The 128,671-nt window shown below is 37.9% G+C and overlaps 8 protein-coding genes across 12 annotated transcripts; 4 read left to right on the top strand and 4 right to left on the bottom strand.

The window, feature by feature from the left end:
• Positions 1 to 13,153: 13,153 nt before the first annotated feature.
• Positions 13,154 to 14,864, bottom strand: htr1aa (5-hydroxytryptamine (serotonin) receptor 1A a). The gene has a single exon (XM_017431279.3). The coding sequence runs from the start codon at positions 14,553 to 14,555 to the stop codon at positions 13,275 to 13,277; it is 1,281 nt and encodes a 426-aa protein (XP_017286768.1). The 5' UTR covers positions 14,556 to 14,864; the 3' UTR covers positions 13,154 to 13,274.
• Positions 14,865 to 15,956: 1,092 nt separating this feature from the next.
• Positions 15,957 to 23,068, top strand: si:dkey-250l23.4. Of its 2 annotated transcripts, none has more exons than XM_025009379.2 (4): positions 15,957 to 17,164; positions 20,461 to 20,539; positions 21,530 to 21,655; positions 22,364 to 23,068. In XM_025009379.2, exons 1-4 carry the CDS (start codon positions 16,202 to 16,204, stop codon positions 22,567 to 22,569), a joined length of 1,374 nt encoding a protein of 457 aa, XP_024865147.1. In that variant the 5' UTR covers positions 15,957 to 16,201; the 3' UTR covers positions 22,570 to 23,068. The 2 variants fall into 2 exon arrangements, with proteins under 2 accessions (XP_024865147.1, XP_017286767.1); XM_017431278.3 differs by having other exon boundaries at positions 15,961 to 17,164; positions 20,461 to 20,707.
• A 3,026-nt stretch (positions 23,069 to 26,094) lies between these two features.
• rgs7bpa (regulator of G protein signaling 7 binding protein a) lies at positions 26,095 to 35,394 on the top strand. Its single transcript, XM_017431281.3, has 6 exons — positions 26,095 to 26,899; positions 27,616 to 27,782; positions 31,074 to 31,204; positions 31,496 to 31,637; positions 33,590 to 33,660; positions 34,393 to 35,394. Exons 1-6 carry the CDS (start codon positions 26,750 to 26,752, stop codon positions 34,482 to 34,484), a joined length of 753 nt encoding a protein of 250 aa, XP_017286770.1. The 5' UTR covers positions 26,095 to 26,749; the 3' UTR covers positions 34,485 to 35,394.
• A 2,169-nt stretch (positions 35,395 to 37,563) lies between these two features.
• On the bottom strand, positions 37,564 to 43,368 carry c7a (complement component 7a). 2 transcript variants are annotated; one of them, XM_017431272.3, is made up of 18 exons: positions 43,269 to 43,368; positions 43,089 to 43,135; positions 42,871 to 42,949; positions 42,623 to 42,764; positions 42,388 to 42,535; positions 42,144 to 42,282; positions 40,920 to 41,063; positions 40,611 to 40,854; positions 40,236 to 40,349; positions 39,979 to 40,145; positions 39,638 to 39,866; positions 39,382 to 39,556; positions 39,171 to 39,258; positions 38,893 to 39,022; positions 38,601 to 38,789; positions 38,333 to 38,432; positions 38,022 to 38,203; positions 37,564 to 37,925 (listed from the first exon to the last, which is right to left on the bottom strand). In XM_017431272.3, exons 1-18 carry the CDS (start codon positions 43,272 to 43,274, stop codon positions 37,744 to 37,746), a joined length of 2,505 nt encoding a protein of 834 aa, XP_017286761.1. In that variant the 5' UTR covers positions 43,275 to 43,368; the 3' UTR covers positions 37,564 to 37,743. The 2 variants fall into 2 exon arrangements, with proteins under 2 accessions (XP_017286761.1, XP_017286760.1); XM_017431271.3 differs by lacking the exon at positions 43,269 to 43,368 and having other exon boundaries at positions 43,089 to 43,245.
• A 4,765-nt stretch (positions 43,369 to 48,133) lies between these two features.
• On the bottom strand, positions 48,134 to 69,870 carry plcxd3 (phosphatidylinositol-specific phospholipase C, X domain containing 3). The gene is made up of 6 exons (XM_017431269.3): positions 67,940 to 69,870; positions 56,400 to 56,656; positions 55,972 to 56,145; positions 53,997 to 54,172; positions 53,081 to 53,182; positions 48,134 to 50,595 (listed from the first exon to the last, which is right to left on the bottom strand). The coding sequence occupies exons 1-6, from the start codon at positions 68,040 to 68,042 to the stop codon at positions 50,436 to 50,438; spliced, it is 972 nt and encodes a 323-aa protein (XP_017286758.1). The 5' UTR covers positions 68,043 to 69,870; the 3' UTR covers positions 48,134 to 50,435.
• A 1,642-nt stretch (positions 69,871 to 71,512) lies between these two features.
• On the bottom strand, positions 71,513 to 112,675 carry oxct1a (3-oxoacid CoA transferase 1a). Its single transcript, XM_017431309.3, has 17 exons — positions 112,408 to 112,675; positions 111,635 to 111,743; positions 110,973 to 111,063; positions 110,256 to 110,391; positions 109,638 to 109,787; positions 108,173 to 108,279; positions 107,262 to 107,322; positions 94,348 to 94,455; positions 93,307 to 93,421; positions 92,647 to 92,741; positions 91,989 to 92,037; positions 91,566 to 91,638; positions 89,768 to 89,843; positions 81,287 to 81,376; positions 80,346 to 80,426; positions 72,143 to 72,244; positions 71,513 to 72,063 (listed from the first exon to the last, which is right to left on the bottom strand). The coding sequence occupies exons 1-17, from the start codon at positions 112,510 to 112,512 to the stop codon at positions 72,028 to 72,030; spliced, it is 1,584 nt and encodes a 527-aa protein (XP_017286798.1). The 5' UTR covers positions 112,513 to 112,675; the 3' UTR covers positions 71,513 to 72,027.
• Positions 112,676 to 113,150: 475 nt separating this feature from the next.
• Positions 113,151 to 116,512, top strand: lg1h5orf51 (linkage group 1 C5orf51 homolog). The gene is made up of 6 exons (XM_017431310.3): positions 113,151 to 113,299; positions 113,837 to 113,946; positions 114,688 to 114,834; positions 115,044 to 115,175; positions 115,317 to 115,431; positions 115,518 to 116,512. The coding sequence occupies exons 1-6, from the start codon at positions 113,206 to 113,208 to the stop codon at positions 115,751 to 115,753; spliced, it is 834 nt and encodes a 277-aa protein (XP_017286799.1). The 5' UTR covers positions 113,151 to 113,205; the 3' UTR covers positions 115,754 to 116,512.
• Positions 116,513 to 116,618: 106 nt separating this feature from the next.
• fbxo4 (F-box protein 4) lies at positions 116,619 to 121,365 on the top strand. Of its 3 annotated transcripts, XM_037978877.1 has the most exons (8): positions 116,749 to 116,884; positions 117,911 to 118,166; positions 118,274 to 118,548; positions 118,627 to 118,847; positions 119,186 to 119,261; positions 119,384 to 119,556; positions 119,665 to 119,861; positions 119,961 to 121,365. In XM_037978877.1, the coding sequence occupies exons 3-8, from the start codon at positions 118,295 to 118,297 to the stop codon at positions 120,051 to 120,053; spliced, it is 1,014 nt and encodes a 337-aa protein (XP_037834805.1). In that variant the 5' UTR covers positions 116,749 to 116,884; positions 117,911 to 118,166; positions 118,274 to 118,294; the 3' UTR covers positions 120,054 to 121,365. The 3 variants fall into 3 exon arrangements, with proteins under 3 accessions (XP_017286775.1, XP_017286773.1, XP_037834805.1); XM_017431286.3 differs by lacking the exon at positions 117,911 to 118,166 and having other exon boundaries at positions 116,619 to 116,884; positions 119,668 to 119,861; XM_017431284.3 differs by lacking the exon at positions 117,911 to 118,166 and having other exon boundaries at positions 116,620 to 116,884.
• The last annotated feature ends 7,306 nt before the right edge of the window (positions 121,366 to 128,671 follow it).

Here is a 128,671-nt window from a genome sequence, read left to right on the forward strand (position 1 = left end):
AATGCTTTTCATAGGAGCAGAAACAAGCATTTCCTTTTTATTTGCTATATACTATACTATACTATACTATACTATGCTATGCTATGCTATGCTATGCTATGCTATGCTATGCTATACTATACTTTACTGTTTTCACCAAGAAGAAACTTTTTTTTTCTTCTGTGGAAGCAAATGATTATTTTTTATTATTTTCACTTGTATGACTGACAAAAAGGCTCAGTTTTATTACTTAAAGGTGCAATCGGAGTAAACAAACAAACAAATATTACATGAAAAAATACAACTGGTCATTTTGCACTGAGTCACTTTCTAGTGAAAACCATTTTAAAGCAGTTATTTTCCATTTTCCCCCTTTGCCTGAAAATGTTTTTGTTCAGTCTTATTTTATTTGATTAAAGTAGTTTCTAAAAAGGGTGTGAAAATTGTTTAAGTGCTCCAGCTTTTAACTTTTAATTTTTTACAAGAAATCTTTTTGGGGTTTATGTCAACGCAGAGTAGGAGTTTGATGATAACTCAGGGTAATATTATATCTATGTAATGTTGACTCACTACACTATTTACCATTATACTTAAACATGTTTATAAAGGTAAATAAATGTCTGCAGTGGTATATAGTGTATAAAACAGTTAATATGAATTATACATTGTACTATGACAACAATATACTCTTAAATAAGTTTCTAGCAGCAAGCTTTTCACCCGCTGTCTTAGTCAGTAGTGATGAATCCCACCTTAGCGTGTGGTAACCGTGGTGGTGGGGGTGGGGGTACAGCATGGTGGTCCATATGGTAAGACTGTCGCCTCGAGTTCAAATCTCAACAATGAAAAGAGAAATCAACAACCAAAAAAAATCAATAAAAAGAACAAAACACCAGTAACAGGACTCACTGCAGCGAGATATTTGAAGTACACCGAGGAGGATTTTCAACAAAGCTTTATTTCTGGTTTCTCAGGCAAAAGCGACTGCTTTAGTGACATGACCGACTGTTCTTAAGTTCTTCTTGGTTGCTTGATGAAGCTGATGTGAAACATTTCAAATTAAATCAAACCAGCTACATTAGTTTTGCTGTTTGTGATTGCCACTCTGCTACATACACGGTATGCAGCTGAAGAAAATGTTGTTCCATCCAAACCCCAGCATAAAAAATAGATAAATCAACTACATAAGCAAATAAACCAACAACAAAATAGTTCAAAAGAGAGCAGTGCAAGCAACTTTGCATCATGTAATAAAGAAAAGGTGCAGTAATTGTGTTCATGAATATATTTATATATAAAAACTGGATATCACTTTACAAAAAGACCATGCTTATCAGCAAATAATAAGTAGTTATTAATCTAGTCATTAATTAGGCAGTGAACACAATAAAAAAGGATTATTAAGCAGGCAAATAAAAAAGGGCATTAATGACCTTTTTTCTTACCAAATACAGATCTTATATTCTTCAGTCCTGCTGTTTACATTGAATAAGTTGAGTGTCAAACAGGAGAAAGTCATTCAGATGAGAAACCAGCAAAAAATTTGTTTGAAAAATATAGGGCTTATAGAACTTAAATTGTAAGCCTGCATCTATGTATGACGAGTTTTACAGCTGCTTTTTAAGTGTTTAAAAGTAATTTATACAGTGTAAAAGCCTAATTAATAATTTAATTTTAAAGCATTTGTAAGTTATTTGTAAGATAATACTTATTACTGTGATACTGAAACCTAAAAAACTAAATAAATCTACAATAATGTACCAAATTGTGGTTACAAGAAAACCCAAAGATGTAACACTTTCAGCTTGTTCAGACTAAGTTATAGTTCCCTTTGAATGTGTTCTCAAGCACATATTCATAAAATAATCATAATAATAAAAATAACATTTTCCCCAATATGTTTTTGTGAGATTTCCAAGACATGCATGAGTGAAAATTATAAAATGAAGCATGAAAACAAAACATTTGTTGCTGATACAGAAAACTGAAAAAGAGAACCGGAGGAGTACAATCAGAATGATTAATTTGTGGAATCTGTTGCTCATTTAGCTCCCCATGAGCTCCGAATAAACAAACAAAAACTGAGTAATAAAGAAAAAGACTTACTTAATGTAGATTGTTGTATTTTGACATTCCAATTTATGATTATTTCAGATGCTAATTTTAATCTTTGCAGGATTTCTTTTCTTTTTTTTTTATACATTTCCTATATGTGCAATGCACATATAGGAAATGGCAAATAAAGTTATCTTCTCTTTTCTTATTTGATGACAAGTATGTTTAATTTGATAAATTATAATTTTGTGTTAAACAAGTTTTAATCCTTTTTGGAACAGGCTTTAAATTACTTTACTGTATCACACATGTTTTGTGATTAAAAAGTATTTTTTCCACACTGAAGTTTGCTGCTTATTAAAGCACAGTGTGACAGAAAAGTGGTTTAATTTCATTGAATAGTTTTAGAGTCAGATGATATTTCTGCATAAGATAGTTCTGCCTGCATTCATGGGTCATTTTTCCTGTCTGTTTTGATTTTTACTTTTCTCAAGTGTATTTGAATGGACTCAACACTGAAGACAAGAAGTCAGAAGTCAGGTCCCTCTGCTCAAAAAAACAGAACAAGAAGGGAAAGAAAGTCAAGGATTTCAGTCAAACAGTGAGTGGATGTTGCTCTTTCATGAACTGTTTATTTTGCGTTAAATGAAAAGGGTTTACAACTAGACAGTGGAGAGAAGAGACCACAGTTATTTGGTTCAGCCATGAAAGAAAAGTGAAATTTGTAGAAAGTGCACAGAGGACAGGAGGGCAAACAAAAGGGAGAAAAGGCAAAATGACGAGCGAGAGGAAGAGGTTGTTTTTAAAAAAAGATAAAGTTACATGTTCACAAGTCTTATTACAGTTACATTAGAGACAGCTGAAATCCATGGTTATTGATTTTTCAAATGTAAAAATCTAAGGCTTTGAAGAAGAAAAAAAATAGAGCGTGCAGCAAAATTACAGGCAGAGAAAAACATGTTGCTTCTGAATACTCTTAATCGACGGAGCATCACTGCGGTTTGGGAAAGCAGAAATTGATTTGGAGGCCTCCAAGACATTTTCCTGTGAAGATTTTCCTGGACTGTTCTCTACTGGGAGAAAGCCCAGGGCATGCGCACACACACACACACACACACACACACACACACACACAAGTTTACATATTCCCCCTCAAACCCCCTCAGAGTCATATGCCAGATTTATTCAGCTCACGGCTCAGTGAATACCACATACTAGATGAGCAGTTAATGTTTATTGTTCCTCATATACGCACGCTTAAATGTCTGTCATATAAGGCTGTGGTGTATTTGCAGTACACTCATGAGTTTCTGTTTGCTCAAATGACTATGCATGACTACCCACTAAGATATGTAGGATATATCCCTGCGTAAAATAGTGTAGGCAGAGCACCTTAAGATAAGCCCCCTGGCAGCTGTTTGAGCCGCATGTATATAATTGGCATCAGTTAGAGACTCAGTCTGCAAATGACGAGGCGTCAGCGGGCCCTTATGCTTTTGATACAAGGAGCAGCAGTTGGGTTCTGACAGCAGCTAATGGACAAACTTTGATATAAGCTCCTCTGCTGCTGCTCGCTAATACGAGTGCTTCATGTTCAGACATGTCTAAATGACTACACATTGTGCAAAAAGGCCAACAGAGTGCGTAACTGCGAGAACCTAAATGACACATGGTGTATGTTCGAGCATTAAAAGAGTGACTGACTTTGCGTACACAAGTGCAACAGCTCCCTGAAGGCTTTCAGCTTAGCCCCTGGCACAGACTCTGATCATCCTCGCACAGGCTTCATACCAAGGAGTTCTCCCTTCAGGACTTTTGGGAACACTTTCTGAGCTCAGCTGTGCATTGGCCTGAATTTAATTGTGAAGGTGAAAATAAAAGTTTAGCATAGAAAAGAAATATGTGGCCCTGTGGTGGACTTGCAACCTGTATAGTGTGTAGCCCACCTCTGGAAATAGCCAACTCCTCTGTGACCCGGAAAGGAAAAAGTGGGTAAATAAAATGAATGGATGGAAAAATATGCATCATCTTTTTTTTTCTTCTCTTTATCCTCACTGTTTGTCTCTGTTGGCAGATCACTCTCTCATACTTGTCTTCCTGCTTTAAATAATACACACTTCCATCCCAAATTATTCAGGGAGTGCACAACCTGTTTTGATAATAACCAATGGAGACATAACCATCATCATGCAGCACTTAATACCTGCTGCTAAAGGTGAAAGGGTGATGATGATTTTTTACCTGTCTTTGCATGTGTTTGTCTGTAATGTTAGCAAAATGTCTCATGAATCACTGAACAGATTTATATAAAACTCGAATATAACTCTACAACTGATTAAGTTTTGGAGTCAATCAAATTTGAGATGGCTACCACAGCAAAGCAATCTAAGCTAGTGCTTCAGACTACAATCATTTACCCATTCATTCATGTAGCAGTAAGCTACATTGTAGCCACAGCTGCCCTGGGGCAAGCTGACAGAAGTGAGGCTGCCATCACACTGGCACCTCTGACCACCGGCAAGGCAGGTGAAGTGTCTTGCCCAAGGACACAACGGCTGAGACGGATGGAGTGGAGGCTTGAACTGGCAACCCTCCGGTTACAGGACAAATCATTACCTACTGAGCCACTGCCGCCCAGCGCAACATTGCATAGGACTGCTGATAATGTTACTTGCGAAGTTTGACCAAAATGGCTACAACTCCATCATTTTTCAACATAAGATGATTTTAGTCTAAAACGTCTGGCATGAAAGGCAGCAGGAGAGATGCATTCTTTCAAGAAATGATAGGCTTTATAATTTGCCTCCAAAGAGCCAAACTTTCTTACGTGTTTTACAAAGGTTTGAGTAAAAGTTCTTCAGACATCTTGAAAATCTTCTTTTATTTCTATTTTTTTAACTGATTCTGCCTTTCCACAAATTTTCAGGACCGTTCTTGTACATGAACATTTTCAGGGGAATTGATTTTTTTTTTGTTTGTTTCTTTCTTTCTTTGTAACTTACTTAACAGATTTTTCAGAGACCAGATGTGCTAGGTTTTTGGCTCCTAAAACTATTTTTTTTTTTTAAAGTACAGTTTCCTTTTGGCTAAAATACAGACAAAAAAATTCAAACGAAAGGTGTGCTTGCAACAGATCACTTTGATCACAAGTTTTGCTTTTTATTTCAAAGTATAAAGAACAGATTTTGCACAGTAATGTACCATATTCACAATTCCCCAAACTTCTTTGCACATTCTCATCATCTAAAATAAACTAAAGCACAATAATAAACCAGAGTAATTTTCAGGTTTTAGACTACCTATCCTAATTCTTCTTGTCAGTGACTATAGCTCAGCATTTAATACGTCATACCCCTGCAATTAGTAGCTGACCTCTCAGGAAGTGAATATCAGTGTCTGTAATTAGCTATTGGACTTCCTGACACATTGAAAGCTGACAGTTAAAGCCGACCGTCACACATCAAACAAAGTCTCATAGAAGCGCCTGCTCATCCAGAGCTGCCTCCTGAGCCCCCGCTGTTTACCCTCTTGGACCAATGACTGTACTGTCAGACCCATCAGTAAGAACATCATTAGGTGCACTAATGTCACCACAGTTCAGGGTCTCATCAAAGGTGATGAGTCAGTGCACAGCTTGGAGGTAGAATCTGCTGCAGCGGACCCAAATGGTTGTTGATTTCAAAGAACCTGCACAGGAGGGCAGTTTTTGAAGACAACTAATATCAAGGGCTATGTCAGAAAAAGCCCTCCAGTCGCTGGAACTGACAGATTATTTATTTCAACGCATCGTCTGAACAGATACTTTTTGATGTTTTTGAGCAAATCTTTTGTCCTTGCTGGAGATTTACAACCAATCCAGTAATAAAAAGTGGCATTAATGACTCCTCCTAGAACCTGTTGTTTTCTGGGAAGTTTTAAATAAAGTACCCATACCATGGCAACCATGACGCTTTTTTAACATCTTCTTTAGAGATTTTTTTTTTAAATGTTATTATAGTCCCCTTTTAAATGTTTTTATTGGAGGAGTTATAATGTTTTAGCCTGTGTTTGTGCCTGTGTGCACGTGTTCATTGTCTGTACTGTTAGCCAAATATCTCACAAATCACCAAACAGATTGTAATGAAACTTCCAGAAAGTAATCACAGAGTTAACATCTACAACTGACTAACTTTTGGAGTAAACTTGATTCAAGGTGATCTACACAAAAATGGCTGTAACACAGTGAGTTTTACAAACAGTGAGCTGAAATTTAATGTAGTAGTATTTGACAGTCATTCACAACACATATACTTTCTCAACATAAGGTGATTTTAGTTTAAAACTACAGCACAATAGGCAGTTGGGGATTTGCATTATTTCAAAGAATACTAGGCATTTAATTTGTTTTATTTTATTTACACCAAGTATTCACATTCTCTTTCCTTGGTTGTGTTCCAGTGTACGAGAAACAAACAACAAAAAGGAGTTTTGTTTTGTGTATTTCACTGCATGTCTTGTGGTTTTATCTAATCATGGATTTTCATTTTATTGTTCTGCTGGTATTTTGCCAGTAATAAAATTCAAATAATCAAATTCAAATGCTGCAACTTAAATGTATTCATTTATTCATTGGGGACCAGATATGTGAATAAAATCAGTATGATGAGCTGTAAAATTTGTCAGATTGAGCCTGCAGGCAAATATTTTTCCTGCAGGTCACAATTAATTATACACATAAACAGCTAAAAATAGACTATCAAAGCATGTTCAACTAGGTGGACCAATTAGAAAAAGAGGAAAACTAGATTTTTCTTGCAGTTGTGAGAACAGTGTTGCCCTGTGAATTGCTTTGCTATCAGTTTGTTTAGCTGTGTCAAAAATAAGTAAAGGCTTTTGCAACAAGACTCAATTAGGTGAGAACCGGACAATCAACAGAGCTCGAGGGAAAAGCTGCCGTATTTTTAAAATCTATTCATTAGTGCATGTGTGTGTAGGTGTGTATCTGTGTGTGTGTTTGTAAGTGCCCAATTAATGAACACATCTCCTGCCTGTGTCAGCATCTTGTTTGCAATTAAGGCAACAGGACTGAAAGCAAAGATGTCTCACTAGACACAAAATACTGAGCAAGTAGATAATGTTGCTATTATAGAACTATAATGCCACCATTTAGCTGGTGTTACAGAGGGTGGACATGTTACTGATAGAGAAAAATGAGAACTTAATGATGATTTTCAAGTTCCAGAAAAATGTGTGATTTTAAAAAAATTATATATATTCAAATCGGATGTTGTCCCTGAAGCAAAAAGCTGACATTTTATTTATTCTTGGACTGTGGATATATTTATGGGACACATGGTGAGATGCTGCGAAAATGCATTGCAGGAGTTGGCAGCAGATAAAGCAAAAAACAGTGGAAGCTGGGATTTTTTTTTGTGTGAAAGACTTCATTTTAAGGCAATAGATCCGTTACTTGGCCACACATATTTCTTGCTGACAGGCAGTGGAAATGATGCAATAAGCCAAGTGACGTTTCCTTTCCAAGATTTCCACCTCTACTGTCCTGTCCCCAGCTCTCTGGGCCTTGCTTTGTCTTCCTGTGGCATTAACAAAGTGCCAGAGGCAGTTTGGTCACAGATTTTGACCTGATCTGGTGTGAAAATCCCTGCTACCAGGTAGCCACTCAAAAACACATTTAGTTTATGCTGTTTTTTTTGTCTGACTGAGAACTAGAAATTTAAAAACAAACAAACATGGGGTTATTAAATTATATCTAGACATGCAGACACAAATGTTGTTCAAATTTATCAAGATTTTTATACAGCAATTGTTTGTAATTTATCTCTGCAATGGATTTGCAAAAATTCAGCATTAAATAGATATATTTTTCTTCTGTTGTAATATGCCATGTAGTTAAGTCTTCATTAAGTCTTCATAAATTAAATATGATATTTGTGTTTATGTTTTGCTTATTACCCTATTTTATGCATACAGTTTTTACACCTATATTTGGCTCAACAAAGACAACACGTTTTTTGGAAGCAATTCTGATTTTATGCCAATACTGTGAAAATGTGTTTTTTGTTCTTGTTTGTTTGTTTGTTTTTTGTTTCTTCACCTTTTGGTTATATTCTAATTGGACATTAAATGAAAATTTGAATCATCAGCGTTGGAGTAGAATGGTGGCCAAGTACACTTCTGCAAGTATTTTTAAAAACAGAGATTTTCCGATGTGGTTGCACCTCCAAACAAAATTTTTGGTGAAAAAATTAACATAAAAAAAACAAAACACTTACTGCAGTGAAAATTTGTAAATTTATTGACTTGGATCTGTTCAAACAGGAGGTTTTCAGAAACAATGTCGTTGCAGATTTTGCACATGCTCACCGTTACTCTGTGCTCAAGAAACCAAAACAACAATGAAGCCATTTTTGCTCGAGGGCTTTTTCTGCATCTGTTTCACTTCATCCTGAATTCGATGTTGTCAAACTTTAAATGTGTGCTGAAAAAGGTAACAATGAGAAGAAATTGCAAACTGTGTAAAAACAAATGTTTTCAGAGATTCTATAGACAAACTAAGGATGTTCTTTCTCTGTGTTTTAATATGTTATTAATGTGTACATTCTCACACAGCATGTACATTACACCATATTTGTTAGGATTATATGAAGGTTTTATGATATTTTCTATTAGAATTTGGAAGTCAGAATATTAAAATCCCAAGTAAAAAATAAATAACTGACTCGCCATCTGACAATGTTTCTCTCCAGACTCAAGCTCAAAACTCATAATGGTTACTTTAAGCAAAATGTGGTGATACTTATATATACATATTTACATATTTATTTAGGTTGAGTCTCATACAATAAGTAGTACAATCACTATTATTGATCCTTTTGAAAAATTGATAATGAAGTAACAATAAGAAAATGTTGGCAGAAACCATAAGAAGAAATAATTGTTGCATTTTGATTAGTTCCTTGTCATTTCTCTGCTTTCAAAACTGGTCCCACAAGAAACTGTAAGACGACATTGTCTGCTTTTCATAATAAAAAATTTCCATATATCCTATGCATCAAAGTAAAAACTCAATCATTTTCCTATCAGTTCGACAATTTAAGTAACTTCCACTTTAATGGTTCTAGGAAATGTTACTCAGACTATTTAACTGCGAGGTAAAATGTTGCTTTATGGCAGCTGGATTTTCATCTGATCTACAAGACAGCTCAGGGGAAAGTCATTTCAGTGAGGCAAGTGACAAATTAATGGTTAGCTGTAAACCCATGTCACCTATTCAGTCTTTTAAGCACCTACACTTGCTGTCACTCTATGCGGTGCCAAGTAACATATGTTTTTACATGTTCTCATAAAGAGACATTTTACACACAAAAAGGTGCCATTAAGGAAATGCGTTAACTCTCTCTGGTGATGGCTGGATGTAACTTACTCTCATCCTAACCCTAAAACATTATCCTGCCTTTTAAATAATTATTTTCAAAATGTAAGATCTCTCACTGTTGGTTTTCCTTTAGCTATTGAACCTTGCAAATAAAGTGTGCTTCCATTTTTCTGGCTCCAACATTTAAGTAAAACGAGACCTTGTTAACCCATGCACGCACAGGCAGAAACAGACGAGCAACTGTGAGGTTGTAACTCCCTCCAGGCAAACTGAGAGGGTACTTGTTTGGTTTTGAGAGGTCTTTGTTTTGGAGACCGTGCGGCGCAGTCGGTGTTTGTGTCACGTAGCGGTACCCCACCTCTGTGCCTGCCCCAGACTTAATCCTTTCAAAGTTCAAAAGCTAAAGAACAGTTATCAAGCAGCGCAGAGCAAACCTCTGGGGAGTGGAAAGTTTAAAAGTTACAACAACTGTTTGCCTTTTGTTGATGATGAGGCAGGTGGGTTCTTTAAAATATGAAGTGTCGAGGTGAAGCATTCCTGGGGTTGTGACTTTTCATCTTCTTTATGCTTGAGAATTGTCTGCGAAAGCAGTGAGGGGCACGATGGATTAGACATTGTTTACTCTTACCTGCTTTTCTGTTTGCTGTTGTCCTTGAGTCCATGTCCTCCATCACAGTGATGAGTTTTTTTTTTGCAAAGGTGTGCGTGTCTGTGTACACAACAGGCTATCTTGTCCGTCAATTTTTGGACCAATTTGTAAATCAAAACCAACATGTTTGTTTCTGACAAACCTACCTCACAAAAAAATAACCCTCACTGAAAACAGCCAAGCCCCCAGCTCTTCATGTCAGAAGGCGTTTTGTGGTGTTCTGTCACAGGCTTGAGCGAAGAGAGCAAGTCTCCAGGGTGTGATGGGCTGTGAGATCTTTGGAAATGCTCTGACAGATCAAAAAGACCCTGGAGTAGGAGGGGGAGAAGCAGAAATATTCGTCAGGCTAAGTGTTCGATCATATATAGTTCTCTCTCACTATTTCCTCATCTGTGCTCGCTTCCTCCTTGTGTTCTTATTGCAGCACTTTTCCTCCTACCGTTTTGCATATATATATATAGCTGTTTTGGGTTTTCTATTTTCTATTTTTCTCTTCATCAAGTAATTGTACAACATTTTCTTTTTTTTCTTTTTCTACTCAGATAAAAACCCCAACATTAAATCTCTTGTGCTTTGTTCTCATAGATTTTTCATGTCAAAACTTTTTTTTAAAAATTTGTGTGATGTAAAACAACATGCTTAAATTTAATGACTTAATTTTTTTCCCAAAGATTAAAGGAAGGTTCTTATTAATGAGTTTTGTAGTGTAAATGATAGCAGCCATCCAACTGTCTGCATATGCTTTGCTGTTGTCATAAAACATCTTTTTTTGGTGCTTTTATCAGAGCAGATTTTGTTAAACACTCATTTGAGCTGCAAAAAGATGGTAAAAGAAAAACATGTTATAAATAGATCAAACAGTTGCCAACTCATCACAGATATTCTTGGTATTAAAAAATGGATTACACAACAAGCGTCACTGTTTTACTGGCTGTTTAACCAAAACAAATATCTAAATAAAGAAATTTATACTGTTTTAAGACAGCAGAAAGTATTATAATTGTACTCTGAATTGTAACTCAGTTCAGATATTATATTTACATTATTTCCCCTTTTTGTTTTAATCCAGCCATGCTCACTTTACTCATCTACAACTGGACAAGAGAAGAGTTAAACCCCGGGCAGGTCAACCCTCTATCAAAGGACTAACATAATGAGACGGACAGCCATGCAGACCTACACTTGCAGCCAATTGAGAATCACTAATTAGGATAACATGCATGTCTTTGCACTGTGAAAGAAAATCAAAGCATGGGGCACAGAGAGATCAAATACTCAGAGCAGAAAGGAACAGGATGACAGAGAGCTGCATCTAGAACGGTCTTTCTGCAGACTGACACTTCCAACCACTTCATTGCTGTGCATTACTTTGATAAAGTCATATTTTATTCTGTTTTAGGCAAAACTTTTACCTATTTTTAAACATATGAACAACCTCAGTGACAAATGAGAAAAAAGACATCCACTAACGAAGGCTGCCAAATGTGATTGACATCCCCAGAGGAACTGTACTGGTTGCAAAGTGACTTTATGTCAAACGAGGCTGAACCTTCAAAACGAACATTCCTCCATATATTCATCTGCTGGTTTATTTTATTTATTTTGTAACCACATTTATGCTCTAGAAGCCCATTCATTAACACTTAGTTTTTGCAAGACCATCATAATTATTTTAGGTGACATTAACTGCTTGCATCTTCATTATGGATCTTCTGAATTAACCTTTTTTGTTTTTGTAAAAATGTAAAAAAAAAAGTTAAATAAAGATTTATTCACTCCTATTTTAGGGATTAACTGAGATGTTTTAAAGTCAGTAAAACACCAGCTCTGAGTGAAAAGTTTTGTCTCCTGAAATTGACTTGTAACACTCACTCCAACAAGCTGCCATTTTAGAATTTTGTCTTTGTGAGGAAAAAAAAAAGAAAATCTTGTTCCTAACTCAGTACCTTTACCAGAACATCTTCGTACACCACAGTTGTCATCTCTAAATTGTCATGCTGTGTCTCACATTCCTGCCTGTCCTCAGCCCCCAGCCTGCCTGCCACTCCAGCAGACCCACTAAGCCTGGAGCTTGATGTGTTGCCACGACAACAGGTCAAATAGCCACCCATCTTGTGCAGCATGCAGGGCTCGCTGGGGCTTCTTCCTGAAAGTTGTTTTCCTCTGACAGCCTCTATCTTTGTATCTCCTCCTGTAAGTGGATTTGTGTATGGGATTCATGTAACAGATGACAGGAGTTACTGCCGCTTCACAGTCATGAACTTCCCCCCTTACATTTTCTGTTAGGTGGACTTTTTTTATATTGAAGTGAGGCTGTACATTTTCTCAAATTGTACGAGTTTGTTGAAATTGTTTCTTGCTTTTAATTGTAAGAAATTACAAAGTGGAATATTTAAAATGCATCTAAAAAAGTTTTTTTTTTTTGTTTTTACAGTCTCTCATATTTTTTCTCCAGCAAGTTTCTTTCAGTGTTTTTGTCTTTATGGCACCTGGAAATCAAAAATGATAGAATTAGAGAAATCTGAATGAGCAGATATATATATATAGAGAGAGAGTTCATTTTAAGATAAAGAAATGCTTGTATGCTTTCAGCTTCAAATTGGGTTTCAAAGTGGGTTTTATTCAAAATCTTTTAGCTAAAATAACCTGAGATTCACCATATGCTATGTATCAGAGAGGCCTGGCAGAGCAAATAATAATGTTTTTCCTGCTGTATTGGCTCAACAACACATTCATTCCTGATCACCTGACCTTTATGAAGACATGAGACAGCTCAATATTAGGCCTGCTATTTTTCTTGACTCTATCTCCGTCTTTCGTGAACAAAAATCCACTGCAGAGTTCTTAATGAGAAGCTGATTGCTTTTATTGTTTCAGTGCTACAAAGCTCGTGGCGTGGGATGGAAACCCCGCGTGCCTCATGATAAAAATGCATGGAATCAGCACAGGACACGTCTGGCGTGGCAATACGAGAATGGTTGTATGTGTCGCATGTTTACAGCTACAACACTGAAGAAACATGAGCTTATACATTAGGAACAAAGATTTCTGCCCTTTTTTGTTTTTTATTTATTTATTTTCTTTACACAGTCCTCTCACACACCTAAAATAATCTGTCCCTGAATGAAAGTCTGTGATTTTTTTCTCTGCTCTGTACAGTCTGTGATCATTGTCCATCTTTAACCTGCACCACGTTTATAAGTATTCATTATGAGGTTATGGTCTGTGGAATTTGCACTTTATGATCTTCTTGAAAGCACTTTGGAAGTCTTTGTTGAAGTAGGCATATATGATGGGGTTCAGGAGGGAGTTGGAGTAGCCCAGCCAGTTTATAACGGCGCCCAGCCAGTCGGGCATGTAGCAGCTCTCTGCGCAGAAAGGCAGCACCAGCGCCACGATGAAAAACGGCAGCCAGCAGACGATGAACGTTCCCATGATGATCCCGAGCGTTTTCACTGTTTTGCGCTCCCGGGACAGCGCGAGCTTCCTCTTTGCCCCCGAGTTCCTCTCGTTCATGTTCTCGTAGCCCTGCGAGGACGACTGCGGGGTGTTGGGCAGGGGCAGGTGCGTCTTGGAGTTGCCGATAACTTCTATAATCTCCAGCGACTCGCCTTCGTCTCCGTGCTTCACCGCGCCGTTTACGCACGGGGAACTGGGTTTGGACTCCTCGCAGCGCTTCCAGCCCTTGCCGCCGCTCTCCCCGTTTTTTTTCTTGTGGAAGATGGCCGGAGATATGGTCAAGCACTTGTCTGAAACTTTTGCCTTCTCAGTTTTCTTCACGGTCTTTCGAATCCGAAACCGAGCGGCCCTGAATATCCGCCCGTACAGAACCAGCATCAGGATAAGAGGGATGTAAAAAGCTCCAAACGTGGAGTAGATCGTGTAGCCCGGGTCCTGGCTGATCATGCAGGCGTCCGGGTTCGCCCTGTCCTCGGCGCTTCTCCACCCTAACATAGGCGGGATGGAGATGGAGAAACCAATGAGCCAAGTTGCGGAAATCAAAAGTGCAGCTCGCTTAGGTGTCCGTTTATTTACATAGTCAATTGGGTCTGTTATTGCCCAGTACCTGTCCAAGGCAATTGCGCACAGATGCAGGATGGATGATGTACAACACAGGACATCCAAAGATATGAATATGTCACAGATCTCCTGCCCCAAAGTCCACTTGTTTAAAACCTGGTATAGGGCCGCCATTGGCAACACCAGCACCGATACCATCAGGTCTGTCACGGCCAGGGATCCGATCAGGTAGTTGGCGACATTCTGGAGAGATCTCTCCAGGGCGATGGCTGCCACAACGCACGCATTGCCAAATATGGAGCAGAGGATGAGGGCCCCCAGGAGCAGAGAGGTGATGATCTGGTAAGCCAGCACCAGATCTGGCAATAACCCAGACGCCGAGACATTGGTACCCCCGATCCAGTCGGCAACCACGTCCATCCCTTCAGGGTAACCGCTGGTCGCGTTGCTGTCATTGGTCCTTGTTATAAAATCCATAATGCCGCCACACTCTCAGTGAAACTTTCCTGAAGCAGTGTGGGGAGATAAAGTGAGCAGAAGTCAGTCAGCCGTTCAGACCGCTGCTGCTGCCGCGGTGCGTTTTAGGTGTCCATCGGAGTTACCGCGTTCGTGCTGTCGCTCTCAGGACGCATGACGCAGTGTTTGTGAGCGTGCACGGTAAAGGCTGTGTGTATATGTGTGTACGTGCGTGTGTGTTTGTGGCAGCCCATGAGTGTGGACGCCGGTGGGCTCGCTTGCACTGCAAATCATCTGAGCTTGGTGATGCCGTGAATTCATTTATACCAACAGCTTTGGGTACGTCAGACCGGGAGGGGGGTCACCCTGGAGTTTTGTGCTGGTGCGCTCCATGTTGCTCCGCTTTTCACTGCAGGCAGCCGAAGAGGGTGCTACTTTCCTTTCGCTCTTCTTTAATTTACTCTTTGGATCTTTTATTATTATTGTTATTATTATTATTATTATTATTATTATTATTATTATTATTATTATTAGTAGTAGTAGTAGTAGTAGTAGTAGTAGTAGTATTATAGCCTGCATCAGGACTAATGCGTAATGGTATTAAACGAAACTCGAGATGGACAAAATTACCTGGCAAATGCAGTTTTTGTATTTTTCTTTATTTACTATTTAATTTGCTCATTTAAAGATGTTTATTAGCCAATTTAAGTGTTCAATTTAGATCCTCTGAAAACTTTTAGTGTATTTACTGGAGCTGAAATGTATTTTGAGTCGAGAAGAAGAAGGAGTTTGAATAACCAGAGCGCACAGAGCGAGATGTGGTTCAGGACCAGGGACAGGTCCTCTGTTGACCAAAAAGGATTACTGCCGCCATCTGCTGTCCACAACATGTACTGCACCAAATGAAGTTTAACGTGGTTTCAGTTTTTAGTTTAGGTGGAGAAGATGAGGTTGTCTGAGAGATGAGAGAGATGAAGAAAACCCTCGTGTAAGCTAAAGGACAAATATTGAAAGCTTTTTATTTATTTATTTTTTTTACTTTGAGAATTTGTCCAAGTAATGTTCTAGAAGAACTAGCTGAAAAAAAACACAGTTGACAAGATCAGGTAGTCAATTTTCCTGAAATTTAAGCAAGCCTTGAAAACAGTGTACCAAAAAATAAAAAAATAAATCACACATTTCAATTATAGCTGGTAAATTCTATGTTCCTGAACTTTTACACACATCTATTTTTCTGCTTTTAAACTAGTGAGAGAAAGCTGACACAGGGATATTGGACATTGGGGGGGAAGGTGTTTCTGGCTTTTTCATCTAATTTTTGTGAGTTCAGTGGTGAGTTTTCTATCACTGGACAATGGTAGGCTGCATGAACTGAGCATCTATTGTAATGGGGCTCATCATGGGGGACTTTGTTTTTGTTAACAGAGTGGAAGGCCCCAGGGGGCTCAGAGAGGCCGGACAGACCGGGCCAAAGAGCTGCTCTTCTCATCTCCTGTGAACTGGAACACTCCATCTAACTCTTACAAAGAATTCAAATTTACACATCCAGAAGAAGTGGGGCTCTGAAAGAAGATTGTGGGATGCTTAGGAAGGGTAAGACCAGTTTAGCTGGTTAAAGTTGCATCAGATGAGTTCTGCTGGCAACAGGGAGGCTTTAAACTACCATCATGAGCTCCCACGTGGAAGCCTCAGTTGCAAGCGGCTCTAGCAGAACTGGATGTAGTGGGAATAATGATGGTGTTGAAGAAAACAGGAGCAACGAAACTAATCCTCCGTGCATGAAGCTGGTGAGACCTCGACTAAGGAGTGCAGCTCTAGCAGGAGAGGTAAGGTCAAGCAGTGTGGAGCAGTTAGTGAGACCTGCCCTGCTTGGAAGAAAAGCTCTAAGAAAGACCTGTACTGAGAACAACAGAGAAAGGTGGAGTGAGGGAAACCAAGAAAAGGATGAAGAGAGGCCCAAACCTGAACATTCTGGTTGCAGGGAAAGAGCAAAACAAAGGAAGATGGAAAGAGTTGAATCACAGGAAGATGGAGCCCAAGAGACGCAAGGAAGAGGACACCGTGGAGTTTTGTTTATTTCTGACATCCAGCAAACCAGCATTTTAGAAGGTCAAGAAATATCAAACAACTCACAGAGGCGACACATGTGTCCTAGACCCCAGGGCTTGGGCTTCATCCAGACTGTAACTTCCAATTTAAACTCCCAGGCCCTTCAACCAGCTTTCCCATCCCAGAGGGTCTCATCAAGGCCACTGACAGCTGACTCAAACAACCCTTCATTTACCTCATCCAGAAAACCAGATTCACTCCGGGCAGAGGTCAGGAAGGGGGCAGCATCTAGACGTTTGTCACAAAACAATTTGAGTCAGACACAGGTCTCAGCTGTCACCCAGTCGGAGTCAGAAGATGAAGAAGACGAGGAGGAGGACAATGCAGAAGGTGATGAGGAAGAAGGCAGTGGGGTGGTAGAGGTGACAGGTCAGTCCTTGACCTCAGCAGAGACGCTGCCTTGTGTCCCCGTCGAGGAGAGGAGGATGATGAAAAGAGAGCGGAGCAGGATTAAAAGTCTCAGACGGAGGCAGAGGAGAAGAGAGAGATGGAGACAAAGTCAGCAGCAGGAGAGCAGACAGGTGAATCATACTATGGTTTTATTTCTAAATTTTTTCCCCAGTGTCTTCATGTCATGTGAATCAAAAAGTCAAATAATCAAATTTCTCTCCGATTCCACATCTAACACCACTTTCTATTATACAAATATTTTATGAAATAATCAAGCTGAAACACTAAAACCTGGAAGAGACAGAGACGCCACATCTGTATGAATTGATAGGAATCATCATGTTGATAAACAAACTCTTCAAAATATTCTTACTTGACGATTTACATCATTTAATTTTAGTTACAGCAAAGCCCAAAGTGATATTTTGAGATTATAATCCAGATTCTGCAGTTTTAGATGAGTTTACTGAGCCAGTTGAAGAAGAAAGCCAAAACCAAAGTAAAAGCTGAGTGTACATATGTGACACAGAACAAAATAAGAACTAGTACTTCTTTGCATCTCCTGTATTTATTTGTAACGCTTTATGTGGCAGTGAGTTGTAGGTTTATATGTGTGTGTTCGTTTCATCCAGACTCCAACACTTGACAGCTATATCAGCACCTAGCTCATTTCAATAGCCATTGTGTGTGTGGTTTAAAGTGGGGTTACATCTGAATTAGCTGCATGATGAGGCTTGGGCAGAGAGCCCTTCACAAGCGACCAGACAAAAGAGCTGTTTCAGTTCTGATTGGTCGCTGCTGAGCTGCAGTCACGTTGGCAGACTAAAATTATTCTGACTGCAGGGTTACAGAAAGCCGAGAAGAATTAGTTGATTTTAAACTTTCAAGATGTCAGCGTCCTGATTCGAGGGCCTCTGGTGATAATTTGGTTAAGATATTCCTGTTTCTCGCTCTTTGAAGTTGCTGTGCCAGTCTTCATCCGTGGTGTAAATACTTAATACTCATAATGTGATGCTCCAGCTAACATAATTGTCTCCATTTTTATGTTGTGGAGTTTTTTTCTAGCATAGAAAAAAAAGCTAAATAACGTATGATAGTTGAGGTGTTAATTGGTGTTGGTTAGCACATAAAAAAAATAAAGTCAGGCAAGACACTCTCCCCTGTTTTCAAACTCTAGGTTTTAGGTATACATTTTCCATCTCTGGTTTTTACACAAGCTTCTGCCTTATACTGATCTCAGCTATATTCCAGAAAACCAAACCAAACAAAAAAGTGTTAATTACTACATGTAAAATATTAGTTGAAATGCAGCCGTTATTAAACTTTTGCTGCAAAGCTGCTCTTGGGTAGTCAGCAACAGACTTCCTGTTTACCTAGATCGGATTCTTCATAAACAGGTTTCATAAATGGGCTTGTTAATTTATCATTTCCCTAAACAACACTAACATTTTATTTTTTTATACATTTTTCTGGTCTATCTGAGCTTACAACTTTCATCCGACTTTTCAGTCTTAGTTTGTAGAAAGTTAGCTTTAGCTCCCCAGCAAGAAGCAGTTAGTGGGTCAGAACCGATATACTGGGTGTTATTGCCCTACACCAAACTACAGGAGATTTCTTTTCATCCTGTGTGACAAGGAGGTTATTACCTTTAGGTTGTTCAAATATATTTTCCATCACTTGTATTTGTGGTTTTTGTTGGCGCTGTGGTGAAACAGTTCGAATCACTTCCATTTATTTATTGTTGGAATAAATTATACTGGCAAGAATATATACATATATCACTACATATATCACAAAATGTTGTGCAAAAATGTAAAGTTGTGAGAAAAACAGCCAACAATCAGGCGTAAAACAAACAAACAAACAAAAAACTACAGATGTGAGCTTGATAAATCATACTCTGTAATACAACCCTAAAAACAGTCAAGTAGTAGCAAGTGTGGAAAAATGTATTAAGAATCATGAGTGCAGACAGTAATTAACTAAAAGCCTAAGAGAATAAGATAACTTTTAGTTTGGTTTGAAATGCAGACACAGCTGTAACAGACCTCAGGTTAGCCAGCAGCATGCTCCACAATAAAAAAGTAAAATGAAATCACACTCAGCAGACATAAATCTAATTCTGAGTTCAGCAGTTCTTCTGCTTTAATGTAGCTTTATAAATCATCCCATTTATTTACACTAAATTACTGCGTAACATGGAAGTTTAATCTACAGTTCGACTTATTAGTGTACATTAATCTTGTTGTAAAAGCTGTGATTTATGTATTTATGAACCCACAGTAACCAGGACAAAGCTTCCTTGTTACATACAGTGCATGTTGCCAAGGGATAGCCTCAGTGCTCGTGATTACTTAAGCGCTCTGTGCCCAAAGTACACTCCTCTCTCTGTTAATGACACACCTTGAAAGGCAGGACCGGTGCTGCGAGGAAGTCCCTGGAGCTCCCCCTGGGTGAGAAAGCGGTAATGACTCTGAAAACACCCCAAGGCTTTTGCAGCAGTAGAGCTCCAGACACAAATCCCCCCCTTGGGTCTGCAGAGACATCTCTGTGGAGGAGGTGGGGGACTTGAGAAGCTCCAGAACATCCTTCTTACATGAAGTATATGTTGGATTTGGAAATAGGAAGCTCAGTGTGGATTCAGGGCCAGGAACACTTGGAAAAGAGTACAAGTCAACTGCTGAGAATATGAGATGTTTGAGAAGTGGTGTTCTGCAGCTTGATTTAAAAAATACTAACTATGTGAAAAAATATTGATTTTATGGTTTTTTTCTTATAGAGTTCTGTATGCACAACTTATTGTGTGGTTCATGGAAATCTGACAGCACATTTGAGTAGTTTATCCCAAGGCAGACCACTGTTTTTAATAATTAAAGTTAGAAAAGCCAAGATCAAATATTTTCTCTAACTTTACTGTAAGATGCAGGAAATAAATATTTCAGTGAACCCACACCTAACACCCTAATGTCCTCACACATATTATTATGCGATTTAAGTGAGCATCAAGAAGGGTAACACTCATCAAAAAGAACGGTAAAGAGACAAACACCTTCGCTTGATCCCAACGTATATTTATCTGCAGCTGCTGCAATGTTGTCTTGTTGTGAGAACATACCGTTTGTTTGACATTTGATACAGTTTGTGAGGGGTCAGTTTTCTGTTTTTCTCTTGATACTTTTACTTGACAAAGCAACTACAGTATCATTCTTCAAAGGAAAAAAGTCACAGGCGTTTCAGACCATTTCATTCAAATTTGCAAAAGCAGCACTCATAAATGCTGGATTACTTAAACATGTTTGTAAGAGCATCAGACCAGCTGTTACACAAAACAACCTGTTTGTTCACATACGCTGCAATGTTGACATCATTATCTACAAGCCATGTTATTCTTTAAAAGTTTCTGTCTTTTTTTTTCCTCCACAACCAGAGTTCAACAGGAAACCCAACCAGCAGCAGCAGTAGCAGTAGTGAGGATGAGGAGGCCCAGAGCACGGGGGACAGAGAAGGTTTCATCTGCGCCGTGTGTTTGGATGTGTACTTCAGTCCTTACATGTGCCATCCTTGCAACCATATCTTCTGTGAACCCTGTCTGAGGACACTTGCAAAGAACAACCCCACTAATACCCCCTGCCCTCTCTGTAGAACTATCATCACACATGTTTTCTTCCAAAAGGGTGAGACAATGAAAAAAAAAAAACAACATATTAGTTTATTATAACAGCAACGATAATTTAAAAAAAAGATTAGGGTATTCACATGAAAATGTAATTATAGTAAAATCATAGGGTGTAATTAGTTTAGACTGAATGAAAAGTCTTGTGTTTGTTGGTTGTTAGGCAGACTGAGCTGCAGACTGTTCAGAGGGCCCAGCTGCAGATGTCCTGCAGGGAGCAGGGCAGACCTTTAGCTCGGCTCACACCAGATGAGTCACAGAGGCCAAACAGACAAAATCAAACACACTCTGATGGAAACAAGAACTAGAGTTCCTTTTTAGAAAACTCCACTGTGATGCAGTCAAATACAGATGCCTGTTGTTTTGTTTCCACCAGTGAAAAATGAACATTATATGTTAGCATTTACACAACATTAATTAGTTACAGATGCTCAAATATGTTGTTTATTGGTCATTTCATGTAATCACATGACAATCATACACTGATTACTTACAGAAAACTCTGATTTGGACAAAGGTATGAATAAGTAATAAGCTTTCATGATTCACAATGGTCTATTTCTGGATAGAGTGTAGGGACAAGATGGTTATAAGAACCATAGAAATCCTAAGGGCTCTTGTTTTTGATTACATGACCAGATATGATTATTTTGTTGATTACTGAAGCCAAGGTGACCCTGATGCACAACAAGGAGAGCATCAGGGAGTCTAAAGAGGCAAAAACTGCAGCTTTTAAACAAATTAAAAGATTCAAACGTTCTCTTTGTTTGTAAGATGTTGGGGTTTTGATTATCTCAAGTTTCTTTCTTTGTCCTTATTCTAGAACTGAATCAAACAGCAAAGACATTCTTCCCAAAGGAGTACCTTTCTCGGAAACAAAACTTTCAGAGAGCACCTTGTGCGAAGTGGCCTCTTCCAAGCTGCAGAAAACTCTTTCGTATCTTTGGAGGCAAGTTTTGAATTAAGTGCAAAAGGCCAGCAGCTCACAAAGCTGCACTCAAGGAGTGAAGCGTGGAATGTTTGATTTTAGATTTGGGAATCTTCTGTGACGTGACATTAAACTACACCAGAACTTCTGTCAATCATAAAATAAGATTTTAGCTGTGTAATAAATTTGTTTTTGTTGTATTGTCTATCAAATGCATCTGTTTCCCTACCAGTGCAGAAGAAATTGTATTTACCTGCCCAGTTTTAAAGAAATAACCCAAGGTTGTTGCAACAACATATCACGCAGGAGTGGACTGACTGGTTTGTGTAACATTTACATTTATCCAAAGACTCAAAGTCTAAGTTAAAGACTGAACACAAGCCAATTTTAGTTTTAAAGAACTATGAAATGTGTTTAAATGTCAAAGATCATTGTCTTATTGTGATTGTGTGTGGTTTCATATATTTTTTAAATAACTTTAATTCTAATGAATTCAGTTTAAAGATGCATATTCAAAAAATAAATCAGAAATAGTCATTAAGTTTGTCTTGAGAACCCTAAATGATCTGTCATAGCTGAAATGTCTGAATGGAATTTGTTTAAAACTACATAAAATCCTGACATGCAGAAACTTCTTAGATGTTTTTTAAAGTCAGCTTTAAAAAATGTGTCATTTTAATAAAATATAACAAAGGACAGATGAGATAACTCATTTGTTTTTCCAACTAGGTTTCCCGAGGCAGTCCAGCCCAGGTGCGAGGCGTCAGTTCCCCCATGCAGGAGGATACCACCTGGATGACTTGGACTTCGAGGACGACTCCAGAGGCTGGCGTTTTGACATGGATATGGTCATCATTTACATCTACTCCGTCAATTGGCTAATTGGTTTTTTCATATTCTGCTTTCTTTGCTATGTATTCTTCCCTTCTATTTGACGGGCCTGGCAGCTTTTATGGTACAAAACAGAAACAGGAAGCGGTTGAAGCCAGATGAGGATGAAGTTAGGATTTAAAATTGAATCAGACGGATGATGGAAAAGCTGAAATCTGAGCTGTAGGGTTTAATGAGAAGCCAGAGAGTGAATTTAAAGCAGCTGGGATGGTGTGGTGGAGGGAAAACAACTGTGCTCAGCTTGTTATCTCTCATTAATAAGTAATTAAAAAGAGGAAATATGGAGGTGGATATTTGAATCGCCGTTTTCTGACTCCACGTGGTTCACACACACGATGCTAGTTGGACAACATGTGTTTTTCTTGTATAGAGGGAAGTTAAAAAGGACATGTCTTTTACTGCCACTACCATACTCAACTCTGTCTTTATTTTTTATTTCATTACATCCCCCAAAAAATGTATGTATGCATCTGACACATCCTGTATTATATCCCAATGAAATGATCATTTGAATTATTATTAAATAAAGGTACAGCAGCCTGAGAGTTTTGGTCCGTTTTAAGACAAAATAAAAAGTTTTTTTTTCATATATAAATCAATATAGCATGTGTGTGTGTGAATGCAACTGTTTCTTTGGCTTCATAGCTAAAAGACTTGTGCTTTATAAATGTCTTCTGTTGATTTAGACTGATCATTTAACAGTTAACTGGACTTTAGGAGGACCACTACTGTTCTCTGGAACTGACTCCTATTTTATGCATAATTTCTACCCCACTTTGTTTTCCTTTTGTGGTTGGAAAAAGCAAGGTCAAATGGTCACTAAAAGCCAGCTTCCGATTCACGCACATTATCAAGGACAAAATGTAGAAAGAGCTTATTTTCCTTTGTGGTGAATTATGAAAAAACAAAGTGGTTCATTTATTGATCACTTATACATTTATGGCCTCCTCTAAAGCCAGTAGCAAATGTTTCTTTTGTGTTTATTGTGTGTGTGTGTGTGTGTCATACGTTCACTTCTGAGCACAAAAAAACATTCAACAGAGTTCAACTTATTTTAAGAAGAAAATAAAGGTTAAGTTGGGGTTGAAGATTTAGTTTTGACATTTAGCACACACGCATACGTACATACACAAACGCGCGTGTGTATGAACTTTAGTTTCATGCTTTTCTCATCATTTTTATTTCCTTATCTAGATGTTTTACACAACATAGAGATGTTGATGTCATTAACTCTGTATACCCAAACATTCTAAAAGTATTCAACGTATTTGGATGTATTTAAGTTTATTTACAAATATTTTCAGACAGAAATGCACTGACATCTCTTCAAAACAATTGTTCTTTGAAATTTGCTTTAGCATTCTTGTGCTATTTTGTTTTCTTATACTCCTTTTAGCTTTTATTTACTGTATGCTAAAACAGTAGCTTTTAGCTAATTTTAGCTTTTATCTATAGTATTGCTGCATTAGCTTTAAACTATTGTTCTGCTACATTTAGCTTTTAGCTGCAGTTTAGCTAGTTTTTAGTTATGGTTTAGTCTTTAGTTATAAAATTGCTAAATTTATCTTTAAACTAGTGTTTTGTTAATTGTATCTGTTGTCTCCTGGATAAAAGTGTTTGCTAAATACATGTAGAGCAATATATTGAAGTTATTCACTTTTTAAAAGACTATAAGTGTTAAAGTGATGTTTAAGAAGCTTCAATTTGAGAGTACTCAAGGCCAATTAGAATGCAAGATTTGGGAGTTAAAACCTCCTTATTTATTTATATTTTTACATGTAGAAGCATTCTTTTTTTGGTGCTCAGATGTAATTGGACAATTGACTAAAAGGCTGTTACACATAGACAGGCGTGGGCGTTTGGAAGCAGTAACATTCTGGCAAAAGAGCTCTCAACGCAAGCAAAACAGGCCAGTGATAGACTGTAAAAACAAAACAAACCTTTCAAAGCAGGAACATTACCAATGACAAAAACAGCTGTGTGGTGTATTACATGAAAAAAGAATGTGTTTATGAGCCCAGCATCCAGATAAAATAAGGCCTGTACATCCTGCATGGAGAAGATCAGTGGTGGATGATGAGAGGATTAATGAGAGGAAGGAAAAATCCCTCACAACTTGGAGCCAAGTGAAGAACTCTTTCTGGCAACATGAGAAATCTGCCAAAAAAAGACTTCACAAGAGAGTGTCCCCACAAGCTACAAAGTATTTATAAGCCTCAAGCTCAAGAAGTTCAGAAAAAAAAACTTTAAAAGGAAAAAAATAAATTTTAAAGCCAAGTTAGTTTGTCTTATTATATTTGGCTTGCTGAAAAATACAGTTCTTATAATAAAAAGCTGTAATTCCAAACTTTAGCTTCTAATTTAACAACCTGAAATTAAAGCAAAAATTGTAAAAATTAAATTTAGACCCATTCTGGTAAATAATTAAAATGACAAACATGTTCAAATAGTTCTATACCTTTTTATAAAATACACCAATCAGCCATAACATTATGACTATATGCTGAGGAGCTCCTCTGTTTTAAGGCACAAAGAGTTTTGAGCAGTAAAAATTGGCAAAAAAAAAAGGCAAAGGTGGAACAATTGTGTTTTTGCCTCTGTGTGTGTGTATGTGTGTTTGATTGTCTGTACAGTTAGCAAAATATCTCATGAACCACTGGACCGATTGTAATAAAACTCTCAGCAAGTAATCATTGAATGAACATCTACAACCAGTTAACTTTTGGAGTCACCGTAATTCCAGGTGATTACCACAGCCAATTTTCATTAGTTTAACAGAAACAGCTATAGACTCAATCAGTTTAACAGATTTTGAATTAAAATTTGGTGTGGTAGAAGCTAAAAGTCATCTTCAGCACATACCTTGAGCATGATCAATTGCGCAGAAAACTTTGCCATAGATTGTTACAGTCAACACCGTCTGTCTGCTGGCAAAATAGCTCACGAACCATTGGACGGACTATAATGAAGCTTTCAGAAAGTAACCATTGGATGTAGATCTACAATTGACTGACAATAGGAGTCAACCCAATTCAAAATGGTTGCCACAGCTAACTTCGCCAACACAAAAATAGAAATAACTTTTTCAAAAATAAAGATGAGATATGATTTAATGTGGTAGTAGCTGAGAGACATCCTCAAAACCTTGTCTGAGCAGTAACACATTTCGGGGGGAGTTTTTCTGCCCTGCAGAGGGGTGGAATTGATCTGTACAATATTTAGGAAGTTGGCAAGTGTCTCTGCAGCAAGAACATAATATAATGGCTATAACATTATAAATGACACAAGTTGAGGATTAATTCAAAAGTTTAATCTGTCTCCTCTTTTTGTTCAGGCCATTAATGCTGCAGTCTGTTTTTGGTGTGTTGATGCAAAGTGAGCAGTGATGAGTATTTGACACGTTCAGGAGTTCATGCAGGGTGGGGATCTGAGTTTTAGCGTCCTTTGGGTGCGCAGTGTTGCCAGCCTCAGAGCCACGTCAGGCCTGTAGCAACTGCTCGTCTTCTTCTGCCTCTCCAAGGTTAGAGATAGGCCCGCCCGACTGGCTGGAAACACTCAAAGGGGGGGGGGGGGGTGAGAAAAAAGAAAGGACAGAGAGCGAGATTAAAACTCCGTTGCCAGGATTTCATTTCATCATATTTATGTTCAGGTTTTCTCCTACACAGAAGCTCAAAGTGTAGGCTGCGATATTTTTTTTCTTCTCCTGTGCGGCTAAGAAAAAGATCGTTATCGCCCGGTGCTTGATGGAAACGCGCAATCACAAAAAATGGTTGCATTTGGAGAACATCCGTGAATGCGATCTGACATCGGTGCGTCAGAAAAAGACATCTCAGCGAGCTGGACTCCTGTTTGGGCGTGAAGTCTCCTCCACTGTGCACCTTTTAGTGCTGCTGGACTGAAGGTGACTTGAGCCCCCGTCGCAGTCAAGGCAATGCGGAGAGGAGCCACAGGCGCTCATCCTGTACTTTTCCTGCGCCCTCAGGCTCGTCTGAGAAAATATTCGCTCCCTCTGCCACAATAAAAGAGGGGAAGGAAAATCGAGGCTGTTGGCGAGCTGAACTGAGCCTAAAAGCCGAGGAGAGGATAAGGTGAACGGAAAGGTGCAGGGCTGCTGAAGCAGGAGGAGAGTGGTGGAGTTTTTGTGAAGGGGTTGGGAGGGGGGGTTGGCAGAAATCGGACAAAACCGTTCTGTCTTAGGGCTGTTTTAATAGTGGATGTGTATGCATGAGTTCTGCATCGAATGGGCGCAAAAACCGCCCCAGATCCGCCGGGAACATCTTCCAGATCGGCAAACCTCCGCAACGAGACCCTCAGAGGAGGGAGAGCACCGAGAGTACACGCAGAGCCCAGCGCGCCGTGGCCGACTGCAGAATGGTAGGTCTGCGGCACGCCAGTGGTGCCTCTGGTGAAGGAGTGCAGTTTCTTTGTTGGAGGGACAATCTCATATTCCGTGCATGCAGTTGTACACAGGTCAATAGACGCATTAAAAAAAGAGACTGTACCTCGTTCTGGCAGCCTAAAAATAGCTATGTGCATTTGCATTGCCAAACAGAAACACCTCTGCATGCAGAACCGACTGTGTGATTTGCATTTAGAGTGTCAAAATAAAAGGTTTCTGGAGGTGTCAGAACGAAGCAGTCTTACAGGATCGTTTGTGGGGATGATCATGACACAAGACGTCCCGTGTTTTGACACACGCTGACAGAAACGATCCAGCCTTTTACTCCTTCATGCATCACTCATCAGTCATGAAGCCTCAGCAGGATGTGCAGGAGGAGCTGCTCAAAAACGAGTAAAATACCTGCGCCCCGACTTTCAAATTTAGCTCAACAATCTATTTTTTTTAAACGAGGTGTTTTAATGGCGGTGCATCGCTTCAGTCACGTTTTTTCCCTGTCTGTTTGAATGCGTGCAATATGTTGGGAAATTCTCTGCTGGTATCAGAGTACAACAGAGTGCACCTGCCACGCAAAGGCACATCAGCCTTCCCTTCTTCGCAGACACTGATAATAAAGACTATTGTGCTGCAGAGATGCAGGAGGTCATATTGTCTGTTACTTTTATGCGCTTTTCGTGTCTCTGTCACGCAGATCGTGCAAGAATTTAACACACTTGTGGCTCTCTACCGGGAGCTGGTCATCTCCATCGGGGAAATCACTGTTGACTGCCCTTCCTTGCGGGCCGAGATGCTCAAGACCCGGACTAAAGGCTGCGAAATGGCCAGAGCTGCTCACCAGAGTCTCTCCTTGATATCAGGGTGAGTTGGCACCGCCGCTGTCCGTGGTGCTGAAAGTTAGCACTCATCGCACCAAACGGGGCGCTCTGCGACACTGCAGAGCCTTGTGCAGTTCTTCCTTTCCCCCCTCCTCTAAATTAATCCCTAATTTTCTTTCATGTTTTACTTATATCTATAAGTGTTAGCCTGTTCCTTTGAACACACCACTTGAGGTTGAATTAAGGGAGAAAGCAGAACACGAGATTAGGCTTTAAAAATCATGACATCGTTCTTTTTCAAGCAGGAGCGCTGTGCCAGGAAGTAATCACAACAACATGCTGTAACTGATCACTTCCATTTAGCTGTGGCTAATTCACAAAGTGGGCTGGAAGTGGGATGCTTCCCAGGACGAATATCCTAGATAATATTATCAATATTGTAAAGCCACTTTTTTTTCAAGCTTTTCATATATGGAGAAAGTAGCTGTGTGTGTATTCTGTTGGGTATTGTTTACTTATTGTATATCAGAAAGTGTTGAGGTTGACGCTAAGCTACTACCACACCAAATATTAGCCCATTATCTGTAAAATTGACTAATGTAGCTATTTATATGCTTTCTGATGTTGATTAGTTGAGGTGGCCATCTGAATTTTGGTAATTTCCAAAAGGTAAGCTGCCATAAGAGGTATATCCAATGATTAGTTTCTGAAAGTTTTATTAAAGTCTGTTCAGTGGTTCAGGAGATATTTTGCTAACAGACAGAAAATGTTGACTCCAATAAGTAATGACAAAGTTTTAAAATCAGATCTTGCTCAGTTAGTTAGCACTCAGAGTACGTGTTGGAACTGACACTCAGCAACTAATACACCATTTTTAGATCCATATTTGTAGGATTGACTGAGTTATAACAAGTTTTGTGTTTTTTGTAGTCAATTAGCTGTGGCGGCCATCTTAAATAGGGCTGACTCTAAAAGTTAATCAGTTGTAGATGTACATAAGTGATTATATTTTGTGAGTTGCATTAAAATCCCTCTATTGGTTCCTGAGTTGTTTTGCTAACACTACAAACAAACAAATGAACACAGACATGAGTAAAAACATTATTACCTTTAACCTTTGAAAGGAAAACAATCAATGCAAAGTGGTTAGATCTTTTGTTAATTAACTCTTAAATGATTTTGAGCATTGCATGTGCTAAAAAATACTTTGCAAGTCGTTTTTCAGTTAGTTTTCTTTGTCTTAACTAGAAGAAAAAAAAACTGATGGTGATGGAGGTTGTGAAGCCTTGACTTGGCCCACAGTATCCCCTCTCTGTGCTGGAGCCAGCGGAGAAAAGGAAGGGTAAACAGAGCCCTGGATTTGGAGATCCTCAGTGGGGCTAAAGATGCCAGCTGACTTGGCACCCTCAAACTTACTTAAATAACAATTGGACAGAATGCAGCCAGTGGTGAAAGATTTGGAGGATGTCTGCAGTGCAAGCTGCTTGCCAAATCTCAGTCAGTGTTGGAACAATACCAGTATTAAGGTCATTGTTGTGATCCTGATCATAGTCCTCTTTGCAACAAGGCATGGAGAAACATTTTTTTTAGAGGTCAATGAAAATTTCTGAATCAGCTTTCATTAAAAATAACATTTCAGGTAAAAATGATCTACTTGTGTTTCCAACTAGGAGGTGCTTAAAGTTTTTTTATGTTACAAGCTCAAAAATTATTTACCTTTTTCTACCATGATAAAAATATACATCTAACAGTGTTTGCTGCATGCAAATCAAGGGTTTTTCATTCATTCTATTGTGCTTTTTCTCTCCATTTTTGTGAGATGATTTGCTTTCAGTCCTGTTTATCAATGTGTGGATGTTTAAATATACAATATGAACACATCAGTTATGCTTTATAACTTATTGAAACATTTAAACCAATCACCGAGTAAACAATACATAACATGTACTTTTTTCCTGTTTATGACTTAACTTTATAAACTCCAATGTGTACCTGCACCGCTATTAGAGTCCTGAACTTGGATTTCGTGTTGTTGCTTTTTCTGACCAAAGATGACACTGCAGTTTTATAGAGGGAACTTCCCACTGATGATAACAATAACATCTTTCTCCAAACTGTGTCCTATAAAAAGCCCTTTTAGTGTTTGTCACTAGGAGACTCAGGCTGATTTAGACAGCAAAGATCATTCCACTTTGATAAACTAAAGCCCAGTTTTTTCTACATCGTCAGTGATGCAGGGGCACTCAGATGTGGCGTTCAGGAGGGTTGTGCTTTAGTAACAGTGCTGTTAAAGACAACTCAGTCACAAAACACAAAGGGAATGAGAGGAGACAATGTTGTTTGAAGAGGGGGATTGGTACCAGTTGCAAGTTTCACACCTCTGTCACTTTCCTTCAAGACATTAACTAATACCATGTCTACATAAACATTAGATTTATTTAGTTGTTATAAAAAGAAAGTGCCATGTCTTATAAGTGCTGGGGATCTGGGATTCTTTAATAAAAAAGAATATTTAGATCAATTTTAATGTTATTTTTGCAAGCACACAGTATATACCTGTGGTCCAACATAACATGCAATAGTTTGGCCAAAACAAACAAAGGTCTGTTCAGCTTCATACATATTGTCTTCTTTTTATAGAACGGCAACAAGAATCACTATTAATTTATCATTAATGCAAACTTAAAAGCCAATCATAACTGCATTTGCTTCCAACAATCTGCAAAAACTGTTCATATCAACAAAGTCCAACCTTTTCATTTAACTCTTTTAAATCACAAAAGATGAATTCTTAAATTGATTAATCTAAATGATTGACATATAAACTCAATGTGTTACTGATGAACAGCATCTGCAAAATCTGTCAGGTTTTATCTCCAAATCATTACAAGTTCTGACTTTCACTGTTGCCTGGTCTGAAATATGCTTGAAGTATGTGGACTCTCACTGCTCTTTTGTGTTTTACATAAATCAAAGGTTTTTTTTGAAAAAGGCATATATGCTTGTTGTTTTATCGGGACATGGTGTTTATGCTTCCAGCTCCAGCAGTTAAAATGTGTCCTCTAAAATCCAAGTGGGTTACCTGACAAGGTATTTTATATCCAGGGAGTATTTCTGAATAATAGAAATGAGCACGACAAAGTCTCCTTGTTTGTGTTTGTGGATTAAAACATGTTTTCAAAACATTTCAACACAATTTTTCTGACATTAAAATACCTCTGCATTCCAGGTATTTCAGGTAGCTTGGAAAATTTAAAAGCATAATTCTGAGCTTATAGCTCTGAGCTTAGAGTTATTTAACCAGCCAGCTTTGGTTTTCCTTTCTGTCTTTCAGGCCAGAAGATGGGGAAATCCACCCTGAGATCTGCAGGCTCTTCATTCAGCTGCAGTGCTGCTTGGAAATGTACATCACAGAAATGCTGAAATCTGTCTGCTTGCTGGGATCCCTGCAGCTTCATAGAAAAGGTTCATAGTCAGACGAGCCTGATGGGGAAGTTTAAAGACAGCATGCTTTGTTTCATTAAGTGAAATTACTGCAGAGTGTAACACAAGTAATCCTGTCTGAAGACAAGCAGATACACAAATATACACATACCACAGCTTCATTTGTGGTCAAATCTTTCACTTCTGTACCTGAAATTAACAGGGATTTTGTGACTGAATATGTCAGTTTAGGTTATCTGTTGTCTCATTTTCTCATATTTAAAGATTTCTCCAACCATTGACACATTATCAAAGCTTCTTTGTGTTTTTAAGGTAAAGATTCATGCGGCCCTCTTGGTGTCGACAATAAGACCGAAGACTCAGACATCCCCATCCTGGAGGACACCTCTTCCTCACCCACTGATTGTCCTCAGCTCTGCTGGCTGGTGGCCACTGACATAGAAAACATAGAAAAGTAGGTAGAAGCTAATATAAAATTACCAACATCAATTTATTAAAATCTAAAATATCTTACTAGAACTATTTTTGTTACAAAAAGTTGTGACAGTTGTCATCATTATTAACCTACAGCATGTACATTAAACTTAGCTGAGAAGGGAAAAATATAACAATATCAGAAAATTCTTTACTATTGTTTCAAACTTTCAATAAAACTACAATTTATTAAGAACTAGTTGGGACAGGTGATGACATTTTACTGTTTTGTTGTTTGCAACTTGATAGCAAAATGCAATAATCTTTTCATCATGGCAGTCATCTGAAATGAGACAGTTATTTATTTTATTTTGCAAACTATAGTACACAATGTATACTGCCATAAAAGTCACTTCAGTATGAGTTGTTTTTGGCACAGATATTTGAACCTCAAGGATTAGGATTTATTTTGATGGTGAAAATAGAGGGATGTGATTAGAGTAAATTGTTAATAGAAGTCCTGTTTTATTCACAGAGCAGGGATTTATCACTGTCTGAGCTTAACATTGCACCATAAAAAGAACAAAATTGCTGAGGTGTTGTTGTTGATGCTTATCAGGCTGACAAAACCTATTGTGTACAATGAAAGAAAATTCAGGAGCTTTGGTACCCTCATCAGGTTTTGGTCGACCAAAAGAAAAAAGTGCACAGTCTGTCAGGAGAGCATCCAACAACAGCGAAGAGCAAAGAAATGTTCACAGAAAAACGTCACTGATCTCTAAAAAGAAACCTGATAAAATATGACCAAGACAAAAGTGTGTTTAACAAAAGTTTAGTAAACAGATGACCCTGACAAAAATTATTAGTTATTCTTAGAAAAAAAATACTTTCCACCATAAGAACCTCTTTTGTCTGTAGCAGTGCAACTCTTAACACATAAGTCATTCTGGCAAAAAATAGTTTGAAAAGAGTAAAAGGTGATTTTATTTATTTATTTATTTTGTAAAGGCCAAGATAAAAACTTGACCTTAATCCAACGGAAGTGTTTTAAAATTACTTTCAATGAGAAGTTCATGCGAGGAAGCTCATCAACATCCCAAACTTTACATATTTCTGTATCAATAAATGAGCTTAGGCTCCTTGAAGCTGATGTGCAAAAGTAATCAGCAGTTTCTGGGGCTGTTTAGCTGCCTCTGTCTCTGCTTTCACTCTCTGTTGGGACCCACCAGGTTCTGAGAGCTTGGAGTTATTTACTTGGAGATACAATATTGGATTATTAGAATACTGCTGATTTTTAGACTGTTTTTAAATTTCTTTTATTTCTTATGTTTGACCAATTTCGTTCCCCTGCCTACATATTATGAGTGAAGCAAAACTCTGATATTTTTAGGTTCTAATATTATTTCAGTCATTCTCAACATCCCACATGAACTCAAACTCCGTCCTCACCAGTGAAGCAGCGCTTCGTCTCCCAGTTGTCAGTTGTAGCAGTTATGAATTGGACGTAGACCTCCACCTCAGCTTGCTGCCCGATACATGTTACAGCAGAACCTTATGGTGCCGTCTACAGATGGTCAGTCCACAGGACAGTGGCCTCGTGATCCTTGCTTAAGCTGTGTCCAGCTGAACGCCCTCATACAAAAACCTGGCCACCAGACACTCATCAACAAGTCCCCCAGGTGTAGAATAATGGCTAGAAAATCAGTGGAGCGACAAAAAAATTCAAAGAGCTTTCAAATTTTTAGTTGCCACTTTGGAAAAGTTTGCCCAGCCATACTTCAGTATCCAGACTTTTAGAAACAAAATTCAAGCCCAGTATTATGTAGATTACAATTTGATAAAAGGTTAGTGTAAGTCTGCAGGGAAAGGGATTTTTAATAAATGTTTTAATGAAAATTAAAACTCGACTCAGTGTGTGTTTTTATCTGAATATACTGCAAACTTTGTGACAGACACTTCAGGTACAAAAACAACATGTTTTTATTTTTGTAGGGATATGAGAGATATGAAGAACCTTCTCAGTAAACTCAGGGAGACAATGCCTTTACCGCTGAAGAACCAAGGTAAGAACTAACCAGTTCACTCATACGGCTTTTGCATGCTATACCACGCTTTTGTAAGTGTTTTTTGGTTTGTTTGTTTTTTTAGTCCTTAACCCAACAGAACCGTTGCCTGAAAAGCTTGTATATTGTATACGGCATATTTTAATTTATTCCTTGCATATACATCCACAATACATGGCAAAAGAATGATCAAGCTGTTGTAGAGCACTTTGTGAGCCTTTCACTTCTTCATAAGAAAAAGAAAATACTGGGTCTATCTGATCTTGAGAAAACATCAAAATAAAAGAACTGAATACATATCCCAACTGTCTGAAATGTCTCCGAAGATGTCAGTTGTCCAGTTTGAAGCTCTGCCATCGAGACTTTTCAAATTCCCTCCTAAACAGTGACTCTCAGGGAGTATTTTCAGAAAGTGTCAAAACAAAAAATATCCTCGAAGATCAAGCCTGTTATAAAAACTTAGAAGGATGAAGATGCCAGAATCAGTATTTAAATATGACTGATAGGTCACTGTATTTAATAATAATAAACAGATAAAAATACAGATTTCTTGTGCAAAGGCCTTAATGTTCATATCTTGCAAACATTATACCATCAAGACGAAGTGAGGTTCACACCTGTTTGTAGTCAAACTGTTTTGCTGAGAAAATCTGTGGACATGTATTGTAAATACAGCAAAAAAAATGCTAAAATCTCTGACTTATCAGGTGTCCTTGTTTTGTTTCTGCTCAGATGACAGCAGTTTGCTGAACCTGACTCCCTACCCACTTGTCCGACAGAGGAAAAGGCGTTTCTTTGGGCTCTGTTGCCTGGTAACCAGCTAAAGGCCCCACCTCCACACGTAGGAGGCGGCAACAAAGACACCATTACCCACTGTCTGTCACCACTTGTGTCTCCCACCAACCTATTACTGCCACTTAAAATATATTCTCTCTTTTTTTCTGAGGTCGCCCATTTTATAATTTTATTTTGTAATACAAAGAAGAATTGTAATTGCAATGTAATGAAAACAAAATTCATGAACGTATATTTTAAAATATTTTGCAGAAGTTATTTTTTTCCTTTTTCTTTTGATAAATTAAGGCATATCTGCTTGTCCTGTGTAAAAAAGAATGAGAGGTTATCTGAAATAGTGTCGATATTCAATTATTTCCACAATCCAGTGTGAATGAAATGTAAATTTATGTTTTTAAAAAGGGAATATAAATGTTTGTTTTGTCAAAAATCATATGATTACCTATTGACAGATGCCATTCGAATGCGTAATAAATGATTCTTGGGAGGAGAACGGAAGAAATTTGTCTCTCAAAAGTGAGACGACAAACATCTGTTGTGTATTACACTCACTGTTTTCTGTTTCTTGCTGTTTTTCTTCTAAATGTACTTAATTTAGTCTTCCATAAACCAAAAACCTGTATCCAACTCAAACTTTCCAGCTTCAAAACGGAATATAAGAAACATTACTAAAAAAAAAACTTCTTTGCACACAATATCTAACTATAAATTGAGACATTAGACTTGTACATACACATACTCGTTACGCAATGCTCTGAATTATTTTCAAAGTTGGAGGTGATTGGTAAAGAATGTTGGCATGTTTGGTATAAAGCTGGGAATGAGCTTTCTCTGCAGATAGAGGGCACTTACAAATGTCTATGGCACGGCAAAGATATGGTAGTTAAAGCTGTAATAGGTCATTTTACATTGATAATAAAACTTTTGTTATTGAAACCAGTTCATTAGTGGTTGTTTTTGTCTTGCATGTTATTCGCTAATAAATCCACAAGGGGGAGACACAGAATAGTTAAAAAACAAAATGACACTTCGAAAAAAAAACTGAGGTTAGAGTAAATATTTTTATAAAATTGTTGCACTTTAGATGTGATAGGAGTAACTAAAATCTCTGGATTCTTCTCTTTCCTTCTTCTTCTTTTTTATTCATTTATATATTTTTCACTCACTCCCCAATTAAACTGCAGCCTGTTTCAAACTAGAAAAACTGCACTTTCTGCAGAAGCAGATGCAGCGTGGATACTGAGTGCTGAACGACTTCGCTGACATTCGTTGAACTGCTAACTGAACTGTTAAAGTTACACCAAGCAAAACAGAAGCTAAACTCAGCAAAACAGTGGCTAAAAGCTAAAATTCATAAAACATAAAAGCTAAAACGAGGAAAAACTGTAGTTCAAGTCTAAAATCAGCTAAAAGCTAAAAGGAGCTTAAGAAGACAAAAACAGAGTAAATATGCTAAATTTCAGAGCAATATTTTTAAAGGAACTGAAAAATTGTATTAATATACATTGTTTCTTTTGTAAATAAATTTAAGTAGTTCAAAAGGTACAAAAGTGACAAATACTAAAGTCATATTATAAAATATTTTCAGTCAAGCCAAAAGTTTAGATACATAAATGGTTAAAATGACATCATGTATGTAGAAGCAGTTTGACTAAAAAACATACAGATGAAACTATAACTAGGAAAACAATAGTCAGCATTCATACAATTAAAATCAGCATTCAACAATCAAAATCTGTTTGCTTTCACATACTAAAGTTCAGGTTTTTGTCACAGACTTATTATTTAGTCATTTTTTGCTGTTTCCGCCGTCAGTCCACTGAAATCTTTGCCCTCAGTCATCCAGAATGAGACTAAAAGTAAATATTTTTGTTTTTTGAGGCATTACTTTGTAGCTCTGCATCTCTCAGCTCTGGTTTTTTTGTTTGCTGTTTTTGTTTACCTCCTCTGTGCTTGTTGTCGGGCTGCAGGTCGCTTATTGTTTTTCCTTTTGAACAGAACGATTCCGCTGACACAGACTGTGAAACTGACACCATGTGATCTCACATGTCTGAGTTTGTCTTTTGTGCACAAATTGCACAACCAAGTTTTAGGTCATGTCCCCATTCATTTCTAATCAGCAAAACCAGAAGCCCTTTTTGTTGTTTTTGTCTTTGAAAGTCCAACCCTGCAACATTTTTGAAAGACATCATTTTATAAAATCAAAATTTGTCTCTGACTCAGTAAAATGTAAACATAAAAATATCGTTGCCTATTTGTTTCATAATTGGGAAAAACCACAAATTATTGTGTTTTTTGTGAAATTCTGAATTTGGCAAAACACCTGTTAGGGAATTTTATCAAACTCAGATTTTCACATCTGTAATACTTGTTCAAATCTATTATACTTTATCGTGTATAATATACTAAATCCTATTTGTGAATTAGTAAATCTTACATCCAAACCACTAAAATCCTTACGAGTGAGCTGTTGGTCCTTTTAAAACATTTGAACTCATTCAAAATATACATTTACATATTTAAAAGTATGCCTTATGCTATAGCCTTCTCATTTTGTAGTTTCAGTTATCAATAGTCACTCCTGCAGGAAGTTACACCTAACAGAATAGATTCCACCTTCATGAAAACACAAAATGAATAAATAACTAGAAAACATGAAGAGGGCGCTCCAGAAACCAGAACTTCTGATACTCTGATTAATATTTATCATATCTTGATAGTTTCTGGTGGCTGCTGTATCTGCTTACAATAAGCATTTTGAGGCAATTGTGAAGCATTCTTCACACGTACTTACTCACATGCACTCACACTGTGAGAGGGCAGCAAGCCAGAGGAAGAAATAGCCCGCCAGCAGGGGTTTGTTTGGCAGGCCAAGTTCTGCCTGCTGTAGTGAGCACAAGAAATCTCTTGAAAAACATCTTTTCAGCCCTGAAAACAAGGCTTCAAGTTCCATCTAAAGGGACATTTTTAAATGATTTTCTCAACATCAAACCCTAACTTTTGCCCCCTGTTGCAAACACAACTCAGATATTATCTTTTAAAGTATTATTCTTTAAATAAAATGATGAAATTCTCTTGAGTCATAAAAATATTTGCAACAATGAAGAATCAGATTTAAGTACTTTCTTTTATTTCTATATTGTACAGTTTGGTTCTGTTTTAACTAAAGCATAAAATATGTGATCAAAGTGTGGCGTGTATTAGCATTTAAAACAACTTTAGTTTGAATTCTCAGTTTAAGAACATCATAGTGTGAAAGATGTGGTAATATTTTTTTCCCCTGATCCCTCAGGAACACGGCATGACGTTGATAATGGACACCTTCTCTCCTTTACATCGCCGGAGTCCTGCTTCACACTCATTCATGGTTTGCGGGGCCACCGTCACATCCTCACCAACACGGACACACACATTTGATCCAGGGGTCGAGCAGTCTGCAGAGTCTTTACAGCGACACTGGTTGCTTTGGTCTAACAAAATGTTGTGAGAATAAGTGAAGCTGATTAATAAAAATAAGAAAATGTCTTGTGAAAATATGGGTCATTTATAACCTTCTATACTCCTACCATCGCAGTCCTCCCACATGTGGCAGCCGCTGCAGCCTGTTGTGTCGCGATGTGGCCATGTGCAGTTGTTGTACTCTGCTATTCCAAGGTTTTTCCCTGTGCACTCCAATGCACGCATCTTGCACACTGTCAGAGGGACAAATTTCCCATTCCCAGTTGTGGCACACAACTCCAGTGAGGAGCTGATAATATAAGTAAGAAAAGCAAGAAAATCAGCAACATACAATAATCACGTCATAAAAAAAAATCTATCAGATCAGCCAATTTGCAAAAGATAACATGACCAAACTGGTGATGAGCAGTGAAAATACCTGCACTCGTAGGGCATTTTGCAAACACATCTTCCTCTGGAAGGCTTCTCCCATGGTTGACATTGTACTTTTGGAGCAATGGATCTCTGTTTTGTATCAGCTGTGGAATACAGACAAATAAATCCTAACCACCACTTGTAGATATGGAACAATGACAAACAAGAATGAATAAAAAAGCAGCACATAATATTCTGCAGTCATGTCTTGTTTCACGGTGAGCCAATACCATTTGTGAATTTCTATGCAAACCAGAAAAATAAAAAAATACCTTGGATGCATCTAATTTCTGCTGGGTCCGGAGAAAAATGCAAACTGGAATCACAACTAATGGATTTTTCCCCTTGTAACTCTTTACCCTCTGGACACGACAAGGAAACAGTCTCCCCAAGATGATAAATGTCTTGTAAGGGGATTGCTATGACATCCTCAGCGAGTACAGGAAGCTTGCAAATAGAAACTGGGAAAAAACAAACAAATGCACATTTTAAAAAACTTTTTTTAAGAAAAAACTTCATTAATTGCAATAATAAATCTTATTTTGAACGCAAATACAGCATTACCTGCACACAGACCAGGACTTGCAGACCAAATCTGATCAGGGGTGCATTCTAGTATGTTACCAAGAAGATAGAAACCAGGAGTGCAAGTGTACTCAACCTTATCACCCACAAAGTAATTGTCCTTAGGCTCCTGTGAAAGATGTGTAAATGAAAAAAAGAATTAAAAAAAATGCTTTAATGGCTTCAAAAACTGGCATCATTTCTCCATAATCTAAAGTACTTCATGTAGTTTTTAAGTATACATTGTGACAATATGTACAGTGTGACTTCCTCTTTACCAGGATGTAGCCATTGATTAGACTTGGTGGAGTGTCACATTTCAGACGTTCTGGGAGAGAGGTATCAAAGCATTGAGGCTCCATGGTTCTGTTGAAAAATAGTCCAAAATACCATGTGGTATAAGTGGGTATTTAGAATAAAACATTTTCACTTCTGGTGAGTGTCTAAAAACAGTATTATATATTTAATACAACTTCAGCTTGCTCTGACTTTAGGTATTGCAGTTCCTCGTCGTCATCACAGCCAGACGTCTTGGTTGCTTCTCCGATACAGTGCTGTCCACCATTCTGAGGGGAAGGATTAGAGCAGGATCGACTTTGTGACCTTCGACCCCCAGAGCATGAAGACCAGGCAGACCAACAAGACCAACCACCGTCGATCACTCCTTAATTGGTGGGAATATGAAATAAGAGGAAATAGGCTGTATAAAAAGAGTAAAATGAGTTGTAGTGAAGGTTATGCTCACCCTGTTGGCCTTCGACATCTGTTCCCTGCTCACAGGCCAGTCCTGATGTGCCAGGCTTGCAGATGCATGTGCATTTGTCTCCATCCCTGACAGCCATGCCATTGTTTCTGCAGGGCTGGCAATGGCAGACGTCGCTCTCTGCCAAGTACTGTTCTATGGCCCTACGTAGGTAGAGCTTCTTCACCCCAGCACACTGAACTTCCTTAACCAGTTCTGATAGCAGTCCTAGCTGGTGAAACAAGAGTTAGGGTCAAATCATAGCAAAAAAGATGATGCATTTAAATTAACATACAGTAGCTAAACAAATTAAGTTTAAAGAGCATTTTTTATTTGTCTTTCACCTTTTGTTTTATGACCTGTGGGAACGATCGAACAGAATCAGCCCAGTTTGAGTACATTTCCCAGTTCTTGTTTGGGTCATCGAGCTGTATTCTATTCAGTGCTGCGATGTGTGTGATACCTCCTCCTTCCACATTCACTTGTGCCACATTGTTGGTACTGCTTGAATCTATTTCATAAATATATTAATAAAGACTGTGAAATCAGAGAAGCATTTTAAAATATTAAATGTGTCCTAAAATTTGTGTCCAAACTGCACCTTGACTATTTGTCCTTTGATAATCACGATTCACACAATCCACTATTGTAATGGGGAAAAAAAGGATCCAGCGTTTAGTTCGTTCACATTCACGTTGCTGCATGGTTTCTCTACCTTAAAAGCAAAAAAAAAAAAAAGAAAAGAAAGTATAAACATTTTGGGAAGTTTGTGAGAAGATTGAGCAATAACTTGATGGCTCATCCTTTAAATAAGATACATTTTCTTAAGATCTTATTAAAATATCTGTGGCATGCTTTAGGCAAAATGTCACATGAGGCCTTAATAAATTCTGATGTTCACTGTTGATCCTGCAAGTTGCAATTTCCAATTTGGAAAGATAAAATCAACGACTGATTGTGGTTTGTAAATCCTTACTCATGAGTTTTGAAGTTTCTTGATCAATCATAACAATGGCTTTGAAGGACCCTCCCAGGCTTCCTTCGGATATGTAGTGAGTTCCAAACCTCTCCAAAATTGTCCTGTAGGCTGAGTAGTCATAGACCAATGGGAGTCTGGTTAGTGCCTTCCAAAACTCCTCAGATATTGGGAGGTACCTCGGGGAGTTACTTTGGAACTGAGCGACCTCGATGTCATTCTTTAACACCACAAGTCTGTGAGTCTAATAGGAAGGAAAATGTCTTGAGATTTGTCATTCAAAGTTGCAAAGTGAAAATTTGATCATACCTGCATCGTGTCAAGTGTCTGGTGGAAGTCGTAATTACGATATCCTGTTGTAGTTCCAGATACTGTCTCTCTATTGACAATATCCTTCGCGAAGTGCCATTTACTGGTGAACATCTCATCACTGAAGTCATTCTGGACTTTAACCTGAGGACAAAACAAAGTCAAAACTGTTTTTGGTATTTTATAATCAACAAATATAAATTAAATCAAATTATTAAAAAAATAAACTGCACTATGTTGTCATTCAGAATCTTCACAGAGGACATTTAGAGATTTTCTGTTTTTTGCAGTTTTGTTTTATTTTTCTATATGAATGCAAAGGGTTTGGAATAATGTAAAGCCACAAGTTAGGTGGAAAAAGTTAGGTAAAGTAAGGTTTTTCCATAAAAAATATGTTCCTGAACCACCTAAAATGCCATAATTGCAGTTTGGCCATTTGAGTTAATGACATATCTGTGAAACACAAATAATATCATCTCAAATAATACAACATGATCATTTATAATATGAAATAATTCAAAATGACAATCTAGTTACAATACAATAAGATACAATATACACGCAGTATGTTGACCAATCAGCTGACCAGATAGAGGAGACTTGGAACAATTTAGATAAGAGAAAGCAAAGGTTGCTGCAGCAATGCACACAACAAAGAAATGTGTCAGCTGTTCTGAGTTCTGGCTTGTTAAAGGTGACTAAAACAATCTAAAGGTCATTTTGTAAGGTCGATTTAGACCTCTAGAGGAGCTATTGAGGAGCTATGTGTTAAATATAATTCTATATGAGTGTATTAGTTTAAATACCTAAAAGATACCGACAGATGGATTCACAAGAGAACAGACTGGGAGTCTCACATTGACATCAGTCATTAAAAAAGAAATAACTAATAAGCAGAGTTCTGTAATGTATACAGTTACCACAATGGATGTAGAAACCTGCACTCTGAGGAAAATAATCACATGGTACCTGTCTATTTAATAAAAACACGATGTTGTAAGTGAATGAAACAATAAAACAGCAAACAGGATGTGATAAATAAAAAAAGAAATCAGTGGGATTAAATGAGGTTATACATTTTGGTAACATCAGCTCTTAAATATGTTGAAAATGTCAGTTCTAGTTACAACTGTATGTGTATGAACAGTAAAAAAAAAAAGTCTACATCTGATTTTTACAAATGCAAGAAGTTTAAATTGAATTGTTGCTTTTAGCTGTACAAACCAAAAAGTTGTACTGGATTGTACTGAGGGGCAGCCGATAAATCCTGTTGTTGACACCGCTGTAGATGGAGCGACACTGACCCCCAAAGCTTTGTGTGTTGATGACACTGCCTCTTCTCTTTCCAGTCACCACATCAAACCTACAGAAATACAAATATATATATACTGTGCTTAAAAGAGCTTTGTAGAACCTACTGAATGGGTGGATAAACACAAGCAGGTCTATGTTAGGGCGAATCAGTTACCCAAGTCCAAGTAGGTCAGAGTTAGGTGGTGATAAAAATTTAAGATGACAAATAATGTGTTTATCAACGTCACAGACTCGCTCGTCGAGTCCGTCTCCCTCACAGTCCTGATCTCCGTTACACTGCAGAGACTTGCTAATACACTTTCCTGCAGGTCAAAAGACAAACAGAAAACTCAAGTACTGTTTTTTTGGTTTTGTTGGATGATTCAAGTGACTAAAGTTTGATTCGTAACCTGATTGACAACGAAACCTGTCTCCACATCCATCGTCTAAGGGGCAACCCTGTGTGGTTTCACAGGACCTGGTCTCAGTCCGCCCGCCATCGCACGGGCTTCCTCCAAACTGAGAGTAGACAGCCATGGGTCGGCTTCTCGTCTGCAACAAGCCATTATCAGAAAGAAAGGGAATTAAATTCATCTACAGGCTCAAAGTTTTACGCATGAGAAAGAAGCCTGCGTAACTTTGTCAAAATCTTCCATACCTGTAATTTGGTGCAGGGATCACATTCTGACCAGCTGCCAAAGGACCCCCACTGGCAATCAACCCTCTGTATGCATACCCTTTGAAATCACATTTTTTATCAAGTAATTACTAAATATAGAGAGTAAATAAATGCCAGTCAGTGAAAAGCAGTAGTTCGTCATATTTTTGTGCGTACAATGTTATCATTTAATTGCTGAGAAAATAAAACAGATTTACACTCTGGTTATGAACAGCAAAAGTGTTGCACAGAGTCCGGTAATGCTCTGAGAAAACAGGAACACGAAGACAAGAAAACAAAGAGAGAAAAGCATTACAAAGTAAAAGTTGCTACAAAACGAACGGAAACTGAAATTTGCATTTGCCATTTCTTTGCTGCAAAGAACAAAATGTACTTGCCTTCATGGTGGCTGAAGCCAGACTAACAGAGCAGAAGTGTGCAGCCTTTTCACTCTGAGGAAAAAAACTACCCTATGGAAGTCATTAGATTTCCAGGGAAAACAAAAAAGATTTATTGTGAAACGAGTGAGGGGGGGGGGGGTTCTTTAAGAGCGAATGGAAAATATTTTTAAAGCTGCTCTGGCCAAAATGTTTGTCCAAAGAGTCATTGTGAAACTGAACACACTTTGAGTGCAGCTGATGTTTCAGTGAAAGCAGCTGGTTTAATGAAAACTCTGTGTTTGTTTAGGAGCTGCAGAAAGCCAGAATGAAACCTTTTTTTAATCTGTGACCACTCGGTGCTGTTTAAGATGTTTGGAATGAACAATTATAACTGGAGGCCAGATAAGCTGTTCGTTTCAGAGCTTTCAGCTCAGACTGCTTCATGTCGACACTGACTTTGGGTTCAAGTTTTGAATTAGAAATTGGTCAGTCTTAAACTTTGGAGATTAAACTTTGTCCAACAACATCTAGTGAGAAAAATTACCTTGAAAGTGAAGGTAAAACCTTTAAACCTGAATCTGTCACACTAGTTTTCTGTTGCACATGCGGTGTATCATAAACACAATAAATAACATTACCTGTGGGATATTCTTGATCTACTGCATATAACTCTGCAGACATTCACATTTTCTCATTTCCAATATGAGAGAGAATTTATGTGAAATGACTTGGACTGTGTTGTAAGGTAAACATTAAAATCTGAGCTGTGATTAAGTTGAGCAAACACTGGGGGGCAACAAAGGTTTGAGATCCTCTCCCCAACTAAACTAAAATTCAGTGCTGAACCGACATGTAAACAGTTTAGGTAAGAAATGGAAACGCTTCAAGATGTTAAAATTAAATGTTGACCTTCTTGATAAAATAAAAACACAGCAAAGATTTTCAGTGATGTAGCAGTCAGACGTACACATCTTTAGCAGTCCAAACTACAATTTTCTATTCATTTCCCATGTTTGAGTTATTCTCCACTCTCTGCAATGGATATGGATATGGATATGGATATATTTGCAGTCAGGGTGTCATACTGTGCATGTCCATCACACTCTGGCAGCTCAAGAGTCTACACAAATTGTTGCAATAAAAGGTTTGTTGTTTTTTTTCTCTGCCACAGGAGAACTAAGGCTGTCTTAGCGAGCATGGAGTTCTGCCGCTCATTATTTCTACAAATAACCATGAAACACTTTTGTCAAATTTGCCTACAGATTTAGGATTTCAAATAAACGTAGAGCCTCATTTGAAGTGAGTTGTATAAGAAAAGACATAAAATGACACATTTTAAACAGTAGCTCCGGCAATTTGGAAATACGCTTTTGTTTCTTGAACAAAAGCAAAAGATTTGAGAGAAGATAATTGGAAAATACAAATACAAGCAACCACTATGTTTACAATCAGTATACATACAGTATCTGTTGTAATTGACTTTCAGTTACTGCCACAACAAATTTTAGCTCAATATCAGTAAAATTGTAGCCGACTTTGTGCTTACTTTGCTTAGCTCTGGCAACCATCTTGAACTGAGTTGACTACAAATATTAAACAGTTGTAGATGCACGTTCAGTGAGTACTTTCTGAGAGTTTCATTAAAATCTGTCCACTAGTTTGTGAGATATTTTGCTTCTAGTATACGAAAATGAATACACATGTTCACACAGATCATTGCCTCTTACCTGTAATAGCAGGCAAAGAAATGCTTTTTTTTTTCTATATGAAACAATTTATTAAGTCAAATAAACTGCATATGTTCTTCAAATAAGCAACAAAAGAAAATACATGATGGAGATGTTGATATATTTAATTTAAAATTTGTTTATTATCTTAATTCAATAAGTAGACCACACTCTACATCCCTATCTTAAATACTGATAACCGTATTGCAGAAAATCATTTTTTTAAAACATCATCAAAGTAGAGGAAACCATTTGTTTGAGGATGCTGTCACCTCTGGTCATGATGCAAATTTCTGACAATCAAAATTGAAGTCATGCGTCACATTTTCTGCACCGGCTGAGATAATGAATGCAAAAGTGACTTCTTTTATTTTATGAAAATTTCACCCACTGCTGAGTGACTCAGCAACTGTACAACAGCAAGCCAATTCCCAGCTCCTCGGGCTAGAAGAGCACATCTAACAGTTCAGACAGGAGGCCACCAGAGCGTGCCCTCTATTAGTTCCGCCTCTGTGACCTGATGATATTCAGAGGGTCATCTTTGACCGCCATCTGCCTGGAAGTTTGGCCTGATAGAGTCGAGCTCAGACAGAAGAGTTTCGGCTGCTTATGCAGGACCCTTATGCCTTCATATATGTATTTGTCCATTCAGTAATGAAAATCGATCCCTTCACGTCCTTATACTTTAAATCCAGTGTGTAAAACAGTAACATTTTCCATGCTGTCTAAGTTCATGTCAGTCTGATGTAGTTGCAGTTACTTTGGCCTGATGATTTGCACATTTTTTGCACTAATAAGTTTAGGATAATTGTTTTGTTTCAACTAATATCAATTTCATTGTTCTATAATTAAGAGCATCCTTCCTGTAGTCTCCTTCTAACATCTCAACCTCATCCTGTTTGTTCAGAGCATCTCAAACAAAGTCTGCCAACTCATCCTAACTATTGGAGTCAACTGTGTCTGTTAGCAAAATATATCATGAGCCACTGGATGGATTTTGATGAAACTCTTAGAAAGTAATCACTGAATGTACATCTGCCTCTCATTAAATTGCTACATGTGTTCCTTCAAGGAGTGTTAGGCATTTAATTATCTTTTTATTTGAAGTGCATCAATGAGTATTGTTTTTGCTACAAGAATTACTGCGCTCACATTTTTCCCTTCAAACAGGTTTAATTGTTCAGCTGTCAACTCCAAATGCTGCACAAGTAGTCGTATACAAAAAAGTACTGCATATTGTGATTTAGTTAATATACCCATTAATATACATTCAGTTAATATACCAACATTTTCAATGTTAACAACAAAAATGCAGCTTGAGAATGACTGACGTGTTTTTACATGAGGTCAAAATACTTAACATGGTACTATAACTCACACAGAAAGAGAGGGAAAAACATTTTTCTGTAGTCTAAGGTTAAAAAGGACATAAGTAATCAATGGCTTCCTCTGATTTGTGGATCTTTAGGTGATAAAGTAACTGAAATATCTGCTCTGACTCTTCTTTTCTTTGACTGTTTGGTTTATATCACCAGCTTTCTATCTGATATTTATCATTATGATCTGTTGTTATCTTGTATACATCTTCATTGTTAATTTCCCGGAATTTTAAAATCATGGGTCTTTACGGCAAAAACAAAACTTTAACACATTGTTGGCAATTCAGATGTCACCCTGTACACATGTACCTTCAGAGCAGAAACAGAAGTGCCTGGTAAAATCACTCCTCCTCCTCCACACTCTCCAAACTTTCATAAAACTGCACATCTCGCCACTGCCCCTCTTTAAACTGTCTGAATGCCATCATCCATCTCTGCCTCCTACACCTTTACCTCCTCTTCACTGCTGTGTGCGTGACAGAGACAGACACTAACGTCCACACACTCTCAGCCACAGAAGACTGCATTTGCATTCCTATTTCTTCTACAAACGGCAATTTGTGCAGAACCGATTTACTGTATTAGCACGTTTGATCTTTTTCCTTGTGCAGCTTTATTAGAGACTTGCATTCACTTGATCAAATAAATATTCTACACAAAACAAAATACAAAATAATGTTTTTAAGAACCTTCCTATTTTGTGAGGAATTAAACGGAAGGCAGCTGTTGCTCTCACTTACTATGAAATGTGCAAACAAAGCAAGTGATACTCATTCTGCTTAAGTGTGAGGTTATCATCATTAACACTTCACAGTGAGCAGCTTTTAGGGAAGAATCCTGCTAATCGCTCATGACATTGACTTTACTTAGTAAAGGGATAGTCCAGATCTTTTGAACTGAGGTTCTGTGGAAATGCTATGAACAATGAATATCTTACCTGTTGTAGATATCTTTGAACAGCTTTAGTTTGAAGAAACAAAGTGCAATTTTGATCAGATTGAAGGCTAGTTCCAGTGAGGCCAAGACCAAGGTGGACTGTTGCCAATTAAAAACAACTCCAATCTCAAAGGTTCATGCAAATGCTATTTTATGAACTTATATACCACTGTGCATTTTGTATGACAGTTATTCTAGCAGAAATATAATAATATCACTGCCACATGTGCCCCAGGCTGTAATTGATGCACTACAGCTGCTATTTGCATTTCTGAATAACCACAGAATTCTATGTAAATAAGAAAAGAATAATAATGTACAGATTACCAAAGTAACATTTGCATGAACAGTTCAGAAGTTTTTGAGATTGGAGTCATTTTTAGATGGCAGCTTGCTAATCTGGTCAGAATGAAACTGTAGCTCGTCAAACTTAGGTTGCTCAAGGAGATAAAGTACAAAAACACTGACACTTGATAGTCTGGACAAAGACTTGCTTTTTTCATCATACTCACTGCTCTGTAACTAATGTCTGGTAAGGTACTAACTATAAGTAACCAGACTAATGGTTAATACGTCTTTTAGAGCTAACATAGGTTTTACTTTTCAACACTTGACTGCTTCTGAAACACAAACTCTGTAAGGTCAGCCCAGGTGCAGCTGACCATGCTCTCCATGCTTATCAAAGTGGAAACAGATGATTTTGGGACACTTTTTTCCACACAGACACTTTGACAGATTCTTGTAGGTTAGCTTAAGGTCTGCCTTTGGCACTTTAAATTAATTCCCTGCTTTACTGTTACAGTCACAGACAGCATGTATTCATACAATGACACTTCAACACTTCAACTCAAAGGCAAAGAAGCTTTATTTGATGGGCTGTTTTCCACTTAGAACAGAGTCACTTTAATTTGAGCAAAATGGTTTGGAGTTTTACAACAGCAAAGGACTCTTTTCACATCAGAAAACAAGTGCAATGACAACAGTTTGGACCAGGGAAGACACAACACAATTTGCGACCTTCATATTTATGTGGTTTAGGGGAGCAGGTTGTGGCAGTGCAACAAGTAAAAAATAAATTTATGTTTTATTTGTCTTAAAGGGAAGAAATATTTCCATTTTAAATGCACACATGCTGTACAGGGAAATATGCAAAATGACAATGGATCCTATTGATGTACAGCAATCAGTATTTGTAGAAACTTTTTCTTTCATGCACGAAAGTGGAAAACACACACATTTGAAAAACAAGAGCAGTTTGGTAGCTCACTTAAGGTACAAGTTAAATAAATGTGAAGGACTTGTAGTTAGAACTGAATTTACATGTTGCTGGCAGTGCACTATTTGCATTTCCAGACTGTAGAAACGCTCCACAATATAAAACATTTGACATGGAATCACACAAAAGTGAAAGCGTCATGACTTCCAGGCTGAAACTCAGTCACTCAGAGGAGAGTTTTAGAAAGTTACTCACAGAACACATACATTCACAGATTTTTTTTTTTTTTTTAAATTTTGTCTCACAATACTAAACTTGACCACAACACCCTGGCAGAATACATTCTGTACAGAAAATGGCACATTAATCATAAGGAGTGGGGATATTTGACACATATGAGATTTCTTTTTCCTGCATAACAAGCAAAATCTTTCCTCCCATTTCTTTAAGAGTTATTTTAATACGCTTTATGATATCAACACTAACATAAAAGCACCAAAATAAAAATAAGAATGACGGGTGCAGAATTGTGCTGGTTCAGCACTTACACAAGATAAATTGGGGGATTTAGAAACATGTAATCTCCATTAAAGAGCTACAATTAGATTATATCTGTACATTTATTGGTGACATTTACACTCCCTGACCCGTCATGTTTATCCTTTAAACACTTGAAGTAAATTAAGAAGTTTTATCACCTGTTATTATGAAAGACACGACGATGCATCTCATGATGACTCATATGCGTTGCACTAGAGCGGCAAGTCCAAACAAACACAGAGAGGGCAAGCTACCAGTAAAGGAGAGAAAGACGGTGAAACGATTACACTCTTGTGCCCAAATATAATATATTTTCGCACTTTGCTGTCACGACTCAGAAACCACCACATAGTACAATGAATGCTTTGTGGTAACCATTAGGAACGGATGGCTGCATTTAGTGCATTTCCTACAGTGAGAGCTGATGCTTGTCTTGTGTTTTCGAACGTACCATAAATGTGACAATTACTGTAAAGGGCAGACGAATAGAATACGTATGTAATAACATGACTGCTGCTTTTCCAACAGCTAGCCAAGCTGCACTCTTGCTCTCCCTCTCTTTCTCTTCCTTTTGTGGTTTTGAATCAGTGAATCGATGCTTAAAATCAATCAATCCACGCTCTCATATAGGACTGCCTGATAAATGCAATCTGACTTCAGTTGAGGCCATTACTGAGTGAAACTGGAGGGGGTGATAGCTTATTTCTTGTTTCTGTAATGAATAAACACATTGCAACAACACATTTTAAACACACACTGCATTCAAGCTGCTGGAGGTGTTTTAAGAAAGAAAAAAAAAAAAAACACCCGCAGGGTTCTGACTGGGGATGCATATTGTTTGAAAAGGACATAAAAAAAGAATTCACTTGGACTGATTTTCTAAACCAGACATAGAAAAGCAAGCTACGTACACCAGCCACTAGTTTCAGTTACACATACATTACTTATTTAAACATCCTCGAACAAACTGTTACTATCACTATAATATTAAGACTTGTGTAAAGGTACAATTAGTAGAGCGTTATTATGCCCTAAGGAATCTGTGTTTGAACAGTGCATTTGATCAGTGAAAAGCAGGTATTTTTTACAGCAGAAAATGAGCAACAAACCTGGAAAACAAGAAAAGTTTTTTACGCCCCCAAAACAAGAAACAAACAAACCTCATTCTCTTAGTGCTCCAACCTAACATCACTGTTTTATTTTTACCGGTTTCAACAAATATCTTCTCAGCCCCTCTCAGTCCACTATAGCCCTAAATAAAGTGAAAGGAAGCATGCAGCTTCCCTCCTTAAATAAATGCCAAAGAGAAAAAGGGTGAGAGCCCAGACCTAACCACTCCGCCTGCTCTGGGCGGAAACTGCGCTCTCTGACGCCCCACTGTGGCCTCTCAGGTCGCATCGTCATCGTCTTCATCCAGGTGATGGTAGTTGAGACTGATGACGGCACTGATGAACTCTCCGAGCTCGACAAAATCCGCTGTAATGATGTTGATGCCGCTCTCCCCGGGTCGTTGCGATCTGATCCACTGCATCATGCCCGGTAATGCCCTGTGAAGTAGCCAGGATTTACAAACACAGAACGTTATGTTTGTGGGAGGAGCACAGAGGTGGGACGTTGTGTAAAATGTAAATTAAAAAAGAATACAATGATTTGCACATCTCAAAGACCCATATTTTGTTCACAGTGGAATATAGTAAATATATCAAATGTTTAAACTAAAAAAAATGTTCAATTTTTTGGAAAACAGGAGGTCATTTTAAATTTTATGGCAGCGTCACATCTCAAAAAGATGAAACATGAACAACAAAAAGCTGTAAGAGCATTTTGCAGCTAATCAGACTAATTGACAACAAGTCAGTAAGAGAACTGGGTATAAAATAAGAATTTAGATAAGCAGAATCTCTCAAAAGTAAAAATGGGCAGAGGTTCAGCAGTCTATGAAAAACTGCGTTTAAAAATAGTGGAACAATTTCAGAATAATTTTCTTCAACAAAAAATTGGAAAGACTTTGGGAATTCCATCATCTAAAGTCAATAACATCATCAAAGGTATTAAAGAATCTGAAGAAGTCTTTGTGCAAGGCAGAAAGTTAGTACTACATGCTCATGATCTTTGGGCCCTCTGTCAGTACTGCATTAAAAAAAAACAGGTCTGATTCTGTTACGTATATCACTGCATGGGTTCAGGAACTTCCACATATTATTGTCAGTAAACACAGTTTGCTGTGCCATCCACAAATGCAGATTTTTATTTATTTAACTTTTATTAAACCAGGAAAATCCCACTGAGATCACAGACCAATTTGTCAAAGACGGCCTGGGCCTAAAGGCAGCCTTAACATGCTCAGGTTAAAGCTCCATCATGCATAGAAGCCATAAGTAAACACCATCCAGGAACACTGGCATCTTCTCTGGACCAGAACTAATTTACAATAGACTTGTTCTGCGGTCAGACAAATCAAAATTTTAAATTGTTTTTGGAAACCACAGACTCTAAATCCTCCATACTAAAGAAAAAAGGAAGCATCAACTCTGTTGTCAGCACACAGTTCAAAAGCCTGCCTCTCTGATGGTATGGGGGTGCATTAGTGCCTATGGCATGTGCAGCATATACATCTGGAAAGGCACCATCAATGCAAAAAAGTATATTAAAATTTTATACTTTTTCAGAGAAGGCCTTGCATGTTTCAGCAAGACAATGCTGACTCACATACTCCATCCATTACAACAGCATGGTTCATAGTAGAAGAGTCCGAGGAGCTGAAGTGGCCTGCCTGTAGTCCGGAATTGTCACCAATTGAAACAAAAAAATCCAAGCAAAGAAGACCAAGGATTGTTGAACAATCCTAGAATCCTACATCAGATAAGAATGGGACAACATTCCCCTCCAAAAACTCCATCAGCTGCTCTCCTCAGTTCCTAGACGTTTACCTAGACCTGGACTGTTTTAAAAGAAAAGGAGATGCTTTACACAAGTAAACATGGCCCCATCCCATCTTTCTGAGATGTGTTGCTAACATCAAATTTAAAATTGGTACAATTTCTTAGTTTAAACATTAGATTTGTGTACTATGTTACATTATGAATAAAAAATGGGTTTATGAGAGTGTCCCGACTTTATCGGAATTGGGGTAGTAAAAAAGACTGAAGACAGGATGATTCATGGTCGACTGGTTTAGCGCGGAGAAGGGCGCGCTGTGATAAAAGATCTCAGTGACGCAGCATGTGATGTCTGGCTGTGTCCTTCTTACAGCTGGTGTCTGAGTGCGAGAAGGGCACTCTGAACACTCTCTGGACATGTTCATGTGAGGCGAGCAACAGGGAAGAGCATCATCCCTGCAGATGCCTGGCCCCACAACGTTTCACATGAGAGAAATTCTCCCAGCCTTCTCCCCTTCATGCTTGCCTGGTTTCGTGTAAGACTGAGTCCCACAACTGGCAGTTTGTGTGGCAAAATAAAGGCTTGGAACTTCGAAGGATGCCTACATCAAAGTAGCTGAACGCCTGGTGAGAATGGAAGATAGTGGAATTATCAAATGAATAATTCATGCCAGGAAAATTGATGGTTTTGCTGCTGAGGCTTTTAACAAACTGGTGATATTAAGAGGGAGCGAACACAGATAAAGTTGAGGGTAAATCTGGGATAAAAAAAAAAATCCTGAGGACGCATGAATGAGGACACCTTATAAACGAGGTCAGTGCCAAAGCCTAGAGGCACCTGTAGTAACCAGCATGCATCTTGAATGAGTTATTAAATGCCACGGTAGCAGGCACAAGTTTTTTATTTTTAGTGAGCAGCTACACGTGCACACACTCGTTAATTTTTTTGTGGTGAATGTGTAAAGAATGTCACTTCAGAGGCCTCGTTCACCTGAGGTGATGCAACAATTTTGGTCCTGAAGTGCCTTTGGGTAAGATGACTAATTTTCTGCATCACAGAGTGTGATAAACCTAGAAAATTTGCATGTTGATTGTCAAACTCCACATGAGCATTAGAAAAAGCTTATTTTTTGTGTCTATCAGGAGCATGCACCTTTCTGTGATTGTCTCCCTCAGTCCGCTGGCCACGCCCTTCATCACAGTGCTCGCCTTTGGTGTCAGAACCACCTGGGAGACGAAGAATGTCCCCTTCCTCCTGCAAGGAACAGGTCAAACCTTTACACTCTCTTTTGCTAGAATTTCTTGTCATTGTGTGGTTTAAATATTCATATAAGACACCTTCTTTCTGTACAGTCTTCCTGCATACAAGAAATAAAAAAACTTACTTTAAATTTATTACAATAAATTGCCCATGAAAAGTACTAATGGTTTAATACACAAGTAATTTTTAAACATTGCTGCAATATTTTTGCATGCCAACCACAAGGCAAAAGTGGGTGATAATATTTTTGTCCATGTATGTGTCTATTACCAAAACATATAATTAAAAAACTGACAAATTTTAATGAAACTTGCACAAAGTTATTATTCCGTGTACATCTACAACTGATTACCTTATAGAGTTAACCCAATTCAAGATGGACACCACAGCCAACTGAACTTATAATACACACAAAAGGCCATAACATACATATACTAAGTTAAAATTTGGTGTAGTTACAACTGAGTGGCATTCGAAACATAAACTCCAAGTCTAGGCTAGGCAGTGCTAGGCTTTTAATAATAATTATTTTCATACAATAAATTGCATTTACTTAATTCAAGCTTGAACACGTTCCCAATCTCTTACTTGTAGCAGTAAGCTCATGAAATACAAAGAATAAGGGCTGGAAATGATCTTACAGCAAAGGAAGATGTTAAATACAAGACCTTAAACACTTAAATATAAATCTTGTCAAAACAACAGATTACAGACGATTTAAAAATTGGAAGTAAAATACTGATGATGCCACGACAGGAGAGAAAGGTTTTGTCCCATTCAACCCCACAGAACCTGTGCACCAACAAACCTGCGATCAGTTACAGATGCCTGCAGAAACTGAACCAACTTCTCGGGGTCGGTGGTGTTGGCCCACGGAGCCGGCATCATCTGACCAGGCCACAGGAAGGGCACTTCCAGCGCCATGGGGTGGTGGTAGAAAACAAGCACCTGGTACTCCTTCTCCCACAGATACTTCAGAGTCACCTGAGTGAGGACAGAGAGTGGAGAGCAAGCTCTAATAAGCTTTTAAGCTGTCTTGAAAACTCTTATCTCATAAACAGGAAATAAAATGCTCAAAAAAACATTAGTTTCAGAAAATATGTATTAAAAATAGAACCAGTGCTGTGCACCCCATGGCATAAGGAAAAAGGTTGTGCAATGTTTGTGTGTATGTTGAAGAATATTATATGAATGTTCCATTTTTGTGCTTAATGTTTTATAACATGTTCATGTAATGCCTGAGTCTGTTCATTTGCCTGTCAAGAAAATATCTCATGAACCGCTAGATGGATTCAAATGAAGTTTTCTAAAGTTTATCACTGGATGTACATCTACAGCTGATTACCAACCTAATTCAGTATGGCCACCACAGCTAATCAGTTTTAATAGAAACAAAAATTACTATAACTCAGTCAGTTTTGCAGATATTGAGTTAAAATACAATGTTTCGAGCACTAACAGATCACACAAGATTTTTGTTTTTGAAGAAGTTGAAGTACTTGTACATGCATATACAGCAGTTTATTGTTTCACATTTTAATAAAACGGCTTCTCTTAAGATTGGCTTGTATAAACATTAAATGTGTACGCCGACGTCACATTTGACACTTAAGCGAATTCTAATAAATGATTCAACAGTTTTTTGTTTTTGTGATGCGCTAAGGTCTGTAGCCAAGTTCTTGTTTGAAGAGGGGGCAAAATGAAGTCTTAGATGTTTTGACTTTGGTTTTTAATGTGGAAATCAAGATTAAAATCCCTTTTGAAGCTCATTGGAACGAGGGAGTAAGAGTGAGATAAGAAGACGACAAAGAAATGGTGGAGTACAAAGTCTTCCACATGTGGTGAGGGGGCCAGAGGGGAAGAAAATGGGATTTAGTACCAGTGGAGGAAAAAAAGGATTCCAGTCATTTACTTTTTCTAAAATTAAACACCACTTCACATGTCCCTGCAGCTCTTAAAATTACTATTTTTATGAATCTTTACGTCTCTGTTGGCTTTTCCCCTTCTGTTTACTTTATTCTCACTCATCTAGCCACTGAAGGGAGACTGTGATCTATGACTTATGACATGCGAGTTGTTAAGGAGCTGATGAGTTTTTGACTGATTACTCCCTTTACAGTTTTCAAACCCACAGAAGGGAGGGGTGGTGGTGGGCAAAAGAAATGGATGGGGAAGCTACACAACAGAAGCAAATCTGAGATTAAGATGTTTTTTCTTTACTTGCATTCTATGTAGAAGAAAGAAGTCTGGAGTGAAAAAAACTGAACTATGAATAGAGATGTCCATCATGAAGTATCTAAAGTGATTAAAATCCAAAATGTCTTCTGTGCAGAGCTAGGAAAAAAATAAAATATTTTTTACCTGTTTTTTATGTTTGAGAAAGGTAGTTCTAAAAGGTGCCTAAAACAAATTAAAAAGCCTAACATTCCTTGAAGCACCCACCCACCGCCTTTCATGCTCGAGTTTTAAATTAAGATATGTTGGGAAATGACAGCCATTTTTGTTAAACCTTGTCTGTGTAAAACTGACTGAGTCATCGCCAGTTTTGTATTTTTTTTTTAAGGCTGATTAGCTGTGGTGGCCATTTTAAACCAAGTTGACCTCAAACGATAACAAGTTGGGGATGTACATCTGTGTAGTGGCTCATGAGATATTTTGCTCATCAAACACACATGCACACCCTCAGTTGTGAGCGATAATAAGACGAGCGGCTAACGTGACATTTTCAGGGACATAACATGCTCATAATTCTACTTCCTGTTAAAAGTTAAATGTATTTGTACCTCCTGAGCGAAAACAACTGGACAGAGTTTCTCTCCAAACACCTCTTTCAACATGGCCACCAGTTTTTCATTGTGCAAGTTCTGCACGCCGTAGAAGTGGTTGAAATCCAGGAAAACGACTTCTTTGGCATGTGCTGACAGGAAACTACTGATCTGCTCGAGGCCTTCTCGTACCTAGACACAAACACATGAACTTCACTGACATAATGGCACCAAAATCCAGATGCACGAACAACTGTGACTTTGTACTTGAACTCTCTAAAGTATGTTGCATGATCAAGCTCTCTAACTCCACTTGAAAAAAAACAAACAGTTAAATAAGCTGCCGCGCAATGTATAAAAATGTAATAACATCACTTAGCAACCACAAGCATCACTAAACAGTCATTGCATCAAAAAACATTAAAAACTGGGTGCTCTCTGCTGACCGTGGCACTGAAGAGCCCGTGGGCGAAGTACAGCTCGTTGTCGGGGTCGCGGGGCTTGGTGGAGATGCGCAGGTCAAAGAAGCGGATCCCAGCCTCCAGTTGGCTGGTGAAGTTCATCGTCTGCGTAGCCAACCACTTTCTCATTAGCTTCTTGGCTACTGTGCCGAAAACAGAAACGAAGTTCTGTACCGTCTCTGGCTGCTCAGGGCCCACCGGAGATGCCTCGTCGATGTAGAAACTGAAGGAATCATGGGAACCTGAGGGGAACAACAAATGTTGAGCATTCAGGTAGCGGCAGCTGCATGTTTTATTTCTGCTGAAAGAAAGGGGTCAGCACAGGAGCACAGCACGGCACCATGGAAACAAATATCTGAATAACAGCATCAGTAAAAGATCACAGACCCAAAAACGTGAACTCTGACCTCTTGAGCTGAAGCAACACTTCGTCCATCATGTCTCTCAGAAATAAAATAAGACAGCAGTTCTGTGCCTTTCTCTTTTATTGATGAAGTATATCTATTTTTTTCTGGTTTAGCTGTTCTTGAATTGCCATTTGTTCTTCATACAGCTTAGTTTGCCTTTTAATAACCTTCATTAAAGTCTGTTAGCATGAAAGCTGCTTCACTTGTAAATTTAGAAACAACAGCTTGACAAAAAATTTCTTATCAAAAAATATGTTGTTTTGCCCCAAACACTGAAGCCTTATTTTCCAGATGAGTGGTTCTGGTCATTCTGATTTTGTTTCATTATGTTTAATAATTAAATAACACTGATACGAACCAACTGGAAGAGAAGAAAATGCTGTTTAAAATGATTAAAAACTCAATACTTTTCCCAGATTTTATTGAACACTAAAAAGTTCCCTAAATTTGATGTGAAAATAAAAGAAATCATAAAAGTGTGTGATAGAGTACATCTTATTGAAGTCAATTAAACCAATCACAAAAATCCAACGTTCTCTATACAAAGGCTGGTCTTTCAAAAGGTTTACTGGCTCAAAATTATATAACTGTTTTTAATGAATTAATGTTTTTCATACACCTTATTTTACTTAATTCTGAGGTCCAGGCGCCCACCACTGGAAAGAGTTTTACTATGTTAAATCCTACGTCAATTACAACCGCTTAATGGTTTCAGGTAGGTTTCTTTTTAATTTGCTTCAAATGTTTTACAGTTTTAAAGTTAATACAGTACTACTAGTTTTACTGAATGACATTAGTTTCTTTTAAAAATAGTCATTTTGCTTTGTAGAAGACAGATGCAGTATTGTTTGAGTAATCATTCTTTATTCTCTTCTTCATCTTGACATCCATGCAGCAAAATCTATGTATGTATGTAAACTATATAAGACAAACTGCTATTTTTTTATTATTATTATTATTATTATTATTATTATTATTATTAGCATAAAATCAGGTTGTAGGTCTGTATTTTTGTCTCAGATTATAGAACCAGAGCTCTGTAGTTGCGGCTACTTTTCTCTGTGTAATCTTGAGACATTAAGATAAAGTGTATGTACTGCTTTATAAAAGATTGTTGCAGGGTTACCTCTTTTATCTCTATATCTTGCCCTTTTCTCTCTCGTTGCCAAGACACTTCAAAATTATTTGGTTCATGAAAATATATACTTTATTTTTCAGTTTCAATAAAGAAACTGTACAGATCCACTTGTGGTTTGTGCAGAAATTGTTGATTAAGAAGTAAACTGTGACAGATTAGGCTTTCTCATAATTTCAGACGTATAGATTTTCTGTGCTTCAGACTTTAGATATTCTTTTAAAGCTAAGAGCAGCTATTCTCTATGTCTAGAAATCTTGAAATTAATGGAAATTAACATACTCAGGACTGTAATTTGTGCATGTTAAAAAAATAAGGTGAACATCTGGTCAACACACCACACAGAGCTGTAATCTGCTGTAGTCTCCACATCTCAACTCTGAAATGTCTGAGAATGCCACTAAAGCACTTCCTGAGTTCTAAGTGTTTGCTTTCTAAATGCACCTACAGTATTTGTTAGATCTGCTGTTCTTTCAATAAAAAAGCACTTAGCAGATCTGGATTCTTAGAAGTTATCTAACCATCTGAGAAATGATCGCAAGTTCTTTCCTCTTTTCATTTGAAATCAATGGTAAAACAACAACATGGAAATCAATTCCTGTTAGTCCCTTTCTAGTAAACTGTACTTATTCCAGATCGATTTTCATGGAGCACAAAGAAGGTCCAAGATATTTAATCAGCCATTCAGTTATAACAGAATCATAAATTTTTATATTGAGTCGTAAATCCTTTTGAGTTTTGGATTGACATGACAGAATAATAAACAGACAAAAAATACTAAATGTCTGTTTATGTTCAAATACATTTGAATAGACAGATATGACGTTATGTTGCTCAAACATTCCTCATTATTATCTACAGTATAAAGCATTGGCTTCCAAACTTTTCGACTTTTCACACAAAGTAACACAGAAACTTGAGACTCTGACTACCTTTGATTAAAGTGTGCAAAAATTACAATTAGGCAAATTAAAGGAGGGATAAAAAACAATTATTATTGATTAATAACAGGACATTTTGTCTCTCATAAGAATTATGGGAAAAAGAATTTGATTCTATGTTGCTGGTTCAACATTCACACCATTGTTGTCCTGAAATGCAATTTTTCTAATTAGCAACTTGATGTTGATCCACAGTGGGGATAAGCCACAACTTTGGGAACCACTGGTATAAAGTGGGAATCAACTAGAACCATCTCTGGAAATATTAATACAATTAAATCTTTGAAATGTCACATTTTAGTATCTTTAACGTGCAACAGGAATATAATAAAAAAGCATAAAAAAATAAATAAAAGACAAACTTTGAGAACTGCTGTTCATGAAATAGATGCAGTTTGTCAAAAATGAATGCAGTCTTTGGTGAAGCTTGAGCATTTCCTTGAATTCGATCAAAGGTGAACGCTCTTAGTTAAATGTGAAGGTTGCCGTCCTGTCATGCACGCTTCACATAGTTGATGTGCACAAATTATACAAATTAGTTCATCCTGTCCTTGTCACTGCAAATCACTGCTGTCTCTTCATTGAATTTCATCACTTTTCCGACAAACAAAGCCCCTCCTCCCCACCACTACCTTCCACCAGCACGCTGACACACAACCCGAGCTGACCTTCAACGATCTAAACACCAGTTCCAGGTCCTCACAGTCGGCTCAAAGAGTGACCATAAGCAGTGTGGACAGCTGAATCCTGGGGCAGGGTGGCAAACCGCATCACTGCTGGCTGAGTCGCACCACCAGGGTCAGAGTGGAGCACAGAGTGACCTTAACCAGCTGCAGCAGCTGCATCTGATGATTTGGTTCTGGCTCAGAGGTTGTGTATAAAGAGTAAAACAATGTGCTTCAAAAAATTATTAACACTCCTCACCAGAGGTATTTTCTTCATGAATGCAGTAAAAAAGATTCTTAGAAACCACAGAGAAATATAGAGCTTGCCTTCTCTTAAAAGAGAACGTTTTGTTACGGTTTTCTCCTTTGATCTGAAAGTCTCTCAAATTTAATTTAATATCATTTATCACTAAAAAGCAACTTGTNGGGGGGGGGGGGGGCACTAACTGATCTGTGTTTTAAACTTTGCCATTAGCTACTGAAATCACCTCTGTCTGTTTGTTAGCAAAATATCTCATAAACCACTGGATGAATTTTCATGAAACTTTCAGAAAACAGTCTCTGAATGTACATTTACAACTGATTAACTTTTGAAGTCAACCCAAATCAAGATGGCCTCCAAAGCCAGCCGACTTCCAAACACACTTATGCTAACAGATCATGCAAGCTATCCCAAGATTGCATATAATGTTATTTTCAGGGTTTGATCAATATAGCCATAATTCCATCAATCAAGGAATGCTGAGTCTTCAATTTGCTTCAGCATTTCTGTTATAACTAGTAATAACAAAGGACCAAATGCCAAAATTCTGCACAAACCTTCTTATTTTTTGCTGATTCTTTATAAAAAATGTGCAACTGATCTAAAACGTCATTAGCCTCTGAAAATCGTGCAACCAAACATATATATTTGCATTCTAAAAAGCTGAACACCAAAGCCAAACTTATGAATCTTGTTTGTAGATTGGTAAGAACTGCCGTGTGTACGTGTGTTAAAATAAATAGCCAGTGGCTGACACAATACTGCAGAGAGAAACAGTCTCACAGGACAACCCAAGACACTGACAACCCGGAAGGGCCAAATATTTGACAGAGTTTGCAGAACATCTGTAAGCATCTGCAGAAAGGTTGTGCAGAGATGTGGGACCTGCAGTCCAACAAAATCAAGTTTGAGTTCAGGACAAGACTGACATAAAATTCACTTAATCTAGTGCAAAGTCTTAAGTGCGAGGTATTAATTTTATAATGTGTCAAAATGTGTAAAATTACCACTTTAAACTGCAAGTTTTATGCTAATAAAAACGGTAACATGACAGTTTTCCTTTTCTTCAGTGTAATGCTCCTTTCTGCAGATGTAAACAGTCTACACAGTTACAAATTCCACACCGAAAGCAGTTATTTTCTCCTTTAAAAGAAACTGCTCCACAGCTGCTAATGGGCCATCACTATTGCCAAACGCTTATTTAACAAAAAGCAAAGGCCCATTAGGACAAGATGGGGGTGTGAAAGAGAAGTGAAAAAAATAAGGTTTAATATGATTATTGACTCATGCAGACCTCAATAATAAGCAAATAAATTAGTTTGTAATTATCTCATATTTTCTAGAAATCTAACCAAAGATGATATCTAGTTATAGCTATGATGAATGTTTGTGTAGAGTCAAACAGTAAGCACTGCTGCTGTAAGGAAAAAAACCCATCAGAAATATGAACTTTTTTTTTAAGGAAAAGGTTATTTTTGTGCTGTGGTGGCCATATTGAATTGGGCTGAGTCCAAAAGGTAATACGTTGTAGATGTCAACCCAATGATTCTTTCCTGAAAGTTTCATTAAAATCTGTCCAGTGGGTCAGGAGATATTTTTCTAACAGACACAGTTCACTCCAACTGTTAGAAGCAAAGTTTTAAAAACAGATCTCCTGGGGATCAGTAAGTGCTTTAAGTATGTGTTGGGAATGCCTCTCAGCAACAACCACACCGACTTTGAGCTCAAAGTCTGTTAAATTGGCTGTGTCACAGCCTTTTCTGTGTTAGCAGCCATATTGGATGGTTTTGACTGCAAAAGTTAATCAGTAGTAGATGTACATCCAATGAGCACTTTCTGAGGGTTTCAATAAATGTTATATTCTGATCCACGAGGTATTTTTGTACTACTACAGACAAAGAAACACACAGATAAGGGCAAAAGCATTATAACCTTTCACCTTTGGCGGCGGTGAAACATTATTACAGCAGCCTGATAGCGGCGCAAAATGGTAGAATATGGGATCTATTTTTCACTGACAATCAGCTACATGAACTCTCATGTCGGTTACACATGAAGACACTGTGTCTAAAATAAGAGAGAGAGACAGAGCACTAAAAGGAGACAAAAAAGGTTAAAACAACTTGAGACAAAGTGAGCCACTTATTGATGATGATGGTTGTGTTGATGAAGGTGGTGCCAGTGATGACTGTTTCCCTGCAGAATTGACCTGTGTTAACTGAGTCATTCTCCCTGAGTGAGAGCAGAGCATTTAGGAAGGACAACTGGTGGTTTGTGTTCATTTTCAGGGAAAGAGCGCTGCTGCTCACACTGGACCATTTTCTGGGTCTATTTTGGGCTGTTGAGGAGAGGAGAGCAGAAAATGGGAAAGGAATGAAAAGTGACAGGATGCAGATTAGGTAAACGTTACAAGATGATAGCTATATCTGCAGTATTCTCATCAATTCTCCTCTACATTTCCCCTGTTGGATTTATCAGATGATTTCATTGTCATTCTGCAGCCATCTATTCTTCAGATGTCTGTTCCCTTTGCTCGACTCCTTTCCCCCCCTTTTCCATTTTGCTTCTGTAGCAGCGTGCAAACATGTAAAGTTCATGCCGTTCTGATGAGGCTGAATTATTTTACTGTTATTATTTGACTCCTAGAATCGAGTGCACTTCTCCTCTCAACTCAATTATCTCAGAGGGAAAAGACAAAAAGAGCCTGCAGGGAATTCAAACTGAACCATTTCTTCCAATTTCAAAAGAAATCTTGATTTACTTGCAACTTAGAAATGAGGAAATTTTATTCATGTATTTATTGTGATTTATTATAATCTTGACTATGACACCTTTCATATCAGGCAGGTATTTTTTGTAAAACATAAAAAAAAGAAAAAAAGAGAAAGAAACAACAGTGTTTCCACAGCTTAAACAACTGAAGGCAAAGTAAAAAGGTGCAAATTTAAGGTTAGTGTCCAGACTTCAAAAACTGCAAAAAGGCAGGATATATGAAAGGTATACCACACTGACCCATTTTGGGGTATATTCATACAACATCTGTAATATGCACACCTTTTTATCACTTTTTTATCTCAGTTCTTTGGAATTGATATTAAAATGCTGCATTGTTAGTTTATAAGTGGCTTTTATCTATTTTCTGGCCTCTAAATGACATTGCTACACATAAAATGTATTTAGAAAAAAATATACAATTTTTATACTGTTTATACTGTTTTTGAATGGTAAACATTTTTTACTTTATAATAAATTATTATAAAGCCCATTTTTTTACTTATCTTATAAATTATGTCTGTATTATACTTTTTAAAAATGGGCTATAAAAATATGAAGTATGTACATTTAAAAGTTCTGAATTAGTCTTCCTTGTCACAGCAAACCTGGAGGACCAATGGTTTGTTTCCATTTCCACCAAGGTTTAATTTAATTTACCCTTCACCCTTTGCCCGCCACTCAAAGGCATATTTGTTTCCTAAACTTCGATATCTTTATCCCTTTGAGCAAATTCCCAGCTTAAAAAAAGCTAAAAGCAAAACAAAAAGAAAAGAAAGGCTTGATATGTTTACCCCTTTTGTCATAAAAATGTAATAAAACAGATTCTAGAATGAAACAAAACATAAACTAGGAAAATTTCTACTCTATTTTGGATGTTTTCTGACCCCCGGTGATCAAATGTTATTCAGTGCAACTTTAAACTAGCCAAAATGAAAACATGTGATGTGTTTCTAATAACTCAGATGGTAATTAGATTTCATCTAAGAAGTAATCGTCCAGAAGACCTGACTCAACCTTGTTAGATTTTTTTACCTGGATTATTGAGAATGCATCTAAATAAGGGATGCTCAGTTAGCTGCATTCTGCCACTTCACCACCGGATGTCACATTTTATCATGTGCACCTTTATTTACAAGTTAGTGGTTTTGTAAAATTGTAGAAGTGTGTGTGAATTCAGTTTATGAACAGCAGTTAGTGCACAATTATCTGAATATTGTTACATTCATAAAACACAATGTTCTGTTTCATTTGTAAAACTCTGGCACATTTTTCGTCCAATCACTGCAGGCGGAAACAAATTCACATCTTTTGAACACCATTTCCTGACAGACTCAGCCAGAAAAATGTGCATTCAGGCAGTCTGCAGCAGATCTAGTTAGTAATAGCTCCAGAAAAATGGCATCCCATGTCCCCCAATGGCCAGCCATGGGGTACAGAAAATAGTAAATCTTTCTCTCTTCCTAGCCATTCGTCGTTTTAATGTCTCCCATTGTTCATCAACTACAACTAGATCTTCTTTCCTTTTACGGTCATCATTCCAGCCTCAGTAGACCTGCCATAATTCTTCTGAGTTGAGACTTCATAGGCTGTCACAGGGTGAAGCCAAAGCTGCATGTGTGCCCAAAGCAAAATGATGTATAAATACTAACGTCCATTTCTCACAAAAAAATTGGACAGGTGAAAACAGAGGTATAATTCTGAAGATATCTATAGATATTATATAATAAATATGACAACCAGTATACCTGCACTGTGTCATGACTCAGAGCATTATACAACACTCTGGAAAATATGCAGTTATCTAAATAACAACTTACTGGTCAATACTTACGCTCTAAGCAGCCCTCAGATTTAAAAAAAGCTCAATCTCAATCAGTCTCTGCTCAACATCAGCCCAACTCAAAGCTCAATTTTTTTATGTGTGGCTCTAGAAAAAAAAAGCTGCTCTTTCACAGCTCTGCTCATATTTCAGGACAATTTGCAATCAATTTTCACAACAGCACTGAGTCAGCTCTCCTCCAGGTGACAAATGAGTCACTGGTGTCTTTGGACTCTGCTTTTCACACTATTTTAAATCAGCTGGATCTGATCCTGATGACAAAATTGATAAATCCTCTTTCTTGGTCTGTCCTAATAACGTATTACAAATGAGCTTTCGCCATGACTTTTTCTTGCCAAGAACTGGTATTTATTTCTATCTGTATATTTAGTTTATTTCTATTTTAAACCTTGTTTTTCTGACATTTCCTGACCTGATTACACAGACTGGTAAAACACCATGAGTTTTATTGAAGTTTACTGAATTATAAAACTCATTTTTGCTGTCTAAAGGAACAGGAAATAATAAATATATGTTTTAATCACTTTATCTATTGATTACTGGGACTCACTGACAGAGTCAATTAGAAAGACCTTGGTTTTTCTCTGTGCTTCTTCCACTGACTTTAAATTAAATTTAAGAATAAGTTGGCATGGTTTTGAATATTCTTTTGTATTAATACATCAGTGTTATTAGATCAACATTGGACATGCAAGAGTTAAAGCCTACAAACTGATGAAATGGCAAGTGTTTACATGATGTGTAGCAAGACTCACTTTGGTGATGTAATGTTGTTTATCTGCCACAAAGTGCAAAAATAAATGAATAATCTAAAGCTCAGAGGGAGGCTTTTTGTTATTGTGCAACCAGAACAAGAAGATGGTGTTTTGTTGTTTTCTTTTGAAGCTATCAGCAGCTCTTCACGGTCAAATGAAATTATGAAGCCTAGAAAAAAAGTAGAGAAGAAGAAGAAAAAAAGCCTCAATGTGTGAGGGAGAGGCTGAGTGACAAAAACTGAGGTAAAATTAGAGTGAACCTCTGCCAGGCAGTTCCTAAAAAGAGAGATTTCCACGACACAAGACTTAAAACTGACATTCACTTTTGCCACATTGCCAAGCAATGAAACAGGCTTTTTAAAATCATGCACCCTGTTTTATCACAGCACTTAGACTGAGCCCTGTGCTGCAAAAAGACTTAAAAACACAGGACGTAGTAAATTAAGAGGTCATTTGTCACCTGTGCAAAAAAATATGTTTAATGATTCCATCAATCAACTGACCAATCCATCAAAAATAAGTAAATAAATAAAAATAATAAGAATTAGAAATCAAGGCTTTCTTGTTCAGTAACAATTCACCTTTTAATATGAAGTATTTTAATAATGCAAAGAAAATGTAGAGAAGTGTGTGCAATGTGCATAATTTATATTACATTTTCTTTGCATGTAAACTAATTCCTTGGAGTATTTGCACACGTTTTATCATTCTGTGTATGGAGCTACCGCAGGTCACATTGAGATTAACTGGTATTTCACCATTACTGTCTGCCGCCACCGCAGGCTCAATTATTGTCTCAAGTGATTATCCATTTGTCTATTAACCTCGTAAGCTTCTGAGTGTGTCATTTGAAAATTGATTATTTTGGTTTTTTTGCACCTGCAACAACAAAAACAAAAAAAAAGACAACCTATAGACAGACAGAGGAGGATGTCCTCTAAATTTCAGCGTCAGTGCTGACCTGTTTTTAAAACTATCGACAGAAAAATACAGGTTAGAGGTAATCGCAGCAGCACATTTGGCATGCAAACACTGCTGCTACTCTGAAAAGATACTGTAATGTTTCATAAAGCCATATACAGTATTTTCCTCCTCTGCAAAAAATGTCTGACTGCACAAGGCCTAAAGAATAAAAAAAAACAGGGTTTTCACAAACAAGTGCTTTTCACATAACTGTGCAATTCTGGGAATACAGTGAGTTCAGATTAGCATTCTACAGAACCATTTATCCTGAGATCATGCTGTGTGACTGGTGCAATGCCTTTTGAAATAGAAAAAAAATATCATCAGTAAGTTACAGGCAGCAACACTTGTATGTGGAGAACTGAACAGCATGTTTTTCCCACCCAAATCCTGGAGATCAAAGAACAAAAATCTTCAAGTTTATTATTATTTATGTTATTCTCCCACATCTTAGTCGTATTCCTGCTAAAACTGAGGCTTATAATGCTGCATTCTGAGATGAGACAAAAGAATGTGACATGAGACAGGCGTTTGAATGAAATCAGAAGTACATAGCAGTCGGAACACGTGGTTCCTGCTAAAATAAGCTCTGGTAAAAATTTTCTGAGGATTTAGAAGGGATTTATCTTGGCAAACAGGACGCCAAATGTGTACAAGCACACACAAGAAGGTGGGAAAATTGAGAGAATATTGTTTTAGAATGTGTATCCAAATAGAGGACTTGCATGTGGCAGGACCATTGAAGTAGGGATACCTAATTAATTTGGACAGAATATGTTCTCATGCTGCCTTGGCTTGGATGGACAACCAACATAACACATTCCAAGTGATTCAGCAAATGATGCCGTCTCAGTCCTCAGTTAGTGCAGGGACAAAACCAGGAGGGTTCATTTATTTTTATAAATATATTCATGCATTAGTAGCTGTGGTCAGTGCTGGTAAAATGCCACGCCTCATTGGACAATGAGCACCATCTACATCTGACTTATTCCACAATGCCCACCTTGAAACCAGCAGGCAATTTATTTTTAGGAGAAGCAGAGAGAGAGAGGGAGGAAGAGTGAAAGTGAGATGGAGAAAGAGGAAGAAAAAAATGTGAAGAGAAAGGGAAGGATTAGACACTGAGGGGGGGATGAACGCTCTTTATCATGTGGAGGTGTGCTTAATCGCAGGGCATGCAGATATTGAATTAACTGGCTGCTTTCCAAGTCATTTCTTCAGTCAGATCAGGCAATGGGCTTTACAACCAGCATTTCTAATTTGAATGAAGTTGAAGAGACCTGCGCACTGATTGGCTAAAAGGTCTAACAGCTCATTTCCTACCATCATCTGAGTGCACACATTGAACTCATCCAACACTGTCCTCCCATCCCCTTTGGGCACCACCCCGGTACAAGCACTCTGATTAGACAAAAAAAAAAAAAAAACAGCAGTGATTCTATAATCTGTGCCTCTCCTACCTCCACGGACGGTAAAGCAGCAGCTATTTATAGCCACGAGACATAAGGTGAAGGTGGACGGATACAGATGGCACTTCTGATGTTGCGCAACAGGTCTTACCCTTTGTTCTGGTGATGCACAGGTACAAATCGCGCCGTCCTATTGGCTAATTAAGTTGCATTAATTGACACCAAAGTTGGCACAGCCTTTAAACGCACAGAATGTCATTTTCGGGCTGAAAACAAATGGACGCTCTCCCCCCCGCCCCCTCCTCCCCATCTCCATCTCCGCGCATTGTTTCCTTTTTTTTTTTTGTGGCACGTAAAAAGCAGAAGCACCTACCGGGGATTGCCATGTTGGTGAGCGGGACGGTGTGCATGCTCTGCGGTAAACTTGCCATCCAGTCGGCGAAGCGCAGGTCGCTCCTGCCGTGAGACGAAGCCATGCTGCCGCTGTGTCGCAACGACGCTCCGTTCTCCTCCCGGACCGGTGCCTGCGCCAAGCCCGGAGCTCGCGCTCTCTGCCACACTCTATCCAAACACACACACACACACACACACACACACGCGCGCGCGCGCGCGCAGCCTCTCCTTCTCCCTCTCTCTTACACACACACACACACACACACACACACATTAGCGTGTCCACACCCCCCTCCAGACTGAGCAGCAGAACATCGGCGGGCAGCACAATAACGAAAATGTGGTTTGATCGGATCCAAATGTGGCAACACTGAGTGGAAAAACACCCAGTATGAGATGGAGTAATCACACAATAAACTGGTGTATGTTTTATTTACACACTCAACTCTGAAAAGCAGCAACACACAGAGAGTTAAGAACGATATTTTGGGGGGATTATTCCACAGGACTTCACACCTGCAGACGTTGCCTCCCCCTCACGGAAACAGCGCTTCATTTCTCCTGAAAAGTGATTCAGATTACAAATGCATGCCTCTAGGATGTGGTAGAGCAAACAAAAAATGTCAAAAGAAATGATTTGTTGTTTTTTTTACAAAGACTTGCTAAAACAGAATGGACACAGTGGTGGTTCTGTGGGCTGGAAAAAATATCATACCACCCCTGCTGCCTCCCAATTTTTAGACTAGTTTGTATAGTTTTGTACATTTTGCACAATGTTTAAAGTTAAGGAGATCTCCACAGAACTTAAATCACTGACGTAACTCACTGATTTAGAATTTGCACACACCCTTGATTTTCAAAATGGCTTTACCTGCCAACAAACCTATGAATTTCCACAGGAGAGACCGTTCCCCGACCATCAAAGTGCCAATACAATTGTTTGACAAAGACAACTGACTGTGTCTTTATCTAATCTGAGTTAAAAAAAATTGTAAGTTACAGGCAAATAGCATTCAGCTAAGTAATTAATAAGTAAGCAATTTGTAGTCAGAGGCAAATAATCTTAATACATCGATTGAAGTGCAAAAGTAAGACTTTTCCTGCAACAAAACATTCTGCTGCCCTGCTGCAACCTCATGCCGCCCCTTTCCAACTATAAGGAAAAAAAGTCTCCAGATCCACCCTGTATGAACAGATTTGTTGGTAACCTTAAAGAAATTAACAATCCTTGCACTGTAGTCATGTTTCAAACTAAGTGTTTGACCTTAATTAGTATCACAGCCTTCAAGCTTTTCATCAACTATTTAACTTACTTAAAAGGAACAAACAGCCATTGGGTAGTTTGGTATCATTGTGATCACTGCACTGAACATGGAGAAAGTAAAGGTGAGAGCTGTCTGAGGAGCTCAGAAAGACAATTATAGATATTCATGTTACATGTAAGGCTACAAGATCATCTCCAAGTAGCTTCATGTTCCTCTGACCACAGCTGCAAAGGTTATAAAAAAGGTACAAGGTTCATGGGTCTGTAGCCAACCTCCCAGGATGTGGACACAAGAAATGCAACCGCCTGGATAGTGTGGTGGTTGAAAAAGAGCCAATGAAATCATCCAAAATCATTCAAGCTGAACTCCAAGCTCACTTTTTGATCTCACCACCTGTTACATTTTGAATCATAATGGGAAGAAGACCCAGGAGGGAAACAATACTGACAGAAAAACACTAAAAACAAACAGAAATTCACCAAAAATGCAAGCTAGCAAGGCCCACAGTTTCCAAGAGAAGTTTATGGGACTGAAGAGATAAAACCAGTGCTTTTTGGAAAGCCGTGTTAGTTCCATCCATCCATGTTCTTTTACCCGCTTCTCCATTCTGGGTCACGGGGAGCTGGTGCCTGTCTCCAGCAGTCACTGTGTGAAAGGCGGGGGGACACCCTAGACAGGTCGCAGGGCCACATAGAGACAAACAACCATTCACACTTTCACACCTAGGCACAATTTAAGAGTTACCATTAACCTAACATTGTGAAATGGTATCAAAAATTGTACTTACATTAATATACACAAGTACAATCCAAAGCTTTAACAAGCTAATGCCATAAACAAGTCAAAGGATTCTGTAAATTCTAGTAGTCTTTGAAAGACTGGAGGTCTCTATTGAATTCATCCATAGAAGGCTTGTAGATCTGCTTTTGAAGAAAAATAAGAATGTAGCATCATCAGAATAGTTGTAATAAAATGGCACTGACAAAGAATAACTTGCCTAATCTTTTGTGAAAATTAACTACTAAAACATGAGTCATTCAGGAAAAAAAAAAAAAAAAAAAAAAAAAAGAGTCAAAAATAGAAGAAGACTGAGATGGTACAAAAAGGGCATCTTTTTTTATATCCATAGTGTTTGAAATCCCTGGAGCACAAACGAAGGCGACCTGTGACCTTTTTTTATTTTGTTTTTGTGCTTTTTCCCCATTTGGTAGTGTTTGGACAATTTTTGATAGCAGGTGTTTGTTTCCATCACCACCAGTCTGCAGAAATCCCTCTGACTGCCATGTTCCCAAAGAAAAGTACAGGCCTGTCAAATGCACATATAAAGGTAACTTGGTTACCTTTCATTTCTGAAAGGAAAACAGGAGTATAAACATTTACCAGAGTTTTATTTGAGAGGTTTGTACCAGGCCTGCACCCCCTCTAAACCTTCAAGCATAATTAGTCTAAACATTAGTTTGACACAAACCAGCGAGCTTTAACCAGTCATTTTGCACATCTAATTCAGTTCAAATTGAAAAACCTATTTCAATTTATTTAGTTTAAACATTTAAAAAGTAATTCAGCTCATTTTTACTGTTCAAACACATTTTAACAGGTAAATACAACCATGGTTCCAAAACTTCTACATTTCTCAACCTATTTCTCATAGTTAAACAGGAAGGATTATAGGGTACCACTTGAGTTTGACTCATGAAGTGATGTCCTGGATTAACATCAACAGCCGGTGGCAGAAGCCCCCTGTCACTTTCTTCCATTTTTCTGCTTGATGATCCAACCTAGTTGATCTTCTTGAACCCCTAAAGCCCACTGGCTTAAATTCTCCGGTTATGTAACAGCCCTCAGGTAATAACAGCGCCTCTCTAGTCAAGTGGAGAAATCAAATCAAGGCTGCCAATGTAAACCGTATAGAACGCTCTAACCTGTATTACTCATTTGAGCGGTTATTTGAGGTCAGTCGACGTAAACTGATGAGGTGAAATGGTTCGAACATACAAATCATTATTTCTTTCAAGTTCTTTCTGATACAAATAACAGGAATTAGTCAAAACTCAATAAATTCAGTTTTGCTTTGATTTGCACACAATGTTTATTTGTAATTGATGTACAAAACATTACCTAAAAAAATACTTCAAGGCCCGTTGTTTGTGTTTGAATAATATGAGTTACAGAGAAATGAAACAGGCTAACGTTATGGTAGATGTGATTCTTCCAAGCATGTTTCAGGCAAACCCATTATTACCTTATTCCCTAAATAGGAACAAGAAAGATATAATACAAGAAATGCATACTGTAAAAACACTTTTGTTTATTGATGCAAAACAAGTTTCAGCTGCTTCTTACAAACTACTTTGATTAAGGTACAATCACTTGAACACCATTGTTCATTAACCAAAATTTTTTTGAACTGCATCCCATATGTTACAGTAATTAATAGATTCCATTTTATTGCATTCATTATGTTAAAAAAACAACTTGCATTTTTTTTCATTCAGAGTAACTCCAGTTTGTAACCTACAAATGGACAAATTGGTACCAGCTGCACACACATGAGCGAAATGAATAACTTAATGGTGTAACTGGCAGCTAACACTTCAAGAAAAACAATGCATGTTTGCTTCGACTGATTCTTATTCAGCTGTTGATGCTGCAGAGTAAATCCTTCTGACATTTGCATGCTGATTACCAACGAACTGAACTCATTTGAGCTCATTTGACCTGACATATGCTGTTAGATTTGTTTAGCACAAATTTGAAGACATAAACCAAAGCACACCTTCAAAGACGGCCACTGGAACCTTCTCTAAATTTGCTGCATGGACCTCAAGTTGGGAGACACCTGGATGATGCCACAAGGAGAAGTGAAAAGGTGCGTTTGTTAAAGTTTAAATTAGAAAATACATTATAACACTCCTCACCTCGAAATCTGTGCCTGTGCACGCCTTGATATCCTCAGGAGTAAGTCCCTCAAACACTTCAATCAGAGTCAGACCTTTAGTCTGATCCACGTCAAACACGGCCTGGTAGAAAGACAGAAGGTAGAAAAGGAGTGAAATAAAGGAGAGAAAAAAAGATGGAGAGTTCAGTGAAAAAAAAGGATGATGGGATATAATGACAAAATTATGATTGAGTATATGATGTGCAATAAGTGGGGTGATGGACAAGAATGTCAGGGCCAGAAATATCAAACTGACTTAAAAGAAACAATAAGCTTCCCCCCCTCCAAAAAAAAAAAGGCATTAGTAGCTCAGGCATGAGGCCAGAGTACCACTTCAGTGTCATCTACACAGGAGATGACAAAAAAGCTGCAATTACTGGTGACACATCCAGGAGAGGCAGAGAGCAGCCCTCAACTCCCTGAAGCTGGACCACAACAAACGTGAACAAATACTCTGCCGTCACTAGACTACTTCTGATGGGAGAAAATCCATTCAAGGGGCAATAATGAATCCAAAATGTGCAAGTTTATTATTCAAGCTAAAGCTCATTAATGGCTGTTTTGACTTTAAAGTTTCCACAACTTTTTTATAATACTAGTTTTACATTAAGTGGTAAAATACCCAATATCAAAGTATTAAAACGTGCCTCTTTAAATTTTACAGTAGTTCATACACAAAATGAAAACGTGGATGAAAATTACTAATCGAGATTGCCAAATAAGAATAATTTCCACATTGTGCTCAGTTTTCCAGTCCAAAACAAGGGCACACTTTATTTAACAAGATGTAGTACAGGCATTTTATGGGCATAAACATGATGTGATGTGATTACCTGGGAATTAGAACTTTAGGATCATAAAACAACTTACAGGAGCTTTTCTGTTTTGAATAAAAATGGAGAACCCAACTTCCAAAAAGTAGTTGCAGTCTTATCATGTTCTAAAGCCACATATTTCTGAATAGACTGTTGTAAAAAATAAATAAATAACACACTCCCAAGTAGTAATGATTAATGAATCATTAAGATGAGTTTCACACACAAGCATGTTCAACAAACTTGCTTCACATAAATTTAAGGGAGGTGATGTGTTGTCAAACGAACTGTTGCTCTGTTCCTTCACATTGTCACTAGATCGTAGAAAGACTACTTTTAACTCTACTACAAGTCTGACAAGAGAAAATAAGTAGAGGTTCATACAGTATGCCTAAAAATAGTTACTTAAAAGTAAATCTAAAGATTTTTTTTTTCTTTTTGGCTTATGCAGACTCTGCAGAAACAGTTTAAGGAAAAGCCAGGTGCGCTCTTTGGAACTTGGTTCTGCTGCCTCACTCTGCAGAGAGTGGCAGGCAAGCCACATGCATGCAAAGCCTGTCAGGACTCTCAGCTCATTAGAACCCCACACAGTGACAAGGCAGGAGGCAGATATCTCACTCCAATATAGCGAGACAGATGGAATGTCACTAGGAACAAGGGTCTACGGGTAACACAGACACTGACATGCATCTCTAATTGTGACACTTGCCACAAGTGATTAAGGAGAATTAAAGATTTATCAAAACGTGCTACATGTGGACGATAAAAATGCAACCACAGCATGTGGTTGTGGCAGGTGCTGTCATATGTCAGGGAAAGACAGCTCCAGTTGAAAATGCACAAAGCCTTACCATATAATGATCTGGTTCTGGAGCAATTATCCATTGGTCTCATGGCTAATATCCTCACTTCGTAGAAAAACAAACTGTTCTTCATTTGCAAAATAGTCTTTTGTTGTGAAACTCTTAGGTCACCTTTCTTCACAGTCTTCAAATGTAACTCCATCATTAGGCACGTTGATGAAGGTTATTAATTAGAAAGCTGGTAGACTACATGACGTGCTGTCTGCTGAGAGGTGGGCTGAATGTCACGTAACAAGACATTATCCTCGTAACAAAATGTTTGAAGACAAAGAAACAACTGCATCGATAAGTGTTGGGCCATCCAACGAATAAACAGAAAGCTATTTCAGCAATGCAATCAAGCAATTACAATAAGTAAATTTGAAAATGCGTTTATATAAAAACTCACAGTTAGGGCCGTAAAAGAATTTCAATTCGGTCGCTCCAATTATATTTGCTGTAATTAGTATGGCTGTCATTATGCAAAATAACAAAGATAACATTTTCCTGAACCCATTACTGACTGAATTATTTAGGAGACATTTAATTTCAGCTGTGCCTGACTAGACCCTTTCTTTTTAAAATTATTTTAAAACAAAAAATACTTTCCGAATAGCAGTTTGGAGGAAAACATATTAAAGAGATGGAAAGTATAAACTTTTTCAAGACCACAGAGGTGAATTGGTTTGCTTGCAAAACATGCGAAAAAGCACATACTACAAACATGTCACCCTTTTAATAATAGGGCTGCGTGTACACAAGCGTTTGGTTGAGAAAAGAGCACTGTAAGATGACTCAACCATGAAGAAAAGCAGCAAATATACAGCCTGAGGCAGCAGGTTTCCCACCATCATGAGTCCCAAATCAACACATAACTATTTAGGACAACACTCGATTTACCATTCCTCCAGGCCACCGAGAGCCAAGGAAGACACTGTGTGTTTGTGAGGATATGACGCTTAGGTCAGAGTCTGTGCATGGGTCTAGAAGCAAAAAAAGGTATATTTGGAGCTCTTAAGGGTCCCGTTTCTTGTTCTTAGGGTCATTACATCTTTCCTAGGTCAAATTCAAGCATTTACAAGAATACACAGCATGTTAGAGGGGATGATTTACATCTATTTAAGCAGTTCATACATACTCAAGATGAGTGTTTTACTTCCTTGTCCCATAATCACAAAGTACATGTTACGAAGGAGTAGTTCAATTTATGATTGCTCTATTCAAATTATATACTAAGACTTGTTAATAAAGATCCAAACAGCTGCCAGGGTTCAATGTGATTTCTCTGTCTCTTCTGTAGAATTTGTTATACTGTTGAAAGCGAAAAAAATACTAAAGGAAAAGTACAAACTTACAGCATTATCACCTTTAAACCTGGTTCAGGTCCTACAAAATGTCTTTCTATTTTATTCCTCGTTCACACAAGGATTTAAACAATATAATGCTTTTAATTCTAATACCCATCAAACTGAATACCACACTAATATCAGTATCAACTAATGATGATTTTAATAGCGTACTTTGAAGTCAAAATGCCTGCATTACAAAACAAATACAGGTTGCATAGTTTGGAAAGCAATGGTGGATGAATCAAACTTAGTTTGAAGGACTTCATTTAGAATTCAATCACTCTTAGAATGAATCCCATTTCAAAGTGGTACTGATACCCTAAGTCCTAACCTTATCCAGTGAGTTCTAATTTGAAGTTGCAGTGATTAAATAAATAGTCCACTACTAAAATGGAACAAACCCTAAAAACGCCATTATAACCAATTATTGCCAATTCTTTATACATAAACAGACAGGACGCTTTAATAACCTGAAAATACCAAATTAAAAGTGAAGCATTTTTAGATGGTTTCAAGAACCCATGCAAACCCTGTGCTCTCATTTAGAAATTTTAATCATGTCAAGTTGGCAACCGTTGGAGATTTAGATTTAGGGCAAGTAATATCAGGCTTATTGAATGGGCTTTGTTGCTTGGTTCATGCAACCCCGTTCCACTCTGTCTTGGAGCTGGCACTGGTTATCACCATTAAAAACAATTTTATCAGCCCACAGGCGGTTTCAAGCAATGTTATTGGTTATTAGAGAGCAAACAGCTGCAGGAGTTCATTCATCTAACAATAAGTTGCTCAATAACATCACTCCAGACACTGGGGACTAATTGTAGTGATGTCCAGTGTAAAAATATTGGCTAAAACATTCCCCACCGAGTCTGATGATACTGCAGGTGATTGCATCTCAAATGTATTTTTTTTCCTGATTCCTCACCACTTCCCATGTGTTCTTATTAATAATAAGTGACATAAACATCCAGGTTGAGTTTTAGGGCCTTACAAGTGGTTGCTTCTATTGATCAATGTTTTTTCAACACTCAGACATAAAGGTTGTTCTCCTTGTTGTTTTTATAAAAAAGGATGGTAGGAAATGGATTTTTCTACTTTTACACACCACAAGCACCATAATACAATTTGCTCCTTTTTATTTTTTTTACCTTGCTTTTTGAATATCCCTTTCAAAAGCACATATGAATAAAAAATAAATAATTTGTCATAAGTGCTGTTTACTGAGGTTTATTTAGAAGAAGAGTAACTTTTCAAGCTTGTCAACTCTCAAATGTCTCCATTTGCCTAGCAAGTGTGTGAGGCGTGAGACACAAATACCAATAATCAATAACGTAGAGGCAAGGCTTATTACTTTTTAAATTGAAGCTGAATAGAACTGCACATTTTTGAAATAACAAATTTAAAAAGGGTTGATGTCAAAAGTTTACCGACACCTACATTTTGAGAACTTTTTATGATTCATTACATTTTTGCTGCCGGTAAAGTCTGTAACCTCACGACTCTGAGAAAGGACGAATAAAGTCAGAAAATAAAAGTTTGTTTACTGTGACAGTAAGTACAAGAAGACTCATTCTGGGTAAATGATACTGAGCAAACTGTAAATCAGCCTTGAAAAATGAACATGTTCATAGTGCATAAAGATTTAATGTACTCTGAAGTCCTTGCACAGCTTTAAAGTTGCACAATTTGTGCAAAACTATTTTAAAGACAAAATGTATGTGCATCTCATTTTTATTAGAAAAATGAAAGCAATGTTTTCATTTTCATTTCAGTTTTTTATGTTTATTTACAAAAATCCCAAATGTGCATCATCACCTACTTTTCTATTTCTAATGTCAGCAGACAACAGCTACAATTAAAGTATAGCTCAAAATCTGATTAATTATCTTACTGCTGTCCTATAAATCGAGCCAACAGTGGTTCTTGAGCTGTTCCGCTGACACCCTCTTTTCAAATTAATATTTCATTCATGCCATTTGACAACAGAAATATGCGAATAAGCCATTGAAAACACCTTACATATGCAGGAGGATATACTGGTTTTCAAAACAAACAATCACATTAGGTAACTCCCAGTGACAAAAAGTTGGCCTCTTGACATCGCTGCCAAGTATCTGAGAGGATGACAAGCTGACAGTCGCATGTCAGAATCTTTGAAAAGTTCAGTTTTCCAGACCCAGGCTACAAAGAGAGAGTGGAATCATCAAACACCGCCTTCAAAATGCTCACATTTTAGTCCAGACAAAGCCAGTTTATTATGCATGGAAGCAAAAGGATTTTCAAATGTATTCAAAGCGCAAGAGACAAAGTATCTGATGAATAATTTGGAAAATGAAATGTGGGGGTAGTTTGATTCAAAAAGACAATGAAATTAAAAAAAATGTCATAAAGAAGAAGAAAATTAGGTCATAAATTATGAACTGTAAGAATCTGTATCATTGTGAAGAAAGTGCTGGGCATGTATTCAAGATGTGTTTATGAGAAGCAAGAGACTGCAGAAGTTGAAATGAGAAAGATGGAGAGGAGGAGGTGGTACCGGGGCTTCACAAGGCAGTAGAATGGCTTTAACCTTTAGAAATGTTAACAGAAATCTACTTGCTGAGAAAAGTTGTGCAATCACAACAAAAGCTTGCTGAGCAGAAAGGAATGAGTGGGCTGGGGGTGAGTGGGCTGGGGGTGAATGGTCGGGGGCGCACGGACACACTTTCTGACTTTGTCCCCGACTGGTCATGTTTTCAGTGAAGAAGTTCCAAAGGCAATAACCAGAGCGCACACAAAACAACATCAGCATCAAACTCGACAGACTACCAGGCATTATCTCATATCTCACACCCTCCGTTTTTTTACTCAGTTAGTATTCTTACCTCTATTCTTACCACTTGTATTCTACGATCCAAAATCCTACATCCTCATTTTCTTTATTTGACATCAAGGGTCACATATAATGAAGATGTTCTGCCTAACTAAGGCTTACCCCGTGGTCTCCTTTTTACAAATGAAAGATGGGAACCGGCACTCATCTACCAGCCTGTGGGCAGCATTTAATTAGTCTCAAAAGCAGCACTCTGAAAAATCAGAGTCCACATAAGCCAAGTGCAAAGAACAGTATCCGTGAGCAAAAAAAAGTAGACTTGCGAGGGAGTAAACATGCAATAAAACACCAACGTGAATAAAACAAAAGAAGCCTGTCAGAGTAAAGAATTTATTTTTTTATAATGTGCTTGATTTCCACTGTCATTAGCTAAAACTAACAATTCATTTTGTTACCACATAAATCCAATATCACTGACCTTCAAAAAAAAAAAAAGCTGTTCAGACAAGTAACAATCCTACATCCAACTTTAACCAGATGTATCCAGTATGTCAAATTTTGTCACAGAATTCAGATGAGACACTTTGGATTTCACAGGCTGCCCCTTTTTCCACCACAGTACAAATATGTAACCAAATAACTGTCCTCATTACAGAAATACACTAACAGAATTAGTGTTAAATAACTTACTGTAATTATATCTGTACCATTGGCATGCTGTTGTATAATACAATTATATCAACTGCTTCTCTGTACTTGTTTTCAAATGTGTTTAAGGAAGATCTAATTGGGAGATGAAGATATAACCAGGATGACTTGTGTCTAATGAGTTCTTGGTCTTTGTTGGCTGAACCTGGAAACTGACTGGGTGTGATCAAAAAGTAATTCAAACACTGTCGAGCCCACAGTTTGATTTTTAGTTGTAGGCAGTCGTTTATTTCTTCAAGGACTTCAGTTAGCCCTAAATCTAAAACATAAAAAGTAGAAATTTAGCCAAAACGAGCAAAGATTCACTGATTAGGTGTGTTGTCTTTGCCTTTCCATTTTCTTAAGTTACTTCTGTGAATTCATTTTTCCTCCTCCAACAATAACAATGACCAACAATGACCTGCTTTAAAGTTTACAGCAGAAATAACTGAAGGATTTTACAGTCTTACAGTAAAAATAATAATTTACCCATCTTTGGATATGTAAGTAAACAGCTCAATAATCTCACAGAACAGAAAGCCTTTTGCAGATGGAATGGCTGAAAGAACAGAAAGACTCTGAAGGGATGTTTCGACTACAAGCGCCTGATATTTAAACATCCCGGGGCTTTTCTCAGTTTATTTTAAACCTGAGTCTTTCTGCCTTTCCAATAAGGTCTACCATCCAAACCCAGATTAGGTTAATTAGGTCCACTGAAGTTTCACTTTTACTTTTGAAACATATTAGGGGAAATTTAACAAAAAAATACGGTTTGTTAAAATATTAAAGAACTGTGACTTCTTTCATTTTGTGTTTGGAAAAGAAAGTGAAATTAGGTTTAATTAAATAAATTTAGGTCTTTAAAAGACCTCATAATTCAAGGAAGGAAAATTGTGCATTTCATTTTGTTATTGTAGTACTTTCACNATATATATATATATATATATATATATATATATATATATATATATATAAAAACATTTTAAAGAATTTAGTCTATAACGATGCCCAAAAATAAGTCAGTCCTAACATTACTCTAAATCAATACAAGTGTGGCGAAAATTAAAGGCAATTAAAAACTTTACATTAAAAATGTGATGTACCTGCAAAGCTTTATATTCTACATCAAAAGCTCAACCAGACAGTGAAATGAAATGCAGCGTGCTGGATGAACAGAATCATGTCGCTGTCGGATATTATTAGTGTCACAAGTTCAAGCTGCAGTGGACCCATTTATATCCCAGCATTTGATCCAAGTCAGACTTCTGCTGTTAACATTCACATAAGATGAAGGGCCAACCTTGCTCTGAAACAGCATTAGAACACGTCACTGCCTTGGTTTGAGCCACTTTTAATAACTGAGTGTTGATGCCTGAGTATTTGGGGTATTACAGGCATTTACTCACATGTACAATATACCCCAAAGGTTTTGTTTCGTTTCTTATTTATATGTTTTAATACAAAAGTATTTTAATAAATCATGCATAATAAATCACTTGTAAAAAAGCCATTTAACACCACCTCTAAATCTAAACCAGCATGAGTAAGTGGCACTAGTTTATGACTAATGGTTCATCGACTCAGTGATGTACAGCATCCATTCACTTCCATTCAGATCTGAGTGGACTCAGACACACTTCCATATATTATGTACATCAATGAAAAGATAAAAATGCACCTTTTCTGTGATGATTCGATCCACACACTGTTTCCCTGTCAAAGGCAGGCTGCACTTCTCCAATATTTTGTGTTTTCCTCCCTGAAAGAAAGGGCAGTAATTTGAAATAAAGGTCAGTTATTCACTCGGATGCTTAAGTTTGTCAGCCCGTTCAAAATAAGGAGTCATTTTTTGGGGGAGGACATGGTTGGGATTTTATTATCTAAAAGGGCTGCAAGTGGTTATGTCCGCACATCTTAAAAAGGATAATTAGGGCATATTCAATAGATGTGTGGCTCAGTAACTCCTTCTGTCCCCTTTGAGAAAATAAAACAAATAAAACTCAAATGCTGCCTAAAAAAGACAACATACTTCATCGTCCCCTTTCCCGGTCATGAATGAAAATAGGCTTCGGGGCAGTAAATTTATGCTCACCTGCTGCACCATCTGGACTGAAACTGGGCGCCAGACAGTCCCATTAGCAAGAAAACAGCATGCTTCTGTTAATGCAGAAGGATGTGCTTCTCTTGCATCATATTGGGGTCTGGGCTTTCTAAAAGTAAACCAAAGCAGTTTGATAGCTTGCTTCTGTTGTAAAGAACCCCTCTGGGTAATTCATCTCTAGCTGGAGCACATCTAACTAATCAGCCCTTCCCAAAACACCAAGTCCAATTTCAGGCTTGTATTCAGATTAGCTGAAGATAAATGAAGAGGGAATGGCTTCTACGCAGAACCTCATCAGGATGAGCTGGTATTCTCTGATAAAAAGGCATTAGGCAATCTATTAACAGACTTGTCCTTTTTCAGCCATCGGACTAACACTAATTATTACAGGAAACACATATTAAGAATACTGGTAAAAGAACCAAATTGGAAAAAGGAAATTGCCAGTTTAATTTGATTTGGGTTATTGCTTACTCCTAATGAAAAAGAAGATTTATTTTGAGCGACCGAATACACACCTTGGCTGAGTGCTCCATGGTGACCACAACTTTAGTTCCAGCGCTAGCCACCAAATCCATGGCTCCTCCCATTCCCTTCACCATTTTGCCCTGGAAATTGGGAAATAAACAAATTATTTTCGAATTTAGGAAACAAATGCTGTAACTGAGGGGGTTTAATTGAGATGACATCAATGTGATTTTCCTTTCATGCAGCTATTGAAGAAGAAGCCTCAAATCCAATTCTCTTCAGACAAAATGTAGCAGCAAGTGAAACAGCCGTGTTTACTTGATGCAACAATACCGTCTAATGCTTGGAGATTGGTAACCCCTAATTTTATTTCACTGCTGGATAGAATAAGAATAATATGAAAAGGAGACAAGAATATCTAATTGTGGAGCAAGTAAAATTGAATCACCACAAATCTTTTCTAAAAAGTGATGGTAAAATATTGGTTTCAAAATATTTGTTGTTAAATAAAAATCCAAAACATAAACATGATTTTTTTTTAAATCATTACAATCTAAATAGAATAGTAATTTTTAAAACTTCCAGTTGCCTAATTAAAGCTGTAGACTCATAAAATTTAAATAATGTAACAACTTCACTACAAAAACTTAACACACAACTCAAAGTTTTAATTAGGACTAATGTTTTAGTCAACAAAGGCTCCAAAAACACTCGAAATGAAAACGCACAATGTAGTGGTCTTTTAAAATGTTATTACTCACAAACAAAATTAAGTTTATCACACTTGTATTATGGTGCAAAATAAGAACCTTTTTAAAACTGAATAAAAAACAAAGTTATCTGGGGAAAAATAAAAGCTAGAGGTGGAAGAGAAAACACTTGTTCTAAACGTGTTGATCAAATCTACAAGTGTGGAAGTAATCTGATTAAAACCTAAATGCCTTAGTGGAATGTGAGAATACTAGTATTAATGACCTAATTTAATTAAATGTTTCAGCAGGATTTTAATATTTTGGCAAAATCAGTTTTTTTGTTGCTAGTAAACAAACAAAATAAAGAAAGAAAACAATGTAGGCAGAGCAGAGAAGCTGTGTTTTTCCAACTTCTCCAAGTTCTTACAATGTATCTTTAAAATCTGCTGTTGGAACAATATCCAGCCACGGCTTAAAGAAATACTGCCCCACATGTAGAAAACTTTCTTAGGTCACAGTTTAGTAAATTAAAAAAATAATAATCATGTTTCCTTCAGTTATAATAAAACAATTTTTTATTTTTTTTAAAATGGTGACTTTTTATTAGAGCCAAGGCAGCTACTTGGAAAAAAAGGTAAAAACTATCAAAAAGATCATCAGCACAACAAATTTGTCATCTGGGTGAAAAATTGTCTTTCAGTCTTGCATTGTTCCCAGCAAAGCCGGTTTCCAAATACGGAAGGCTGACATGCTGATATGGCCACAGGGTGACGGCTCAGTAACTGAATTAAAATCCCATTTCCTCATCAATCATGTGAAGAGCCTGTTTTGCTCTCTGCTCAATAACCCGAGGAAATATATGCCAAGTGTGGCGCATCATAAGGATACTGTCTGCCAGCTGGATAGAGAAGATATCAACTGAGAGCAGAAAGGATGTTCAGCAGACATGAGGTGCTTTCCAGATGTGGGGGGAAAGCACAGGCTATGCATAAAGTTTACACTATTATCCCACTGAGTACCATTTACTGAGACTGCATTAACCCACTATCAATACCTATAAATAAAAACACCAACATTCAATTTTCTAAAACAATATATATATATATTTTTCTTCAGCAATTTTTTCTTCAGCAATATCATTTATCATATAGCATCATAAGGTGATGCTCTGGAAATGGCTTTATTATTATTAGTGGGCAAAGTGATGCGTAGTCAGGTCTTGTGTCTGACCTCATGGCAGCAAGGCTGGATTTAAAGCTGTTATAAGAGCTAGACGCCTGCTAATGTACCCCACTCTGACTGTAAATCAAAAGGTGGATCTATTGTAAGATCAAAACCACAGATGAGTTAAAGTACTAGTGATGGTCTATGAAAGTGTGAATCCAACACTGAATAAAGATTTACTGATTTAATTTTAATCTCAAACAGACAAATAATCCAATTAAATTATATTTTAATTGAGGTCAATGAGAACATTCGACTCCCAGTGTTTGTTCTTTCACATTAGCCACCCTTTACCTTTTTTTTTTTTACCCTAAAAAGTTGTGGCTGAGTTGTGGCGACCATGCTGTAAAAACTAATTTATAAAATACCAGACTATTCCAGCATTATGTGGGATGTATTGCAAAAGCTTCATTCAGTACTACCAATGTGATTTGACACAAAGTTTAAACAATTAGGTTAACGCAACAAATTTCCTCAGCCTATTCAAGCCTGAGGGTCAAGGGTCTGTCAAAGCCAACACAGCAGATAGTTTCTGATTCTTGGCACAAAAGTTCCTTTTCTTGCCCAATAACTGATGAATTAGAACCTCCAAATTGGATGGCAGCTTGAGCATGGTTCTCAAAACACACAAGAGGAAAATTTCATATTTCAAGAGACAAATTTCCGCAAGAAAAGCAATACTGCAAAATAGATTAAAGGAAATTTTTCCAAATAATGGGCCTGTTGCTATTTTTGAGCTGTTCCAGTCAAAGTAAGCTGTTCTTTCATATTTTACCCCCCCCAAAAAATGACATCACATACCAGGTATATTATCTGACATTCAGAGTTCAGGTATTTGCTTAATGTCATTATTCTGATTTAGAGTTTACTCAGCTGATTTGTCACTTGACCGAATGTGCCCCTTGATGAATGCCTGTAGATCAGGGGTGACCAACCCCAGTCCTCAGGGGCCACTATCCTGCATGTTTTACTTGTTTCTCGGCTCCAACACACCTGATTCAATAGTTAAATTACCTCTTCATGTTCTGCAGAAGCCTGTTAATCACCCATTGATTCAAATCAGGTGCCTTGGAGACACACAGTAGAAGCTTACGGTGGTTAACACGTGGTAATAATGCACATATTGTGTAGTTTGCAACTGTACACTGTAGGAAAACACACTGATCAAACATGTTTTGCCTGAATTTGAGAGAAAAAAAAATTAATTGGAACATTCATAAGCTTAAGGAATTTTGAAAGAAATTTCTAGGTGGTCCTGTAGTATTCCTATAAGGGGAATGGAACCTCTACTAGGTGTACAGTTGGATATAAAAAAAGACTGTTTCCATGCTACAGAAAGAAAAAAATATCAAGAAGCCATCAGTATTTGTATGAATGCAATCTTTGCAATAAGAGATGCAGCCAAGAAGGTCAGACAGCAGCAGCCAGGCTTACAGGATCAACAGTTCATATTGTGACCGAAGCACAAGTTCAGCTGCACATGGTCAGTTAAGGTGACCTGGAAAGAAAACTTAGAGACAGGCTGAAGATCTGTTGCTCATTGATCATTGTCAGTGACCTATATTTCCACGAGGACGGGTTGATTTTGTTACAATGTGTTCATCTAAACTAGATTTGATCTAAGCTGCTTTGTTTAGCACAACTCAAAGTCATCATGATCTGTCTGTGACTGATGAAGCACACATTTATTAAATGACACACCAGTATAAAATGATAGCCTGTTCCAACGTGCAAACTAAATTTGATTTTGTTCAAACTTTTTGTTTTGGTTTGATGTTTTAAAGACTCGTTTCTTCCTGACTGCACAAAGCAGCCAAGCCTGAGCTTCACTTGAAAGCACAAAACAAAATCTTAAATGGTCTCAATAATGTCCGTTGTTTTCCCAAATGCATTTAAGATTTTTAGATTAGTATTTTAATAAATCATGTAGACTATAGTGGTTGTGATGCCATCTGAATTCTGAATGGCAGAGGATGCCCAAAGGCCCTCAGATGGAAAAAAAAACAAACAAACATATTTTCAGAACAATATTCACAAAAATATCCTCCAAGTTGCCACTATCAGCAGGGTAATTTAGTCATTTAATTAACTAAGCCTTGGTGATATTGACCTTGCTGGTCGAACTGAAGCCCCCATGTTTTTAATTTCCTCACCACTCTGCGTGCATTTGGCTGCTGTAATCTAAACATAACAGGAGCCTCGAAAGAGTGCAACTTGGCATTTAATTAGCAAAATAAATAAATTAAATTAATTAACAAATCTGCTTTGAGACAATTCTCCTCCAAAATGTTAAAACTGCTCTTCAGCTCCACAGATACAAATCTGGAGATGCACTTGTCTTTTGTTCAGGCAGAACCGTTTCAGCGTTGCATAATTTAATACAAGATCGACTTCTAATTTAAAAATGTCAAACAGGTTAAGTTAAACATTTCAAGACTTTTAAGACGTTTTCCTCACTTTGTGGCTTACTGAACTCTCTTTCAAACACATCCAGGCCAAAAATAGTTGCAGAAAATTATGTAAATGTTTTAATATCTATTGGTAGACTGACTTGGAATCAGTTGGAGGTAAACCAGTGAAAAAATTGATTTGTAATTTTAATAATTAATCTAAAGAAACTTGTCAAAGTCTTCCTGAAATATTTACCCCCCAAAAAATAAATACAAATACTTCAAACTGTGTGTATTTGTTTCTGACTGAGATGAAAACATTTTGACATGTGCCTATCTGGCCGCAGATAAGACATGTTTGACATTATATTTTCTCCTTGTAAAGTGTGAAAATATGGGTTAAGATGTATTGTAACAATAATCCACAAACAGCTAGAAGTCAAGAGATAATGTGGGGACTACAAGAGGCTAAATCAGTAGTGCCGAACCCAGAAAACACAGGAGTTCATGAGTTGAAGCGTTGCTGAAATGACACCTTTCATACATGTGAAAACAGAGACAAGTCACAGTCATTTCCACTCAACCTCCATCCCTGTGAAACCCCAATGACACCCAACTGATGCCTTTCCTGTTATTTACTGCAGAACAGTAATAAAGGGAAAAGCAGTGCTTGATAAGAGAAATGAATTTTTTTTAAACATACAAGGGTGAGAAAATGTAGCGGCAAGAGCAGCAATAAAATATGGAAAATTATTTATTTTGTTTCAGAAGCTGGCGGTGACATGTAGTACGTGGGAATGGTGGGCATAAAAATGTGCCACTTCAGCACTTACGCATGAGAATATGCCTGAGAAGCATATTTTGACTAACACCATTTATCTAGCTACACTTTGTGGGGTTGGCTACATTTTTCAAGTCGCCATGACAACAGAACACAAATTTCTAATTTGTTGAGCAAGTGTTGACTTTTCTGTGAGTGGTAGAAATACCACAGAAAATGACCCCCTTCACAATCCAAAGAGTTCCCACTTAGCAGTTCTCTGACGGTCTGCGCTGTCTGATGTAAATGGCTCTCTATTTAATAACATAGCGACGAACTGACACAAGCCTTTGTTACCCAGACAACTAATGACAAGAATCAGAAAGAGCTGCCAGGAAGACAATATAAACTGTGTTCAAATAACTAAAAAGCAGAACTGTTTACACCGTGTAAGAAGTGAAAACAGCTCAATTTAATTTTAAAATGCCATTTCACATCTGGGCAAAAAAAAAAAAAGAAAAATTAAATACCCAGAAGCAATGCTCTGATTTGGATGTAATCTAGTACACACACAGACCAACAATGGTTATGTAAGTGATTTGATTTGCAAAAATCTCGCTCGTCTAGAACAGTCAGTCACCAGAGGGCATAGTGGTGGCGTCGAATGAATGGCAGGAGTGGAGCAATAGTGTTATCAGGCAGTTGCCTGAAAGTTAGACAGTTATAGCAGCAAGTAAAGATCACCAAAAAACAGAGGATGCCTTGGAAAGCATTACCAACACTCGACAGAGTTTGATAGAGGCTGCATTATGGATCTGAATGAAGCTGTGTGATCATATCATTTATTTGCCCGATATGTGAAGCTAGTGGGTATGTGAGGGCACAAACTGACCCAACCAAAGGAGAACCTCTGAACTGTGCATTAGGCAATATAAAACTCCATGACATCTGTGCGTGCCAGGTACCAGCCTTTTCAAAGGGAGAGTCTAGTCATTTTTGAAGTGATGTCCTGTCAAATAGTTAATAGTGAGCACCTTATCAGCTGTGACATCAGTCAGAAAGCACGGACAGTGGAGAAAAGGGCAAAGTATTTTGCTAATGGATGGCCAAACAAGGACCTGTGTCCTTCCACAGAGTGTCTGGATGACTGGCATCAGCTGAACTAAGAGTACACCGCCTCATGTGAAGGCTGCCATTAACACCAGAGCAGAGACCTCTGTGGTTTTTTTTGTTTGTTTTTTTGGAGGTGGGGGATGGGGGGGCAATCATCTTTTTCTTTGCTTTATAAAATATACTATAATAATAATAATAATCATATTTGACATTTTATAGAAGCAACTTTAGCATATTTTCTAGCTTGTTTGTTTTTTTCTCAAATCAATTGCAATGTGCTTTATGCAAAATCCTTAGAGCTAATTTTGATGCAACTCTAACCAAAACTCTGGAATCACCTTTATTACCCATTTTACAACTTGGCAATACCAATACTTCATCCAGCTTTTGATTTTGTTACCTTTAAGTTGTTTAGATATTTTTTGTTCTTGTTCTTTGATCAACTTTTTTGTGTCCAGCCTTGCTTCATCTACAATGCCTGTGCACACAATAAGACAGGAAACACCAGTGACATTTGGGACAGTCAGACATTTGACAGTTGACATGATTAAGCTCCAGCTGCTAAATGGTAAAACAGTACACAAAGTCCAAAATACAACCTTTCATTCAATTACCCCTTTGTCTCCATCTATTGTTTTTTTTTTAAAGATGTTTCAGGCTTAGTGGAGATGTAAAAGCATTTCAAAGCCCTCAGCTGGAAAATGTTCATCTGCATTTCGCATATTAAAAGCATTCAAAATCAACATATTCATGCTGAGTGTACTGCATCCCCAACTCCTACGTAAGACATTTCCAATTTCACGCTATGAACCCATCTTTAGATAGTGAATAATTTTCATTATCACAGGCGACGGGAAATGTAATTTTCTTCACCCATCCCTTCAAAAGAGGGGATAATGATGATTGAAGCGTAGGTGAGGACGGAGTGTTGTGCCAGTTTTGCTTCAATATTTTACTGTTCAAACTGTGAAGCACGAGAATGACCAACAAAGATAAATGTCCCTACTCTGAAAGAGCTTTCCTAGTCAATATTTGAATAAGATGCCTAATTAAACAATTGTTAATAAGCAATTAATATGAACAAGTATAGACTAAAAGGTAAATAGCTGAAGTTGAAAATTGAGAAAAGAAACAGCACTAGCATTTTTCCGTATTAATAACTAGGTTTTATTACAATTGTTGGATTCTCAAAACCTAGTCAAGTAAAAACACTCAGCACCGTAGTAGCTGTATACACTTTACTGCTTAGAGATGTAACTAGAATATTGTGCACCGCTTGACATAATGTTCAATGTAGACAAACAGCAAACAGCTGCATCCCAAAGGGCATTGTGGCTTAGAACCTCCTACACTTTTAATAGGTTCTAGACCTTAGCAATTACTGAGAAAAACTCGGTCGAATGGGGTTTTAAGACCTATTGACCTGATGGACTATCTAGTAATAGCCTTGACCACCCATTACACTGTAGCTTCCTCTCAGTACTCTGACAAGCGTAGGTCTGGCCTGTGGTCTGGCGTAACAAACATAGACATAAAAGCATTTCAAGTTGCAATATAAGTGCTTCTTTTACACACAAGAACAAACATCCTTATATATCTTTTCAATTTAGAAGTTTGGTCAAGGAACAGGAGTAAAGGGGAAGGGAAGTTGACAGGCAGTAAAAGTTCACCTACAACTGTCCAGCATTTTTGTGTCAAATGTAAAGCAATAAGTCTGAATGCTTAAGTCCACCAACGCAATCGGACAATGAACTCATGCACACCAGTAACTTTACACCAAAATGGCTGAGAGAAAATGAATCGATATGTTGCAGTGGCCCAATCAAAGTCCAGACCTCAGTCTGATTGAAATGCTGTGACAGAACCTTGATGAAGCTGGGCAAAAACCGATGCCTGCAACCGTTTTTAAAAGGAAAGAGACGTTGTAAAGCAGAGAGAATCAAAATTCCTCCACTTGTGAGAATCTGATAAGGTCACACAGAAGGCAATTACCTCAAGTTATTGCTGCTAAAGGTGATTCTAAAAGTTACTGAGTCATGCAGTGAGTTAATTTTTTTTTTCCATGTACATTTTCTGCACTTTGCATTTTGTTTTTGTATAAATAAACGGCACAGTGCAATACGTTTAACAGTGTGTTCGACTGAAGTTGTTGCAACCTAATTTTAAAACATGGTAAAGGCCAGACTAATATAATATTTCACATAACAACAAGACCACCAGAGAAAAGAAAATAATTTATAAAATAAATAATTTTTAGAAGCATCATTAGGAGTATGCCTGCTTCTCTGAAGTTTAGCCAACACTGGCAGATGAAGAATGAATGCATCTGAGATGTGTGCCATCTACACTTACAGGGATCATCCAGTTGGCTAGATCTCCATATTTTGACACCTGCATGGCTCCCAGCATTGTCAGATTGATGTGACCCCTTGGGAGAATAACACAAGACAAAACAACAGCTGTCAGCTTTTAAATCAGTAAAAAGTATGAACTAAAGACCATTTACTTAAATTGAGAGGTGGTTAGTTGTTTCATCTCCCATTTGCCCACCACTTGTCCAGTTTTCTCACATTTTGGAGGAACATACTGCACATCATGCTGTCACTGTTAGAAACGAGACCCGGACTGAAAATAGGTAAACAAGGAGCCATTTTTTATTGTTCACTTTAAAAAGTTACAAAAATGTTTAGATGCACTGAGCCAAAATGTAAAAAAATTAAAAAACAAGAGGTGATACCAGCGTTTTGTGCACTACTGCTTTAAACATTATGTTGTCATATTAGCTGTGCAAAAATAAATGGAAATTCTTTAAATATAGGACTGTGTGTAGGGCATCCATTCAGTCTGTTTCACACACACACACACACACACTACAGCTGCATCTACCTTCTTAGTGTGCACACAGACTGAACCGATGCATAATCATGCAAAGCAGAAAGGGTTGTTTGCTTTTTTAATTATTTAATCATCATTTTTCAACAACAGTGTTGCCAATTTACCATTTTTTTGTTGTTCTATTTAGCAACTTTCACACCCCTTTAGCACTTTCTCTTTACAAAAATGCACTTAGCAAAAATAATCTAGCAAACGTATGAACAGGCTGAACTGTGCATTATGTGGAGGAGAGACTGTCACACTCCCCCTCTCTGCAGCAGGCACACATAAAGAAAACTGGCAGCAATTTTTAGTCAAATAAAAACGATTAAACATAAAAAAACCTGCTGACTATGACCAGTTCCTTAAGAAATTAGTTAAGAAAACAGAATTTATTTAACATTAGCATTTAAAAAACAGTGTCACACACTGACTTTTCTAATAACACACAACTTTACAAGTGACATTTTGCCTTTATAATAGAGTGGTTTATTTTTTCTGCATATTGTCAATTACCAAAATGTTTATTAGTGATACACTTACAATGAACAAAATATAGCACTAACTGAATGTAACTGAGTGATGATACTGAATGTTTTGCTGGTACATCTAATATTTTCTGGGTGTAAACGTCAGTAACTAAAAATATATAAAGTCTAAATGCTGTAGGATAGTGTAAGCTGCTAGTGTTGTATTGTGGGTAGCAATCTATTCCATTCTGACCAATACTTTCTCAGCATCTCAGGGCTCTTAATTGTGTTCACACAATAGCAGACAAACCTGTCCACAAATTCAGTGTGATTCCATTTGGTCTCAGCCAATGCAACTGGACAGCTTTGTTTATGACCACTATTGAATTTCTACTGGGTGGACAAACAAAACTAATGCTGCAGGGAGCACGGGTGGGCAATATCTGTCAGGAGGCAAATCAATAAAAACAAGAGACCTGGCGTATATTGACAAGGCAACTGTCTGGTTGTACTGGTGACAGCAGCCATTTGTTAATATCCAGTGTTACACATCCTTACTATATCCTGCGGTCAAATCCTGATTATGGGTTAGAGGAAAAGTAGGAGGGGGGAAATAAAAATCTATTTATGGGCAAATGTGTGCTTTCTTTTTTGTTCTCAGCTTTAACTGTCGTCCACGGAGGTGACGCGCTGCATCACAAAATTCATTTAGGGGATCTACTTGCTGCAATTCTTTTCAAATACCAGGCACATGAAGCTTGGAGTCCGCAAAAAAAGTTTTCAAAGACTATTTCTTACAGTCTTACCCTCGGATCATGGCAAATGAGTCATCACTGGAGAAATAGGCAGCTCCGGGAAGCACAGTTACAGTCTCCTTCCCTTTGGAACGGACATAAAAGTACTTTTATTAATTTATTAGAACAGTCACGTTAATACCACAGAACATGCTTGAAAGAAAGTAAGTTAATTCATAAACATCACAACAAAAAAGATAAATGATAATACATAAAAATAAATGCATAAATATAAAAAATACAATCACTAATTAAGTTTGACTAAAATGTTATCATGACAGAGAATAAATCTTTGCAAAGATATTTAAACTGTAGTCATATTTTATCTATAAACTCTGACTACCCATAATTTAGTATGCCCAGTGTTTATAGATTTAAATACCTTCCTTAAAATATAAGTTTTCCCCTTGGGGAATTGATCAGGATAATCCTCACCAGCATTAATCAGATCGGCATCCACTTCATCTTCTGTGGGGTACGGCCCCTGCCCAAATAAAAATCAAACATGAGTGTGCACAGAGGCATTCAACCATTCATCCACTCACACGTCACTCATCCCGACTGCCCGCGATCTTCCAAGGGAGACACAATCACATTTCTCTGATTAGGTGAGACATTGATTTTTCTCTGTGTTCAACAAAAAGAACAATCCTTAGACAAAGAGGAGAGGAGAAGGAAGGTGAGATCAGCACCTCTCAGGGACTAGGACTTGTAATTAAAGAAAGCTTAGACAAATAAGAAAAATAAATAAATAAATTTGCATAGACGCCTACATCCTTCTGTCAACCAAACTGATTGGAAAATCATCCCACAGCAGCTTCAGCTGCTTTTGTTAAAAAGGCTCAGGCTGCAAATAATGATCGGGAGTAAGAAAAATGGAGGAAAAAGTGTCAAACTGCCACAATCTGCTATACTATAAACCTAGCATATTTCAGACTAGAGCCCAACTAGCAGTGCTCCTGCTCAAATAAATGGCTATTCACTTTGCCTTATGCTCAAAGCGTAATTTGGTTGAAAAATCTTCACTGCTGTCAGAATGATTATCTCTGCTATCTGAAACTAAAAGCAGCGGAGAAAACTGTAGATGTCTTACCAGTCCCAAAAGTCCATTTTCACTTTGGAGATGTACAGTAATGTCTGGCTTTATGTAGTTGCTGGCCAGCATGGGGATACCAATACCGAGGTTAGCTGATGGTTTCCATGTTAAACAGAATAATTACTTCATTTTTATTCCCGAGATAAAAGTCAAGCATTATGATTAAGAGACAAGCATAAGGCTGAATGCTGTATTTATAGCGTCCTGTTTGACACACTGTCATGATCAAATGGTGTAAAAACACAAACATTAACTCTGCGGATGATGTTTTAAACTCGCATAACATGATAGTTCTAATATTTTCAAAATACTAAATATTCCAAGTGGGGCGTGAATTTGTCTGAGCGGCGGTTAATCAGAGACCAATCACTAAACTCTAATGCTGCTTTCATGATGGACAAACACTTTGACTACATCATGTAAATGCAAAACATTAAAAAAAATAATAATAATCTGTGCATAAATTTCTTCTGCAATCAACTGGTGCAAAGACTATAATTATTTAACAGAGGCTGATCATGATCCAGAGTTCTGTTTTCTGCAACTACTGGCCTCAGCTTGCTCTGCTTTTACTTGGTGTAATTAAAAGGGAGCCAGACGCAGAACAAATTTATGTGACTTTGTAATTTACTCATTGAATGCATTCTAAAAGGATACCATACATCCCATCTTCAAACTCTAAAGCCGCCCTGCGAATGATCCTTTCCCGAACAATGTCTGAATCCTTCTTTGGTTTAGGCTTCTCCTCTTGTCCTTTTCTTACTGTGCGTTTCTGAAAGGATATAGAGATTGGGGAGAAACAATGAGATAACATCTTGGTCTATTTCTAACCAAGCGCAAGGACATGTACTGAATGTGTCTTCCTGTACAATGAAACTCTGCCAGCTGCTTTCATACAGACGGACTTTTGTAACAATGACCCTTAAAGCAACATAATGCAGAAGAATAAATACAACAAATGCAACACGTACATCCTCTTCACTTATGCAAGCTCTGGCAGGCCTGGCAGGTTTATGTTTGTTTGTCAGAGACCACGTACACATAGGTGCATAAAAGATGTGAATGGTACAAGATTTAGGAACTGGCTAATGTCCTCGATTTGCAGTTAAACACTAAATAAATGTAAAATAGAAATTTAAAACAAACCTATAAAAACATGTGAAGAGTTAAAACCGCCATTCTTCCACACGCTGTAAAAACAAACACCAATACTCAAATTTCCAACTATAATGCCAACTGATACAAATTTCAAAATTCATGTCATGACCTAAAATCCCAGTTTCTGACCTCACTGAAAACACAAAATAAAATAATGTTTAAATGATCCTATAATCTTTAAACAAAAAAAGGGAAACTAAGCTAAATTAAAGCCAATTTTTAAGAATCTTCTCATTTGTTTTTGAATAAAGTTTTAAAACTTTTTTTCCTAAATGATGTAGATACCATATCACCATTAAAAAGAGCAAATCTTCTAAATACCCAATTTATGTTGAAAACCTTTGTATTTTTTAAGTTAGGGAATATATTCCACTGATGATGATGATAATTTCTGAACCAGTATATTTAAGGCTTAATACATAAAGTGGACTGACTGGTTTTAAAGTTGTCAGACTTGCTTGAGTCCAGAGGAGCATACAACATATAATACGAGTTGAAATAATTGTTCTCAGGTGCTTCTTTGGAAAGTTTGTTTTGTACCTCGATCCTTTTCTCGTAGCTGCCTCCCTTAACAATCCTGTGGATGTAGATACTGGGTACGTGGATGTCCTCTGCAGCAAATGTCCCAACATCCACCACCTCCTCCACCTACAGAGACACAAACAGATGAGCTCTACCTTTATCTAAATTTTTATTTTTAAACATCCAGTGATCTGAGATTGAAAGTTCAGATAAAAGACCATGCATTGGTGGAATTATACAATCAGAAAATAACCCGTCTGCCAAAATACAAAATTTATTAGTGTTAAAAAATAACTCTTTTAATGAATATGCAGTTCATTTTAAATTTCTTTCAACTAAATTCTATATTTAGCAACAAAGTTCTCTGGTATTAAATGTATTCTGCTTTTTCACACACTTAAAAAGAGGTAAGAAAAAAAAGGGAGTAAATTTTTGGGGGTTTTGTTTTGTTTTTTAATTTAGCAGTTTCGGAGTCCAGTAAAAGCCATCTGTGTGCTCAGATCCTGCTTGGCTAAAGAAAAGAGCATGATCTGACACTCCAAACAAAGGGAATAAAGGCTGAGTCAAGGATCAACAGCAGTGGAAAGTTGAGGTCTATGAAAGGGTTTCAGTGTACAGAGGGGCAAAACAATTTCTTGCAAAGCATGTTGCCTAAAAAATAAATCACCTTGAAACTTTAAATATTCTATGACAGTATTACAAATAATGTATATGTCTTCCAAATGAAATGGGATATTCAGCACTTTAAGACAAAAATACATCACCTCTATGCAGAAAATGTACACGCCCAAAAGAGAAGTGTACATAGGAGATTTTTTCTGTCTGACTAATAAGACCTGGACAGAAATGGCTATCGATTTAAAAACAGTTGGATCATCATGGCTGGTATAGAAAAAAAAAATCCTCAAGACACACCTGCTTTCTTGTCCTTAGGTAACAGTAAGGTCTGTTATAAAGTGAGTCTCCAGCCTACACTTCCACAGGTGTTTAGGAGGAGTTGTGCAGCATGTGTGGGTGCCACTAAATCTCGCTGCCCATTTTTAGTTTGCTTTGAGTCAGAAAAGTCCCAGGTTGCTTCCAGTGTTACGATTCAACAACATGATCCTTGACATTTTAGGTAAATACGGGAATCGAGCCACTGCAAGCTGGGTTAAACAGTAAGAATTCATGGGAGCAATTGTCATTTTCTGAAAGTACACTTTGAAAAAATACAACGCGTTGTTTTTCTTGCTGATTACCTTACAGAATGAAGAAATATATCAAATTAAAACAATGTACGAAGCAAACAAGGCGACATCACGGAAGTAGCCATGTTTCTGGTGACTGAAAGAGCACTTAATATGACAACACAACTTCTCCACCGTCACTTTCACTTTTCAGTGCTTTCCTTCCTGTGTGGCTCGCTGTGTAACCTACTTATTCCATTTACATGAGGGCAAGCCGTTCAGAGCAAATTGAATTGAATATATCCTTATCTCTTTTTCTTCCCTCAGCACTCAGCACTGACTGTGAGGAGTCAATGGCCAGGAGTGGATCCCGTCTTCGTGTTGTCATGGATACACAGGCTTTGGTCTTTCATGAGCTAAGGTCACTCAGGATCGTAAAGTGATTTTAGACTCATTTTTCATACGTCTTTTAGATGGTTTCATTGTAAATCTGATGTTGGCCTCGCAAACATGATATTGTAAGCAGGAGAGTACCATAAATAATATTGTAGCAACACACATTAACCCACATCTTCTCTGGGGGCTTAACCTGTTTGGGGGCAGTGTGGGAATTTCATGAAACATCTTCATTAAGCAAGAATGTTCTCATCACAATATAGAACTGCAATAAACCAGTGACACTGAGGGAAACTGAAGCACATAATAAGTAGCAATTGTTGGCGTGAATTTCAAGGCTCAAGATGAAAGAAAAAATGGCAATGTCCTATTTGGTCTCTTCGGGGAGAACAACTTAAACAGTTAACCCCTTAATATCCACAAACAAACAGGAATCAACAATCCAAAGTTGGATTTCTTCATGTTGTTTTGTTAGTCTCTCAAAAACAGTCAAACAAACCTTGGATTTAGCTCTTTTCAATTAGCCTTCCAAAGCTAAGTCACAGCACAATAATAGGCTCATACAATTCAAATGTGCTGCGCAGATAAAAAGCCTCTGTTCCTTTCATCTGTGCGATGTAGCCCGACTGCACAGGAGGTTCAACAGACAAGGAAGAATAAAGCATAATAATAAAAAAAATATAAAAAACCCACAAGGATAAGACAGACACACACAATTGAGCAGGTGTGTGAAGCAAGTAAACGACACAGGCGTCGACATTGATATTCCTGTATCTGCAGACCGATTTTCACATCAATGAGAGCAGAGCGAGGCGTGAAGTGAGCTGGCAGAAGGACAGAGGGAATCAAAGTGCCCTCCGGGGGCAACAGCAAACGTTTTTTCCGAGAGGGTGTGCTTTTTTAGGCCAAGAGCTTTGTCAAATCTTGTTAATCTCAAACTGATCACTTCACAATGCAACCAAATCCCTGGAATAAACCATCGACGGTCTTGAGGCTTACAGTGTTCTCCGTCTGGAATGCTAGAAACACGCCACGCTCGTCACAAATGTTTTGACAGATTTAAAAACAGTGCAATGTCTATAGTGAAATGTTGAAAAGAAGTAGCACTCGCAGTCGATGCTTTTTATTTTTTGGTGACAGACAAGGTTGGTGCAAGAAGGGACGAGAGTTCTGACTGACGTGCACAAAGAGTTTCAGTACACAGCACAGGTTTACGCGGGGCGAGCTCTGCGCCTGTGTTTTGCACGGCCAATTTTTTTGAAAATGATGGCTTATTTTCGTGCGCACGGCTTACAGAGCGTATTGTAAGCCGTGCAAAAAGGATAAAATAACCAATAAAAACTGACCAACCGTGTACAAGAATTTCTGCAGGTTGGCAGACATACTCGTCAGAGAGGAAACGCATGCTTTATGTGCAGCAGGAAGCAGCTTCTGCGATGCACTTTGCAGCAGGAGAGAGGAGCGCACAGAGCGTGGAGAAAGAGTGGAGCACAGAGAACGGGCAGAGAAAGAAGCGCACAGATTATGGGCAGAGAGAGGAGCGGACAGAGAAGAACGAACAAAGAGGGGTAGGAAACTGTGGCATCGCTGGTACATGTGCAAACTGCTCTGATACATGTTCAACCAAAAAGATATAAAAAAATATAAAAAACTTCTGCTGCATCGTGTAAAAAAATGGTGGCGTTAGAATTTCTGAGGAGGACAAACAATCAGCTTTGCCCACCTCCTTCAGCAAGCCAAGTGCACGGTGTTAAAAACCAAACAAAAACACAGCCACGGTGAGAAGCATCTGAAAATCTTACTATTGCCCACTGAGATTTAACTACACAGCAGAACCTGGATATCAACTCAAGAGAGCTGTCATCCTGACACTCACTGTCACTCAAACCTTAAATCCTTACAGCTAAAGTTTTGTCCCAATGTGTCATTTTGCTATAAGGTTTTATTCCATTAAGCTATTAAACACACTGTGTTAAACTAAACGTGTTAATGGGAGCAGCTGAACATATTGATGCATGTTATCAGTCAGAAGCTGCAGCTCAAACAAAATCAGTTTGATCGGCTTTATTTGGCTCAGACACAGAGAAAGAAATGACTCGGTGTTTCAGAGATAAAACCACAGAAGAGGAAAGTTTGTTACTGATAACGAAGACGGGTCATCTTCGGGGTTTCTCTGATCGGGAGCCGCAGAAACTCTTGGCTGATCTGTGTTTGTTAATGTGACAGCAGCGGATTACGTGTGTGAGTTAACACTAACATTCAGGATGATCAGACCCAAACCAACCAGACTGGGACCAATAATATGGGTTTATGTAGGACAGCGTGAGACATGGACAGCTGAACTGAGTCTAAATTATCGATTTAACATCTGAGTCAAAAATTTAATCCTCAGCAATCTGATAGTTAACACTGACAACGTCTTAAACATGTAATATAAATTGATGCTTAGTATTACTGTTCTGAATAATTTTTTATAATATATTATATGTGAATGTAACAGAGTTTACTGTTTTATATCCTTGTGTAATAGTACAGTAAGATGTGGATATAATCCTAATTTTTTTTTGCCATTTTTCAGCAGCCAGGTCACCAAAGGACAAATAGAGTTTAGTATAAATAATGTCAGTTCATTATTAAAATGTCAATTACCCCCAACATGCATGTTACATGTTTAACAAAAAATAATTAAGTTCAATTTGTTTCCAAGGGTGGTGACTAAAGGACAGGCTATTACACATAAAAATATCTCAAACTGGACCTTAATTTCATTATTTAACTCCATTTTTTCCCCAAACATTTTCCATAGAAAGAGCCTCCCCTCCCCTACTGCAAATCACCTCTTACCCACCCACCCCCCATAACGATCCACACCCAGTTTTCCAATTTGTGGCTAACACACTGATGTCCAGGTACCAATCTGTAGGCAGGAAACTAACTTAACGCTCTGTGGGTGAACACTGACAAACTGACTTGAGGACAAGAAGTCACCATACAAGCAATTCATCAGATTTAAGCCAAATTATGGCTATTGTACTATATACTTTTGCCAAGCCTAAAGAATAATGGTGCTATAACCTAGCAGCTCCTAGAGGTTGCAGCACATGCCTGATTTTAAAGTGTGTGTGTAAAAGGTTTGATTGAGGCTATCTGAGTATATATTCCATCACTGTCTGCATTTTGTGTGTTCAAGCACTGAAATTCAACAGGGAGGAGATCAGAAGGAAAAGATAGTGTGGCTACAGGAAACAAAGTGACAGCAACACCACACTCTCATTAATGTGTGTATTTTTAGCTTTTCCATCTTCTCCCCATTGTGTGTGCATGTGTGGGCACTTGGCCATGCTCTGTTGTCCCTTTCAGAGATCAGCTTGGGTTCTGTCCTCCAACCCAAAATACTGACATCACGAGCAATCTGTTCCCTCGCAGCAGAAACTCGACTGCCTTAACGGGACCCAGAAACTAGGTGACAGCCAGCCACTGCTAACCCTGACAGCATAAACAGAACTAAAAATAATTTTTTTTATTGAAATGACACAATAAAGCATTCTGCGCCATGTGCCTTTAGAGCAGACTCCAATAGACGGCTTAGATGCAGCGAGAGGGGTCAAATTTCATAAGATGTTGACTGCGCTCACTATGCATTAGATTCAAGAAACAACCAGCTGTAAGAAAGATAAGCTCAGATATTCAGGTTGTAACAGTGAGCAGCAAATCTGTTGTTCCTTTTTACTGCTTCATCCTTTTATACTGTCTGCCATGTTTTCTGCCTCAGAAGTCCTACACTGACCTATAGCTTATTAATAATTCTTAGCGGTGTATTGTTAGCTTTAACATAAGCCTTCAGTAAATGTCAGCATCGCACCTGAATTTAGGTCTATGTCAACTTACTTCTTGAGACATCACTGCCAGCCTTAGTAATGTAGAGTTCCATATAAGACAGTCAAAACATGCACTCTTATGTACTGGAAGATGCATCTGAAGCAACAGCAAGCCGATCAAGTCATTAATGCTTATTACGATAAGCTGTAAAATGAAACATGAATCAGAGAGCCTGTTTGACTCAATCTAGCACTGAATCTTCAATAGCTGGAAAGTCATATGATTATATCCCTCAGAACTGTGTGCACCAGTGTCTGCACAAGATTCAACAATCCAAATGTATCTGAAACAGTTTATCAGCAAATCTTCAAAAATGAGATGGTTTGCTGTATAACAGCGTAGCTGGTTCTTTCTTGGGCACACCTTTTAGTTGTGTTTGTTGAACCTCCTCCAAGGCTACAACCGATTTAACCGAGCACTATTAGGCTTAACAATCATGAACGGATGTGGAGTGTAACATCTTTGGAATTCATTGCTAAACGGGTGTGTGAGTGCAATCCTGAGTCACTGTGACCAACGGAGCTGTCTTCCTTTTAGATTCAGACAAGCGAGCATTTAGGCACTTGATACGCGGATATGAAAGGCTTTTATATTCATCGCTCCTTTGACATTGCAGCAATTTACTGTAGTTGAAGCCTATCAAGTCCTACAATTACCACAATTTTCTTTGGCAAGATCTGAAAAAGTGGAACTTAAAAAACAATGTTTCTGGAGTAGGGAGAGATTTTACATACATTTGCTTACAACAAGCACTTATATGACATCCTAAAAGTGAATTTGTCTTTAAATCCGTAAAGATTTTGTAGCAAATCTAATCATTTTCGAAAATGAAAACTTCTGCACCATTGGTGCTTTTAGGCAGGAGAACTGTGTGGTTACTGATAAAAAACATAAATGCAGCACCAGTAGTACTTTATTACAAAAGTAATTAAAAAACATTTCTTAAATGAATAACAGTTTTTACTTTTCACATCTAAAATGCAAAAAAAAAAAAAAAAGCCGCAGGGACAAACTGACAGGGAAGCCCAAGGTTTATTGAGCCCATGTGCTTTATACTGTTTGCCTAATCACAAATTTAGGAAAATATATATTTCAAATGTGTGCACCAGAGTACTCATTTAACTCTTTAGTTTAAAAGTACGTGTTGAGGTGAGGATCCAAATCTGACTGAGAAAGGTGATTACCGAGAGCACTCAGCTCATCACAAACCACAGCTTACAAAAAAAGAAAGGGAACGAGCACACTGCAGATTTTACACACACCAAAGTTAATTAATTGAACTGCTTGGACAGGAGGGGGCAGAGAAAAGAAATGTGGCTATTTAATAATTTGCCAACATTAATGGGTTTACTGAGGCTCAAAGAGAAAGACAAAAAAAGAGCAGGTCAAACAAATTTAGAAAGGCTACACAAGAAATATTAAATAAACTTTAAAAAAAATATTAATTGTAATTGAAATTACAGCAATGGCCAAACAAAACCCAAGATATTCTGTGCCACTGAAAGACTACTGTGGTGAGTAAAGAGGAGACTTTGATAGAAAGATAAAATTGGAGTGACCAACAAAACTTAAAACATAAGCCACAAAAAGTTCAATGATTACAACCTAGACTTTTATAATCTATATTATTTTGCCTTTTTTTGGTGGAACACTGATAAGACAAAGGATAAAAGAATATCTTGCTTAAGGTCTGAATAAAAACTGTTTTTTTTTTTGTTTTCCACACAATTGTAGAGTGGGAGGCTGACGCTGAAACACTCAGGATGGAGGTCATTCATATCCAATTAGAGCTCTTGTTTTGTCAAAAGACCAAAGCACTCCTAAGTATACATTTATTCAACTCGTGCATGTCTGGATGATTGGTGAGCACACCAACACCCATACGAATGTCTTGCATTGTCACAAGGCAACAACTGAGTCATTTCACTGACAGCTGAATAATGCCAGAGACCACCGGCTTGATTCAGTCTCCGGCGCTTCAACTCCCACAACGCACTGGGATCTTTAGATGTACCTGCGACACGGGAATAACTCGGCCAGCTGGATACTGTGGAACATTGAACAATTGAATTACAGGGTTTGGTTGCCTGGCAACTATGGCGGGCTCTGGTGATGATCTGGTAATTTACTTTTGTGTGATTTTCTTTCGTGTCATCTTGTTCTCTGACACTTTTTCCGAACGCTTGGAGTTTCGACGTTAGAAAGAAACAGATCCGTGGATCGAGATATCAAGCAAACACGACAAAAAACAGGTCAACAACATTAATAATTAAAAAAAAAGGTATTTATGTTGATTCATTTGTGTAGGAAGGGATTTCTTATCATGAAATAGAATGACCAAGTTTCGATGACTTGACTTGTTGTTTCTGCGCTAAAATCTTACTTATGTTATTAGTTTAAATAAATATTACAAACATTTGGACACTTGACTTTTTAAAAATTCTGCACAATATAGCATTTTAAGAAATCCAGGCTCAAAATGAAAAGATGTGGCATTTCACTGCTTCTGAATACAGAACCTAATCTTAAAGTGAGCTATAAGACTTTTTTAAGACCTTAAATTTGCATAATCTGGATGGATAAGATAAAAAAAAAAAACAATAGACAGCCTGTCTTTTTTGAAATGGTGGTCTTCTGACTCAAACATGAGAGGGTGACAGGGTTCACATTAGATTTTTCACAAATTTCGATCAGTCCTGTCTGGCTCCCTTTGCAATACTTTGATGTTTTTCATCCTCTGACAACCACTAATTGTCCTTGATAAATTAAAGCTTGCCTGGCTGCATACAAACTAAAACGACAGATTAAATCTGGTTCAACAAAAGGCTCTTGATTGTCTAAGACCGTACTGCTGGGCAGCATGTTGAATCACCAGATTCAAACACATCTGATAATGTCTGCTGGTTATTTAACCAGTGCTCTGAGACAGCAGGGTCAATATTGACAAATGGCTAAATTTATGGCGAGGCACGCTTTGAATCCTAAAGAAAAAAATTTATCTTTGCAGAGACAGTAACTGCATCACTGTCAGAGATAAAAGGTTTTTAATGGGTATTACAGCACAGGCCCTATCACTTTATAGTCCTGAATAACTTGTTATAGATAATGTTCACGCTACCTGCAGCGCCATAAAACAGGTACCATAAAGTAGAATTCACGCCACAAGGTCGTAAGCGCCGGCCAATAACTCCAAGTGCAGTTACCATCAATGGTTCCATTTTGCTCACTGATAGGAGTTAATCCTAATCTGATGATGGCGAATGTTATATGCTCAGCATTGTGTGGAGTCTAATTTTAAAAAAGCTTGATTTTTAACATAAAGATGCACAAACAAGATCATATTTCCTGAACTCTGTCAAACCCTGCTGTTTGTATTGTGCTGTGTAGGTGTCAAAGGTCAAACAAACACATTAAACAGTATGTCCAGGCCTAGCAGTCCTTAAAGGAGTCAATTGCTGTTTTAGAGTTTTAGACTAAGTTTTAGATTAGACTTGTGCTGAGATGGAATGGAGTCATAGCTGTTTTGGTCAAACCTGCAAACATGCAGGACCTCATGCATTATTGGAAGATCTTGTGAGATCTGATTGAACTCAGAGAATGTGTTAAAGCTACTACCACACCAGATTTTAGCTCAATATCTGTAAAACTGGCTGAGTTATAGCCAATTTTGTGATTGCTAAGGTTGCTTAGCTGTGGCTGCCATCTTGTATATGGTTGACTCCAAAAGTTAATCAGTTGTAGATGTACATCTAATGATTTCTTTCTGAGAGTTTCAACAGATTATGTCCGCTGGCTCATAGGATATTTTGTCAATGCTACAGACAGGAAACACACAAGTGGACCAACACACACACACACACACAGAGGAAAAACACATTATCTGAATTCTTCTCATGTTCATATGTATTTAACCTGTACAAAAACACTTTAGATGCTCTAGACTGTGACCAAATACTCACACTTTCCACCAGAATCAGGACTAAATTTCACAACAAGTAGTCTTTTTCCCCCGAAAAAAATCGCCCTTTGTATGTAGTGCAAAACGTCAAGAGGATGCAGTTTTAAGTGTGTGTACACGTGCAGACACACACACACACACACGAGTGAGTCTGAACGAGATGGAAGGTGATTAGAGCTGAAAGCCAACACGAGGCTGTTGTAATCACGGGCGCAGATCTGCACAGGACATAAATTAGTCGTCTCCCGTTCAGAAGTACTCTTGTTCTCACTCGAAGATGATGGAACAAAGTACTTGTTCCTTTCTTGAAACAAAAGGTTTGTTCTAGTTCGCCCATGCAATTGAAATAAAACACACAAAACGTCCACCGAGAGCAAATACATTTTCTACGCAAGGACAGATAAAGGCGATGGATTTGCAGCATATCCTCCAAATGCTTTTCAATGCCAAGAATCTACTAATCACTATATTTAAAAAGTCTGTGAATTCCTAAGTGTCAGAGTTAAAGTGAAGTAGACTTGTAGCATTAAGAGAAATTCACTCAAACTGAAGTATTATCTGGCAGCACAGAATATATATGATTACAAGTTCAGTGTTTTGCTCTCTGCTCAGAGCAGATGTATCTCACAGGGAGAAGCAGTCAGCGGTTTCAGCTTCTCTTGGGAAAATGTCGTGGGTCAAAACACAAAAGCATTTTTACTAAATGTTTTTATCAGGCTAGAATTTGTGCAGGACAAAGAAATAAGCCCTGTGTGGCTTGTAAGATTAAAAACATGTAAAAAAAAAAAAAAAAAAAAAAAAAAAAAAAAAAAAAAAAAAAAAAAACGTGCTGGATGTGAAAATAAACAGGTGGCTTTTGAGGGGTGACTAAAAAAAAAAAAATGTCCAATTTTTTAAATATTTGAACTTTTAAACCTTTGCTTTGAAGTAAAACAGCAGACTTATTTCCCATCAATCCCGTAAGTACGAATAAAACTTACAGTTAAAGAGGAAAGTGTATCTGTCTGAACCGTATAACTTTTGCACCTCAGCAACTTTTGCCCCGTCCAATCTGAGCAATTAGCTGAAACACGGATGACAGTTTGGGAAATGATGAGGAGAAAAGTGCAAAATCTTCAAAAGACAACTTTCAATGCTGCTGCCGTCTCTCCTTAATGCTGGCAAAAATTAAATTCAAACTAATTAAATCAATTTAGAGTTCAAAACAGTTCAACTGATCAAAACCAAAGTCTCCTAAAATAAGAATTTTGTTTTTGTGTCTTTTGAAGTGATTCAATGATTATAACAGCATTTCTTTAGGCTACACACATCTAGTATTCTGTTATAAATAAAGAACACATGTCGATGAAAGAAAAAGGGTTGTTTTTTATTCTGTAAGTCCTAGTATGTATTTCTCAGTCCTAAAGATTTTGCAGAGGCTGTTTGTAGTTGTAACTTTGCTCAGACTTTTAGTGGAGTGCATCAAACATCGTAAAAACCTGCGATTTTGTGGGATTTAAACCTCTTTCAAATTATGTCATCCGTTCTCCACTTTTCACCTTTTACTCCTGCTGTTTGGGGCTGTTTGGAAGCAGAAATGGCAGAAAAAAAAAAACAACCTGTAAAATCCACCTGGACATTGGGGAGGGGCTCAAAGCAAACTGGTTCTCTGATCCATTTCAGTCGTTTCTTTCCCTTTCTTCTAAAAAAACAGCTCGAGCAGAAGACTTTGAATCCATTAACATTTACGGGTAAACGTGTAAATATTAAGAGCTGTAATTTCCTTATATGTTAAACTGCTTTATGATTATCTTCATGATGCAAAGCATTACAGCACATATCACCCAGAGATGTTTCTTTGCACCAAACCTGCTTATTTTTCTCCTAGAGGAAAGAAAATAAAATCTATTTTAGTTTCATAACTGCACAGACTCCCACAATCTATTAAGCCATAAGTGACATGACTGGGACCACAGCAGCACTGTCATAAGAATGACACTAAATAGCTGAAATCAAGAAGTTGTTCCAATTAATAAGGAGACTTTGTGGTTGAACAACCAGAAAATTTGGTTTACAATGATAAGTCCAGAACAGCTCCACAGTGACACAATTTACTTTCCTCATTTGTTTTCAGACGTTTCTAATCAACAGCAGCCCAAATCTCAGGCTCGGCATGCATGAAATAATTGAAAATGTTCTTTGTGGAATTCAGGTTTATGAGACCTCAGCCTCCCAATTTATTTTCAGAAAGTGTTCCTTATTTTATGTTGTTGTTTTTTTTTCTTTTCACACGCGCGTTTTTTCTTCCTGCTGTTCTCTGAATCAAGCGGAGTCTATATGGGAGGTGTGAAGGTGTTTGTGTGTAAGAGCTGAACAGGAGACACACACACACAGAGGAAAAGGCTGATGACAATTCTTAACTGTCAAAACCTAGACAAGTGGAAACCCAGACAGACTGAAATCAGTTATATCATGGACAGCTCAGAGATGACACAACATTCTCTATTATTTACCACCGAGTAATAAAACGTCTGTTTTCTCTTAATACCCAAGGACTACAGCTTAAATTCAGTGGAATATTAATTATTTTAAGTTCCCAAAGAAACTCTCAAGCCACAAGCACTTAATCTAACAACCGTAAGAGTTCTGTCTTATGCCATATATGTATTTTTCTGTACCATCCTCAAGACTTAAATTAACTAAGAGGCAAAAAAAAAACTTTTTCAGTTTTCTTAATGAGCTTCCGATGCTTTGTTGCCCTGCAGTTTTAGTGTACTGAGGTGTTCAGATGAAGAATATTCATTCCCATAAATTACACCCACTTTCTTAAAAGGTTGCAAGTTTTTATATTTTGTGCAAATGATGCAGTGAGTAGATTCTCATATCTGAAAAACCAGTGTGGGCTGATTTAGTTTTTTTTTTTTTTTAAAGAATTATCTCACACGGAATGATAAGCCAGCAGTTATTGGGCTCAGATTGTGAAAGTGTGGTTCAGGGAGCTTGAGACATCATTTTGACCCATGGATCAGACGTCACAGAGGTCAGGGTTTAACCCCTTTAATAATCTTAGGGATGTTACAGAAAACATTTTAGGCAGAAGTCACCCTCAGGGGTTACTATGTATCAAGTCAAGGTCTACGTAAAAAAAAAATAATAAGCCAGTTGAGGTGGCTCGGGCATCTGGTGAGGATGCCTCCTGGACGCCTCCCTGGTGAGGTGTTCTGGGCACGTCCCACCGGGAGGAGGCCCAGAGGAAGACCCAGGACACGCTGGAGGGACTATGTTTCTCGGCTGGCCTGGGAACGCCTTGGGATTCCCCCGGAGGAGCTGGCCCAAGTGGCTGGGGAGAGGGAAGTCTGGGTCTCCCTGCTTAGGCTGCTGTCCCCGCGACCCGACCCCGGATAAGCGGAAGAGAATGGATGGATGGATGGATGGATAATAATAATAGATGTTTTTGAATGACACTTTTTATTTTATGATAGGATACTAATTTATAAAAAGCTGTGTTCCAAACAGAGATTAAATAATTACATTCTGTCAACATGTGTGCGTACCTCGACAATAGTGGTTTTGGCTGCTTTGCACATGGGCTGGTTGAAGTTTCTGGCTGTCTTCCTGTCACAGACAAAGACAAAAAAGATATAATATCAAAACAAACATAGTTTAAGAAGATATTTAAACAAACAAATCTCAGACAAGTAGTTCTTTGAATGTTTTGTTGTGACATACAGCATACAACGATCAGAATAAGTTGGTAGTTTACTGCAGAACACTGCTCCCTTGTGGAGAAAATATGTAACTGCACCATTGATACGCATATATAATCAGTCTCATGCATTGAATTAGTTAAATTATTTACAACAGATGGATACTTAACATAAAACATCCTAACTGACAGACATCTATAAACAGACAGAATTATTCATCTGGCTTATTTCCACTCTCTTGAATTGTGTTCCTTACATATGTATACGTTTAACTCGTCTCAATTTCTTTTTCTTAAACTTTAACCCAAATTTGATATATAGAACAAAATTACTATTTTACACTGTTTTTTAAGTATGTCTAGGTCATCTTCAATAAGTCATTAGCTTTTAAAGCCCAGAATGCATGACAATTGAATTGCCTCAGTTTTGTTTGTTCAGATTTAATTGTTTGTGGTGATCAGACCTGCTGAGGTCACCGCGGCATAAAGGGCTTTGCATTGACTGATTTACAAGAATCTTCTCTTTCCAACAGTCGCCAGCATGTACCCACTTATTTTTAGCACTTACATACACGGCAAGAATGACCTGAAGAAAAGGCTGACAGTCTGCCAGATGGCTGTTGGAATTCAGAAAATGGAGCTAAGCCAGGAAGGAGCTGAATCTGTTGCAGGGTTGTTGGGGTTTTTGTTTTTTTTTGCCTCATCACAACAAGGCAGAACCCCTTGACATTTTTGACTGTTCATCATTTATTCAATTACCTAAAAACAATGTTTCCGGCCTTGTCAGCTTTCCAAGCCTTGACCAGGGCAAAATCTCCAGTGATGGCTTTCTCCATGATGTAGTGCCTGCCGTTGAACTCCCGCACCTGCGCACGTCATTCCCAAAGGGGGGAGAAACGGGTTACATTTGTAAAAGACAAATAAAGAAAATTCAGGGATTTGAATGGAAACATGTATCAGACAATAGATGCACAAAATGTAAAAAGACTTGTTGCACTAATTGTAGAGTTAGAACAAGAAAATGTTTTTCATAGCTTTTCTGTTCAGGGTGGGTCTCAGATCAGGGCTTTAGGACGCAGCAGAGGTTAAATTTAAGTTAAAGTCACTCCTAACCAGGGGTGGAAATTAGCACCCGCCACCGGCTAAATGCGGGTAAATATTTGAAGTGGCGGGTGAATTTGATCAACACACACGCCACTGTGGCGGGTTGGCAATTTAAACAGAAAAGGTGTTATTTGTCCTCTTGACATATAGGGGGCAGCAATGTGCTCGAGTTGCTGCTGTTACTTCGAGTCCCACATTGCCCGTTCCCCCATCAGATACGGTTCCCCCTGCGTCTCCATAAATAATGACTTATCTATTAACAGAATTGTTTAGAGGGGCAAATATTTCTCATTAAAATAACAAAAAAAACGTAATTCTTTTCAAAATAAAATGTGCTAATAATATCATAATACAGAGGAATAAACACAGGTAAGGAGTTGTTGGTAAATTATTTTTGTCCTGTGTTTTAGAGGGGGNTAACTTTTGCAAAAAAAGAATAAATGTCTCCAAATTCACAGGACTTGTTGTCCATGATGAGAGGAATAAACACAGTTAAGGACTTTTTGGTAAATTATTTTTGTCCCATGTTTTAGAGGGGGAACCGATTATTTCAGACGGCTGAAATAATCGGTTCCCCCTGGTAACTTTTGCAAAAAAAGAACAAATGTCTCCAAACACGGTTAAAGACTTGTTGCTAAATTACCTGGTTGTTGTTGGACAATTAATGATCTAAATAACATTTGACCTGAATGTTATTTAGATAAAAGCGAAATACCACTTCAGGCGGAGAAAACTCGCATAAAAATATTACAACAGTTCACTCCTCCTGTTTCACTCCTGTTTTCGTGCATTTTTTTCTATTAAGGGTTCTCAACAACATAAGCTTTTCTCATAGGTTTTTGTGTTACTTAAAGTCTTGAGTTATAAACACAAATGTTGTTACTGTGAGCTGTGGCCATTGTGAGAGTACAAGGTAACTGGATTTTATTGTTAGAGTAGATAACACCAGGTTACACCAAAGCCCTTTGTTCTGATATAAAGGTGAGGATACAGAAACTTTTCTAAACCAGATTCTAGTTCAGCCACACCTCCCGACTCTCTGTACACAAAAAATGGCCCCTGCATTGCTACGTTGTTTACTAGGTTAAAGGTGCCGCAGCAGGGGTGACAGCGCTCTCACCTCTCTCTTTTCACTCGCAATGGCAATGCTGCCATCTTTGTTGTACTTAATAGGAGAGCCTCCCTCCTGGATCAGAGTGCCATAGCCAGTGGGTGTGAAAAAGGCCGGAACTCCAGCACCTCCGGCTCTGATCCTCTCCGCAAGAGTACCCTGTGGAAAAGAAGTGACGGATTTTAAACCAAGTGAAGAAGATTCATTTTCACCAGGGGAGCTGGATGCTAAAACCTTGAACTGAACCTGCAATGCACACATCTACAGCCCTGAGTCCCACTCTGCCTCCAATCCTCATCAAATCCACTTTCGTAGAGATGTTGAATGGACCAGAAGCTGACTGAGAATCAAGCAACGTGCAGAGCCATAGTGTATGAAAGTAAAGCCATACATTCAGGAGAATTATGGGACAACTGTGGAAGAGAAACCCAACATGTGCTTCATCACTGAACCCATCAATGTCTCTGTAAGTTTATGACTGACTATATACAAAAATTAGATTTATGATTTGATTGTTTGACTCTAAGAATGAATTTGGGTTGTAAACGTGAATATTCATGGGCTGGTTCCATTAATTATTTAACTAATGATGCACAAATTATGTGGTGTGTGTGTGTTATAACCAACCTGTGGCGTTAGTTCCACCTCCAGCTCCCCTGACAAATACTGCCTCTCAAACTCTGCATTTTCTCCAACATATGAGGAAATCATCCTCTTGATCTGCTTCGTCTGGAGCAACAGGCCCAGGCCGAAGTTGTCCACTCTGATGAAAACACACAACAAACATTATTAAACCTTATGGGTTCAATTAAGTCACTGTGTTGAATAAATGACAAGTCGACAAAAAGGTTTAACGTTGGGGAAGCAGGGGCCGCATTGTAGTTCTTGTTCAAAATGTTTTGGAATGTAATTTGAGCGTTTGTACGCTTCGATTATTTGCTATGTTTTCGCTTCGGAACGCAGCCGAGTCCCTTTAGGTACCAAGTATGCACTCTGGAAGTATCAGGGTACGTACTGATTATCACAAGTCGCGAAGCAAAAACTATCTTCAACATGCTCAAAATATGATTAATGGAATTGAATAAGAAGCTGTCAGCTTTTAATCTGCAACTTCACAAAGAAAACAGAAGATTTTTTTTTATTTTCTACAAGCCTTAGTCCTGATGTTCATGTTTATTCATGAGTACGCACTTTAGTTAGAGCACGTGACTTCCCCTGGAGCAAATGACCTCATGGAACTGTTTAAATTATACATTTCTCTTTTTGCCCAACACAACATTTATGTCACTGTAAATCAAACTCCCATGAAAAAACAAATGCTTCTGTTCATTCATTCACACTTACCCTGCATTGTTACTGATTGCAGTGAGACCTTTGACTCCAGTTTTTAATAAATTGTTGATCAGATTTTCTGGGATACCACATAACCCAAAACCTGCATTGGAATATAAAGAATAAATAATGACGCAAAACAACACACACAAAAAAAAATATATATATATATATATATATATATATATATATATATATATATATATGCAGCAAGCAACAAATCATTGTGCTGACTTCAGGTTGAACTTTAACTTATTTGATTAAGGACATGGCAGATTTGTAGTGTAAATACACATATAGCTCGTCTAAAAACCCAAAGTCCAGTGAACTTGGATCAAAACATTATACATTCTGCTCCCGTGGATGCAGTGTCAAGCTTTCTAATTTGACGCTCAGTCTGTTTTCTGTACGGGTGTTTGTCCTTTCAGACAGGAGTGTGACACAGTGGAAAATGTTTAACAATGTCACTCTGAACCCTGACTATAAATAAGAGGTGTGGAGTTTGTGCGCGTTCCGTGTTCGGATGTTAATGGACCAGCACGATGAATGCCATTCTTCTGTGACGAAGTATCAGTTTTTAATCTGACCAGTGACTGCGTTTCACCTGCGCCGATCTGTACATATAGCCATCACACAAACTGTGGCGCCTCTTTGTTGAACTGATTCATTTTTACCTCCAACCAGAATGGTGGCTCCGTTGGGGATGTCTTTTACTGCCTCGGCGGGATCTGAGTAGAACTTTGAGCTTCTGAGGCTGGAGGTGGAAAAGTAACAGCCACAGGTCTGCAAAAAGGTAGAGCAGGTAATGAGGAAGGTGAATTGATCTCTAAACATAAATAAACTGGAACAAAATAAAGGCTGCACTTCAAACAGGCGCTTCCAGATGAACAGACTGAGGTTTAAAACTTTAAAAGCCTAAGGCAATGAGCAGGTTGTAAATATGTTTATTAAGCCAGTTTAGTCTGTGCAGGGGAGTGGAAGAATAAAATAACTACTGAATTAAATCATGTTTGCAGCCAAAAGTGCCACACAGCTGAGCTGAAGGCTCAAATCTATAATTAATAATAAAACATTCATAAAATTATACCTGTGAAGGTCGAATTCAGGCAAGGCATTTGTTGTGTTTTCTCACTATTTGCACGACAAACAGTGACTCAGCTGCTGGAAACTACTAGGGATCTTAGGCATGACATGATAATGGGTTAAATCAATCACAATAAGCCTCAGAATGTCTCGATGCATATTTAAGTCCAATAAAAGTTGTCTGGTTTGTGCTGTTTGAGAACACAACACGTGGACGAAATCATAATCAACACGTAAACAATGTGTAAAACACAACTTCCTAAGCATGTCCTTCCTGACAACATATATTGTTCTTGCCCAGCCATTTCAGACACGCATTTTCTTTTCTCCTGCGAGGCAATAACTTGACTGTTCGAATACAGACCTTGCTTAACTGCTGGCTAGCGAAGTTTAATTTGGTTCTGCGAAGACCTGCGAGGTTTTCGAAGAGTGCTTTCTCTGCTCTGCAAAAAGCTTTGAGGGCCGCCATGTTTTGGAGCTACACGCAGGGTGAAATAAGGCGAGGGGCAATGTGAAATTTCCAAGGCAGCTGATATCAAATGGAAAGGTCATAAAACGTGGACAGTAGCCCAACTAGCTCACGACATTGGTCGGCGTCTAACTGCTGGAGGTTTACAAAGGCATGAGTGTCTAATTTGCATTTAACCCTGTCACTGCCACTACGCTATTTACTGGGCGGCAAGCTGGCTAGTGTAACGTCAATGCAATTTGAAAGCATACGCTGATAGAGCTAATGTGACAAATTAGGTTAAAAATACTTTTAATAAATTTAATTATACGTGTTTACGATTTATTTTTGGTCCAGTGCTATGCACGGACATACCATTGTTACTGGGTCCGCCCCATTTATAAACAGACTGTAACTGTCCATTCACCCGCAACGCCGGATGCTACAAACCTCTAACATAAAAATCGAACTAGCCCTGAAATAATAAATAAAGCCAGTGGGTCTGCTGAGTAGTATAAAATGTTGTAAATCAGCCACGGTTCTTTTGTCAACCGCCTGTACACATTTATCCTCCATTCAGAGGAAATTACCCACGCCGCCTGTCTTCACTTTCACCCCGGTCATACGCTGGCAAACCAGAAAAGGAGCGCAACCCACTGACGTTCTATGAACACGTGACTAATCCTTCGCTCACGTGACAAATACTTTTTAGTCATGGCAGACGACTACAGGCGACAAGGATTTGAGTTGGAAAGACGAATATTTGAGCTAGACATCAAGTGCTCAAGCCTGAAAGCTGAAAAGCAAGGTACGCATGAAAAGAAGACGCTCTTTAGCGCGACGCTCTTGTTAATTCTCGTACGCAGCATAAATTATCTTTGTCCTGCCAGCCAACCAGCAAACTAGCTAACTCAACACAGGCGTTAGCTTGCAGCCATAGCAACAGCTGTTGTCCGGCAAAACCGTGTATTTTGACAAATCGCAACCACAGCGAATGTTAGCTATATGTATTTTAGGCACGTCGTAACAGAATTTAGTCAGTAATTCGTGATCGGATTTGAAAAATGTCGGTTTTCGAGTTAACGGCTAACGCTGTCAACTGAAATACCTTAGACAAACTGATGTAAATAATATTCACTTCTTCTGCTGATATTAGTTTTAAGGTTTTATTACTCTTTAATGTAAAAACGCTGACAATTTTAGTTGATTTTTTTTACCACGCCTGTCACCATATGGTGAACGGATAAGTGAGTCAGTACGCTTGTGATAAATTATATATATAAAATATTTAAGCTCCGGCCTTCAAAATTTGCACCCTGAATGATGTACTGTCGTTTCTCCATAGATGATGACTACTTACAGAATGCCTCTGCAATATTAGACAAGTTGAAAACTTTTTACAGACAAGGAGAAGAGAGCAGCAACCTTTCCAAGCTGCTTCAGGATTACACACAGGTATTTGATGACATGACGCCTCATTAAATGCATAACTACCTAACAATTTGGTTATAAGCATTTACGTGATTAACAAATTGTTAAAACTGCAAATGGTGAAAGCTTGATACACGTCTGAGAAAGAATGATTTATGACTAACAAAAAGAGCTGTATTTATATGACACATTAGGATAAAAGTAGGGTTTGATGTCATACACATAAACACATATTTCACTCTTCTAAATAACAAAACTTAAACCTCCCAAAAATCTATGAATTAGCTTGTTTTCTTGCAACTAAATGGTGCCATCATATGATAATAGGATATGAGCAGACAACATGTTGGGTGGTGTGTGGTCCAGGTAAGGACGGTGCAATCTAACCCAAATTGGGATTAAATGTTTGGAACATGTCTGTCTATTCATTTAGTCAGTAGTTGGAGGATCTTGTAAGCTTACTGAGGTGTTTACTGCATTCACAATGCATTGTTGCTATCAAATCAAGGAGGTGGAACAAAACACACACCGGGCTGGGAGTCTGGGAAAAATGATTTAATTTTAACTTAATTATTTTAGGACAAACCAAGAAGGTGGAACTTTGACCATGTCCATGTTCATTTAACACCACATGCCAGGTTTTTCTTTCTACAACTTCCTAGCAGCTAGTACATCTGTAAGATCCCTGATGTTTTGAATTTGACGTGTTTCAACGGTTAGCTAAATGTTGCACGTGCGTCCGTATTTGTCTTTTTTGTGATCTAGGTGATTCTTGACATCACTTTTTATGAGGAGAACAAACTGGTCGACCAGGAGTTCCCTGAGGACTGCTCACCGTTTAAAATTCAGCAGCTGCTGCAAGACCTAACTGAGCCAGAAGTTTTGGTGGCAAGACTTACACCGGGACAAGAGGTGGGCTTATAGTTTATAAGTAACTGTTTAGGGAGGAAACATTTAGCAGTGCAAGACGATTTTTATATTCTACTTTGAGTAATTCTTATAAGAATCTTTTCATCCTTTTTAAATTTCTTCATACTGAACAGCTTGATATGCAGTTTAATAACATTATTGTATCACCAGGCAACAGCACAATTAATATCTTTTTATAAATATCTATATAGGTGCAGTCTGTGTTGGGCACGGAGCTGTTAGAATGCCTCTACTGGAGACGTGGAGCTCTGCTGTATATGTACTGTCACACTCTTCATCAACGGAAACAGTGGATCAAGAAAAACAAGGACACATTCCTTAAGGTACCACACTGCAGTGGTCTAGATGCACTCATTCGTTTTTGCTTTACTGATGATGTTGATGTGAATTTATATTTGTTAAAGATGTTTTAGGTTTTTCCTAGACATTTACTGATACACATACTAATGCACATTTTGACCCAGTGTATTCAGGAAGGCATTCGCTATCTGATGCGGATGCTGCAAGTGAGAAACTCTGTGAAGCTCAGTGATGGGGTGGTGCTCCACGACAGCGCCACAGCAAGCATGTTATCTGAAGGCAAGTGTGCCATCTTTGACTCAGACGAAAACCGAATCAAAGTGCCTTTTTTATTTCGCCCTGCTCATCCACCTGCTTCCCAACAGGCATCTTCTCAGACACCCACCTGCTAACGATGATGTACATTGGGGAAATGTGTTTCTGGGCAGTCAAGTACGAAGATTGCAACGCCGAAACCGCAGACCCCAAAGAAGACTGCCTCCAGTTTCGGGACATTGGTACTCAGATCCTGAACAAATACGTTTGTGCTTGTGAGGGCCCTCTGCAAGGCCAGGGCTGGAGCACAGAAAACGCCAAGGAAATCCTAAGTATTTTACAATAAATAAATTGTCCCTCTGTTAAAGATGCCCTCAGACACAGATCTAAGTTCAGTATTCAGACTTGTCAATTCCCAGTACGAATGGATCCCTTCATAAGGGATGCAATGTGAAGGTTGCGGAGAGGTTCAGGCAGCAAGTGGACGTGAAGGAGTTGTTTTGAGGCGAGTGTCTATAGGCTACATAATCTTATGCCAAAAGGTCCCCAGACAAAGCAGATGAATGAGAGGAAATAAAACTAGGTGTTAAATAAAGGCTAAAAGAAAAGCTGCTCAGTAATCGTTTATCCTATTCTGCTGATAAAGCAGTTATCATTCTGATTCCAGACTGTTGCCTGGGGCACTTGTTTTGCTCTAAGAATGTGTTATAATAACATTAATATTATTAAAAGGATATTATTTTTAAGAAAATGACCATCTTTAATTTTTATGATTATTAGAAGTTTAAAGTTAATCCAGCCGGATGTCAGACATTGCACAGTAATGTTTTATTTATTGTTTTGATGCCATATTTACATTTTTAAGATATAACAGGGTGACATGTGTTTACAGTCTAAACAGAAAAGGTAAAAGAAAAAAGTGTTTAAAAACTGATGACTGGTTTTAAATGTTTTAAAAGTTTAAGTTTTCCTTATACTCCACTTGAATAACATAATTAGTGTAACAATTGAGAAACGTTGTTGTTTTTTTGGGGGAAAAAAATAAAATGTTTTCTGTTTTTTATGTCCTTGTTGACAATAAACACATGCATTGTTTCAAGTAAAATAGTCTCACCTTTTTTTCTGTATTTTTAAAAAGCTGCGTTTTAATGGAAGGCTGACTCATTTTTGTTGCTCAACTACATTACCCACAATCCCTCCAAACTTCCACTGATGAGGAAGTCACGGAAGATCAGGAAACGTCAAGTTTGTTGTTTCTCTCACGGTTTCTCGGAGTGCTGCGAGTTGTTTTCTCGTTGGATTGTATTTTATTTTCGGAGGCATGTCTGAGACGATCCAGCAGCTGGAGTCTGTGGTGATCCGCAGCTTCAGACGCTTCAGGGATCGATATTTTCCAGAGAAAGTTGCCAGAAGTGATTTGATGCCTGTTGACGCAGGAGGAGATGAACCACAGCCGGGATATTTGGACACTTTACCGGTAAGTGAAGTACAAATCAGCCTTGGTTGTTGAAGGAAGTTGGTTCTTATTTTGCTCTCTGCACGATATAAATGTTTTTGGAAAGAGTCACTCTTCCATTAAATGTACAATGTACTGCTTCAGGTGTGATGTGTGCTTTTATGCTCATTTTTATCAATGGAAAGTTAGATCAGTAGTAATATGTCACTAAGTAATTTACAGTGGTATTTATTTTATGTATGACTGAAACAAGATGTATAATTTTATTATTAAAAGTTGTTTATCATTGATATTAAAAATAGTAATCAGGTGCTGCACCTCACAATCTGTATCCCTCTTTAACTTTTTAATAAAAAGAGCAAACATCTTGAAAATCACGGGAATAATCAGCCACAATGAGGAGTTTTTGTTACCTAAAACACCATAATGTCATTTATTCTCTGTTCATTTTACAGAGAGGGGGAGACTCAGACTGCCAGCATCTGTGGCCCCTCCAAAATAAAAGTTGTGACAAATGATATTCATTAAAACTCTGGCTGTGGAAAACAATCTGACCCGTTGTTAAGAACACTGTAAGAAAAATCTGTGTATTTTTGTTGGTTGTCGTCTAATTTTTTTCTTTACAACGGGCCAAATGTTTCATTGTGATTATTAATCCACACCATCGTAAGTCATCTTACAGATTTTACATTTTCCTGTTGAAATAATCAGAGAACTCCTGGAAAAAGACATGTTTCCGAAATCCTGATCTTCTTCACATATGGCAGTCACCCATACAAAAGTCTCTGAGAGGAAAAAAAAGTCAGTTTTTTTATTAGGTTTTAAAAAATAACAACAACAAAAAAAAACATCCAACTTTTCTGGAATTTAATCTTGCAGCTGACTTTCACTGTTAACCCGGGCTTTTTAAAATCTTACCATTTATAACACTTTGAAGTAAATTTTGTGGTTTTCGTCCAATGTTTAAAAAATGTGAAACCGTACAACTTGCAGGCCCATCACCTACGTCTCTGCTGTGCTTCAGCTTTGTTGTTCTTCTCTGCGCAGGATGTTGGTATTTGGGTAACCATGGCAACTGCTGTCCTAGCAGTGATTGACGCAAGTTAGGGATTTCTCCTGGCTCTGACTACTCGGCATCGGTCGTTTTACTCCTGCAGATCTCCTCAGGAAGCATTCCGGCGCGTCAGCAGATTGTCACTGTTTTAATGAAAATGACAATTCTTCAGAAAAAGCAGAAGTTCGTAACCTGAGTTGTAACGTTTAGAGCCAGTTGTTCAGATGAAGAACAATTAAAGTCTTACACGTGAGGAACAATATTAATAAAATGTCACATCCACGTTTTCAGTTCAGGCTCTACATCTGTTATAAACTACAATAACGAAGCTAACATACATATTCGTCTTCTTGTAGGTGGACGTCCAGTTCCTGATCATGACCTTTCTCTCTCCGGTGGACATCTGCAAACTGGGAGCCACCAGTCAGTACTGGAGAGCCATGGTGAGAGACCCATTAATGTGGAGGTACTTCCTGTTGCGGGACATGCCACATTGGTCCTCCATTGATTATCTGAGCATGCCCAACCTGGAGCTGCTGGATGCTCCGCTGGTCAGTGAAGACAAGAGCTTGGATGATCGAGAAGAAGGGGAAGAAAAACACAAGGAACTGAAGTTTGACTACATGTCAGAGTGAGCATTTGTATTCCTTTAGGTCAGTCAGTAACAGCTTACGACGGAGGTTTCTGAATCCCCATTTTGCATCTGCAGGTACCTGAAAGGTTGCCCGTCCTGCCGACAGCAGTGGTTACCTTCCCGGCCAGCATATCAGCTTGTGACCTCGTTTCTTCAGTATCTGGTCCCCTCATCTGAGCCTCGCTACGCCATGTTTGGTCCTGGGATGGAGCAGTTAGATGTCTCTTTAGTCACCAGGCTCATGCATGCCCCTGACCTGCTGCCTGTGTCCGGCACGCCAAACAGACAGATAAATGGTGGGCTGACACCGATTTTCTTTTTTTAGTTTTTAGGTTTTTTTTTTTCACATTATGAGTATCATAACAAAATTAAAACTCTTTACAACTCAGCTGCAAAGTCTCACACATTGGCAGTGGGATTTGGTGTGCAAACCTGAAAATAGGATAGGTTTAATACTGGATCACATCATGACAAAGTGAAGAATTTATTAAAACAAAAAAATAATTTGACTTGTAGTAGTAGTAATTCACCACTTGGTGGGAGTATTGGCCCAGCTTGCTAGTTACTGGCAACCAAGATACTCAAAAATGAATTAAATCAGTTCAAGACACCTTTAATTTCTTGTTTTCCCTAGGCATTGGCTCAGGGATCAGCTACATGTTCAACAACCAACACAAATTTAACATCCTAACTCTGTATTCAACAAACAGGTAAGAATTGTATTGACAACGTCGCTACATGAGTTGCAATTCCTTATAACGTTTTACTTTTTTTTTGCATGTCAGTATGAGAACTGCTTAAGCTATTAAACCTTGTGAGTTTGTGTCCGTAGGGCAGAGAGAGAAAGAGCCAGGCTGGAGCAGCAGAGCATCAGTAATAAGCTGTTTGTCGTGGAAGGAACCGATGATTCAGGCTGTCCCCTATACAGCCCCGCTCCTCAGGTGCAGCAGGTGTGCCAAGTGGTGGATGGCTTCATTTATGTAGCTAATGCAGAGCCTGGTAAAGGTGAGAGAAACAGGTCTTTGTTTTTTATTACAGCTCCAGTTTTGGGGGGGTTGGCTTCTTTTTAACATTGTAGATGTTCATTATTTTTTATGGAAGCTGTTTGTTTAGCAGGTGACGGGAAGTCTGAGGTGGCCCAGATTAGAGCTGTGCTGAACTGCGTTGAGGATTCCATGTCCAAGCCTCTGCTGGTGCTCTCCTGCATCTCCAGAGAGCAAGTAGAAGAAACTAGTGCATCCAGATGTCGAACTCCATGTGTTTATATGGCGCAGAGGCTTGGCCTCCCCCAGCTGTCTAATCGCTGGATGGTAATTGTTTATTCTTTAACCAGCTGAGAGTCTTCTGCATCTATTCGCTGTCAGGTTGTGGTTCATTCTCAACCTGTGTTTCTTTTTGTTCGTAATCAGGTGCAGGATACAGTGGCGGAATCGCTGTCAGGCCTTCTGGATGGGATTGCCTGGCTGCTCAGATGTTCTGGAGTCAAACTTTATGGACGATAGCTCCCTAAATTCTGCTGCAATCAAAATAGTTTACCCATATTCCTCATGGCTGTCATCCTGACACCAATTCACACTATATTATGAGCCACAGTATGTATGCACTACAGTTTAATCTCATACCTGACGCTGTCTTTGCACTAGAGCACTACTAATAAAGTTTAATAAAAGCAACATAATAATACAGATTATTCCTGGCATTATTTACATCAACATGCAAATGAAGGTTGGTCTGAAGATATTTTTTAAACATGCAGTTTTACTTTCTACAGAACATCAAGGCAAAAAGTGCTTAAGGTTGTTCTGATTTTTTTGCATAAAGGCACACAAAAGGCAGGAACACATGCAGAACTAGCAAAACAACGATTTGTGAAATCTTTTATCTGTTCCAGTTTATTTCTGCTCTACTTAAAAGTGTTTTTACATTGAAACACTAACCACTAACTAGTCAGATGATCAAAGTATTTGGAATTAGGCGGAGATTACAATTGTTACAAGCATTTTTTAATTATTATTTAAAAGTGTTTTAACAAAGTAGTAATTTCACTACAGTTAAAATGGTTGTTTGTTTGCAGTTACTGTTAGATTTTTGACCTCTGACCTCCAGATTTGACTGTAAGGTCAGGAGTGTGTGCCAGTGCGAAAAAAGGTTTGTTTATGGAAATTTTGGGAGAAAAAAATCTGATCTTTGGATCAAATATTTGCACACATCTAATTCAATCAGAAAACTGAACGGATTAATTAAATTATATGTGCATATATGTTTATGCAGTGAAGAAATGTTGACGTTTGTTGAGCACTAAAGACTTTGTTTAGGTTGTTTTTGTCAAAGGTACTAACTTTTTCTTCTAAATCTCAAAGTATTTCTCTTTGTTTTGTTTGTTTTTGTTTTAATTTTTATTTACTTTCAGCGTTGTCGTTGATATCAGGGCTGTAATGTAGAGTTTATTACACTTTTGTCAGTTGGCATGACATGAGAACTTTGATTTATTTTGGTCACCAGGAGATGTTAGTGTTATTTATGTCATTTAGTATATGGAAACAGTAATTACAATTACTTCATAACTTCATCTTGTTGTGTTGTTGATGATGTTTTTATGTTTAAGAATTTGAGCATTATTTTCTTAAATGCCAAATATTAAAATCTTTAGGAACAAAATGCAGCTTATTTTTATTGTTAGTCTCATATTAATGTTGCATAAAACACAACTTGATACGCATACAAACATACATATATTTTTATGTATGTATAGGGACGTCTATGAACCCTGTTTACCATTCATATTGTATAAAAATAAAAATACCTGTCATGTCTTTTTGTTTTACTTGCAGTATTTTTCTTAGAAAAAAAAAAAATTCCAAAATGATTGCAGCATTTAAAGTTGCCACGGCTCTCCCTTACCGTGTTTAAATTTTGAGTTTTTCCGTTAAAAATGACCACTTGTTTCATTTTCAGGGCACCTAATGGTGGTGTTCAGGCGCTTTAATGGTAACAATAGGATCATTTCTACAGCATGTAAGGTATGACAAGATAATACGCTTCACTAATGCTCTTTTATCCTCGTCCCCTAGGAAACCACAAAATCATCTGCAAATGTACGTCCCTCTTCCAAACAGCCCTTCCATCAAAAAGGTTCTTTAGTCTCGGTAGTCATTTTCCTACACATACAGTTTTAGAATAAGACCATGATTGGTGTCATTTGGGTGCATTAAGCTAAGCTGAACAGTGGTGAAGCGGAGATTGCTTTTTTTAATTTTAATTTTTTTTTTCTCAGGTAATCTTTATTTATAGGAAAATGATGGAAAAGTAAACTGTTGAGTGTTTGCATCTGGATGTGATTTGTGTGTTTCTAAGCAAGGCACAGGGACTCTGACTTCTATCTGTTCTATGTAAACAGGATGTCTTGTCTTTGGTCCTCACAGCACAGTCTCTCACACACAGTATGTGTCTCTCAGCTGATCTGTAGGTGTGTGCGTGAGCGTGCAGTTTACACAAACTGCAGGACCGTCAATCAACATGGACGACATCAAAAACAGCAGTGACCTTTTTTTAAGGATAAGGAGGAAAAAAATACTTTTGAGATCATTTTGTGATCCTGATCTTGAGAACTGACTGGTTCCATGAATATATGTATAATATAACCTAGATAATTAGTTGAACTGAATGACTGAATCCAGTCTGGTCTTGAAATATGTCGGGAAATATTAGCTCAAGTACTCTTTGTGTGGTTTTACAGCCAGTATCTGTTAGACCCACTGCTCGTTCTTACTTGGATATTTTCAAAGTCTGTTTACTTAGCTTCCAGGCTGTGAACCGTGAGCGCATGTCCTCACATAATGGTGGCCGGGGTTTAGTGGGGGAGGTGCTCAGGCCATGTTTTGGAAGGGTGAGTGAGTGCCAGACCTCCAGCTGCCTCTTGTCTTCCACAGTCTCAAGGGGCTTCTGGGATCAGATCCCATGAAGAAGAGCCCTAAATTCACCGACCAAGACGACTTACAGATGTATTAGATGTGTTGCGGTATGAGTACACTTACAGCATGCAACGAGTTGGTAAAAACAGCATAAAAATGCTAAGTTTTGCAAATATTGTGTATGTAAAACATGAGAAAAAGTTGTTAAATTTAAAATAAAAATCAGCTGAGTCTAAATAAATAAAAAATGTGTAGTTTTTTTTCTTTTTTTGGTCCTGGATCAATGAATTCTACATTCACGTGAGCGTTAGTCTTATATGAAAAGGGCATGTTATGCTTTGATCATTCATAGCATTCTGACCTCTGACCTAGTGATTAACGCCGCTCAACTGGAGCATACTTTTCTTCTTAAAAAACAGTGTACTCTGGAAGTCATGCGGATCTTACTCAGACATTTGCCACCCACCGAAACATTTTTGCAAACCGATCGCATTCCCACGTGTCAGCAGTCCTTTATCGTCGAGGTCAGTAGTGGGAATTGGAGATTCTGTTTTGAAAAGGCTCAAGAAATACAAGGAATGGGATGTTTTACTCAACTTCCATAACCCCCAAGACACCAATATAGAAGGCAATCCCAATCCACGGAGATCCAGAAGAATCTTTCAATAGCATCCCAGTGAGACTCTTCAGGACAGCCCTAAATAATTTCTACCCATGCCCTGGTTAGTCCAAGTTGATCTAGTGGCAGAAGAGTGGCCTACTTGATTTTAGGTTGTTGTTGAAGGCTGGTGTGTTCATTTTTTGTGTACATTTAAACACTTTGCCCTGTCAAAATGTGATAATACACACCGAAGGGACTTACTGTCTCCAACAGAAGATATTACTGTTCAACAGCCTGAAAATATAAGATGGAATAAGCCACCATGTTGTCACCCACTTGTTTCTAAACTGCTATTTTGAAGCCACAAGATAGGCATTTAGCTGCTTTTGCATCCAAAGTATTATATAAGAGCAAGAACTCAGTAAAACTACATTAATTTGGTAGTTTGCTAAGAATGCCTTTTAGAATAAGTCACACGTGAAATTTTGAGCACTGTATTAATATCAACATTAACGACTTATTTTGCTTTTTAAACTTTATACAGCAATTAAAACTGTCTTCTGTTAAATATACTTTATTTGAACGATTTCAAAAAGTATTGAGGGATAAATAAATTCAATACTTGTGCATCCAGTACTTTGCTATGTTCAAAGTATCACATTTGGTGGTGATAAACCACCATCTTTGCTCCGCTAACAGGCTGCAGAAGCAGAGTTGACGCGATACGAGGGAACATACAAATGCAATTGTTATTAGTCTGATGAACCTGGCTCTAAACAGAGCACAGTCCTGCTACAACTTCTGTTTTTCACCCCACCACCTCTCTGTTCCACGCCTCCTTTTTTTCTGCTCTCCTTTTTCTCATTAGAGCTAAATCCCTGATTTGTATTCTGTGATAACAGCCAAGATTAAAGTAGGTTTAGAAAAAAAACATCATTTGCATGATGCATTCACTGATTAAACTAAGCGTTCCTCTTAATTGTGTTGTTTTGCACATGGTGGGGCTCTCATGCTGATACTCTGTGGATCCTATTCATCCCATAAAACCTCACCAATTCACTTCAATTTCCTCTCCACTTTACAGTGTCTGTCCCATCGACCTGCTGACATGTATATGGCAGGTTAGAAACTCGTAATATTGGATTAGGGTACAGACATATAGTGAATTATTCGTGAATCACTTCGAGCCTATCAGCGCCTCTGTAATAAAGAAGATATGGAACATGAAGGACTCTGAGCCATCTTTATATTTGCTGCTGTTATTTCTTTGTGTGTGTGTGTGTGTTTGTAGCCTTTGTTCTCCCTTTTCACCTAATCAAATAGCGCTTGACACAGATGTAAATTGTCACACCTACATGTGAAACCACATTAAATGCGTTACAGGTGACTTGATGGGGTTGAGAAAGAGGCCACGCTTTTGTTCCACACAGGAAACAGAAGCAGACAGCCAAACACAAATTACATTGCTACAGAAAAGCATGATTTGGCAGAAAATCAATATTGGAAATATGGCTGCGACTTGTGTTTCCTGGAGCACCTCTGTGAAGTGGCTCAGAACCTGAAAATCAAATCACCTTCAAAAATAACATCAAAGAAAGTAATCAGTTTATCAGGTCAAGCAAAAAAAAAACAAAGAAAAAAAATCAGGTTTTGGAAAAATATATAGAGCACAACAAAATCACAAATCCTGTTTAATGTTTATATTCGTTTGTGTTGTATGTAGCATACATTTAAACTGCAGTCCATTAGGAAGTTGTGCAGGTACAAATATAACATGTTTTACTTTAAAGTTTGTAAAATTGGGAGATGACTTTTTTATGTTTTTGTGTTTTCTGTTGGTCAATTTGAAAATATACCAAAAAAACATCAGCCTAGTTAAAGATTTTAGATTCAGTTTTGCTTTCAGTCACAATATTTGTTTCTTTTCAGTCCTGTTACTTTTTTTTACTTTAAATGGGTGTTTTACATCTTTTGGAGTGGAATTTTGCAGAAAGATTATGAACAATTATTTTTTTTACCTGTTGTAGATAGCTTTCTAAACAACCTTAATTTGGAGCAAAAGAGTTTAACTCTGACGGACTGATGAGCTGCTGCTGCTATTTATGCCTACAAATACCTGCAGAAGTCTATATAAATAACCATGTAATGTGAAACTGCTCAAGTTAAGAGTTATAAAATATTATGTGCATAAATCTTTTTGAAATCTTTCAGATTAGGATTGTTTTAATACAGTGGCGGTCCTTTTTGGTCTTGGCCCCACTTAGACTAGCTATTAGCTTGTCAATCTGGTCAAAATTAAACTCAATTTCTCCAAACTGAAGTCATTCAAAGAGCTGTGTACAACAGGTTTTTGTCTAAACAGTTTTGTGATTTTAAAATGTACGTACTTATTTTAAAAGCTGCATAAAAATGCAACTAAAGTAGTTTTGAACATGCTTTTATATTTGGAAGAGGTTGTAGGGCAGTGCTCTCTGTCAACAGGGAGTGCCTTTTTTTAATTAATTCACACATTTCTGTTTTTTTAAAAGTTTGACTGCCACCCCTCTAAAGACAGTTGTACAGTGGTTAAAAACTCTGACACCTGCTAACATCCAGCTTTGCCCCGGGAAAGTGTTAAATTGGCAGTCAGCCCTGCATCAAAAGACCTTTTCACACTTTGGTTGTGTCTTGAGGTTTTAAAAAAAAAGTGTTCTAGTAAAGCCAGTGTTGATCATTTTTGGTAATTCACACTTGCCAAACAGAATTTGTGTGTTTGTGTATGCACACCAAAAAAGGCTCCAGCATTTCAGAACCTATGGAGTGGCAGCAGTGTTGTTGGTCAGAGCGATGTGCTGCCTTTACCATCCCATAAATCTCAGTTCTGTAAAGCGGTGACTGCAGTTTCCAGTTTGTTGTCAGTGGTGGATCAGATCCTCCATATCTGGCCTCTGAACCCTCACATATGATAAAGGCTTAGAGGTGACGTGTGAAAAGAAGCTTCAGCGGTACTAGTCATTGTTGAACTCTGGTTCCAGCCCTTCAGAGAACTCACAGTGGTATCTGTGTGAGTCAGGTGAATTGTTCTCATGTCACATTCAAAAACACAAGTCCACATGATTCAAAGAACTACTTCACTGAGCCTTTACGGTCCTCAGATCAGACCTGCTACTCACATAACTCACTAAGAGAAGGCTTCAAGGGTAATTTATTGTGCAAAGATTCCTTATGTGTTCTGTGTTATAATTAATGTTGTTAAGTTTCTTTGAAAACAAGCAGAACTACATGAATGTACCTTTAATCGCACATGGAATAAGGTAAAGAAAGTTCATGTTACTGTACATATTGAGTGATGTTGCGTAACCCTTATAAATCTCTAAAATTAATTTCACTTTAAGCCTTTTCCCTGAAGTTATAACTTAGAGAATTTATGTAGTGTGTGAGAGCGCGATTGCTGGTGTGTCACTGAGTGTGTTTTTTAACCACTGCAGTTGGAGGACTTGAGGACGCCGGGCTATAACTTGTGGACCTTGTAAATGAGAAGGGGGACAGGGACATAAAACTACAAGGACGGCTCTGCTCAGTGCAGACAGGCCAATTGAATTTCTTTCCCATCACATCACAAATTATGTCAACACTGCATAGGTGCTTTGGCAGGGAGGAAAGGGAGGGGGGGGGGGGATCAAAACACACACACAGACTTCCTGCTTCTGCATTATTTTTGTTCTGTTCACAGCTTTTGTAGGTTCTTTTGTTCAGTTCCAATTCATTGTTTTATACTTTGATCTACATGTGATCTGAAGTTGTGTGGTTTTTAAAAATATTTATATTTTGGAAATCAAAAGATATAGAGTGTGAATCTACTGCTTCATTTACTTTAGCCTCAATACAAACTTGATTTTTTATTTACCAAAAAGATGAATGTTTGTCCTGAAAAGATTGACCAAAAGTCTAACTCGATAGAAAAACAATCACATGTACAAAGATAAATGTAGTTTGTGCACAAAAAAACTGCAAGCTAGCAGCTGTGAGTGCTGCTGGTCTGTTATTTTATTTATTTTTCTCTCTCACATGTTGGGATGGGATGTCCGTCTTGACTGATGGCTCTTGGGTCAGGGGTGGAAATGCTATTGAAAGCTGACAATGTGGGCGAGCCCCCCGTGCTATCACATCTCTACCAGACCTTCCACGTGAGTCCTCAAAGACTGGAGTCTAATGATGAGACATCCACTCGACCAAATTCTCAAATCTTGTGCAACATTTTGGCAAAAAGCTGTCAGTATATTGACCAATAGGGTCAGCCTTTCAAACTTTGGGAGTTTATGTTCACACTGCAGGCAAAAGTGGCTCAAATCTGACATGTTTGCCCATAAGTGACCCATATTTTATTTTTTCAGATTCACTCTCATATGTTCACCTAAAACATCTTTCAGATTCGGCACTTGTCTGTTTCTGCCCCATTACTTTACCTACACAGGCTAAGGCTATGTCCACACTGCAGGTCTTAATGCTCAACTTCAATTTTTCTGCTGAGATCCTTTTTTTTTCTGCATAGTTGTTCACATTATAGTTAAAATACGACCACCATCAGACTCCAGTGTGAACAGTCTACGGACCTGAAGTGATCCGAATGCATCCAAGAGGACATGATGCCACCTGCAGCGCACTTTGTTTAGAGATGTAAAAATGGATGCTACACGTGTCAAGCGTGCGTATATTAGTTGGGAAGTTGAAGTTGGAGCCAACAAAATTACGACCAGGTGACGAGGGGAAGAAAAAGACAGGGAAAAAAACAAGAGCACAAGAGCAGCCATGCTCGTTTCATTTACTGTTCACATTTGCTCGCTTTCCTGCCTACTCCCGTGCAGAACTGGGAAGTATGTAAAAATTCAATGTTGTAAAAGTTGGATAAAATGCAACATGATTGTTGAGAGGTCTCGTTGAAAAACACCAGATATGCATCGAGTTTAGGGCCTGGATCTGATTTAAAAAAAAAAGAAAAATACCTATCTGTGACATTCAGAGTGCCATAAAAATCAGATGTGGGTTACATAGGGACACAAATGTCGAATTTGGGTCACTTGTAGGTCAATCATGCGACTCAAGCTTCCATGTGGTTTTAGGTAAACTCGGCCCGTAGTTTGTTTACACTGACTGTGGACCTGCAGTTAGGAACTGCACGTAAATACATGTGGAAAACTACTGGAGTAAACACTTTCAAATTGCACCTTTCAGTGTAGTTCAGGATAACCGTTCTTAATACTTGATTTCACAGTTACAGTTACATTAAAAAAACTTAATAATCCATTAACCCTTAGATGCATAAGTGGGCTCTAAAATGACCAAGAGGGTTGATATTTTTCAAAATCTTTTTACACTTCCATATTACAGGTATTCCTCATAAAACATATTTGTGACTTGAAGCCATTTGAATTTTTAAAATTTTATTTTATTAATATTAAGAAATTGCAGCTATTGTGTCACTACCCCAGTTTTTGTATGTAGTATACTAGGGCTAGGGTTAATCTCATCAGGGTTGAAGGGGAAGGGGAATTTTAGCTCAGGGCTAGGGTTAGGGTTTCCGCCTGGTTGAAAGGATAAGGGCATTTTGGCTCAGGGCAAGGGTTAGGGT

Source organism: Kryptolebias marmoratus, linkage group LG1 (assembly GCF_001649575.2).
Source record: "Kryptolebias marmoratus isolate JLee-2015 linkage group LG1, ASM164957v2, whole genome shotgun sequence".
NCBI classification, from domain to species: Eukaryota; Metazoa; Chordata; class Actinopteri; order Cyprinodontiformes; family Rivulidae; genus Kryptolebias; species Kryptolebias marmoratus.

Coding starts and splice junctions, on each gene's coding strand:
- htr1aa (XM_017431279.3), bottom strand. CDS start 14,555: ATGGATTTTATAACAAGGACCAATGACAGCAACGCGACCAGCGGTTAC.
- si:dkey-250l23.4 (XM_017431278.3), top strand. CDS start 16,202: ATGAGCTCCCACGTGGAAGCCTCAGTTGCAAGCGGCTCTAGCAGAACT. Junction 17,165..20,460: donor AGCAGCAGGAGAGCAGACAG/GTGAATCATACT, acceptor CTCCACAACCAG/AGTTCAACAGGAAACCCAAC. Junction 20,708..21,529: donor ACATGTTTTCTTCCAAAAGG/GTGAGACAATGA, acceptor TCCTTATTCTAG/AACTGAATCAAACAGCAAAG.
- rgs7bpa (XM_017431281.3), top strand. CDS start 26,750: ATGAGTTCTGCATCGAATGGGCGCAAAAACCGCCCCAGATCCGCCGGG. Junction 26,900..27,615: donor CCGTGGCCGACTGCAGAATG/GTAGGTCTGCGG, acceptor TCTGTCACGCAG/ATCGTGCAAGAATTTAACAC. Junction 31,205..31,495: donor CCTGCAGCTTCATAGAAAAG/GTTCATAGTCAG, acceptor TGTGTTTTTAAG/GTAAAGATTCATGCGGCCCT.
- c7a (XM_017431271.3), bottom strand. CDS start 43,237: ATGGCAAATGCAAATTTCAGTTTCCGTTCGTTTTGTAGCAACTTTTAC. Junction 40,855..40,919: donor AGACACTTGACACGATGCAG/GTATGATCAAAT, acceptor CCTTCCTATTAG/ACTCACAGACTTGTGGTGTT. Junction 38,204..38,332: donor AAAATGCCCTACGAGTGCAG/GTATTTTCACTG, acceptor TTATATTATCAG/CTCCTCACTGGAGTTGTGTG.
- plcxd3 (XM_017431269.3), bottom strand. CDS start 68,042: ATGGCTTCGTCTCACGGCAGGAGCGACCTGCGCTTCGCCGACTGGATG. Junction 56,146..56,399: donor ACGGGCTCTTCAGTGCCACG/GTCAGCAGAGAG, acceptor GTTTGTGTCTAG/GTACGAGAAGGCCTCGAGCA. Junction 54,173..55,971: donor CAGTTGTTTTCGCTCAGGAG/GTACAAATACAT, acceptor GTCCTCACTCAG/GTGACTCTGAAGTATCTGTG.
- oxct1a (XM_017431309.3), bottom strand. CDS start 112,512: ATGGCGGCCCTCAAAGCTTTTTGCAGAGCAGAGAAAGCACTCTTCGAA. Junction 81,377..89,767: donor TAGCCAACTGGATGATCCCT/GTAAGTGTAGAT, acceptor CCCAATTTCCAG/GGCAAAATGGTGAAGGGAAT. Junction 72,245..80,345: donor ATCGAATCATCACAGAAAAG/GTGCATTTTTAT, acceptor TCTTTCTACCAG/GCCGTGTTTGACGTGGATCA.
- lg1h5orf51 (XM_017431310.3), top strand. CDS start 113,206: ATGGCAGACGACTACAGGCGACAAGGATTTGAGTTGGAAAGACGAATA. Junction 113,300..113,836: donor CCTGAAAGCTGAAAAGCAAG/GTACGCATGAAA, acceptor GTTTCTCCATAG/ATGATGACTACTTACAGAAT. Junction 115,176..115,316: donor ACAAGGACACATTCCTTAAG/GTACCACACTGC, acceptor ATTTTGACCCAG/TGTATTCAGGAAGGCATTCG.
- fbxo4 (XM_017431284.3), top strand. CDS start 116,729: ATGTCTGAGACGATCCAGCAGCTGGAGTCTGTGGTGATCCGCAGCTTC. Junction 118,848..119,185: donor GCCAAACAGACAGATAAATG/GTGGGCTGACAC, acceptor TGTTTTCCCTAG/GCATTGGCTCAGGGATCAGC. Junction 119,262..119,383: donor ACTCTGTATTCAACAAACAG/GTAAGAATTGTA, acceptor TTGTGTCCGTAG/GGCAGAGAGAGAAAGAGCCA.